Source organism: Tachypleus tridentatus, chromosome 9, assembly GCF_004210375.1.
Source record: "Tachypleus tridentatus isolate NWPU-2018 chromosome 9, ASM421037v1, whole genome shotgun sequence".
Taxonomy (NCBI): domain Eukaryota; kingdom Metazoa; phylum Arthropoda; class Merostomata; order Xiphosura; family Limulidae; genus Tachypleus; species Tachypleus tridentatus.
The window spans coordinates 90,529,037-90,642,032 of NC_134833.1; the positions used below are offsets into that span (position 1 = coordinate 90,529,037).

Genomic DNA, 112,996 nt, shown 5'->3' on the forward strand with positions numbered 1-112,996 from the left:
ATGCTATTAGGGATGATTAAACCAAGGGTGTGTGTGTTTTCTCATAGCAAAGCCACATCGTGCTATCTGCTTAGCCCACCTAGGGGAATCGAACCCCTGATTTTAGCGTTGTAAATCCATAGACTTACCGCTGTACTAACAGGAGTTGAGTAAACCAAGAATGGGAAAATCATGTTCCCTCCTCTTATCAAAAATAGTTAACTGTATACTGTCTTCGGTTAAATTAATATCTATATCTAAATAACGAACATATGTATCACTGTTATTACTGTGTTTTTTAATTGCAAAAGGTTACCTACTAACAACAGTCTGTGAGAAACTTTGTGATAGGCTCCAAGAACATGAGAGGAGTGTTCATCGTAGGAAATGCTATACTGAGCAGCGTGAGCTTTACAGATATTTTGTAGTGAATTCCTGTGTTGTTTTGCAGCTTGAGAAGAATATTTTTTCAAGACCAACCAAATGGTAAGACATCCTAAAGAGTATTGCAGATGTTATCTTTTTATTGTGGAAGTTATGTTTAGCCTTTGTGGATCCTTACAAATAATTGGTGCACTTTATAATGATAGTATTTTAGGAATATTTGAGTTGTATAGTTATTACGATCTATTTTAAGAAATCATATAGAGAAAATCGCAGAATATCAGCGAGAATGTTATCGTCTTTAAGCCCACTACTTATCAGGTGAGTCCCAAAATTAATTCATAGAAATCTGTGCTCTGCATGTACTTCACATCATTTTAGAAGAAAGACTTGCAACAAAATACTTGCTATCATAGTTGATGCAACACCTAATTCATCTCGTCAACAGACAACTTTTATCCTACAGTATGTATCAGTGCCATCAAAATGTTTCTTCCTTGCAATTTAAGAAATATTTATAAGATATATTGACTGTGATAAGAAAATCGGGGCTAATATTTCTAATATAATGCTTGATTGTTTAGCTAATCATGATATACCAATAATGGATTGCAGAGTCCCAAAATATGGTAATGGGACAAATACGATTTGTGAGTATAATGGTGCTCAAGCTCTATTATTAAAAGTTAATCCTCTGACCAAATTCTCGCCATATGCTTGCAATAGTCTCTATTCTTCTGAAACATAAACAGCAGGAAGTTGCACAGAGGCCCAGATGTTCTTTGAAATAGTTCAAAAGCTTTACAATGTATTTAGTAGTAGCACACAGCAAAGCTGCATTCTTCTCAAGTATATCGGATGTTTTCTTGGTGGTCTATCGAGAACATCTTGAACAGACACAATAGATAGTGTCAAGCTTTCTGTAGCTCATTTTCCTAGGATTCTGGACACATTATATGATATTCTTCGACTCAGTCTTATATCTTAAACAAACTGAATATGTGTTGTAATTTTCTTACATTTTCATGACTGGAATTTGATTAAAGGTACTTATGGTCACGGATCAACACAACCAAGTATTGCAGATTCACAAAGCTTAACTGTGCAAAATAAGCCTGTAGAGAAACAAAATTCAGACGAAACAGATTTTGTAGATCATAGATTCTATTACTGTTGGACTCACTAAAAAATATAGTGCAACTATGGGCATTAATAAGATTTTTTTTCTTTTTTCTGGCAAAATTGAAATGTATCAGAGAATGATCTACATTCACAAACTAGAGAGTTTGTTGCCAAGTATAGAAAAATGTGCCTGAAGATTTAGTGGAAGAAATGAAACCTCTAAAAGCAATCCACGGAGCTAACTTTCGTGATAGACATTAGTGCATCAAACCTTTTAGATTTTTTAAATAAACTACCCAAATTCAAAATATATCAACTTTTACCAAATGTTTCTATAGTTTTTCGCATTTTATGCATAATTCCAGTCAGTTTCAAAAGGGAAGAGACGTTTTTGCACGCTGAAACTGATCGAAAATTATCTGTGCTCCTTCATTGCCAAAGATGAACTAACAGATCTAGGAACCCTTGCATTGGAAACTAATTAGTTCGTACATTGGATTTCAGTACAATCATTGCTAATTTTCACACACTTTCATATATGAATTTTGTTAAACAAACACAAAAAACACTGTGTAAACATTTGTTTTTCTCTCTTTATCAACTTTATTCATTTGTTTAATAAAGTTCTTTAATCAGCGATTCTTGTGATTTTATTTCAGGTAACAATGTGTTTGTGTGTTAGCGTATTTTTCAGTTGTATAGTGATAGATATACAAATCGACTTAAAAAAATTGAGACCATTTTCATTTGGATAGTTGATCAAAATGTTATTAATAGTGATTTGTACATAAATTCAAAATTGCTTGTTATGTATGTAACGAATAAAAAGCATATATAATAAAAAACCGATTAAAATTATTTTGTTTTTTGAAAAATGTTTAAAGTTTCATGATTACCTAAAAACTGCTGTATTTAATTAAAGCAAACAATGAACTAACAAATCTACGCTAATACTGTACTTACAAATGCTTAAAACATATCCAGTTTAAAATTTATTACAAAACACAATAGATTAGTACGATACGTATGGCATGGTAAATCTCTCAAGATGGTATGTAATAGTCCATACTTTTAATCCATTATTGTATAAATTATCCTATTAAGGAATTACAAATTTCAGTTTGCACATGCATATATGAGTCCGTGGAAGGGATAGGGAACGTATATAGCAATCGTTTCCTGGGGCCCAGGTCAGTTCTTAGCGGCCTTGGCTGCAATGAGACAATTCCATAGTGGAACTGAATAAGACATGATAATTTCTGTATTTCAAACACCATTAATTACTATTCAGTACTGTTCCTATACAGTATATACGACTATACTATACAAAACGTATAAAAGTCCAATAAGCCTAAGCTGTTATGTTAACTGATTAACTTGAGCTTTGTTCATTCTAATATTAGATCTTTAAACGCAAATATATAGAGTAGCTAGGACTATTGAATATAAAGGCGTATTTAGAACTATAATTTTTACATGTGTTCAAAATTTTATATAGCCTTATTACAGGCCTGGGTTTATGTTGCATAGGCTCAATCTCTGTTATTAGTATTGGACTAGATCTGTGTAAACTTTTGGTTTAATTTTGCATTATTTAACAAAAGCAAGGTCATTCATTACGTCATACTGTTGGCATCTGTAGGAAAGTTGTAAAACGAGAGAGGTTTGTGTATCGTGCATCATTAGTGCACATCAGAACACAAAATATATGATGCCATTATTCTTTGGTTTTGTTAAGAACCCCAATCTCGATTTAGTATGGCGGGTTCGTGGTATCAGTCTGTACTTATTGGTTGATGGGGTATTTGTTGTTAACCTACAATGGCATCCTCAATAATATTCGATAAATTAGGCCTTTAATATCCACTATTAACGTTCACCAGCACCACGCCAGATAATACCTGAATATAAGCATGCTTCACTGCCGTTTGTGCACCCGGAGTGAACGACATAAATTAATCAGAATATCCTACAATCCAAGCACTTTCGAAAAGAGAATCTTTCTTCATTAAAAGAGCACAAAGCTATACAATGGGATATCTGTGCTGTGTCCACCATGAGTATCAAAATCCTGAGCTAGTGGAGGGTAAAATGCAGGCTGTATCTTTATGTATTTGTTTTGAATTTCTGTCTTAAACTAATATTTTTTAACCTATGTGTTTTTCTAACAGCATGACCAAGTTAATTACACATAGTTGATTGCACTGCTTTGCTCACTGCACTTCTCTCTCCTTTTAGTTATTCGCAGCTTCACCTAGCCATAGAGGACGGTAACCAGACTTAAAATACAAATAGAAAATTATGCACGTGTGTTACAGAATTTTACACAAAGATATAGAATGTTAAATAGCCATTCTTAATGCTTATATGATAGACTAAAATGGAAACAACTACACAATATTTCCCACTCCCACTACAACTTACTTCCAAGCTATTCATGTCTGATTAAATAGTGGAACTTTACTATACTTTTTAGTGTGTTAAATATCCCAAAGTGCACGTTTTTTGTAACAACAGTGGTCATGAATAATAATAAATTCACGAATTTCGAAATTAAATTCAACGTTGTATTTTTTACCTTAAAAATATTACTGAAAATAGGCTCTGCATGGCCAGGTGGTTATGGCACTTGACTTGTAATCTGAGGGTTGTGAGTTCGAATCCCCATCACACAAAACATGCTTGCCCTTTCAGGCGTGGGGGCACTATAATGTGTATAGTCAATTCCACTCTTCGTTGGTAATAGAGTAGCCTAAGGAGTGGCAATGGCTAGTTGCATTCCCTATATTCTTACGTTACTAAATTAGGGACGGCTATCGCAGATAGCCCTCATGTAGCTTTGCAGGAAATACAAAAACAAACAAACATTGCTGAAACAGTTGAAAATCATCATTTGAAACACTGAGCTTTTGAAAATTCTTTAATTGAGCTGAGATGTTTTTGGAGACTGTAAGTCATTTTAAAATATTATATATATGATACTGTGCTAGAGGAATACACCATAAGTTTCTTCTTTCTTTAGTGCTATAATATTTATTTTGAATCTATTCTTTGTTCTGAGTTTGTGCCAGCTTCTTTGTTTATAGTTAAACACAAAGCTACACAACGGACTATCTGTGCTCTGTCCAACATGGGTATTGAAACCCAGTTTTTAGCTTTGTAAGGCTGCAGATATATCACTGTGCTACTGGAGTGTTTTCCTTTTTTTTAAAAAAAATTGGTGATATCTGTTACCATCCATGAAAAACGTTGTTTACAGTAACTGTTTCAGAATGTCAAGAGCATTAACCTTCAAATGTTGTACAGGTAATATCTAGAGGTTTCAGCTCCACCTATGTGGAATAAGAATTACTAGTCACCTGGTAGAACAATCACACTAAGTAAAGGCAAGATTTCATTTTAAGTAAAAACTATGTTTTAATTAGTCTGGTTCTAGTTATTCTACTTGACTTTTCTCAAACAATTAAGAAGAAATCCAAGTGAAAAAGTAATGGATTTTATTGCATATCCAAATGCACACTATGTGTTTTGCTTTTGTCACACCTTATATTCACACTGCTTTTTTCTTAGCATTAATTCAACCAGTACAAATTCATCACTATTTTATAATTCCATATCTTAATTGTATCTTCTGTCTAGTGTATCAAGACAGCTCCACAGAAGTTTAAGTTTATCTGAGAATATTACAGAGTAAATAAGCTACAAGAAAACTTGGTGCCATGACAGCAGGATATTTGGATACTGGGACTTAGATGATAATTATTGGAGTATGTATTGCCCTTAATTTGAATTACTTTGTTTTAAATGTTTACGACTTTTGTGTTTAACAAAATATGTGGAAAGGCATATGACCCAGAGGGAGAGTCAGTAATACAGGAGAGATAATCTCTGAGAGAATATCATATCTAGAAGTTCTTTCCTAGATGTTGGATTTTTGTCACTACTTTAAAGGTAAATGACTGAGACTTCACTGCATCTCACAATTCAGGAGAATTCTCAACGTTTTGTGCACCCAGATTGGCAGTCAATAGGGTTCCCTTATTAATAGTTACCTCAGTAGGAGGGCAACATAGTATGAGACTCACTACAGGGTTCTCTTATTAAGGGTGTCCTTAGTGCAAGAGCAACATAGTCTCAGGGTCGTTGTGGATTTGTAGCACCCATTGAGTCCAAAAACACTTGGAAAATGGAGACTATACACATTTCCCAGACTTATGACACTCGGAGTATAATTCCAGCTCTGGTCACAATACCATGTGAAAAAAGTACTAGAGGTACCATTGGTGGACACGATAAACCAGCCAAAGCTCATCATCAGCAGATAAACTGATTGGTGCTGAGTGAAATATGGAACAGTAGTGAGTTTTCCATGTTGAAACACATACTGCCAATGTCAACAAAATCCATGGAGAAGTTTGTAGTTCTATAGAAAGCAGAAAGAAGTTTTCTCATTTATTTTGTTGCTTTGTCCTCCAAATATAGGAACCAACTGCTCATTGGAGCATCATGACAACTTGTAAGACCCTGGTCAATGAGACTAAATAAATCACTCTTCTGGCATTTATAAACACGGTAAAAGAGAATATGAATCACCTCTAGAAATGTTTGTTGCAGGGATCATCTCGACTTTTGAGTAGATGATTCAACACATTGTATTTAGTCTTGATGGTTCAGACCCTAACCACATCAAGTACCTGGTTAAATAGAAACTTTCAGGTTGACAGGCAGTTATCATCAAGCTGTACTCAAGGTTTGACCTTGTAGAAAATATAGAAATCTATATGGTTGGTTTCAAGGCACAAAAGAGGGGACTCACAGAGTGTTTAACTGCTTACTCAGATTACTTATGCCAACTACATGGTAATGCATACACTGCAGTGACCTTAGTAGATCACAAGAAGGGACAGGGGAATTTTGGATTGGTCAGGTAACTTGGAATAGTTTGTGAAGTGTACCAGTACTATGGGATTTGGGGGCATGACACCACACCTCTCTGCATAATTTTGAAAATGGGTGTTCTTAGATTGAATTTTGTGCTAATTTTACTATAATTTATTGAAAGTACTAATCATTTGTAAACACTAATGTATAATTCAAAAATAGTTGCTCACTGGCACTTATCCTAAATATGGCTATAAGCATGTACGCTTGCATATTACACCTGTAATTTGTTATGCATTGTTATAGTGATTTACAGATACTATTATACCACTGTTAGTCTATCTATTTCCTTAGAAAAAAATTTTGAAGTGCAAGTTAAAGTTAAAAAAACACACAATTTCTATGACAATATTTTGGTTCAGCTGTTGCCTGATCTGCCAAACCTGTTCTGGCACATATGACAAGGACATTTTCATTAACAAGTTCATTGAAAGCTTCAGGACACTACAAGATGTGAGAAACCTAACAGAAGCAGTAACACTGTGTGTTGGTAAATGGGCAGGGTTATCTTAGACCTGTCATGGTGCACCTGACATAATGTCCATCAATACTTCCATCTAGGTGTCATCCTCATTAGTAGGAGTGAAGCCCAAGCTTTGCTTGCAGGGATTTGGGATACTTTTGACTAAATTGTCCTACCTTTTCATTTTTTGAGCAACAGGGTAGAACTAATTACCAGCTTTGAGCAATAAAACAGCAGACTTTTCAGAGGAAACAGCAAATTATGAATACTGAACTGTAACTACAGGAAATCAGAGGAGCCCAAGTCAGATCTGGCTACCACTTGGGAGAGCTTGATGAAAACCTACATTTAAAAGTGTAGTGGTCAGACCATCTCTTTCACAGCTGAATTGGGTATTGATACACATTTGTTGGAATAGAAGAACAAGAGTTACAAATGCAAGAATGTGCGATAAAAGTTTTACCAGTTACTAAGTAGCAGTCTCAAGTGGTCTGAGGCATGAAACTCTCCAGAACTGCCAAAACAAACTTGTTACACAAACTTGTGCTAATTTTCTACAGTGGCTCTTCTAGCCACATATCAGTTGAGACATTCAAAGACTATGATAAGATAGTGAAGGAGTAGATGTACCAAAGTTGAGACTGGTTTGTTTCAGCTTGACTAGACATCTCCTTCTGTGGTGGTTTGTTTTGTGTTACTATTTTTAATCTATCTTTGTGATATTTTTGTTCATAAAAGGTTTGTCATATAATTATATGACTTTTTCTTTGCCAAAGGGTTTATTTTCATATTTTATAATATTTTCTTTGTTTTTTCCCTGTGTTAATGGACTATTTGTTTTTGTACGTATATAGATATAATATTATTTTGTATTAAATGCATTTTATTTTAAGTTTTTTTGTTTGGTTGCTGAGCAGTTTTAGTAGGGTTATTTAATATCATTTTGTCATATTTTCATTTTTGAAAGATTTGTCTTGATTATGTATTTTGTTCTGTGTTAAAGGGCTGTGATGCCAAAAAAATCAGTACTGTAATACAAAGATACACTGTATGTTTCCACCCTTTTAGTTAAAATATAAAATATATAAATTAGGTTGTTTTTTATATTTTCCCATTTGCCCATAATGAGGCACTCAAGCAAATTACTAACTTTTACTTTTCTGGTTGGTGTGCTGGAACTATTTAGATGCCATAGCTAATTACCTAAGTTGTTGTTTTTTTAAGAATAAGAAAGCATTAGTTTGTGTGGACAAAAGCCCATTTTTACAGTCTGAAATTTGTTGGACAAAAAGGATGAGACACCCATGCCTCAAACCAGCATTGCAACAGCAAAAAGTGTGCTTCCTTATTTTAATCAATTTTATTTAAATATGTTGAAGAAAATGTGGTAGATTGATGTTTCTAATGGTCAGAAGAAAAAATGATTTTACCTTTCTTGGGTTAACATATGTGAGGCTGGTATTAATTTCATTTAGACAGAGAGTATGGTTGAGAAATGGTTCAAATATTTAGGATCGCTCCAACTCGGTAGTCGAGTTCACCTTGAAATCTCCAGAGGTAAAGCTGCCTTGTATGAAGAAAAGTCATCTATTCTTCAAACTACCATTACAATAGCAGAAAGTGTCTTCAGTGATCACATCAAAAATAAAGCAGTTCCTTTTGTTCCCTTTCTGTTAACATTAGTACCCTATCACAGATTGTCTTATTTTGAGATATCACAATAAAAAAAAGTGTGACTAACTCTGGTGTAAACATTACATCCCCAAACCAAAAACACTTTCCCAGGACTGAGGTATTCTCAAAGGCAACAAAAAACTGAGAAAGGAGGAAAAAAAGAAGAGGTATCCACTATTTGAAGAATAAAACTAGAAAATTGGTGGACATGACTACATCTATGGTGGTCATAAAGTCAGTGTCTTCAACAGAGCCATTGAAATCAGTGCAACTATATCCTAATCTATGAGGGTTGATCAAAAATATCAATGGCAGAAAGATGGGACTTTGGCTGATGCTATGGAAAATAAAGAGGTTGAAGAGAACTACCCAGTAGCAGCAAGTTACAAAACCAGTTCACCAACCAGCATCATCCCCCAGCTGACCCTTAAGCATATCCTGGCACACAAGTACCATTTCCAAGAGATAGTAGTGATATGTACTGAGGCTTGACTTTTTTCTTACAATGAAGGAGATTAGTTGCAGTTGAGACCAACACTGCTATTGCAGTTTAATGAAGAAATACAACAATTTCAAAGCAAACTGGCAACCACAAAAGAGAGTTTGGGCTAAAGTTCAGAAAGAAAACAATATGACTGTTTGTTGAAAGACAGTAATCAATCATTGGGGTGTGTTGGTAAGTTTGTATTAAACCTGGCTTCCCTTGGCAAATGTGTACAAAGACAGTAATCAATCAATGGAGTGTGTTGGTAGGTTTGTACTAAACCTGGCTGCCCTTGGCAAATATGTACACTGTGTATATATATATATGACGTCTGTGTTTCATTTTGTGTTATTCCTTTTAAAAAGTGTATGTGTACTTTGTTTCAATCTAATTCCCATATCGTCTGTTATAGCATTTCTAAGTTGGTCACATCACAATAAATCTGTCACTTTGTGTGGATCAGTCATGCAAGATAACTGAACAAGTATTTCAAAATATTCTACAAGTTCAGCTAAGGTCTCTTCTCTTTACCTTATTCCATACTTTCATTGTAAGTACTTCTTTCTGGTGTGCTACTCCAAACCTGCTGGATAAGGTAGCTACCAATGCTTGATAGTTACAGCTTTCAGAAGGTCATTTCATGTTGTAAAAGCCAGTCCTTTTAAATAAGTAGCAAGATAAATAGCATCTTGATCATTATCCCATCTGTCTACTTTGTATGTTATTTTGGATTGTGCTTGATATGCCTCTCATGGCACTTTTCTATCATAGTCTGTTAGTTTTTCAGTTGTATAATGTTTTTAACTAGCCAGCTTAACTCTGGAACTAGATTTGATGGTGACATATTTGGATTGGTCCACAAAGATCCTGCAGTAACAGATGGCACAGTGGTAATAGTAACAGGTGTAGACCAATAGATTCTCATATTTTCTATTTTGTATTAAGTGTGTTTTAGATTGGAATTTTTAGGCAAATGCAGAAATATATGTAGCTAGTTTAGTCCTGATATTTACCAGTTCATTTTCAAGATATTTTATCAGTGACATTCAATTTGTAATTTGTTTATTTTTCCATTCCAAATTTTCTCTACTTGTTCAATCTTGTTATAGTAATCTCTATGTACATCTTCAGCACAAAAATACAGTTAGAAGGAAACAAAGAAAAAACATGTGTTATCAAATAAAACAGATCTTCATTTATATTTTTAACTCTAATTAACGGATAGAGCAGAGATAATTCCAGAGTATAAAAGGTCAGGAAATGTATAATCCTGATTATATGGAAAGTTAAAGGGAAAGAGAATTTGAGTCTGACTGGTAAGTGGGATATACTTGATATGTTATTGTTATTTGCTGTGAATGAATATTTTGTTTGTTTGTTGAATTGAATTTCTTTGCTCTTTGCATATCCTGGATACTTTGAAACTTTTCTGCCGGATATCACTAAACTTGATTCCATAAATATGATAATTTGACATTTACAGAAGAACTCTTGCAAGTTAACAAGGCAGTTAGCAAGATACCTGTAAAAATCGTAATAAGTGATATGTATAATATTCCAGTTTGCAATATATATTATATATGATTCCTATAAATAGGTCTTATCAATAAATAATCAAACTGATAAACCTGGAACTTTTAAGTTCCTTAAAATTTATTTTTAAACAGACACCATAACTGCTATATTCCAAATATCTAAAATATTTCAACTGTCCTGATACTACAGAAAAAAGTTAAGATACTCAATAGTTTCTCACTCTTTTCCTTTAAAATATTTACCTAAATCCAACAAGAACCTGAAAATTTGTACTTAAGAAAGATACAAATATTTTCTCAAAATGCTGCTCCTAGTAACGTAAAGGTAAGTCTGTAGACTTTTAATGCTAAAAACCTGGTTTCAATATTTTTGGTGGATGTAGCACAGGTAGTCCATTATGTAAGTTTTTGCTTGACTGAAAACAAACAGAAAAATATTCAAAATACCATTTTTTTCCATTATAACAAAACCTACATTTTTCTATTTTTATATAAGAAGCAAATAATGAGAGTAAGGAGAAACCCTGTCTTGTTACATGAACAGTGCATAAGTCACTAACACTTTTGAACACTTCTCTCATCATGACCACATTCCCAGTGGTTCGTATCATTAGGAGTACTACAATTCAATATTTTTTGTAAGTAAAATCACAAATTCTGAATAAGACTTTTGTTGCACATATTGAAACATGTATTCACAAAACTTCAAGTATTATGATCTTGGATTAACTGTTCAGATTTATAGCTAACCATTCATTTGGAGCTTGCAAGAAAGATTAATGCTGATGTTCATTGTAAATATCAGAAGTGAGAAACATTTCCATCAGTAGAAGGGATATATGAACATAGTTTTCTGTTTCTCATTTGTTTAATATTTAGCAACATGGCCATAAACCTGTCATTAGCCCATGAGAAAGTAGCTGTAAGTACTTGTCTACTCTAGGTGCTTCACTAGTCTCCCCTTAAAGAAAGTTTAATATTGTATAAAAATTTTCACCACAGTAACTCCATGTTTCTACTATCACTTGTAGTTCCAATAATATTCCAATCAATAAATATATATGACTCCTATTCCCTTACAATCAACTGTATAATCTTCTAACTAATCATAAGGCTTTCAAATCTATATATATACAACTGACATATACCAATATATATGATGTTCCATAAAAATAAAATAAAGAAAATAACAAACAATAAAACTTCATGCAAGGAACGCATCAAATCCAATGTAAATAAGGTCCAATTACGACTACTCAAATACAAAAGTCGGGATTATACATACCATATTTTAAAAACTCCATAATTCATACAAACTTAATGTCGCTTACAACTAATCAAACGTGGTTGTACATATGTAAAATTTGATTACATTTTAGTTTATCTATCCATGCAAGACTTGCACCATATTAACTCCATGTAAGTTGTAATTACTACTCTACTTTGACTAATAATATTGCCAGGTTGAAATATGATATATAATGCAGAAGGCGTTAAGTTATATAATTAATGTCGTTATGGTTAAAAACATTATAAAACTAATGTAAGTTATTGGAAGTGTAAACTTTTCACGTATTTGATGTTACTGTTTTTCATTCATTATAAGCCTTATATTAACATTATAATGTTAATAAAGTATATATATTTTTGTGTAGAATTGGACTCAGTATAATTTATTTCTTGTTTTACTTGTAACTTTCCTCGGTTTGACTGACTGGAGCACACACTGCGACTGCATACTCGGGTTTTCAAATAAATCTATTGCAATTGTTGCCCAATCAGACGCTCTCTCGTTCCCACGATATAGCACTCTGTTACAGTAATACTAGTTTTTCATTTCCACTTCTTACTAGTCACATATGATCACTTGTCATTATTATATTGTATTGTTATGCATTTTAATTGTGAATTGTAATTATATATTGTTTTATGCTTAGGTCGCTATGTCTTGTCTATTTCCCCTCGCAATCATCATAGTAACAATACCAAAGGAAATACGTCACAAAGCCTGAGATTCAAGAACTTCCTTACTAAACAACCGCAAGTCTGAAGGTTGGTAACGTTAAAAATTGGGTTTCCATACTCGTGATGGGCATAGCACAAATAATCCATTGTGTTATTTGCGTTTAGCTACAAACAAACAAATGGTAAGCCCATTAATTTTAGTAGCTCAAATTAAAAGTTCTAATGATATATATAGGGAGTAGCTTTATTTATGGTGTAGTCTATGCAATTTATTTTGACCACCTATAGTTGGCATTTTTCTCTAATTATATTAAATTGCAACTTATGAAATATGAAATAGCTGTTATCATTAGAAAATCTTGAGTGAATGCCTTAAAATCTGCCCTATATTTTTCTTGTTTTATTTGGTGCTTTCTGTAACCAATAGGAACAGCTTCATATGGATATGACGTCACTATGTTTTGATATCGAAAGACGTAACATGTAACTTGAATTAATCGTCTTGTCAGGTTTGTGCTGAGTGAACAAAGGAGAAAGGTTAGTTTGCATTTGGGTTTTCGTATTTGTTAAAAACAGATTTTGTATTAATTAATATTTTTATCTGTAAGCATTTCATCAATTGTTGTACTTATAAAGAAATTGTCAAACGTTGTTGTCACCACAGCACTCATCGAGCTATATATTATTGTCGCGTATCAGCTGATACTGATAATGGCTTACGAGTGGATTCTTTGTTTATGATCTTCGACACGAATCTCATAATGATAAAGAAGCACCTATCATTGTTAATGCTTTAAAATCAGGAAATTGACGTGGAAAAAATGTAAACAGTATGCTTTATGTTTTATAGTACTTTGTTACAGTTATTGAATATTATGAACAATATTAAAATTCTTAAATTTAGACTAAAATAAAGAAAGGTAGGCCAAAACATGAAGATAATTAGGTGTACAAGTTCAACCTTAAATAAACAGTTATTTTTTTTAGTTTGTCGCATCGTGATAGTATAATTAGATCTTTATTATATAAACCTACCCTTCTTTGGAATGATGGAGGGAGGAAGTTATGTAAATAATTGGATGAGTGCTCATTATATTTTCATTTACAGTTTCAAAAAATGTATCAAAATGTATATTAATATTCACAAACCCCAACAGTAAATGACCTGTAAAATTCTGTTGAAAAATACAGTACATTAAATTAATTTTTCTTCCTTAATTCTTTTCCATAATAAAAATAATTATCTATTTGAATATATCAACTTGTAGTCAAATTTTGATTTTCCAATTTAACATGTAACAGTTTTTTTTTTCAGTCTGTAAATAACAGGGATGTAAGAAGCCCATGTTATTAAAAATAAAATAAAAACTGTTGTTGTATGATATCCCAAGTTAGTCATAACTTACATATGAATATAAACATGTACAGAAGTTTGCAGATACACTTATTATTCTGTAACATTTGGCCCCTATAACTTTCTCAAAAAGGATATGTTTTTGGTACTTGAGTATTCACTACTATACATCATTATTCCACAAACTTTTTATATATTGGGGGCAGGGGGCTGTTGCAATAGAAAATTCTGATTAGAGAGGGAGGAACAAAAGAATGAATTAAAAGAGTTTATAAATGTAGTGTAATGTGACAACTTTAGTGTATCGATAAGGCATGTAGATTAGACTGTAACCAGCAGTTTTTGTGCATTGTTAGATATGACATACCCATCCAGGTTACCTATGCTAACTCCATTTCATGCATTTATTGTCTCATAATGTTTGTTATTTGTTTTGTGACTGTGTGCTAGTAATGGGGTAATTATTTAAATATTATATAACTTATTCAAAGTTTCACCTGTGTAACTGTGATGTTTTTTGTTTTCCTTAATTTATAATACGAAGCTACTTACATCTCTCTGATTATAAAAGTTAATGTTTCAAAATAAAGATAGCCTTTATTGTGAGTACTCTATTAATGCCATCTTTCCAAACTTCTCAGAATTATTTGTGTATTTGATATGCATTAGTATGTGTTTTATATATCAGATATTTTCAAACTGTAAATGTATAGTGAACTAGTTTTTAAAGCCACTTTTAACATTTTGTGTCAGAACTGTACCCATGACCTTTTAAAGATAATTAGTATAGATATAATTGATAAACTATTATTTTTATTCTGAAGTAGAATATTTGATAGAAAGAGATTGTTACATCCTTAATTAAAGCAATAATTTTCTTATTTATTATAATAAATAATTCTATAGTAATTTTAATCTAAAACCCTATTCTTTGTTTTTCTAGGTGTACCTTAATAGTTATAATACTTCACACTGTGCATAATTTCATTAACTTGTCTTAGGTGGTTTCTGAAATACTGTTGAGATAAAAAAAATCACAGTACATATAACCACACAATAAAATCAAGTAGAGAATTGTAGAGGCACACATGTTCTAACAGTGCAGAAATAAATACTTTGATGAAAAATTTGTAAGTAGAATAATGTGCCCTTTGTTTAAAAAACAGAAGTTTATTTATGCTGGTATTTCTTGATGATGAGAAACCCACTTGAAATAAAAATGTATCTCAGAATGGCTTGTGTGGGTATTAACACTTTTGCTGATAAGCAGAGAACAACGTTTCAACCTTCCTAGGTCATCTTCAGGTTAACCTGAAGCATATTTTAAATTTAGCCTTAATGTATTCTCAACTGTTTCCTATAGTCATGTTGTATCTTAAAAAAGCATTCCAAAATTGATAGTTTTTTTTCATGTTCATATTACAGGTATACCACAAATAATAATAATTAACTGAATAAAACAATATTAAAATTTGTACCTCTGTAGTAAAAAAAAACAAAAAGAAAAAGAGAAGAAAGCTGTGATCTTTTTGAAACTTAAACTGTTATTATGCTAGTTTTTTGTGATTTAAATAACACATGCAGACTTGTCTTTATTTTTTGGCCTGAGATAATCTGAAGTGGAGGTTGTAATGAAAGTGTTTCTTTTTACTATATGCAATGTTAAATATAAGATGTTTTTGTATTATTGTAGAAACTTTAAAAATTCAAAAACTGCTTTTGAAACAGTGGGTTCATATTTTTTTTATCAATACTTGATGTAGATGTATGTTATGACTGTACAGCACACACCCTTAGTGACAGAGATGAATGAATAATGTAGTATTTTACCACTGTACCAAGAAATAATTTTTTTTATTACCAATAATGTGTAAGTGGTTACCATGACAACCAATTATGTCCTGGGGGTTGACACTGCTATTGTAGTTATCTTTCCATTGAAGAATAAAAAAAAGCATACTAACTGCATGGCAGTTATATATAGAACATATAAATACAGAGAACTGTATTTCTCAAGTACATAATTTTTTTACAGAAGTGGTAAATTTATTTTTTTAAATGTATAAATGCTATTTATGAACTTCTCTTCTCCTCTCCAAAATGTCTAATTTTAGTGAGAAAAAAATCCATGAATGATGTAGAAGTCTAATCTGTTCATTTATTTGACAGTTCATCTACAGTCAGCTAGGTTTCACCAAATACATGGCTAATCAGTACCACTTGGGAAAATACCTAAAATATTTTAGGTTATTAGTGAAGAGTAAAGAATTTTATAGCAAGAACCCTGAAAAAATGCTGTTTTACTATCATTTGAAATATGAAAGATTCTGGTGTTTGTTTATGATATTTTATATTGCTTGAAAATCAGGAAGGTTCTTTAGCACAGTGGAATCTTTTAACTCTTAACACAGTTATGCTTTTACCATTTAACCTTATATATTATATTTTTTCTTTTAATTCTCCCATAAAATAGCTTCTTAATATTTTATGTACTTATAACAGTGTTTACATAAATGTTAATAATGGTGATGAAGCTAGGTAAACCTATTCATTCATTTTATAAATGTAACATTAACTGTATATGTTGTTACTGAATGAGGATAGAAGCTGAAAGAACAAAAACATTAAGAATTAGTTGAAGCAAGTTTTGGAATGAGTTTTTATCTTTTAATATCAACATACATACATATATATATGTATATGAATAATAATAAATTGTTTGCTTGTGTTTGAGAGATATTCAGAAACAAGTATCCATAAATTTGTGTACATATTTTCTTGACATCATGTATTTCATAAGAACATGATTAACTATTTTTAAGATATTTCAGCTCCAAAGAATATCAATCAAAGTATTCAAAGGATAACTTGTATAAATAAATTTAACTGTTACATTACAGTTCTTATCACAGGATTTCAAAATCCTCGTATATCTACCCACTGTCTAGTGTCGTACCAAAAATGAAAGAGAAATATCTGATCTTCTAACTTTCTTAAAACCCTGGGAAAACATTAGCTAGTTATTTTTAATTTTTTAATCTTTTTATTTATCATTAAGGGATCAATATCTAAGTGATGAAAGTCAATTCTAACACCTATTGTAGAATGTTCAGAGTTGGGAATATTGCTTAATATCTTTATAAAAACAGAAAAAAACATTAAAAGTTGAACTGTCTCATAGTCTCTAACAAAAACCTTGGCATCAGTAACTTTTAAAGGCCCAACTGCCATTCTAGAGTCCCCTGCTGATACAATTGTAAGTCTATAGATTTACAATGCTAAAAACAGGGGTACGATTCTCCTCGCTGGACACAGCAGATAGCACATTCTAGCATTTAACTTACTTAAAAATTTTAGTTTGAAAAACTACCTTACACATAAGTTGTACAACAAATCGAAAATGTGTTATATTAAAATTCTGTATTAAAGACAATTTTGTTCTATTTTTATTTTGATAGATAAAAGTAATTTTCTCTACAGTTGTATTATGACATTTATTTTTTTTACTAGGTTTTACCAATATTTTCATACAGAATAAGGCTGAAAATGGGAAGAATTTTCTTATCTCATATTGGAGGTTCCCGACTGTTCTGTTGTGCCAGCTGTGACACTATCTTGACAAATCGAAGTGAACTTATCAGTACCCGTTTCACAGGGGCAACTGGAAGGGCATTTCTGTTCAACCGTGTTGTCAACCTAAATTACAGGTGAGATTAAAGCTTACAAAACAGATTATACACATATATTTTCAATACTGTAGTAACTGAGCTACACTGAGTTTGTACGTTTTTATTAAAAATTATGGTTGTGACAAGTAGTAGTTTTAGTTGAATATCATATATCTGGCTCCTGGTCTAATCAGTGGATATTCGTAGAGTGAAAATGTACTGCAGGTGTAAGCTACCACTTCATTATAATATAGTATTTAAGTAGTTTATCATCATATTTTTGAAAACTTAGTAAGGATGTACAGTTCTGTATGAGTGAGTGGTCATTGCCTGAAGGTTCTTTAAGGGAATACAGCATATGGCACTGTGAGATGGTGCTTTACACCATAATCTACCTATTGAGATTGTTGTGAGGATTGTGCTTGCCTTGAGTACCTGTGTCTTACATAGATGTTTATTTGAATTGCTTAGTGACTATTTGCACTACAATAAACAGAACTTCCACTTTTAATACCAAGGAAGATGCTACTATGCTTAGAAGCTAATAGAAGGCACCAATGAGCTAGATGATTAATACCAATTATGGTTATGCACATAATTTGTATATGTTCATAAAACTGGCCAATAATCCAGAAACACTTTCAAATTCATTACAGAATTAATATCCTGTCAAATCAAATTTAAATATTGTATCTTACCTCATCTCACATAACAGCTTTCCACCATTTATGCTACTTTCCATATGGACAGTTTTTGCTTGTCACTAGCCTTGATGCTCCCACAAACCCTCATGTGTTTACAAGTGGTAAAGTTTCAACGTATCATGCAAATGAGCATTCAGCAACTCTCCATCAACAGGAGTCCAATATACCCTCCTAGTGCAGATGTCTCCCTCCCTACTGTAGAACACTCATCACTTCTTAATTTGGCATTCATCAGTGCAGTGATGCTCATTTTTTTGCTCAGTACTTTGCACATTTGTGTTCACTTTAACTTTTTGCTTGTTGTCATTTGTATTTTAAATTTTATTGTGGAAAGTTTTATTTTCCATGCAATGAACTCTTAAATTTCATCTGACAGCTATAGTTTCTGGTATGGATTCTGCCACAACTAATCCAGTTACACATACTACTACTGTGGCTTCAGGGTGCACAGTTTTGGTAGAGGAAGTTTTGGCTTTGATGAGTTGTGAATTAGAGTCTTGCATGCTGATTGCAATATGAGGTGTGGTTGGACTTCTCTTTTCCTGGAGAATCTGTTTCTGAGGATGAAAACTTGAACAGCATTTTCCCACCTTCTGCTTTAGGATCTCCTTCCTGGTCTACCCTTTGGATCTCCCTTTCTGGGTATGATCTCTCAGGTTTGTTTGTTTTTTTTGTCTCTTCTTCCTTTTTTGTATGATTTCTCCTTCTCTCTTTTTCGTTGTGTCCTGATATCTTATTCTTTGGCTATTCTCTCCTCACCATTATTTGTATCCATGCTAAACAATTCTTTAGCCAGCTACATTTAGGTAACAGCATCCCTACATTTGTTTGACTTGCATGCTTTTGCATACCATTGGTCAGAGTTTCTGTTTCTTGATTCACAAACTTTGGAATCACTGATTTAGGCAAAGGGCTCTGATCCTTCCTCCTTCTCTTTCCAACATTATTGTCTAGTGGTTGGACAGTTACCATGTAATGACTGCAATAAATCTCTCCCACCATTTAGATGTACATTTTAAAAATCCTTCTCTATTGGAAAGAGATGAGCCTTGGGATGTCCAGGAGTTTTAGGGCTGTTGATTTTTAGTAAAGTTGAACCTTCTAATCAGTCTTCTGGAGTTTGAAGCTGTTTCTCAGAAAAGTAATCATTTCTACTAGCTATGAGCTTTGTTATCTTCCTGCTTAGTTTTCTCAACTTCTTTTACCCTCATGACTGTCCACTCTTACCTGTCACCTCTTCCTCTCCTTTCTGAAGTTATCCACCATTTCCTTGAGAGGTTGTTGGTGAATAGGTGTGCTCTTCTTTTCTCCACACTAGTGTATTTATCTTCTGCTTTGTTTTAAGAGATGTTTCTGATACTTTTGAGTCTTGGGTGGAGGTTGAACACCAACATTCCTCTGTTTATTTCCTTGTTTCTCATTTTTTCCAATCTCCTCCTGTTCCTTTTCCTGTGTCTCCACTATCCTCTCATCTACTGGTGTTTCCTGTATTACAGCTTTGAGTTGTGAGATTGCCCATCATTGCCTTTCTTTAGATGCTAATATCATCAGTGGCTACACCTTAGGTTCCAATATTATGGGCATCACAGTTGACCAGATTCGCTTATCTGTGGTGTCCTTTTGCTTTGGATTCTTGGGTTCTATAGGTGTTAGGAGAAGGGCTATTTCTGTGTTTTTTCTACTTCTCAATTATTTCCAGTTTTAATTTCTTTCCATTCTCTTTAGGTTTCATTTGTTTGCCAGCATCTCTGTGTTTGAGTTTTCATAAGAAAGTATGCTATAGAGCAAGTATTCACTCTATTTGTTACCATCTGTTTGTTTTCTATAATAAAAGAGGGGATTGGCATCCACCCCAACCCCTTAAGCCAACTTTTCCTGGAGGCTGAACAGAAACTACATCTTTGATGGTGTTTCTCTTCCTTTTTCCTCTCCTGATCTTCATCTCTTTACAAATGTTTCTCTTATGGAATGGGGTGTATTTAGCTTCTTAAGAGATAGCCATTCATTGGTCAGAGGTTGATTCTATCCAACACATTAACCTGTTGGAGCTCCTGGCTGTGTACATGGGTGCCTGGCCATAATTCATTCTGGCAATTCAACTGTTGTCTCTTACATCAGTCACCAAGGTGGCACCCAGTCTTGTTTGTTTTTCGACACTATATTTCTTTTTTTGGTCCCAATCTCAGGAAATTCATCTTATTGCTTGTCAAATCCCAAGTGCTTTGAATCTTGTGACAGATCAGCTCTTTTGTCAAAGAAGGTGGTCTCTTGCTCCTCATGTGTTTCAGTGATTATGCTCCCAACTAGGTACCTCCTCCCCCTCCCCTTCTGAATACTTTTCCCACCCAGCTCTGTACCAAACTTCCCCTCTTCTGGTTTCTGGCTCAACATCTTTCAGCTCTGAATGTAGATATGTTTAGTCAGGATTGGTCCAATTTGTGTTTGCTTATCCTACCATGCTTCTTCTTCTTCCCTGTTTTTTTTTTCTCTTTCTCTCTTATTCAAACCACTTCATGTTGAATCTTTCTCATTTCTCTATTCTGGCCTGCATAACTGTGGTTTACTCTCTCAAACCTTCTTCAGTCATCTCCTTCTATATCTCTTCTTCTTTTCCACTTGCTTCTCTTGCAACTACAGTCTTCAATCTTTCATCTCAAAGTAGCCACACTCTATCTTCATGCACAGGGTTTGTCTGTTCCCTAGCAAGGTGTTCCAGAATCTCTAGATGAGTAGTCTTCCCTTTTTTTTTTATTATTTCCACCCTTCTTTCTTGCTGGTTTTCCAGTGTAAATGACACAGTTTTCATTGCTGATCTTTGCATCAATCATCTCAATCAACCATTCTCCATCTTTATTCAATTTTTACTTGGATCTTTGACAAAGGTTTATTTATTCCTACCATTTCTTGGTGTAGGGCAGCATTTTCCAATACTTAAAGTATTTTCCCATTTTTGCACGATATATTCTTCTCCTATCATTTCTCTCCAGATACATTCTTATTGCCTATTTCATCTTCCACATCCAGTTGCCCTATCAGATTTAAGTCTCAGTGATGTCCTTCATGCTCTTATTTGTCTCTATTTTGAGTCTTTAGCCCCTTGCTCTTCTTCAAGACCTGCTTTTTAATCCTTTTTTCTTGTGGACTTCGTGGGTCAATTGTCTTTAATATTGATGTTTCCTGTATTTCTCATTATCATTCATATGTCCTTCTTTATTCTGATTGTAGTTTTCTTACCAAAATGTCATCTATATTCTTGTTCTGATTCGTATTGTTTTCTTTGTCCTGTGTGAGTTTAAACCAGTACCATATTATCTTACAAGTTTATAATGCACACTGAAGAGATGGAGTGTTCCACAAAATTGCTAGAGATTGCCTTGTGGTATCTTGCTTTATAAATAAGGCATGCTCCAGATTATACCAACTTGTGGATTATCATGGGTAAAGCAAGGACAGAATTGTTGCCTCTCCCTCCAGTCCTTGTTAAACAAACTTGTTTTGACCTGTTTTTCAAAACAGGATTTTTATTTTCACCCATTTTACTATCTTATAGTGCTGTTTTAGTCTGGACTCTCCACTGTGTTATTATTCCCTCTCTCAATGGAGTATGGAAGTCCTTGAAGCTCACTAGTTCCTACCCACTGAGGTAGTGGACCATAGAGGCTTCCTCTGGAGTTTGTCCAACTTAATTAAGTTGAGAGTAGGGCCATGGTATTCTGTTGGTGTGCTCTCGATCTACTGCAAACTGGAAGATGAATACCCAGTACTGCCTGATTTTGATCTGGATGAATCCACCATGTGTCAGAATGGACAAAATTTCTCAGTGTCACCTGGTTTTGGACTGGAGTTGGCCCACTATGATTTCATTCCCCCTTTCTGCCATTATTTGGGTGTTCCTAGGTGGCCTGATGTTGATTGTTTATTGGGTGTACACATATTCTGGCTAGACTGTTAGAATGGAAGTTGTTTTTCTCTTATATTTCCTGGTTTTGAGGACCTTAAAACACCCTTTTGCACACCCCTCCTTTTTTTTTTTTTTTAATCTTACAGTGATGACAGTGCTATACAGTATAAAGGGAGTTAGCTGCACTAAGAGGATATATCTCACTTGTAATGGTGGAAATTTGTTGCATGTTCTTTTGTATGCTACAGTACAATTATACCACATGTAAACATGTAAGGGTAGGTGGAAGCATTAAGACTAGTGGCAAGCAAAGTTAAGTCTAATATATAGATGGTAGCACAAATTATGTGAAAATAGGTAAATATATATATATATAATAAATTCATTTTCAATGTAGGAAAATGTTAACTTTCATTGGGTAGCATAATATTCAATTAGAACAGATATTTGTCTCATCCCTAATAAAAACGTACATCTTCACTGCTTAAATTTTCATGTGACAAGATGTGGAGAAATCAATAAATTGCTAAAATAATTTGTATATTTTGAAAATCTTCAACTTTAGTTTTTAACATTGAATAAAGTAAACAAGTTTACACCAGACTTATTTATTTCAACTTTATAGAATTCTCCATTCAAAATTTAGTTGATTTTTAGAAATATGGTGTTTTTTGTTTTACAGTGAAGTGCAGGACAGAGTGATGTTGACAGGTCGCCACATGGTTCGTGATGTAGCCTGTAAAAACTGTGACACCAAGCTGGGATGGATCTATGAGTTTGCCACAGAAGAAAATCAGCGATATAAAGAAGGTAGGGTCATCTTGGAACGTGCTCTTGTAACAGAGACCAGTGGGATTGACGAGCATGCAGGCAATGCCTGATTACATCAACTAGTATGTTGTTGAACTTTCTTGTTACATAAAATTTGGAACTTTCTTCATTTGTGGAACACATTCTATAAGAATAGCCCTTCACTGTAAAGTCCATACTAAGGTGTAAAGGTTTCATACTGTGATGATGGTCCTTTATGGGCTCTCTCGCCATTAATCAGTGTTCAGGTATTTTGCTGTATGACATTCATATTTATGGTGTTTCTATAACTCCCAGAGCTTTGTTTGAAGGTTTTAGCTAAAGAGGAGAGTTGGTAAGATGTTACTTGTGCATTATTGCATATATCTATCTGTGTTCTTGTAGATATGTTATACTTCATGACCAGTTTGTGGATTTATCCAAGCTAAGGTAGTTTTTGTTAGTTACCACTTGATATTTAAGAGTTGGTAAAGTATTAGCCCTTCTTTTGTGAAATAGAGAATCATGTTGAGTATTGACAATCCAACAAAACTGTTAAAAAGAAGTTTGAAAATCCATGCTTTCTTCAACATTTAGTAGTTTATCTTTTTAAGTTGTCTGTTTAAATAAAGTATTTTTCTTTTTTAACATTTTTTACATGAAGCGTTTTCAAGAATACTAAAATTTTAGACACTTTGGAAGAAAGTCGCCATCTTGTAAACCATGTTGAAGAATAGCTGACTGATTGTGTGGAGTATTTAGTGCATGCGTTTAAATCTTCAAATTCAAATAAACTGTGGAGCCCAAATAGTCAATATTACACCTTGTGTGTGTAAATTTATAGATATTGTAAGAATGATGCATTTTAGGAATATTGTCTTTGAATTTAATGTAATTACTTGAATGAAATATCAGTTTAAAATAATTTTTAGTTGAATTTAAAGATAAATTTTATAATTCAAAATATTTTTAATCCTTTTTAATCATGTTTCCCTTTATACTGTAAATACAATAACCTATATGCTTAGTTAAAAAACATTAGTTAATTTTAGAGTTATACTGAAAACATTTGAATGCTTTTTGTAGTATTATCAGTCAAGTAAATAAGCTATTTAATTGTAATTACAACCTCTTCATGAAAGCCAGAAAAAAACAACTAACTATTGTATAAGCATGATGTATCAACATGTTATTGTTGGTGTTGTTTTCATAGTGCAAAGCTATATATTAGGCTACCTTCACCATATACACTGAAGGGAATTGAATTTTAGATTTGAGAATCGTAAGTCTGTAAACTTACTGCTAATGCACTGGTGGGACTTTACAAAATGAAAATATGAGCCAGTGAATGTTGGTTTGCAGTAACTCTTACTTTCAAACAATATTCCTAAATTAACTATTTTGCTATCAAAAAACAAAAGTGATTGGTATTTAGTTTTTAAGGAAAGAACACACTTTCATAAACTGGGTGTTCAGGGATGGTATTATCCCCCCGTCACTATCCAAATAGGGTAGAGTGGATGCAATTTATTTTTCAACAGTAAATTTAATATTAACATGTTGAGTTTTAAATAATCTTGAAATTCATATACATGAGTTTCATTTTTAAGAGGAGCAAAGATTGTGTAATATAATGATTTAAACTGTTTAGGGTACTTGTGTGATAACATTTTCTCACAATAATCTAAAAAAAAGAGAAAAAAAGATTAATTCTGTATAAACTCCACCTTTTTATTCATAATGATAACCTTCAAAAATGAAGTCAGAGTTTTTAGAGTGAAAAATTTAATAAAAGCTTGTTTTTTATAACTGTAATGACATCAGAAGTTTGAAATATTAAGCTACTAAAAGCTCATTTATTTCATTTAAATGCTTATTTGTATATAACAATTCAATGTCCAAACAAGGAATACAGACAGGCTCATGGAGAACTAATTTACAAGCAATTCATGACAACAAATAGTTAACCTGTAGATGACTTAAGAAGGATGAAACATTGTTCTGTACCTTATCTTAATTAAAGTGCTAATACCCATGCTAGCCATCTTGAGAATACATAATTTACAAAAAGTTAGAATCCTTTTTTTTTTTAACAGTCTATGACAAGGAGTTTGGTTTTCATTTTATCAAAGATGTTTGTAGTTTAGCTTATGATGAACCTGCCTGTATTCCTAGTTTAGAAATTGAATTGTTATATATAAATGTAGCTTTAAATGAAGTAATTGCTCTAAGCAGTAATTTTATTTTCCAAACCACAGATGTTATTAGGGTTATAACAAAACTAGTTTTTATAAATTATTAGAATTTGTCCATAAAAAAATTGTTAATGGTTGTCCTTATGCATACATAGATGGAGATAGATTAGTATCAATCTGTTTTGTGTGTGTGTGTGTGTGTGTGTGTTTTAAGTTACAGTGAGAAAATGTCACACAAATGTTCCAAACAATTTTAAATCTTTATGCTACAAAAGATATATAGGTGACACTGTTGTTGCAGTTAAAAATAAAGATGATGTGTATCAATTTCAAAACATTAAATAGTCAACATGTTAATATTAATTTTACTGTTGAAAAACAATATCCATCTTACCATTTTTGGATATCAAAATAATTCATGGAAATTATTTGAAAGTAAGTTTTACCTCAAATTTACATTTACTAGTTTATATTTCTATTTTGATGGTTATTTACTGAGTTTAAAATGAATTAATTCACATTTTCATAACTTAGGCTTAGAGAATATTTGTAAACATAAATGAATTCTTACAAAGGGATGGTATTCCTCTTTATTTGATTGATAAGACTTGTAAAAATGTATTTAAACTTTTGAACAACCTTTAAAATTAAAAAAAGTGTTCTACAACTAAACAGCCAATTTATTGTATTTTGCAGCATACAGGAAAACATGCTTTAGAATAAAAATATATGTTTTGAACTATAATATTTGTTCTCAAATCCAACTTAGAATTGTTTTTAAGCCAATATTTATATTTAAGTAATTACTTTAAATTTAAGGACAGCATTCTTATGTTATCTATAAATTTACATGTTTAAAGTGTAATCATGGCTATTTGGGCTCTACAGTTCTTTGGTTTAAAAAGCAGGTTCAGAATAATCCATATAATCAGTCAGATATTTTTCAACATCCCTTACAAGACTGTCACTTTCATTCTGCTATCCAAGATCTCAGAGTGCTGGAAAGTACTTCAAATGAAAAACTAAAGAAACTTTGTTGGTATACAAGTGACATCCAGAATAAAATGGCATACTGTAAAGGTTAACAATACAAGTAATATGGTTATAAAGTGTTTCAAATTATAAACAAGAACAAAAGAAACATTGTAGATATACAGGAGACACCCAGAATTAAATTAACTGTTGTAAATTGTTAACAGTATATAATATGGTTATTTACAGAATATTTGTTTAATCATTGGTCAATTCAAAATTTCTTCCCAATTCATATATAGGAATAAATGTCTTCTAGCTAGATGGATGTTTGATTCCAAGAGAAATATTTATTAATAACAGTTAATGGTATTTGTTTCACTGAAACCTGATTATGCAATGAAAATGATGATGCTAAGTAGGCTTAGCTAGAGTATGTTTTAAGCTACATATGTATGCAATTAGTCTTGAAACCCACTATAGAAATATAATAGTCAAAACCAGGGACATAGATCCTGGGGGGGATGGAGGGTATACATCCCCCCCCTTCATTTTAGGTGGGGAGTATGGTGCATACAATCATCCCCCCTCCTACAGTTTGGTCTGTTGAATTGTTTTATTGCATCACAGGCCTACAAATTGTGTGTTTGTTCTTGTGATTCTCATGTTCTTACCAATCGAATTACATAATTAGGCCTAGATGTAGGCTTTTTCAGTAGCCTAAATGTACATCTTTAATATAGGTGTGCTTCGAAGCTTTTCGATAAAAGCGATAGTTTGTAAGTATCAGTCAGTTGGCCTAAGTATACATGCAAGTATGGTGGCATCAAGATTACTCTGTGACTGCATGTTTACAGCTTTCAGCTTCACGTAATCAGAGATTACCAATTTGCAAATTGAACAATCCACATAAGCGGTTGCAAAAATCATCCCCCCATTGGGTGTAAAAAATCTATGCCCCCGGTCAAAACATCATCAGACAAAAAGTAAAATAAAAAATTCCCAAAGTATTACATGAACTCAGTAAGGTTTCTACTCTGTAAGAAATTTCTTGAAATGTAATAATGAATACCACTATGAAAGTCTGTCAAACTGTAAATTTAGTTAATGTTCTTTTTTTTCTGTGCTTAAAGTATATTATTCAGGTATTGATTATCATGCCTTTTTTGTGTTTTGTTTATATATTTAGATGGTTGTTTAGGTACTTGTGTGAAAAGCTTGTTATTTATAAAAATAGTGTGTGTGTGTGTTAAGTTCATTGTCTTGTGATTGCTTTATCTGAAGAAGCTAACTATAAATATTCATGAGAAGAACTTCTCAGGCTTCATTTCTAAACTGAGACAGTAATCACTAAAGTTGAGTATCATTATAAAACATTGCACTTTGTTTTGGCCTTAAAAAAAGGTTACATGGTTCATTGAAGGTTTTTTCATACAAGACAATAAATTCTTATTTACACATAGGTACAGTTATACTAACTATTTTATTACATGTTACAACTTTTACTGGAAGGAAAAATATTTTTAGAACAGGTATGAGGTTTCAGTCACTGGTGCAATGACTTTCAAGTATACAAGTTTTAACAGTAAAAAATATTTTAGTATTAAAACTTGTTTACTTGAGAATGATTGCACCAACGGTAGAAACATTGTATCTGTTCTAAAGAAATAACTCTTCCTATGTAAAAGCTGTAACTCACAATAAAATAATACTTATAATCAGTAAGTAAACTCATAATGAAACAGTTATACTTAGATTTTTATGTTAGTTAAGTTTTATAAATCATAGAAAGTTTCCCCATGTCTTCAAAACTGTATTTAAAACCAATAATCAATACAGAAATTTGTAGATTGTGAATATATTTACATTGTGAAACTTATTTGAAGAATTTTCACCTTTTCAGTAAGTATTTTTTTCTACCCTTCATTCTCTGGTATGATCATTATTAAGTAAAGAAAGTTTCAAGCTTTTATCTTAAATAAAGATCTACCAATGAACAGTTAGTTGTTCCATAAATTTTCTAATTGTGTTATGTTTTAGCCTAATCTTTGTGTACTTGATATTGGTTACACCAACACTTAAAGTGTTATACAAATAAATAAAACTTTAAAGAAAAAACTACTAAAAATTGTGATTTATTCAAACTCTATTAGCAGTAAGAAAACTAAAAAAATGAATTATGATCGGGCTTAGTTTCAGCATATTATAAACACATCAGTATAAATGCTGGAATGTAAGACTGCCATCTTGAATAATTTGCTCAAAGTCATTTAGTTCCAAAAGTAACTCTCATTAACAGTCAAGGTCTTTGGAGGAAAATGGAGTTTTGCAATAAAAAGGATAGTGTTTATTTCTAATTAAAGAGGACACAGGTAGATGTTTTGAAATTCTTTAGTATCTAAAGCAAAATAAAAGAATTACATCATTTCTAGGTAAATAGCTAAAATACGATGCTGTAATAATGATAATTTAATTAAAACTAAAACATTGAAATTGAAGGAGTAACAAACAAAAGTACTTTTAAAAATGTGCAGTTTATAAGAAGACAATATTTTTTATTCAATGTTGGTTAAAGTTGTTTGATGTGGATAGTTTTTTTAATCAATAATCCCATGTCATTGTTAGCCTTGCAAAGGATATTGAAATTTGATAGGTTAAGTGCATGTCCTGTTTGTTCACTATGTATTCTGTATGAGAGAAAATTCTGAGTGTAGATTAAGGTATGTGGAACATAGGTTATAAGCTCTGTTTGATAAGCATGTTATATTATTTATTTTGTACATGAATGAGATAAACTTGTCAAATTGGGTAAAAAGTTCAGTAAACATCTTTTTTTTTCTGTATATTGTGTTATGGTTAATGAGGATGTCTAAAAATATATTATTATTTTAAACCTCACAAGTGAATTTAATGGTAGGATGTTGTGAGTTTAAGTATCATAAAAATTATGAGAACTGAACCTTATTGTGGAAAAAATAATAAAGGTGTCATCTACATGCATTCTGTAAAAGGATAGGTCTGAAGTCAACAGGGCAGGTGTTGAGCCATTTGTGTTTGTGACATGAGAGAAATATAGTAGATAACATTGGACTCAGTAGGAAGCATATTTCTGTGGCATCTGTTTGTTCAAAGAAGGTGTTATTGAATAAGAAATGTAAATTCTTGGTTGTAAGATCCAACATGGTCTTAACCCAAGATTCAGCAAAGCCATTCAGTGAAATACTATTCTGTGAAAGTTCAGATATTAAAATATCAATGGTTTCATTTAGAGGTGTATTAAGTAGTATTAAAGCTGGTCATAAGGTGGGTTTTGGAGAAGGGTAATTGTCTTAATTCAAGTGCAGACTGTTTATGTTGTTTATCTTGCGTATTGTTATCCTTTTTATAATGTAATTTTCATTAAGAATTGGAATTCCCAGTCATGGCTGACCAATAAGTTACTCATACCCAGTGTTACACATTTGTATTGTACAACAGATTCAGAAGAAGAGACTGGTTGTTTTTAGCTTAATTGTTAAAAACTAACATGCCTTAGCCTTCATAGACATTCTCAGAAACTCATTAAAATTGAAAGATAAATGAAACTAAAAAAAAATACAATTTTATTTACACTTGTGAGCAGAAAATAAGAATTAGGTATGTTGTTTGCTACACAGAATTCTGCACATAAAAGGAAGTTAAAAAGAAAGTGTAAAAGTTGTTTAGTGGACATTTTATACTTTTAAAAATTGCTAAGGAACTTGTAAAAGCTGGACATATGTATTCCCTTCTTTTCTGTTTTTGCTTAAATCAATTCCATGAAGGTAGAAAGTTAAAACAACAAGAACTAAAAACAGTTATGGTTTGCCCTGGGTACTTCTGAGGATTATTTATAAAAGTATATGAATGTAAACAGTTTTATAAAAGGATTTGTTCAGATCGTATGTCTAGTTTCCATTTAATTGATTGAAAGCTGCAGTGGCATAAATAATATTCTCACAGCTGTTGATTTGTTAATAAGAACAAGAAATTAATTGTTTATTAGGAGTACCTGGGTTCAAGAAAAGCATACTTCTCAGCTGTTTATTAATTTGGAATCATAAATCTGATTAGTAAAATAAAAAAAAAACATGAACTTCAACCATCTGTAACATATATAAAAATGTTTTGATAGTCAGTCCTAGCAATTGACTTTATTCCAAAGAATCTTCACTAATTGCTTGATATTCTGCATCCAGTTGATAAGAATCTGATTACCTGCTTTATTTAAACATATTGATTGATAGTTTCTAAACTACTATGAATGCAAACTTCAAGATACTGAGATTTAATTTTATTATTGTTTTCTGAATTGTTCTCTTTTTTTTAGCTGAATTTGACTCTTTTTATAGATACATTGTTAAATATTTTCAAAAGTGGAGAATATCGTATAACATTCTAATAATGGAAAAAAAAAACAACAACAGTTAATTGGTGAGCAAGATCTGGAAAAATATATATTAAGTCCACACTATCATCAAATGTTTGCTTTACTCATGACATCTTATATTTGTAGCTGTAACACATTCATGTATTAGTTAGTTTTAGCCTTAATGTTGTTTTCTTGACTTTTTGTTTACCTTTTAACCCTCCTGATACCAAGATATTGAATGTTAGTAAGCAGAGAATTAAAATATGCATTAGTTTTGTTTTTACTTGATTGTTTTAACAGATGAAGTATACTGTGTAGGTCCAGCAGTTGTTTTGAATTAAGCACAAAGCTACACAATGGACTATCTGTGCTCTGCCCACCATGGGTATTGAAACCTGGTTTTTAGCATTGTAAGTCTGCAGACATACAGCTGAGCCACTGGGGGGCAGGTGCAGCAGTAACAGCCTTTGTTTTTCAACATTCTTAAAATCACATTTTTTTATTTTCTGTAGCAAAAAGTCACTAGGAATACTTTGACATGGATAAAGCAATAGCATATAGTGGTAATAAACAAGAACAATTTAAGAGTTTGGATACCATTTTGGATCACTGCAGTGTTAATTTACAGTGCCCTTAGTTATGTTTCAGTATTTTGTACCTTGGATACATTTTTTGTATATATATACATGTGCACACAAAGGTATTGTATCTTTGTATAATTATATGGGTATTTGAAAACATTTAATTCTGTACCTTTCAATGTTATTCATATAGATGTATAATAAATGTAATTAGCTAGTAAAAAAGTTGCATGATTAATAAGTAATCTGTGTTTGCATTCCTTATTGTACTTACAATTTCTATAGATGTTGTTCTTTGGTTTAGATCAAAGCCACATTAAACTATCTATGTCCACCACGAGGAATTGAACACCAGATTTTTGCGTTATAAGTCTTTAAACTTACAGGAGTCCCTCAGACAGACATTTCTATAGATTATTGACAAGTTTAATTGTTAGCATATAGATAAAACACCAGTAATTTTACAAGCTTTCTTATTCAGGTAGACATTAAATGGAATATAATTAATAGACTAGATAGTGAAATCCACTTTTCTGTAAACAAGTACAGTTCTAAACAATCATCATAACTATTAAAGCTGTTTTGTCTCTACACTAGAAAATTACTTGTTAGCATTATTTTTAAAAGGTAACTTTTTTAAATTTCAATTTAATCCAATTATTTGGGGGCATTTATGATTACCAATGACTTTAGAGTACTTATGGTTGCCATCTTTCTAATTGTATTTAGCTAATTATCACTATTTAAATGATTCTGTAATTTGATAGCCATGTGGGTAAAAACCTGCATAAATCCTTTATCTGAAAATGTTCTACAGAAGTGGTAAATTAAGAGGTTTACAATTGTGATGACCAGTAACTTTACTAATAGTGTTATTTAGATTAAATAAATCTCTCTTGAGTGACTTTCCTTTCCAAGGTAAAATGTATTAGTACATTTCTCAAAATTTAAAACTGTTGTTGAAATGGATTAATACCAGTGAATCAGTTTTCTTGGATAGGTAATATGTAGTAATATAAAATTTGTCGAAGTATAACAACAGATGACACTAGAATAGAGGTTTTAAATACTTATACATTCATGCAGCAGTTTTACATATTGCTAAAATCATTAAATAATACATAATACTTTTCTGTTCTGCATGACCAGATACTTAGTTATGCAAGATGAAAATTTTGGCCTTAAGGCTGATCACAATGAATAATTTGGGATTAATTTAATAGAGAATAGGAAGGCTATTGAAACAGCACATGCTACAATCTCTAATATGAAAAGTTCAGTTATTATTAGCCCCATTAGTAGATGATAAAGTTCTGTGCTGCCTAAAGAAATAAAACAAACAAAAAATAACACTTTATCCAAACACTCTGCAGTAAAGTGTATGTGATCATTATAATACTGTTTGAATAGTTGGATCGATCACAGACCCCAAAGAGAGTGTTAGCACAGAAATGTTGAGCATTAAGTTTTTTTTTGTGGTGATAGTAATTTTTAAACACTTCATTTTAGCTTTATGCTTTGGTTAAATTTTGGGAAACAGATTTTCAGAGAGAGAAAAGTATATATTTATTAGTTTTTAACATATGTTACAATAAGAAACTGGTTTACTTGTTGTACTTCATTATATATATTATTTTTTATGAATTTTGTTTTAAAATTATACTGCTAAATGTTTATTGGTAAATACTTAAAATTGTCTTTACAAGGAGTGTAATAGCAACATAGCATGATGGGTTAATTTAAGAGCAAACTCAAATACCAATTACAGTCTTGCTAACCTTTCTGATGCATAAAGGGATAATGCTTCAATAAATTTTAAGTTAGGTAGATAGCAAATGATCATATATTACAGAACATTTCAATCTATTTTATATATATGTTAATATGTTTTTCACCAGAGTGAAACTGAAAAAGAATGTGATGTAGACACCTTATGCATTCTTTGATTAACCATACCTTATACTGTGGACTGCAGTTTTACCTGTTCAAGGCTCATCAGCACAAAATTGGGTCAGCAAATCAAAGATATACCAATAGGTCTCTTATAATAGGCCTCTCAATGTATATATTGTTCCCTTTACCAAGACTTTTGAGGCTTTCAAATTCACAAACAAATTGGACACCATTTCTAATGACACAATGAATTTCTTGTTCAAACTGCATTGTTTATTGAAATCTTACATATAAAACTGTGACAGAGACAGTCTGATTTCTTTGTTACAAAACATAACTGGTACAGACATGTAATACAAGCTAGTTACAAAGCTACAGTGACTATTTTAAAACTATTTCACATGAAGATTATATACAATTTTCTATATATATATATGCACCGTTCTAAAGCCTTTTAGTCTGCACATATTCAAGTTATACAGGAAGACATGTTTACTGATCATAGAAAACTCGCCAAACAACTAGCTCTAGGTTCACATGGACAGAGCATCGTCATTAACCTTGTTAAATTGTTTGTTTGAACAAAATGCATATAGCACATGCTCTAAATGTCACATAAGTTGGTTAGGTAACTTGTAGGGAAGTGTATTACTAACAGTACATATACTGGTACATTGATTATAATTTATCTCCTGTTTTGCCCCCATTTATTTGTATAAAATCATTAACTAAAAGTAATAACCTTAAAGATTTTATTGCAACTCTTTATACGTTGCCTATAGGCACTGACAATATTGCTCCATGTTCAAAGTGGAAACTTAAGTGTCTTTTGATTCTTAGTTAATGAAATAACTCGTAACAGAGGAACCCAAGCGAACCCAGCTCGTAATCTATAATAACCATGCTATTAATTACGTACAGTTTCCATTATTAAGACACTATAACTAATGTTGATAAAACTGCAGTTATGTACTATAATGCTGTCATAAGCTATAAAGATAATTTCTTGAAGTTTCTTGGTGAATAACCATCACGAAATACAATTAAAAAATATATAATTTTAGTCATTTAAAATGTATCACATAGAAAGAGAATTAAGGTCACTTCCTGTAATTAGGAACATTTACTTTCTAACAGTGGACTAAGTCCACTGAATGGATGGAAAAATTAAAAACTTTTATAAAAATTGGTCATTGACAACCTTAAGTATTAAAACTGAAAAAAAAGTCATTTGTAAACAACTTTCAACAAACATTTATATGTGAAATCTTAGAGCTATTGCCTGTTTACTGAGGGTTCTTCTTGCAAAAACAAAAAGCACCTAAAAACAAATTCTTATTCTGTATTAGTCAACCAAGTTTTGGTAATAACTTGACAAAAATTAATGACCCACATTTTAACAGGTATCCATATCTAACTTTGTTTTTCTCAATTTTATGTCACTCTGTCCTCTGTTTCTGTGTTCTAACATCTTAACTCAATATCACATACATTTGTGTGTAGTTTTCCTGCTATTAGAATGGCAACCTAATAATGACAAATAAAATACTTTAAGAACTCAGATTTTCCTTGTTTTTAATGAATTTAAAGTTTTTATAATAATATACTTTGCTAAGTTGCTATAAACAAATTAACAAGCATTAAGACAGCAAGGTTTACAAAAAAAATGTTTCTTGAAGATAATGAAAACTAATAATAATAATAAAAAAAAATTCAAGCACAGTAACAAACAAGTAGCTATAACTGACAAAATTACTTCCAAACTACAATTAGTTTGTTGGTTCAGTTTATTTTCCTAAAATTATGCAAATCTTGTTAGTTTTACTCCAAAAAACAAAAGTATTCATGTTACAAAATGTTTATCCAATAGTGGCAGATGCTTTGATTTTATTTGTTTCATATGAAAACTGATAAATATTAACTTGTAACCAATTCTTTTAACTGTTAGTAAAAAAATAAATAGGTAATTCTATAATCAGATTAAAACACAAAGCAATATTAGAATTAGACAGGAAATATCTATGCATAATTCATATGTTAAAACGTAATAAAAAAGTTCAAAGTACAAGTAATATTACTAAAGAAAGTAATATATCACTATTGATTGACATTTTAATAGCACAGAAGTAAAACTAAAAAAGAAAAACCTATCTTTAGGTACAAGATAATCTTAGTAAGAATACAAGAATCTTTTTTCTTTTTATTCGTCATAACAAAAGTATCTTGCACCACAAGCTAACTTCTATTTCTTAATTTAAATTTTCTTTTTTCCACCAATTATGTTGTTAGTACTACCTTATTTTAACCAATTATTTTTTATTGTACTTTGGGTGATATAAATACAGTTTTATTTGAAACAAAATCACTATTCAACTTTGATCCTGACTTTTTTTCTTTTCTCTTTGGTTTTGAATCATATATATTTCAAAATGTGTGTGTGACAAACACTAAACAAAAGGTTTACATCCATTTAGTAACCTTAACCTTTATATTAAACCTACAAGTCAAGTACTATGTCAAATGTTAGTTGTTATGCATTAAACTAATCACACACCAGAGAATTCATAATTGGCAACTAGCAGGTGGAGCCTATTAAAAGTTTCTAAAGAGTACAGCCATTTGTCAATAGTAACTATATTCAGACTTGCTGAGTTTAGCAACTTTGAGAATGAAAGCTTTCAATCTAAGATTTTTCTGTTTATTTACTCAGTACATGCTTGGACTAAAACTTGAAATCTGACATTGCTATTGATCAAACAAAATATTAGGCTTATATTTGTAGACAAAGGAATAATACATCTTTAAGTTAATTCTTTTTTAACATAAAACTGAATGTCATAAAAGTATAGGTAATTCAATATCAGTTTTCTATTCACCAAATCAATGAGCTGATGATCAACTGTGAAAAATTTAAAAACGTCAAAAAACAATCTTAAATAAAATATCTGTGGTCCTTATTGTCTTTCAGTGATGAATTCAACAAGTAGCTTAATTGTATGGTTTATTAGGAAACACCAACAGGCATATCTGTATTCTCTCACTTATCAAGTACCATTTGAAATTAGGTTAGTCACTAACAAAACAAACTAGTATATTTCCATTGAATAAGGTGCAGATCACATTAACCAATATATTGGTTATTTGAGTATGTATGCAACAACAATCTAAAAATAATATTGGAGAGATGAGTAATAAGTAATACTTTACGTTGTTATAATATTAAAACAAGACTGCATAAATAACTACACAAAAAACAACAACAAATGTCTAATATTGTCACATTTTATGATAGGATAAAAATACTTTAATCATTTTTAAACTTTTATTTCAATGTTTTTTAATAAAAAGAATCAAAGCCATGGGAATAAGCCTGTTGAATTGACTGGAAAATTATAAATGTTATCCATTTTCCAGCACCTGACACTTAACTATGCAACAATGAGTTACTCAAAACGATTGCATGAAACTGTGAAGAAGCATCTCTGAGTATTTCCAAGGATGCCTAAAATGAGCAATACCTTTCCCAGCCTTGTACCTGTCACTTTAACTATGGTGGAGGTATTAAAAACTAGTAACCCTGTGCATTAATTAATCACAATAAATATATTTAACATTAAGATATCAAACAACTTAAAAATTAGTAAAGCCATAATAAAGATTTTCTTTGCAACAGTTGAAGCAATGCTTAAATAGTAACATAATAGTTAAAACTAAAAATACATTACACTATGTTTTACACTATCTCCCTCTGGTAATAGGTCTGGTAACTACATTTGCCATTAACTAAATACATAAACTAATAAGTTGCATGGGAACATTCTAGAGTTTTTTATTATCCATTAATGCTATTCCTTCCAAGGACTGATGTACAGTTGTTTTAATTTCTAAAATGATACTGCTTTAACTTGATATCGACCATTTCTACCAATATAGCACAAACAATCAATACAAAAATTATATATATGAATCACACAAGATATTTTCAACAAAATCAATACAAAGGTTGGTCCTTTAGCATTACTCCTTTCTAAGAAATACAGATTTAAATGCACATTGATAATTTATCTTACTTCACTATTTAGCAGTAAAAAAAGAACTGTGACCTTATTCAATCTTCTGTTCTGACATCAATTGAAGACCTTTGTCTAAAACTTCTATACATATTCAGAATATTTGTTTGATACCATTATTCCTCAGTTGCAAACTTTGTTGGAAACACAATGTACTCAAAAAATTATTACTTAGATCACCACTGATTTGTTGTTTAAAAGGTAGTCTTTGTGAAGCAAACCTAACTTCATACCAAAACCTAACCTAACAGATACCATCTTTGGAAAGCAAAAGGATAATGATACTCTAAACAAAAAAGAAAATATACAATTTAAGCTTGATATTTCAAAGTCTAACTTGACTAGAAACACGGTCTGCTCCCACACAGTAGCAGCAGAATCCTAAGCTGAAACAACAGCTGGTCGGATAAATCAAAATCAGTCCTAGGTATTAAGCTGTTTGTGGTCATGGTCATGTAAGCTTTAAAGACTTTGGTTTAGGTAGAAGATTTGAAGGGGATTTTTTTTTTAACTTGCTTAACTAAACTGGTGTACAGAACAGTTGTCACACAGTTGCATGCAAACTGTTGCAATTAAATGAAACTAGTATTTACTTTGGACAAATCTAGTCCTCTCACTAAAAAGTTTATATAAAAATAATTACCAGGCAACTCTTGTCTGATTTGGCACTTCATTAAGTAGAAGGCACACTACAAAAATATTTGCTTTAAAGTTATATATTTCTCAAAGGTGAGTTAATATTAAACATTGCTCTCAGCTTGTAATTTGTCAACAATATGTTTAACCCATCCCTTGACTTGTCTTGGCTGTGGAAAATCTTCAACAGATGATGCATGGCATGTTTCCATTACAGTATTTACAGTCGAGGTTGAGTGTTCTGAACTTGTCTCACTTTCTTCATGCACATCTCTGGAGTTACAGTTCACTGATGGCTCTCTGTGGTTGCTCATGCTTTCGGCTGAATGTCCATTATAACCTTCTGTTCGAAATTTCAAGTTCTCCTCCAAAATTTTTAACCTCTGTACAATAGCACCTTTAACAGGACGTGAAATATGAAAGTCAATATTTTGTGATGAAATGTTCAAATCACTGTTAAAGTAGGTGAGCTTACAATTCAAAGGTTTTCTCTTATTTAAGGTAGTTTGTTTAGTTTCTTTCTTGACTGGTGAGCAAGACTCTAAAGTACTAAGGTCAGCTTCTTCAGGGTCACTATAAATAGCTGAATCTCGAAACATTTCATCTGCTAATGAATTTTCTATAGCTTCAAAAGTTCTCTCATAAAAACTGTCAACAGAATCCTCACTGGAATCAGAAGGAGAATCATCTTCATTGTTCTCCATGACCCTTTTAACAGGTTGCAAATTTTCACTATAACTAACACCTGTGACAACACTACCCCCTACCCCTCCATCACTGGATGAAGTTGTGTTTGATGAATCAGAAAATAAACTATCTGGTCTCAATTCTACTTCTTTTGCTGCTCTCAGCTGGCGACAGATCATAAGAGTATTTGGAACAGAGTACTCTGATTCATGAAGTCTTGCAATGCGAGCCCCAACAGCAGAACTTCCAACTGCTATTGATGGTGGTATTTTCTTCTCTGCAGGCCACTTACCATCTTCAAAACCCTTAGGCACTAGCTCTCTTTTTAATCTATGTTTCTTTAATGCTGAGTAAGCTTTGGAAAGAGAATGAAGAAAATTGGCTGAAATGGCTCGAGAACTTATATCTTTATCACTTTTTATGCTACTTCGACTAGCAGACCGTCTCTGTAAAAACCCATGTTTGAAGCGGTGTTGGGGATCACTGCCTTCTGAGACAACAGAACTTGTATCCGATTGGTCGTGAGAAGGAGAACCCAAGGCTAGTTTGAGTGCTGCTATCTTTGAACTTACATTTGTGAGCACATTTCGAAGAATAGCATATCTTGTTCCTGGTTGTCCATATAATTTATGTGAAGGATGAATGGACACATTTTCGATGCTGACAGCTGGTGTAGTGGCACTAGTTACTGTTGCATCTTTTGTGACCATTTCATCACCCGAAGTAAGATTTGAGAAGTTTTCAATGTGAGAGGAATCTTCCATGTATCCATCTAGATCCTCCCTTAAATCTACTTGACAAGGTTTGTCAGAAGCTATTGTAAATGGGCGATGGTCTGCATACTGAGTTCTGTTACCTTCTGTAACCCTTCTACGAGCTCTCTGTCCTTCAGTAGATTCAGTTTCTTTAGATGTGGGGGAAGCAGAATTGTATTCATGGGCCAGCTGGAAACTACGGGGAAGAGACCCAAACTTACTATAAACATCAGCCAGGTGTTTCTGTTGTTGTGTAAGCCAAACTGCTGGTGCTGTGGGACTTAAATCGTCTCTGAAAGTTGCTGGAGGTACAGTGGACAATTTAAGCTTCTCAGGAAGTTTGCTATGTTCTGCATTATGGGTAAAAGTACTGCGAGTTGTCTTAGATGGCTGCCGGAATGAAAAAGAGTGCTGTAATGACACAACTTTGGCCTTTGCTATTCCCGTGAAAGACTGTACCCTTCGAATTGTAGTGTTGTTTTTCCATGAAGACTCACTTGAAGTACTGCTTGTGTCTATATTACAGCTGGGGTGTTTACCTTGCACTCTGCTTAACTTATCCCAAAAAGTTAGGAGACTGTCACAGTTGGGTGATTTTCTGTTCTCTAAGATATTATTAATTTGACACTGAGGATTGTTGTTTAAATTTTCAGATTCAGAGAGATTGTCTTTCAGATACTTAACATCTACATTTGTCAACGTTTCTCCAACTACATTTGATGCATTGACCATAAACGGAACAGAAGAAACCACACTGTTGTTGTTCTTTACTGGTGGGACTGTGATAGTGGCTCTTGGTTCTTCAGGTTCAGTTAGTGACCCCAAGTCTCTACAAGCATATGCATGGGCAAATACAAAAGTAACATATTCTCCAGCCAAGTCCTCTAGCATCTCTTCCTGTGTCCTAGCAGTACGGGGAGGTGGTCTCACTTGCAGAAGTCGGCTAAAGTCTAGTGTCTCATAATTGTCTTCCACCTCAGTATCAGTAGTCTCTTCAGGTAAGCTGTTCCAAGTTCTCCATGAAGGCCTAGCTCGATGTATACTTCCTCTCGCAGGAACTTGAGACAGTGACTCCTTGCTAGATGTTGAACATCTAGATTCTTGAACTCTGGGGCTTTTGGCACTCTGCTGAAACAAAGTGTACATGTAATAGTAAATCATCTTTATATAACAGCTTTGCAAGTTCTATACACATACATTTATTAGAAGTGGGCAGTAAATCTGCTAGTTAATTTTACCTTGAATTATCTAAAACGTAATCAAAAACTGGTAGCAACTCCATCATATTTAAGTATTTTTTCACTTAATTAACAGATGTGCACTTATTAAGTCTTAATCTGTTACATTTAAAGACATTGTTTTAATAAATGTAGATGTAGTTAACAATGGATAGTACATCTGTTACTTCTAAATATATGGTTTAGTAAACTAAAAGATGTATATATACTAACAATGGGTAGTAAGTCCATTACACTTAAATGTATTGTTCTACTAAATTACAAGATGATGATGTTATTTTATAATTTTCTTGCAAAGCTGCTCAAGGACTAACTGCACTATCTGTTAAAACTTGTGAGTTATTCTAACCAATTATGGTAGATTTTGATTGTCACTCTTCTAAAGAACACATGGCTCTAAAGTGCTCTTTCTTTTTCTTTTTTACTCTAGTGAGTACAGGACAAAGTGGGGATCCACAGTCTGGCACACTAACCACTGTGCCATGCTCAGGCCCTAAGTTAACAGATGTAGTAAGAATGAGTAATAAATCACTTATGCATAAATTTTTTTTCATTAAAATAAAAAGAACTTACTTGTATTGCTAATGTCTAGCATATTATACACACACACACAAAATGAAAGAATGGAAACATATAACCAACTTCCAAAAAGACATATTTTTTCTAAGAAAATACACAATCTCTCAGTTTTTTTGCACAATGAGCAGAGTCATAAGTTTACAATTCAACTTCTTCAATCCTCTTTTCTATATTTGGGGATATTTTCAAACATTCTGATGTGTATGTCAGAACCAGTATAACACAACCATCAAAAATTCTTAACTTCATTCTAATTGGAACTTAAGTATTTGTCAATATATTTTATTGTATTTCGAAAATAATATTTTTCTATCCCTAAATACACTAATGTGCAAGAAATTTCATCAATTTTTATCATGTTTGCAACAAATGTCTTTTAAGTATGAGAAAAGAAGACATGCTATTATTACTAATTAAATGAGTATACGTAACATATTAACACCTTGTAGCACTTTATGGTAGAAACACCAGATGACACTTTCTAAAGTAGCTACACCTCATCTCTCAAGATTTCAAATGTTTAACTTCAAAGGTTAATAAAGTTCAACTGTACTTGCAAGCAAATATTCCCATTTTGGATTCATGCCATTTCCTTATTAACCTAGTGTAAAATGTGGCTTATTCTAATCATTAGCTTAAAGTAAAAAAATACAATTTACAATACATTTATATAATGGATAAACAGTGTAAGCATTAACTAAATAAAGAGTGACAAAATGCATGTTAAATATGACAAAGTATACAGTAGAAGCATTTCTAGCCAAGAAGTTTTATTTCTGTTTCTAGCCACTCAGTTGTGACATGCAAATTCACAAGAGTAATCTTTCTTTAATAATGTTTGAGCACTTTCAAGTACTTTAAATGGTTCATAGAACATTTTGTATTCAAAAACACAGTAAAAAATATAAACTAATCACTTCCAATATGCTTAGCATACTGTTAAACATTTCTCTAGTGAATTTATGCATAAATAATTGAAATACAAATGCTATAAAATCAGTTACAGTTTAACTTCTGCATTCCTTTTACTAAAGAAATTTCAAGCATTTTTAAAGCATGAAATGTTCATAAGTTAAATAATCTTTTTTTTTTATGTTTCCAGTACCTATACAAACTTCAAATAGGTTTTCTTCTTTAATCAAGAGTTTAAATGCCAATTATCTTTAGTTATGTTTTCTCTCCATAATCAGTTATCTACTTACAAAGTGGTGTTTAATGCCACCCTTTTCTTTTCTGCCACTTGAAGTTGTTGGAGAATCTAGATTGCTTTGATTACTGTCATCACAATTTTTAATATCTTTACTTTTGTAGAAAGAAGTGATATCTTGGCTAGCACTTCGTAATCTTCTTCCTCTTCGGGTTTCTGGTGTTGACTGTAAGCATTAAAGTTTTTAATAAGTTCATGTTCAAATAAACAATTATTATAAACTACCGAACAATTACTCATTCAAGTAATTAGATGACTATAACTCTCATGGTATTTTTAAAAAAAAATATTTAAAAATGTTAAGCATTTTTACTTCATGTTGCTTTCTGTTAACATTTCATAGCTAAGTTCAGGATGGTTAATTAAATAACTAGCTTGATTTTATTTTTATGGGATACTCTTGTAAACTGAAGGTTTACTAAAGTGGCTTTTGTCCAAAGATTTTCTTAAGTATAACTTGAATATTCTTAAAACATCTGGTTGCTGTAATTTAGCAAATAAAAACAAATGTAAAATGTTTCAATACATTAAGTATTTTAGAAAAATAAAAATTTAAGAACTTGCCAAAATAAAACTCACAATTTTTGAGCCCATAACGGTATCATTCTGAAAGGGAAAAATTATAATGACAATTTTTTACATGTCTTTCAATATATTCAGAATATTCATGCATAAAACTTGAATATCTTCAAGTTAACGTGTAATAAAATCTTTTTCTAATGATTCCTAGCTTGTAACTAACTTTAGTTATTTAGTGAAGGCTAAGGGTAATCTACATAGCAGTAATATAATACCTCTTGTAATACCTGATCAATTTGTTTACAGCACAGAAGATTGAATGACACTCTAAACCTCTCTTAGTTAATTATGTAAAACAAAACATTTTTTCTTCTAATTAATATCCAAGTTTCTTGGATTTTTCTGCAGTCTCTTGTTACCCTACCTATGTCAAAATGTTTTTCATGGATTTCTCTTATCATATCTTCTAGTTTTTGATATTACCTTTAAGGTACCCACACTGAGTTCTCTTTCATAATTGAACATTGAATAATTAAAAGAAGGACAAATGGACAAAAATCATTTCACTTTATTAGGTAAAAAAACTGAAGTTAATTAGCCTTATGTAACATATTACATAATACAATAGAAGTAATTACATGATATTTCCTGATGGTATAGAAAAATACATAAATAATTAATTAAAGTTTTGAAAATATATAAATCTGCACTTACCTTCTTGATACCTGAAAGGAGAAATAAAGAAAGATTTTAGTAATTTTATCAATTATTTCATACATTGAGTTATCCAGACTGCAAAAAAAATTATATAATTTGTATAATTCTTATTCTGCCTGATAAAAACATTCAAAACTAATTAGACCAAAACTAAGATTGTTTTGAAAATTATTATTCTCATTTCTTTATTACTATAAACTTGCTTGGAATTCAAGAAGTCATTGTAAATCTCACAATTTTTAACATATACAAATCTCAAGTACATTTTATAAACTTGAATTAAGTTATGAACAAAGTGTAATAAGGTAGAAAATTACAAAAATAAAGTCAGTCTATGAACCAGCTAACTTTTTTGAAAAGAATGTTGAGTATACCTTTTTCAAAATACTATTCTATTTCAACTTCTGAACTTTCAAAAATTAGTTTAAAGAATATTTTAAAAGATCTATACATTTAAATTGTTCTTATAAATAAAGATAATTTTTCTAAATTTTTGTTCAATTAAAAAAAAAATTTCATTTAAGTGTTGATATCTCTTATGGTTTCTTTAGGTAAGTTTGTAACATCATAAATCAGTATTCACCTTTCCGAAGTTTGAAAGCTCGATTCAAATTTATTTCCGACTTTCTCCTTTCCTGCTTCCTTTTTTCAAGGTACTCAGGAGCAGAGAGCTGTTTCTTGGTACTGCTTTTATCCATAGGTACAGGGTCTAAATCATTATTGTAATGAAGACTCAAACTTATCTTGATGATATTACACAATTGTACATAAAAGAATATTTCTGGTATGAAACAAGTATGAAACCTAGAGATTTAAGACTCGTTCCTGTCTTGTGTAAAATGTTGTGATCAACTGTACTTTTAAAATCATCATAAACTTTAAATAATATGGGTCTAAATCTTTCTTAGGATGGTTTTATTTTTCTAATCTATAACCATGCTAACTGAAAAGATTTTATAATGAAATAATAATAAATATACCTTCATTAAATCAGTGTTAGTCTAATCTACATACAAACTTGAATTTAATATTCAATATCAGTACAATATCCAAGTTTTTATTTATGTTATTCAAACTTGCTTGTATAGTGCATTATAAAGTTCACATACTGTGAAAAGGTGGATTTTAATGTTAAAAGATTTCAACTTACTTTCCTGTTTGTTCTGACCCAGTTCCATGACTAGTTGTCGAGCATGGGAGGGGATTACAGCATTGTAGTTTTCTAAGATAACTCTTTTCAATTCCAGACACCATTCTCTTTTCTGTTCCAGGTTTCTAGCCTGCGTTATATATTTAACAGTTCGTAACATTTTAACTTATACTGGTGTATACTTATTTCTGAGGAAAAAAACCAAAAGACTAATGTTTACCACTTAAAGTTGGACTCTAGAAATTATTATAAGATATAAAATTGAAAACAGAATGTTACATAAAATACTTTAGCTTTAACTATCTTAAATTTATTTATTTCTCCACCACATTTTTGTTTTGCCAATAATGGCAAAACAAATTTTCCTAAATTAAGTTTCTCTGCAAAAACTCAAAACAAACTGATTTTTTTTATAACCATTAACATAAGTTCAACTTAAATAGCAGACAATATGCATACCTGGAAGGTGTACTGAAGACGAGGATTGTCAAAAGGTATTACGTGAAAACACAGTGGCTCCCCCTGGATGCTTTCTATTAACATTAAGTTTGAGCACTGAAAATATAAAAAATAATAAACATCATGTAGTTATAACATAAAATATTCTTTTTTCATGTCACTTCATTTCTTTTGTGACTTATAAAAAAATCTTTGGTTAACTTTATTTTCATTATCTGGAAAATTATGGCATGGAGCACCAAATAATGAACTACATCACACTATCCTATGATTAAATACCATCTATAAACTCCCTTAAATAAATTTATTTTTATACTTTCTATTTCAAAGTCTTTTCAAAACTGGATTTGTATTTGCCTTTCTTATTCATTAAAATACATTTAAGTCAATCTTGTCTTTGAAAATACAATATCAGTGGGACATCTGTCACATTCTTTGTTCTTCTGTTTGAAATTACAACACCTATCAATTCTAAGATCTCTCTGTAAAAGTTTGTTGTTATTGTGATGGTGTACAGTTAGAGAGGAAGCAGAGATACGTTTCTGCTTCATCTCTAAAAAACACATTTTTTTGTTTACAATTAGCTGTTGAATGCTCTTCAAATCTTTTACTGTATCCAATTTGGGATTTAAACACCATCAAGCTTTTCTAAAACTGGAGTCTATATTGCAGAAATCACCAGGATGCGTTTTTACAGTTAACCCTTTTTCCAGATGGGTCACAGGTCAAAGGCCATGTCATCATATTTGTTGACTTGCAATAAAAATTTTATTGAACAACTATTTTATAAATTTATGTCAATAAATTTGGTATCAGACTGCAGATCATAATTCAAATTTTAGTATTATACAATTTCTCAATTTAAAAGTAAATATGAAAAAAAAATGCAGTTAAACGTCAATTTTTGTGTGTCACTCTGTATGTTGAATGCTGTACTGGTTCATAGTAGATTTTTGTAATGTCAAAATAAGTCTGTAGTTCCATACAAATTAGGAACACAAAATTACCAATACTGACAAACCTAGAATATATAATAAGAACCTAATATCTTTTCATTTTGCTGAGATAATTTGCTGTACTGAATCAAACACAGTGACCCTATTTAGTTTTTCTCTATTTTTGGAAATGGTTCCTTATATACACTTACTTCAATATATGGCATGTGAATAACCAATCAACAATTTAGAATGTTCTCCTTGTATTTTCTCAGCCAATTTAATGTATTAAAAGGCTTCCTCATTCTTTCAAACTAAGATTTTGAGGAAATAGGTTGTGTCTGTAGTTTTTTCAAAATTTCATATTTATTTAGACCTAAATATATCATGGTTACTAAACTTGATAAATTATAGTGGAATTCTATGGTATAGACATATTGATTTATGTTTTGTTTTGGTTGTTTTTTTTGTTTTTTTTTTGGGGGGGTATATTTAACTGCAGATATGAAACCTAAAAAATTATTTCATATCCTCCATGTTCAAAATTTGAAAAGGCTTAGTAACCTATAGCAAGCAACAACCTAGTACAAAGGTCTTAACTAAAAAAGATATGGGTTTGCTTTAATTTCTTTACTTATTGTTCTATACTCTTAAGAAAAATAAGTTTAATAACTTATTTCTAAATAGTAATAATCTACATAGATATATAATGTACAGTAATTGAAATGTGAGTGTATATTATAATATAAAACACTAATCTACTGAAACACAGAAAAGACAATCGCTTTGTAAAGACTAAAGATCAATTTTATATTATTGGTGCACATGTTTCATTTCATTCTAACTTCTGTATTGGTATCCAGGCATGACTGAAAGGTCAGTATAATAAAAAATAATACACGTATGATGTTACGAAATGTAAGCTATTTAGTCTCAACATTTATGTTTTTGTGCTATAATCTGTTGTCAACTAAGAACAAAAGAAGTTAACATCATATTTTTCTACAACTGAAGTCTTTTACAGAACTCACCATGATGTGTGTTTTGTAAAGAAGGATTCCTTCTTCTTTTTTCTTAGCTATGAGCAACATTTTATTAAAAAGAAAGAGGTGACGTAAAGCTTTGGCTCCAAACATGCGGAAAGTACCCTCAGCCATCAACTCTCCATATGTTGTAAGGTCTTGTCCCTACAAATTCATTAATGTAGCTATAGTGCATTTAATTCTTTCACTTGATATGACTTAAATTCTATCACCTTAAGTTTATTGGTTCTAAAACTTACAACAAAGTATAAAATTGATACATGATTTGCAACACTGCATGTATAAACTGAGATAGCTTTTTGCTTTGTAAATGACTTAAAATTGCGTAATGAACTGTAAAAGTAAATTGTAACTGTTTTATAAGTGAAGTAAACTGAGTAAGTGATAAAATCAATTCCTTTATGTTTTTGTCACTTTTAAGTAAGCTCACATTATATTAAATAAGAAATGTGGATTAAGTATTTAATTCAAACCACAAATTTGTACCAGACTTAAGTTTCTTACTGATAAATGTATTTTAGAACTATAATGAAATCAGAATAACCAAAATAAAACCTAAATTTTCCAATTTTCTCTTAAGAAGTATTCTGAAAACAAAACATTTCTCTATAGCTATATTTACCTAGTGTATTACTTGCTCTACTACACAATTATAAACTATATACACTGGAAGAAAATTCTATATTCACTGTTTTATTTTAACATACTTCTTTTAAACCCACATGGTTTATAACTAAAACGTTTAAATTTAACTGCTTTAAATGAACATGTTTTTTTATATCAAGTTACAGTTAGATTATCTTTTTTTCAACCACTTTTGAGTATTAGTGCATTAATATAAATAATGTGATTGAAAACAGCAGGTGAGTTGTTCTTAAAATTAATTTCAAACACAAAGCTTGATTTTTCTCTGAATCCCTACCTCCCAACTGTACAATAGTGACTGAATCTCCTGAACCCTGACAGCATGCTCATGTTTTTTTTTCATATCATTAATGTGATAGGCTATTCCTGTCATCACCGACAGAGCATTTTTGATGTCAGGATAACCATCACTCTCCTTGTCAGAATGTTTCACAATGTTCTGTAGAAACAAAAAGTATATACACACACACACGTTATTATCGTTCATTTTAACATTCTAGAAGCCCTTCACTACAAAATGAGATTCATAAAATATTCAAGCAGGAACAGTATTAATATATTCATGAAAATCATTGAATCAAAAGAATTAGTTCCTTCTTTCTATTGGCACCAGAATGTATAAATTATTTTGGAAGTCTCACTTATAAAGAAAGGTTTTTGTTTGTGGTCCTACAAAGAGAAAATCAGAAAAATATAAGAAAAAACTTCACAAGTAATGCTGAGATTACCTAAAAATAATACTAATGTTATTAACTGTACAATAAACTGTTGAAGAGAAGATTATATTATCCTTACATCTTCAAAGACAGCTCAGGAAAAAATAAACCAGGCAGATATATTAATGAGCTCAGTCACATGAGCTCGTATTAAATTAGAATATACTACAAGCTATAGATCTTGTGCACAGTACTATAATCAACAGAGTACAGCATAACATTGTTTAGGAACAATAATGAATCTGTTGGTCCATCTCAGCTCTTCCATCCTCTAAGCAAAACTAAAAAACTATTTTTAAAATATTTAAAGCCAGTTCTTATCATTCATGTATCTATTCTTTTAAACTCACTTAAATTTACTGCCTTCACAACATCCAAAGGCAACTCATTTCATGAGCCAACCATCCTAGTTATTGCATAAACCTACATGTGTCCCCTAGTTCTAGAATTCTCATTTTTAAGTATGAAAAATGTGGATACATCAATATTATCAATTCCTTTTACAATCTTAAACACTTCAATCAGATCCCCCTCTAACTCTTCTTTTTTCAAGAGAAAACAATTTTAAGGATTTTAAATTTCTTCTCATATGACAACCTCTCCATCCCAAGCACCATTCTAGTAACCCTTCTATGAACCCTTTCCAACAATTTAATGCCTTTCCTCAGGTAAGGAGCTCAAGACTGAACACAATATTATAAATGTGGCCTGTGACCTACACAATGAAATTATAACCTCTTTAGACTTGTATTCAGTAGTTTTGTAGATACAACCTAAAATTGTATTTGACCTACCACTACAGCAGCATACTGCTTGGATGGCTTTAGAGACTGATCAGCTTGCACCAAGATTCTTTTACTTCATGACATTCTTAAGGTTACCCTCATCCAAATTATACTTCTAATTGAAATTATGATAACCCACATGCAATATCTTGGATTTATCATAATTAAAACCTATCTGCTATTTATTTACACAACTCGCTAAATGATCTTTTTTTTTTTTTTTGTACAGCAGCAGCAGCATCCTCTTCACATCTAGCAACATCAAAGACTTGGATATTATCAGCAAATTAAAGTGTTTTTTTTTATTATTATTCATTCATCTATATCATTAATGTAAATAAAAAAAACGATGGTTCTAAGACTGAGCCCTGAGGTACTCCACTTGTGACATTAATCCAGTTTAACTGAACTCAATTTACAATAACCCTCTGTTTTATTCCCTTAAGTCACTCTTCTATTCATGCAGTTAAGTTATCCCCCACTATCACCTATAGAGATAAGTTTCTTTACAAGCCTTCTATGTGGCACTTTGTCAAATGCTTTCTCAAAATCCAGATATACCAAATCTACACTGTTACCCTCATCTACATAGTAGATAATATTTTTAAAGTATGTAAAAAGATTTTAAGACATGATTTTTCCCTGGTAAAACCATATTCACTATCCAATAAAATTCTAAATATATAATAAGCAAGAGATCTTACACACAGTACTACAATTAACAGAGTAAACAATTTAACAAAAATGCCAGGTGTATGTACTAACTTAAGGAAAACATACACTAAAGTGAAACAGTCATATATTATAAAATTTGGTACTAAAGTAAACACATTGCACAATGATATAAAAATTTCACTTTCAACAAAATGTGAAATCAGGTTAAGGGAATATAAAATATGTACTCACATTTAAGAGTAAATGGTACTTCAGTATCCTCTGAACTGGTTTCAGCAAGTATGAGCCCAGAGGTAGACAGTGATGCAAAGCTAATTGTCTTTCCTGAAACACAACAAATTATTGATGCTGGTTTTAGTTCTATTTCAATTCAAAATTGAACAATAATAAAATGAGTTATTTGTCATTATCACTAAAGAAAATGCATATTAGTTATTAACCATCAGTGTAATTTTAACAAATACAGAAGCTAGTTTTATGAAATACTTTCAAAAAGTAATATTCATTCATAGATATAGTATGTGTGAAGCAAACAAAACCTACTTTTAATGTGCTTTCTTTAAAACAATAAGTAAAACTATTAGCCATCTTACCTTAAAGACTTCTGCAGTTTCTAAAGTGTTCATTAGTTCTTTGATAACTGATACACTTCTGCAACATAAAATTATATTATCATTAGAGAAAAAAAAAAAGCCTGAAATATTTACTTTGAGAAACCAAGCAAATAATAATATCATAAGCTAAACACACATATTGTACTGTTTATAATGATATTCCTTGCATAAATGTTCATACAGAATAAAATATTTAAGCATATGTATTGCAATTTAATAATTAAATGGATAAATGCTTAGATTTATGGCTTCAGAGAACAAATGAACATTTTAAAATATTTATATAAGTACAGTAAATAGTCAGACTAATCAACAAGTCTACTATTCTCTTCAACCTTTCTTGAAAATCACATGGAGGGAATATAATTAAAACAGTACTCAAACCTAATAAACTTTTGTACATATTACCAGGTTAACAACCTTCCACAGTGAAACACCCGCCATATTTTTTATAGAAGTATGGGAGATCATCTCTTAAGGAAACAAGTTTTGAGGGAAGAAGGTGTGTCTTTCTTCTTGTGAGTGAGGGTAGTAGTGTATAGTTCTTCTCTGACCCTTAAATTGCAGGAATGTTGCAGCTAGCAGCATCAATTGAGGGTTAATGAAAGTTCTTCTGGTGTTCATTTTACCATTTGTCTGATCTGTTACAGATTACCTTATGTGTAAAAGTCTCAATGTATCTTAACTGTATTTACAAAAAATTAGCCATGCATTATATGAAAAACTTTCTTTTCCCCTTAAGACTAGAAATAACAGATAAAAATATGGAAATTAGACATGTACACATTAATTGTTGATAAAATTGTGGTATTTACTGATGTATCAATTACCCAAGTATATTATACCTCTTTATAATGTCAAGAAACACCAACAACAGCATTACATTTTACTTGTATTTCATTTTCTTTACTTACTACAGGTGTTTGGCATGTGAAGAGTGCATTTTATTAAGGCAATGTGTGTGTACAGTACAGTAACTAAGCACAGTCTATTTGTTGCACAATCTATTGATTGTTTAAGGTTGGAGTATGTAGGAAGTTAAATGAGCAGATGAAAAGATCTTTTCTCAACTATTTAATTCTTGCAAAAGGTACCCTTTCCAATTGAAATTTTATTCCAGTAGTCTTGGAAATGTCTACTGATGCATTCAAACGTATTTTCACACAAAAATACAACTAAATTATTCATAAAGTAAAACAAAGCCTAAATGTGACTACTGGCAAAAAATAAGCTCACAATTGTTGCTTTGTAAAAATAAATGTATTATGGATAGTTTGAAAGACAAACTACTGTGAATACTTTGAAATACTTATTATGAATAGTCTGAAAAACCAAACAGAACAGAAACACAGACTTACTACAGCAAGTTTAAAGGACAAGCTCACCATCAATAGTTTGAAATCCACACTTACCGTGGATAATTTGTGCAATAATGTGTGTAGATAACAAAGCCTGTGCTGTTCTTTACAAAGCAGCGAGCAACAGCAACTGGATCCAGCCCACATTCTTCTAACTCTTCTAGGAATGTACTGAAAAAACATATGCAGTTTTATTAATGAAATACATTAACAATAAGCAGTGTAGTTGTTAACATTAACTATTTTTTTATAATTATAAAATTTACAATATTTAAGAACCAAAAAAGCCATTTCAGCCACCAATCTGTTTAAAAATAATAAATGCTTAATTAAGTGTAGATAATTTTTGACAATTAAATAATATAATTTATTACAGTAGCCTATTTAAATAATAACAGCAAGAAGTGGAAACATGTAGTTAAGACCATAACTTTCAGTAACAGTACTTAAAATAACACATGGAACACTTTTGACACAACCAGGCAAGGACCATTAGAACATACAGCATTTGCTAAAATAAATGATTCCCACTTTAGATCCAAAATATTATTTTTCTACTTTTAAATATCAATAAATACATGAACAAGCTCAGAATTCAGACTTAACCCTAAAACACAATAAAAACACACATTTGTCTTTCCAATAATACAGTACAAATGAACAAGAAAAATGCAGCCTTTGAGTAATCTTTCTGTCTTGAATTAAAAATGTGTGTGTGTCTGTGTGTGTATTCATTCAAATATTCCATTAATAACTGAGAATTAAGTTTCTGCTATATTATTTTATCAGTATCTATGTATATATTGCATAGTCACTACTTAATAAAAACACAGCTGTGTACTTACTAAGAACTTGTAAGTTATTAGTGGCAGTATTACTCACTATCTCCAGTTTAATTAATTACTTGGCTCACAACAGGATATTAAGACAGATACATAAAAGTGTATATTAACTGTCAACTGAAACATCCAGGAATTTAGCTGTGAAATTATACTGCTAATAGTAAAATTAATAAGTATCAGGTTATAATCCACAGAGACACAAACAACACTTTGTGAATGCACACTAAACTACGCATTATATCATGTGCGTAATTTAAAAACTAGTTCTTAGTACTGTTATGTAGAAGTTGTTAGGGTTACAGATATATCTTTGACCACACTAGTACAAGTGAGTGTCTACATTACAGGGGGTTCATCATTTTTTTATGTTTACTTAATGAAAAAGAAGAGATTTTGATAGACTGATATAGCTAATGAGCCTATATTCTATACTCGTTACCAAAGTACACATTACAGGTATTAATATTCATGCTGGTCATGTGTAAAATGTGATTCATTAAAAAGGGTGGTTATATTTTAGATCAAGCAAACTAGCTCAAACAACACTTTATGTTGTAGGTTTTGAGTTTTAATTATAAAGACTGGCTGTGTTACAAGTAAAAATACACAAACATAAATATCAAATACCATAAATTAAATTAATTTGATGAGCTTGTAAAAGCTGGGAAGGTCAGAAAGTAAATGGGATGATAGAGAGAGAGAGATAACTAAGGAACTTGTTAACTTAAACTATAAAGAATCCTTTTTTGACCAATAATAATTTAGTAAATCTTATAAATATATGCACGTCAGGTTTTGTACATAACTTGGAATTAATGCAATGCAGAAACTTTTCCGTGCAGAGGAACAAGTAAAAAAAAGAATGTTACTTCTGAAGTAACTGGAATACATTACAAATGTTGCCTATACTAGGTTTGTAAATACAAATGTTATTTTATTTCAACATAAATTTTTTCTATATTTTAAAACTAACTGTTCTTCAGAAATGTTCACATTTATTATTATCTTCTTTTAAACATCATATCTCTTACTAGTCAAAAGCTAGATATATTTATATTCACAACTGTTGTTAAGGAAAAAGCATTAAGTAGTACCATGCATATACAGCTTTTAAAGAAACTCATCTCTAAAAAAATATATCCATTTCTACATCACCAAGTTGTGGGATTTTTGTATTGATTTTATTACATATTTTCATCTCTAAACTACAATATTACTTTTAAAAACCTTTAACTAATGTTAGTAAGCTAAGGATTGTTTGATGGTATTAGAGACACTTAATTAAGTACTTACCTGTTAAATCTATATATATCTTCAATATTTCCAAAGAGTTCTTTCAGATTTTGTTCACTGACTTTCATGTCTCCTGACTGCTGTATGTGGTGAAGATAACCCTACAATATGAAACATAGATTATTGCTGGGAATGAATCAACAAAGTATGATCTCATTAGAATCTGACTAGTAAGAAAAAACAAAGATAATCAGAACTGCCGAAACTATAATGAATACTAAATTTCACACAACTAATTAGTTTCATCTTCATTAAATCTTTAGTGCATGACTGTTACTCTGCATTATGGTTAATTCTCAGTATCATGATAGTTTTGTCATGAATTTTCTTATCAGTTATTTTAATAGTTTGTGTTGTCATAACTGTGCTAAATTTGGCACTATGGGCTAATGAAAAACAACCAATTCCCATGGTTGTACTGAAAACAGGGAATGATATAAAAACTAATTCCAAATAGATTTAAACCTTATATATGATAGATTTCAACAGTAAGATGGTAGTCCCACCCTTCCCTAACAGCAAATCGATCTTTGTCAAGATGTTGGATGACATCACTTTACTAATGGTTGTAACATCACACTTTTTTAACCTTAAAAACTGGTATCATAAGAACTTATTTTAAATTTTAATGAAGCATTTGTTTTTAACTAGGGAAGATGGGAAGGAACTATGCAAGAAAATGTTAAAATACCGTAACTACAAAAACTATTTACAAAAATTAAAGGGCAATGACTTGATTTTAAATGGCACTTGTCTGATTTTTTCAAGCACTCTCAAACAATTAAGCTTAAGTGCAACTTGATCTGCATGGAGAAAAATAAACAGGGTCAGTAAAAAGTATGGGATTGTTTCTTTTCATGAGCAACAATAAAAAACAGTCACTGAGAAGTACTAGGTTATTCCTTTACATAAGAAAAGTAAGAGAGGTGTTGGTAGTCAAATACATCAAAATTAATTGGAAAGAACCACTGTGAGTGTTATGTTGGTTTAAAACAGTCACTGGAAAGTATTGTTTTTAAACATGGAATGATACAGAAGAGTGACTGAGAAATGCTGTTTTAATACAAATAGAATAGTACAGAATGGTCACTGATAAATGTTGTTTTTAAACATACGAGGGCTGTTCAAAAAATACGCAGACTGTTTGAATTGCGCGGCTCCAGTTGGTTCCAGGGGAATCCGCTTGGTGTCGCTAGGTTTGCACAGATCAGCAGATTAAGACGCCATTTCCTGATTGCAGATATCTTCATTTGTGTATTAGCTACGCGGTTTTAAGTGAAGTGCGATTTTTTCGTTCGGCGGATTTCAGAATGAATGACCTGAAGGAGCAACGACTTGCTGTGAAATTTTGTGTTAAACTTGGAAAATCTGCAACTGAAACTTTTGCTATGCTTAACATGGCTTACGGTGATGTTGCTATGAAGCGTACGGCATGTTTCAAGTGGCATGAACATTTTAAGGATGGTCAACAGTCCATTGAAGATGATGAGCGCCCTGGACATCCTTCCACGTCAACTGACGACCCACACGTCGACAAAATCAACACCCTGGTGCGGGCAAATCGACGTCTGACTGTCAGGGAGCTTGCTGAAAAGTGTGGGATATCAGTTGGCTCTTGTTACGAGATTTTGACCGAAAAATTGAAGATGCACCGCATTGCTGCGAAATTCAGCCCTCAGAACTCGTGAATTTTCAGCCAAACACTCGATCACTGTTCTTCCCCACCCCCCTCCTACTCACCTGATTTTGCTCCTTGCGATTTTTTCTTGTTCCCCAAACTCAAAAGACCCTTGAAAGGAAGAAGATTTGAGACGATTCCCTAGATTAAGGCAAATGCGACGAAGGAGCTGGAGGACATTACAAAAGAAGCGTACCAGGACTGTTTCAACAAGTGGAAACACAGTTGAAATAAGTGTGTGCATTGGGGAAGAGAGTACTTTGAAGGGGTCCCAGACCTGTAACTTCTAAATAAAGTACGTTTTGTTTTATGACGTCAGTCTGCGTATTTTTTTAACAGACCTTGTACACAATAGTAAAGAACCTCACTGGAAAATGTAGAGTTGTTTTTACACAAAGTAGTACAGAAGGTGTTTTTTATTTTAACACAAACAAAATAGAAATGAAGGGTCACCAAAAAGTGTTGTTTCTATACATATAAAACAGTAAGAAAGGATTACTGGGAAGAACTGAAGTTGTTTTATAGTGAATGTTTAACAAACTAGTATTTTAGCTCTTTTTAACAAACATTTATTTTACTGGCTAATCCAACTTTCAAATTACAGATACTTTTGTTTTGTTCTGTAAAATATATATAACATTTACTGTTAAAGGCAATTTTAAAAATTTAAATTACAGCTAATAATTATTGTTATTTGATAAAAAGTATTGAAAATTTAAAATTTTTAAGATTATTACACAAAACAGTTACTCTGATATAAAGATTGGTAAAAGTTGGACAGTTTCCAAATGATTTAATTAAATATTTGTTTATGGTTAAAAAACAAATCAAACAATAATACTTTTGGTCCCAACAACTCAATTTATATTACATTAAATCATAAAGGTGTAGTTTCCTGCCTAGAGTATTTCATGGTGAACCACATATCTACTTTTTATCACTTGTAGCCCAGAATGATTGTTTATTTAATTGAGGTTACCAACCTTAAAAATATTGCTTTATATGAACATGAATATATTTCCTATATTAAACCATTGGATAAAAAACTAGAGTTTTGACATTATAATTTCTAAGCAAAAGATTATATTTATTACTTAAAGTGAAGTAACTGAAAATTAAAAAGCAATGTTTCATACTATTCTTCAGAAAACACACACTTTTAGAAGCAGAAAATATTTCCTGAAGAAAGCTTGAGGTGAAATACTTTTAAAAAATTGGTTAATAAATTTTTCCTTCATAACATGTAACTGATAGTTACAACTAAAAAAAAAAGCCAGCCAGATTTGAAAACTTTATTTTCCATCTTTTGAAATCATTATTTTTATGCTAACCTTAGCTATTTTTGAGAAAAGGAAGTTGTTACCTTAATGGGCTGAATAGAATTTTATTGTTCAATATCTTACTTTCTAATATTAAAAATTCTCTACACAAGTTTTCAATAACCCAATTTCAAGAGCCTTTAAAAGATGTTGTCATAAAGTGGTTTGTTAAGCAGTTTCTGCTCATAGGTTCTCAAAATGGGTGAACTGATTACATCGCAGTCAAGTTTTCTGTAACATGCTATAGATAAAAGACTTAACTGATACCATCTGAGGTAAAAATAGACTGATGCATCTTGGTTAGTAACCAAAAGGGTTGATAATTGTCTTATAAGAGAAACCATGCATACTACATTTATTGAACAAATAATAACCACAACATTACTGAATGGCTAAAGTGTTTTTCTCAAAATGTAATTTGATATTACTAGTTTGTTTGGATTCAGTATATCCATCAAAATCATTTATGGGCTCTGATAGGTCATTTAAAATACTTACCAAGCTTAAAACCTTCAACTTTGACCATTTGAACTGTGAAGCGTTTCATTTCTGAAACAATATTAAGGAAGTCCAAAGATCAAGTTTCATTGTTCTAATTTTAACCATTCTAATGACATTTTCATCTTAAACCAACAAGCATAAAATTATCTACATTGTGAACAAACAAAAACTGTCTTTCTTTTTGAATCTATAGAAGTCCAAAGTGATGTAACAACAGCACCATATGTAGTAAACTGCTAACTAGTCATTGCAATTTCAAATTTGCCTACTTCAGAGCACACTTAGTTTCCAAAAGTCTCAAAACTAAAATTATTGTTATTACAATTCAACTAAAATGTCATAAAAGAGCTGAGCCATTCCTGTGCCCCACAAGGCTAATAGTTCACAATCTTGCTAATAAACTAAATAGATTACATTTTCTAGCTACTTATGTTCTGTTGTTTAAAAATGCAAATGAATAAAATAACATGAACACTCTTTATTCATCAGTTGTATGCTGGTACAATCTTTTAGTTATTCATTCACGTTGTTAAAAACTCAAACAAAAATAAAAAACCCAAAACCCAAGAAACTTTTGAAAGGTAGACGTTTCTTCATCAAGGGTAAACTGGAAAACTTGCCCCACATGAATAAAGAGTTATCTTTGAAAAGTGTTTGGGTTATAACATTTATTTTTTTTGTGGTTACTTATGAAAGGTTAATATAATTTTTTTTTATAGAAATGCCACACACCAACACATGCAACAATAGTTTTCTATCACCTGCAGTTCTCATATATGCACCTCTGTTAAAGTATTTATAGAACAATGCTGAAATTGAAAGTTGAACTTATATGTATTGCTAATAGTAACCCACTAATTTAGTTGAATCAGCAAAAAAAATACACAAGCTTGTTATTTATTTTTGCCCATGGGCATCCATGGAGATAGGGGCTTGGCACTTGCCTCCCCCCTTTGAAAATAAGATACAATTTTTTCTTTATTCACTTGGTATATGGATAAAATTTATTTTTCAAAAACTTGTTCAATTTACAATTTCATACTACTTTGAATAGAAAAAGTTTCCTTATAACGAATAGATGTGTTCCACATTACTTAACTATATCTTAACTACATAAACAGTTGAGAATAATTTTACATATAAATATTTTTGTTTACATCACACAACTTAAAATCTTAAGCTATTTTTAGAATGCCATTATGTAATGTATTCATCTGCTATGTTAACTTCATGTACACGTACCGAAATAAAATTACAAGTGACCGAGTTCTATGTACTTTAAAAGGCCAATTTTCACATGTTATTTTAAATACTGTTTTATTGTATTCACCAAAACTGACATTAATCATATTATCTTTCGACATTATAAGTTCATCTGTTGAATTTCACCTGAAGCTAATCCCTGGTTATTTAACTTCGCCGTCCCTAATTTTAAAGTGATAGGTCAGACTGCAGTTCCCCAAAATGGGAGCCAAATTGGCTCCCAAAACTGCCCAAAAACAAAGCTACAGAATTAATTTGAATGTAAACGAACAATATGTCGATAAAAATTATGTTGAATTAATTAAATAATATATTATGTTGAAAGAAGATATTTTTTTACTATGGCACTGTTTTTCAACCACCATGCTGAAGTTATAGGTTTGAGAAGAGGGGGGGGGGGGTCAAACATTTATATACACATCAAGGAAACCACTAGGTTAGAGAAAAGGCAGCTATTCAATACCGCCCACAGTCAGCCCTAATATTACTCCTTACCAACGAACAGTTGGATTATTCGTATCATTATAACACCCCGCAGATGAAAAGTGGAACCTGAACAATGCGAGTCGAATGCCCTATTAGGCCATGCTAAGCCTATATGGGAGTTTATTAATAGCAACATGAAATTACTATTTACCGCACGATCCTTAACAAGTAATGTATGATAGAACTTGCCTTAAATAACATGAAAGTATTTAATATTAGATTAAATGATCGCAATCTATTAATAATATGTATAACGAAAGGGTAAAAATTACACTTAAACTGAAGTTTCACAAAAAAAAAGGTAAGAAAAGAAACAAAACTGTGCTAATGATGGGGGTTAGCTCAACATAATAATAATAAAAAGCATTTATGGTATAATCTTTTCCATTGTCGACTGTAACTATTTAATAAATGTCTCAGTTATTTAATTGTCTTTCCCTTGACAGCAGCCTCTGTTTGGGGCGAAGGGGTGTGTTGTTTCGTTCCCATTGACAAGTTTATTGATTGACTGGTTTCTGGTAGAGGCTTTTGGTAAGCTTTAAAAAACAGTCTCCAGCGACCACTTCAACACGCTGTCGGCCAGGTCGGAGCCAACTGAGTATAACTAAAATCGCCGAGAAACAGGTGTCAAATTACGATTAAGTTCATATGTTAGCTGGGAGGTGGCGCTCTCTCAATCTATTGACGTGGTCGACCTTATTATACACACACATAACGGATCATCCATCTTCCACGAACAATCGTACCTTAAGCATTTGTTTGAAAATAAAGATGTATCAATCTGCCTCTCTCTCTGTTTATATAATACTAAATTACAAAAATTAAATGTAGTACTTAGTATGCTTTTCAATTACAAAACAACTTTAAAATCACGTGTTAGGAGGGATTGCATGTGCCTGTTCACATGTTTATCCTACACGAAAATTGAATCGTTGGATACAACCTTTCAGATATTCACCCGTGTATGCGTGTGTGTAAATATATTTATCTAACATAGCATTTATTTTCAAAACACGCTGAGTTAAAATCAATAAAACATTCGGGTTCGAATCCATGTCACACTGAAAATGCTCGTTCTTTCAGCCATGGGGCGTTATAATGTGACGGTCAATCCCATTATTCGTTCATAAAACAGTAGCCCAAGAGTTGGCGGCAAATGGTGATGTCTAGCTACCTTTCTTCTAGTTTTGCACTACTAAATTAGAGAGGGCTAGCATAGATAGCCCTCATGTAGCTTTGCGCGAAATTCGAAAGAACAAACAAATGACGAGTCTATATGCATGCGATTTTTATGAATCTTAAAAACTAAGTGAAAATTACAACGTTTATGAACCTTGTATGGATAAAATGAAAGACGACGACTTGTCGGTCATTTAGTCTTGCAAGTCTGCCAAGACTTAAAGACAGATATTGCATAATGGTGTTATTATGTAGTGGCGTATATAAAATACATATATTTCTATTGTTCATGTTATTTAGTTCTATTTCAGATAATCAAGTACAGCAACGTTGGGCAAGATTAATATTTTATGGTTATTTTTTCATTAACAACCGTTTTCTCCATTTCTCAGTTTTTGAAGAGGCTTTAAAGACAGAGTACGAGTTCAATCTGTCAAAATTCGCTCAACTGCAAGTTAGACATTATCAGTGTATAAACGCAAGCAAATACTTAACTCGAATAAAATCGAATTTCTTTTTGCTCTATGTCACACAGTTTGTTTAGACAGACCATACAGAGAAACTTTTGTGTTTGTGTGAACGAGGATCGCTGAGATGTGTTACCAAACTGAAAAGTTAAAAAAATGTCAACCATTCTTCAGCAAGTGTAACAGCTGACAACAGTGGCGCCAGTCTGCACAGCAAGTTCCCGCGAAACTGACGTCACCAGAGTCGAGTCAAGGACAACCAAATGAAACCTTTGACACTGAATCTGTTGATTTAGTTTAACTTAAGCATACAGAAAAGATAAAAAGAAATACACCCGGAACGGATTAAATGGTGAGGTCAGAGGACATTGTGTTTACAAGTAATTATTTAAACTTAATTCCCAGAAAAGTTAAAATTGTATGCGACAATATTCAATTTGAATGGCTCGAGATTTCCAATAATTTAATATTAAATACACAAACGATTTATTTATAAAATTAATGTCAATAAGCATAGCTTCTGTACTGAAATGTCTGTACTTTCAGTTTGAAACTGTTTTCATCAATCCATTTAGATAATTTTTTTAATCATTTATGGACCTGAATGTACTGTTTATAACCGATGTTGCTCTAAACTTAAAACATTTAGAAGTTAGTGATGCACATTTTCCGTATCTAATATAAGATCTAAGCATTATATCTCGCTACCTGTACATTTTGATACAAAGAAAAGGTTATTAAATTTGAAGTAATTCAGTGTAAACAATAACAACCTAGGTCTTAAACCAAAACTATATTAAAATAGAAACGAACCTTACAGTTCTTCTGTCTTGTTGTGTCATGTGTGTCTAAACGCTTAGTACACACGTTTTATCAATCTTATCAGTACTAGCAGTAGAGGTAGTAAGAGTGCACTTGGGTTTGTCAAGATGTCTGTTTGTTTGTTTTTGTAATTTCGCGCAAAGCTACATAAGGGCTATTTGCTCTAGTCGTTCCTAATGTAGAAGTGTAAGACAAGAGGGAGGAAGTTAGTCATCACCACCCACCGCCAACTGTTGGGCTACTCTTTCACCAACGAATAGTGAGTGGGATTGACCGTAACGTTATAACGCCCCCATGGCTAAAAGGCCAACCTTTTTGGTGCGACGGGGATTCGAACACGCGACCCTAAGATTACTTGTCGAACGCCTTACCCCACTTGGCCATGCCGGGTGGTTCAGGTTGTCAGTGTCACTAGCTTAACACTTTAGTAAACACCTGGCTCACGTTGCAACAACTGCGAGTGCATGCGTTCGTCCGTCCGTCCGTCCTAGTGGTGTTGTCAAACCAGCGATTAACCAGGTAACGACACTTTGGAAGTTTCAAGCGCTACCAACTCTTGACGTGTACCAACATTATATACCTACATATAAACTGTATATAGAAACCATACTAACAATAACATTTAAACTATATATATTACATAAAGTAATTTTAATTGCAAACAACTAGGGTATTAACTCGCACAATAAATTTAAATTGACGAATATTAAGTAGAATAAGGAAATATAAAATTATGAAGATGTGTGCATATATTTAATAGCTTCTCTTACTACGATTCAGATAAGATATTCAATGAATATAAACTTATAGTAAGTGCACGAATTAGATATATCAGTGAAAACACATATTGCAAAAAATGTTGTTATTTTACGGAATTAAGTACATATATAGGAGGGAGGAGTAACCAAGTGCACCCTACCTATATCAATATAAAAGTCGACTTAACAACAGTGCACTTTTAAACTGTACTTTCGGCACGTGTTCCTTAAGACTTACTTGATAAAACGTAGGCTGGCTCGTAATTAGGCATCCACTCAATGCTTGACTTGTAATTATACACACAATGGAAGTGTGGGTACAAAAGTTAGATTTAAACACTGCAGTTAGCTTGCCGTACCAACAGAGGGCTTTAGGTGCGTGCATAGTTTTAGTGCTCTATATATGATTATGCGATATTAATCAGAGGGTATATAATTATGGGTTACGTTGGATTGTCGTGAAAAAAAATTTGGTTGTCCTTTTGAAATATTTTGATTTGTAGTTCTAGTTTTCAAGCCATTTAGTTCAATCGAACTCCTTTATTCTAGATACTTCAAACGCGACACGGAATCTTCCAAATAATGAGTTATTTGGACATATAATTTCTTACCCTCTAAGAAATACTGCTTTTATGCCTTCCAGCAAAGACCTACATTAACGTACTGTAAGAATCACCACCAAAACCTAGATTAACGTACTGCTAGAATCACCACCAAAACCTAAAGTACTGTTATAGTTATCACCAAACAGTTTCGTAAAACGAAAGACAGCAATGACGTATCGACAGCTGCTATAAATGAGAAATTCCCTTGTTTACTTGTTTTGAATAACAGGTCTACCTGCACTAGACTTCCCTAATCTTAAACTGTTAGATTATTGGGAAGGCGACTAGTCAACAACATCCACCACTACGTTTTGGGCTACTCTGATCAAACAGTGGAATATGACAATCGCCTCGAAATTGTGAAGCGTCTTTTTCTTTTTTTTAATGATAACGGGACACGAATCGAGATCCCTCAGGTCCATAGTCCAATGACTTTTATAATTATTCTTCTACTTTCCCAGATTAATAATCCACATTTCAGACCAATGCAGGTTTAAAATCCATAAAATATATTCAGGCAATAAAGGAGTGAACAGACATGGTGCCTTTCAGCAAACTTTATGTATAAATATACGACAAATAACAAGTAATTTAATGATACATTTTTTTTTAACGTTAAAGGTAACAGATGACTACGTCTGGATTAAATGTGTCATCTTATTTCACAATGTTTTGAAATATCAATGAAGTAACAATTGACATTAAAATGGTCATAGCTGTACAGATAATTACAAATAACCTAATCAATTTATATAGTTAATATACGGTTCGTATTCGTAAGAAAACTTTCACTGTTAGCAATATTTTCTATCGTAATTCCAATAATATCACAGCAGGTTTGGCCAGTTTGGAAGTTTAATTTTTTGCATCCAAAGTATAGCTGTTATTAGGTATTTAAATATACAATGAATGTAAACTAAACTTTAAAAGTGAGGTACGATTCTAATCCTAATTTTGGTAGAATTAAGAGGGCAGCAGCGTTTGAAGGTCTTATGAAACATGCAAAAGGCCAGTGTTTATAAAGCAGATTACCAAAAACGTATATTCTATAGTGATTTGCATTTCCGCAAGTTCGACATAAAGAGTGTAGTTTTAAGCACGAAAAACCTTCGATATCAGCGATAAAAGCATTATATATCTTAAAATCATACTCAGGTGTTGGTGGATAATTTATCTAATAACAAATACAGAACACATTTTTTAAAAGATAATTTCGTAAAATCTCAAATACACAAATATAAGTATCGTGCATCTTCAGATCTGTGGTTCGCGAACAACCTGATTTTTGTTATTACGTCTGCCGACACATTGGCTCATGCACTGTTTTATGTCTGTAAAAATGACATTAGTTATTCATGCTGCAGAAGAACTCGCTTCAGCTGTTAGTTAAGTTACATAAAATGTTGCTATTTGTTTTTTAAATAAACTCAGCATACACATGTACTGAATATATACTTCTAAAAAGAGAGAAGTGGACGAATTGAACACAACAAATAACGTATGATAAACATACAGAGTTGAAAGTTAACGAACATACAAAAGTTTAAGACATTTACGTATGACTATGTAAACACGATTCATGACATCTAAATTGGAAAAAAAATCGTTTTTTTGGGTTTTCTTCTTTTGCGTTAGCTGCAAGCTTGTTTTTCATTTTACTTCAACTATTTTTATATCATCTACCAGCCCTGAGTATACATGGTCCTTCAGTCACCACGTAACATAAGCGTTTCAGGGCGAGAATGCTGGCAAAAACGAGGCATCGTCACAAAGTCCTCATGATACTTTGAAGGAGACTTTTTTTTTTTTTTTTCCCAAGGCAAAAATTTCCTTATGAATTATTCCTAGTATATTCAGTGGCCTGGAAGACTTCGGTCATCTAACCTCCACGTAAGCCAAACAGTGCGAATTTTCACAGCTCCGTAACTGGGGCTTTGATAACATCATACGTAAATACACACACAAGGTGGATATTGACGTGTAAACTAAATAGGTTCTCTCGATTTACGTAGTTGTTTACGTAATCATATTAAATGGGTTTAATGAAATCAGAAGGTAAGTCGAACGTTTCTACAAAGATAGATATATTCAAGAAAACCATATAACGTGAATAACCAAAAACCTATCACGAATATATCAAGGGGTTTGGCACAGAAGACAATTTAAACTGGTAAGAGCATAAATAATGTTCAGATAAACTGGTAAAAACTTCAGATGAAATAATTAAACATGTTTAAGTTCCACTATAAACTCTCCTTGTTAACGTTTATGGAATTGGACACTTACTCGTTTACTTTCATTACTTAATAATTTCTCTAGCGCTGAAGATTTGGTTTCCTATCTTTAAAGCTTAGTCTGATATTCTTTTATGAACCCAATTATCCAATTTAAAGTTGACAATTTTCGTAATTAATTAAAGAGAAGCAAGTCTCAGTATTGACGTTAAAAAATAAGATTACTGCGCTCTCATGACACAGTTTTGCGTGACTTCCGGCACGCGGCATTCGTATGTGCAATATTACACTTACGGAAAGGAAAAGAAAAAAAACATGTAGTATTGATATACAAATCAAAAATAAAATAAAATGGATAGATAGACTCCTATTTGAATTGGAGAAGAGCAGCTGATTCGTGATAACCTCTAAGCTGGTGATTAAAAGAAGAATTTTAAATAACTCAATCCACTTTTACTGAATCGTGTGTTTGAGGACGGCGTTTCGACTGGAAGTTTAGGTCTTCATCAGACCCAAATGAAAACCTGCACAGGCAGATCGAAATATCGCACTCGTACAAGCTTGGAAATGGGAACTCCGTTCAAACCCTCCAGGTGTACTGTTATTTATTGAACTACAATGTGACCCAGAAACAGTTAACACCAGTCATATTAACCACTGTATCAAGTGAACTGATTTAACAACGATGAAGACGTTTCTAATAAAGCCTAGATTTTAGGGCAAAATTTAAAACCTCTCTTATGCAGATGCTTTGTAAATAGAAAGAAAAGAACGTGTGAACCGTAACTCGACGATTGTAGGTAAACGCGTTATGAATATCTACATATATCATTCAGAAACCTACGTACCCCGCTGGAACAGCGGTAAGTCTTCGGATTTACAACACTAAAATCAGATGTTCGATTCCTCTCGATTGAGACAACAGATAGCCTAATGTGGCTTTGCTATAAGAAAAACACATTGGGCTATCTGCTGTGTCTACCGAGAGGAATCGCACCTCTGATTTTAGTGTTGTAAATCCGAAGACTTACAGCTGTCTAAGTGGGAGACGTAGGTTCCTGAATGATATATGTGGATAATCACAACGCGTTTACGTTTCAACGTGAAACTAGTTCTACCTATGGCTACATGACACGTAAGGAAGTGGATAATCACAACGCGTTTACGTTTCAACGTGAAACTAGTTCTACCTATGGCTACATGACACGTAAGGAAGATTTGAACATCACTGAGCGTATTCCATTCGTCATCTATGAACATAATATTATAAAAACCAACAAAAAAAAAACCTCAGTGTTTCCATAAAGACTAGAAAATGGTCGTCGTACCAAGAGATTCGTTTACAAACATGACGTTTCTAAACTGGTAGCTCTTGACTTTAAAATTTTTATCATATACACTAAGCGCCCTCTAACGACTTTTCATCAGTTTGCCAGGTGTTATACTGTTATATTACAATAACTGAAATTATCCGACAGTGACAAATAATTGCAATGTTTACATGAATCACACTATATCGGTCTATGTTACAATGTAGTTCAGGGAAATTACCTTCCCTTGCTAACTACTGATAATAAAACACTTAATGACATTGACATACTTCAGTCATTTATAAGTCATTATTATTTTTCTATTATCAATTATACACCGTAACACCTTAGCTAAATTAAACTGTAGAAATGCAACTCAAAATACATCCACAAATCCAGTCTGTACAAGTAAACGTGGCATGGGTAATTGTCAACAATATCTTGATAAATACATGATCTACATTTCTTGGGGTGTCAATAGTACCGACTCAATACCATTTGATAGAGATAATATACTCTTCAAAACAAGAAACGCAAAAGGGATATTTTTGTTACTTTAAAGAGAAATATATGTAATAACGTTACAAGCTGAGAGTATGTGATGTTACGCATGTTAAGGCACTGATTGATTGTCAGACCAAAATGACAATAAAAGTTGTGCACTTTGAAAACGGAGGAAACATCGGATTTTTCGCCAAAATGCATGCGTGTCCAATAAATTTGTTTGAGAGATCTGCATGTTCTCTAAGTGCAACATGTGCAAAATCCCTATAAAAGTGACGGGTTCTCGGTTTCCATAGCCCAGTGTTAAGCCACCGACACGCAATACAGTTACGCCAAGACTGACTGAAGCACAACGCAACAACGCCATTGGTCGCTTAGAAGCAGGCGAATCTCGATCAGATGTTGCCAGAGCTGTGAATGTCCACCCAAGCACCATCACAAGGCTATGGAATCGTCACCAACAACATGGATCAACTCGTGACCGTCCACGATCTGGCCAGACCTCGTGTGACCACGCCCGCACAAGATCGCAACATCCGGTTACGTCACCTTCGGGATAGGACCACCACTGCGACGTCTACTGCCTCAACCATACCAGGGCTGCGTAGGATTTCCGATCAGACCATACGCAACCGTCTACGAGATGCAGGAATCCGACCTCGACGTCCAGTCAGAGACGTCATCCTCGCCCAGCAACATCGTCAAGCACGGGTGCAGTGGACTCGGGCACATCGGGTATGGCCTCATCGACAATGGAGGCATGTTTGGTTAAGCGATGAATCACGTTTTATGCTTCGTAGGCAGGATGGAAGGACCCGTGTTTACCGTCGCCGAGGTGAACGTTTTGCAGCAAACTGTGTGCAGGATGTTGACAGATTTGGTGGTGGCAGCGTCATGCATGATGTGGGATGCCAACGCCTACAATGCCAGAACAGACCTTTTGCACATTCGAGGGAATCTTACGGCTCAACGATACGTCGACGAGATTCTTAGGCCTCATGTGCAACCCATCATGGTGAACGTCAACGACGTTTTTCAACATGACAACGTCCGTCCTCACACAGCCCGACTCACCACTGTCTTCTTGGGACACCACAACATCAACGTTCTTCCCTGGCCCTCCAGATCACCAGATTTAAACCCCATCGAACATCTTTGGAACGAGTTGGACCGACGCCTGCGACGGCGACAACCTCAACCGCAGACTCTACCTTAGCTTGCAGCAGCTTTGCAGGCTGAGTGGACAGCCATTCCACAGGATGTGATTCGTCATCTCATCGCTTCCATGGGCAGGAGATGCCAAGCAGTTATTGATGCTCACGGGGGCATACTCGTTATTGACGTTGAGTGACGTTAAACTTCACCTTTGCAGAATTTGGATGTTCAGCAGTGAATGTGCAAAGTTTCACACATGTCATACAGAACTACCCGGAATAAACTTGTTAACAAGGGAATAAACTTGTTAACAATTTGTCTCATATTTTGCCTTTTGCGTTTCTTTTTTTGAAGAGTATATTTCAGTACAAGGTTTTTGTTTTGTACTTATCAGCCTTTGGTATCGACCGATGGTTAGAGGAACTTTCCACGAATCTTTTCTCCTTCTCCTTTATAGAACCTTATTACAGTCTGGTGATTTGAGGAAGTGTTAAGACAAAGTTTCTTACCTTAAATATGCTTCAGAACCCTTTGACGGATGAGAAAAACTTTTAAAAATAAAATGTTCTACTATTCTTTAGTATCGCCTAAGTTACTCAAACATTCCAGTAATGTTTTCTCTTTCTCTCCTCCCCCTTTCTTCTTCTTCCGGAGGCTTTAGAACCAGCTGATGAAGAAAAGTTGAATAGGCCTTTCAAAAGAGTGAAAATTTAAATCTATTTTCAATATCTTCGGATGACTGGAGATCAGTATCAATAAGTCGGATTTAATTTCGATGGTATAATTATCATAATATGGCGACGTGGTCTAGTGTTTAGTGTTTTCGACTTGAAATTGAAACGTAAGAGTTGGAAGACCATCCACATCTAATCGTTGTCCTCGAGAAATACACCACCTAGAATTTGCTACACACCACCCAGCTACAAACTGATTATCAGCTAATGGCTGGTGAAGGGGGGGTTGGGGCTGCGATGGATCAGCATCCTATCCAGCGAGAACGTAAAAATATTCTCAATTGCTTGTACAACATGAAATCGGACTCGATGAGGCTTTAAAATACATAAAAAGGTTTAAATTTAAGTTAGTAGTTATAACGCACTATATTCCACCTTTTTATTTTCTTTTATTCTCCATTTATGTCTTTTAGCGTCGTGGTAGCTGCAAACACCTTTTTAGGGCAAGACAGAGAGCAAGATATCAGCAGTTGTTAATCTCACGTTGTTTAGCTGTCTCTTTGACACCATCAATCCAACGTTTTTTGTCTTCCTCTGTTTGCTGTTAGTTGTAAATTATAGGTTTTCCTTGGTAGCTGCTCCAAATGCAATTGCAACAAGTGGTTTAACCGTTTCAACCTCCGTTTTCTACGTTTCAGTACTAGCGTCACTCCAAGCTGTTGTTTGGTTTTTTTACTTTATGCGCAGTATTTCAGCGGTTCAGAATATTATATAAGTTGTGTATAAGAAGATATTTCACTCAAAACCAAGCGATTTGTGACAAAAACAAATGTTCAGTCTACGTTGAATAAATAAAACTTATCGAAATGATCTTCTCTCAAAAAAAAAAAAAAAGGTTTTCCGAAACTTTTTTTGTGTGTGAATACGTCTTTAATTTTTAATAATGTATTAAAGCTTACTTATTGGTTCTGGTTCTCGTGTTATTTAAAGCCTTTAAGTGAAGATATTTCGAAATAAAATTGAGATAAAACCTTGCTTGAAGACTAAAAAATGTTAAACATTGTCACCCTTAAATTCCACTTATTTTTTATGAATTTGATAATATCAAGAATTGTAGGTGAGAAAGGTTATCCAATCCCAATGGAGCAGTCGTTTCCTGAGTTGGGATTATGTAAAAAACTCACGAAAGTGAAAGTTGAAGTTTGTAGAATACAGATTCCGAATATAAGCACGGAAAAAATTTCCGACTCGTTTTAAATAAAATGGTTAAATACGTTGAAATGTAGATTACACCAGGAAGTGACATTAGTAGTATTTACCAGATCAGACATTATCGATGTCTCTCGTATAAACCAAAACACCACTAACCTTAATAATTTCGTTGAGATCTCTAACGTAGGTTCGCTCCGTTTCCACAATTTCTAAAATGACCCGGTCAATTGGACCCAAGTTCGGATCATACGAAGTATGCCTTGAGGGTGAGGTTACTGTTGAATTTGCTTCACTTCCCCCACATTCGGAAATGCTACCAACGCTTCTCCTGTCTCCGGAATGGGGTAATTGATTTAAATTAGAATGAACATTCGAACGTTCGTTCCTAAATTCACTCACGTCATCGTCGTCGTCATCCAAACTTTCTATGCTGGCCAGGTAAGACTTTTTGACGTCCATGCCATTGCGAGGAAGGGAAGACGATGAGGACGAGGACGAAGATGACACGGAACTCGTGCTGAGAGGTCTCTTCTTTCCTGTAGTGTGGTATGCGTCTGTAACAGAGAAACTCCGTCTGGAAAAAAAATTTCTCGCCCTGCTACTATTTGCTGGCAGTCCTCCGGAAAGTTGCTCATTGCGAAAGCTTTTGTTGGAGTCACCAGGCGACACTTCATAAGAGCTATTATTGGCACTTCCATCAGCCCCAAGGCTATCAAGAGCTTCTTTATCTGTCCAGACCCTCTTTTGCTCTTCTTCATTCTCGGGGCTTCTGGTCTCGTCTTTTCCTATGAGCGAGTCATACATATCCATCAAAGCCGAGCTGATCTCAACGGTCGTGCCTGCAAAAGAAACCATAAATCAGGTAAGGAGGCCATCAAAGTAAATGTAAGCATCTTAAACGTTCTTATCGGCCAGTACCTCAGAACCGAAAATACAAGCGTTTTGAGTATGTATAGCGTATACGAGCTGTTTCATTAACGCAAGCCAGTATGATTTAACATTACTCTAAATTCGCTCAAAAATACATTTTCTGTAGTAAAAACTAGATAAGTATTAATACTACATTCACAGCGTTTCCATTGAAAAGTATACGTATTATTATACTCTTTCTTGGAAAAGAAAAAAAGGTTTCAGGTGTTGTTTTATGAATGTATCTCTTGAAGCTGAGTTTCGTACGACGAGTTGAGATAGATAAGCACTCCAGCAGGACCACTGATGACTAGCAGATTTACTACTAATGCATATGGACGTTGCGTATTCGTGTGTAAAATGCATACACGTGTATGGTGCGTGTATGTACATCAGTGTGTGTGTGTATATGGTGCGTGCGTATGTACATCAGTGTGTGTGTGTATATGGTGCGTGCGTATGTACATCAGTGTGTGTGTATATGGTGCGTGCGTATGCACATCAGTGTGTGTGTATATGGTGCGTGCGTATGCACATCAGTGTGTGTGTATGGTGCGTGCGTATGCACATCAGTGTGTGTGTATGGTGCGTGCGTATGCACATCAGTGTGTGTGTATGGTGCGTGCGTATGCACATCAGTGTGTGTGTATGGTGCGTGTGTATACATCAGTGTGTGTGTATGGTGCGTGCAGTGTGTGTATATGGTGCGTGTGTATACATCAGTGTATGTATATGGTGCGTGTGTATACATCAGTGTGTGTGTATGGTGCGTGCGTATGCACATCAGTGTGTGTGTATGGTGCGTGTGTATACATCAGTGTGTGTATATGGTGCGTGTGTATACATCAGTGTATGTATATGGTGCGTGTGTATACATCAGTGTATGTGTATGGTGCGTGTGTATACTTGACAAGTTCCATCTTCAGATAATCTTATAGCCTCGTTTCAATATAATTTATTTGTTATGTTTTTGTACAGTATCAAGTCTGAATACTACAGTTTTACAAATCTACATGATCAAACAGAGCAAATACAACGTAGTTATTTTCGTTACTGGCAAACCGGTAACGCATTCCCAAACGAAAACGACCTGATGATTACCAGCTGTGACGACAAATTCTGAGACAAAACGAAACAAAACTGAACATTTTTCTAAGGAAAGTCAAAACAGCCTGTCTGTCGAGAAACGCAGCAAATCGACACATGCTTCAACTACAAAATAACTATTGGACACACTGCACGGGAAGTACATTCATCCAGTGACTTACGACCTGAATTATGGTCCCAGACACCGGCAAATGAAGAAAGAATCCTGAAGACGATATATTTTATCTGTGGTTCTTAACGTAGATAATATCACGAAAATGTTTATCAAGCTGATGATACAGCCGAGTTATTTCTTTTCGCAAGGCCGTTTCTTCCTCAACACAAATATACGCCGTGTTTCTGGCCAGTAATGGTTTAGATAAGATTATTAGGCTGACGTAAAACATGTTACGTCGATCTAATTCAGACAAATAAATCAGGCATATTTTCTGAAACCACAGTCCTAACCGAAAATCTAATATGTCAATGAAAGATGGTTTCACCAATACATGTTTTCCATGTCGTAATTTAATCTCACTAGTGTCAAACTATGCAAGTCAAGGTTAATTCACATAGCGAAGAAAATATTGATAACATTCTATAATGTCTTTCACTTATGAAAGCAGAGAGGCCCAATTCTTGCAATGAAATGATACTGATACGATCCGCTTGACAGACACTCTAGGTCAGAAATAGTTTAACATTTTTCTGTACATTTACTCAAATAATATCCAGTGATTCAACTATAATTTCTTGAATGATAAACTGCATTTAAACAATAACTTAAGAGTAGAAAGGAGTTTCGTCCCAAGCAATTAAAAAAGATGGAGTATGTATTTCAACACTGAAATAAAATATTTAGCGACAATCGCTGCAGAATTAGACTTTTCGTTATAAAATAAAAAGAAAAATTCAATGATTAAACATTCCAGTAAATAAACGTTTCAAAACTCAACGTAAAGTGCATAGTTCTTTTGAATTTTTGTATCATATCTCTACTATTCCAATTTATTAATGCAGCGTTGATTTAATATATACTTAATTCTTTATTGGGTGAAACTAAAACCACCGAAAACTTGGCATAAAAGAAGAGTGCCTGTACATGCATCAACATTCGATATCATAAAACGCTGAATGAAATATATCGTTCTTTTATCTGGAGTTATGAGCGGTGTTTGTTTATTCAACTGTAGTGACAAACAACAAACATTATCTTTGTTTGTTTTGAATTTCGCGCAAAGCTACTCGAGGGCTATCTGCACTAGCCGTCCCTAATTTAGCAGTGTAAGACTAGAGAGAAGGCAGCTAGTCGCCATTAGCTACCGCCAACTGTTGGGCTACTCTTTTACCAACGAATAGTGGGATTGACCATCACATTATTACGCCTCCACGGCTGAAAGGGCGATCATGTTTGGTGTTACGGGGATTCGAACCCGCGATTCTCGGATTACGAGTCGAGTGCCTTAACCACTTGGTCATGTCGGGCCACTCTGATATGTTCAGAGCGATGAATAGAACACCAGATTCTAGCGTTGTAAGTCCGCAAACTTACAGCTCTTTCATCGAGGGGCTATTCATTATTACAACAAAAACATACAGTAATATACAACTTTATCAGTTTGGTCAATCAGGATATTTGATCAAGGACATGTTACTAAAACACTTTTGTAAATCCACGTTAAACTGCTAATAATATTATTTTATAATATAACATAAAAAGAGATAGACAAGATGCACGCGCATGCAACAATCTCAGCCTTGAGACTATGGCCGGTAACCGGTCCAACGTATCAATTTCAAGGATGGCTCCACAAATGTTTTGGCAAGACAGACAATCTGTACATGTGGCGAATGTCTCTTCTAAAAGATAAAAACAGACTGTTACATTTAATTTGAAACCCTAATAACACACTTTAAAAGCCAATGTACGACGGCGCACTTTCTTACGTAAAAAGGTTTTAAAATGTTAAAAATAGCTGAGAAGCACTACTGAAAAAATAATAAAATCCAGTTATGAACGATTTCGTTACACCTGAAGTAAAAATACTGATGTAGTTTAACACTAAATACTGTTAGTGGACTGCAAATTTATCATAATGGAAAGTCGTACAAGTCAGTGAAACACAGACTAAAGTAATGGTAACACTGGTTTATTTCTATTTTGACCATTTATTTTTGATATACATAAATAACGTATACAACAGAGATATCTACAGGTGATTGTCATGCAAGGACAGTTGATTTGGAATAACAAAGTTTAGCAAGCAATAATAGTTAACACGACAGTACCTTTGAAGCAAGTTGAGAATATCTGATGCAAGATAAGGACTTGATAAAAAATATCTTAATCTCCTTATGGGACTATACTGAAATTAATGAGACATCCCAGTTCTTGAATCATTAATACATGTATATATATTTTTTCTAAACTATGTTAAAAATTGCTACTGTAAGTATTTGAAAAATAATTAACAGATGTATTCACTTTACGACAACAACTAACATATATCGGTATTCTCAACAACATGTAGAACGTGAAGAGATATTTTTTGTTGTTATTTTAATTTCATGCAAAACTATACGAGGGTTATCTGCGCTAGCAGTCCCTAATTTAGCAGTGTAAAACTAGAGAGAAGGTAGCTAGTCATGGCCACGAACCGCCAACACTTGGGCTACTTTTTACCAACGAATGGTGGTATTGGCCTTCATGTTATAACGTCCCACGGCTGAAAGGGCGAACCTGTTTGGTATGACATGGATTCGAACGTGCGACTCTCAGATTGCAAGTCGAGTGCACTAACCATCTATCTGACCATGCCGGACCCATTAAGGGATATCGAAGAATATCGAAAGTGGGCGGAAGGCGACTGCTACAAACGTTGTAATACGGTAAGCTTTAATGATATAGTTAAACACATTTTTAACTAGACTTAAACTTAGTACCTATTAGCAATGATAAACAGACGTTATACGGGGATCTTAACGGAAAAACAATAATAAAAACAAGACTGTTCAGATATAATCACTCTCCTAAAAAATACACCAAAATCATAAACAAGAAAGAATTCTTCGTTTAGTGTCAATTATTGTTTATTTTAATGGTAAAGATAACCAAGGCTATCTGTCTCCGTTCTTCATTTTGAAATGTCAATTACACGGAAGAGAACCTCCCAACAGCACCCGTCACCAACTCTTGGGATACCTTTAACTAACGAATAGCGGAATTAACCATCTCATTGTAACAACCATACGGTTGAAAGGGCGAGACTGTTCAACGCCAAGTTTCGATCTCGCAAACACGTAACTTGTAAATTAGCACCCTAGGCACCAGGCGATTTCAGATTCATTACCGTTGAACAACTTGATGAAATAATGATTTCCTATATAACTCTTACCCTAAATAATTACATATAATTTCAAAATTTAATAAATAAACTATTGAAATGAGGCTAACATAAGCTTCTGCTTAACATGCTTATGTATTTTCAAAATTTTCGAACAAAGCTACCCAAAAGCTATTTGCACATATTAGTTGTTAATTTTGAATTGACAAATTAGAGGGGAGACAAATAGTCAACAGCACTGATTGCCAACTTTTGCCCGAGAAAATAATAGAACTTAGATATCATTTTCATAAAACATCCATGGCTCCGAGAGTGAGGAGAGAACGTATGTAGCAAAGGGAATACGAAACAAGAATCTTTGGGTTCAAAGTCTAGACACTATTCCATGCTCGACCCCAGTAGCTAACAAAATAAAGCAGCTAGCTCTTGAATATTAATACAAATTAAGATTCGTAGTTAAAAGACAATACAAAATGTTTTATTCATTGATAAAGAAATAAAAAACAGCTTAGTTTGTTTTTCCATCCACGTAAACACTAATATCTACCATTTTCTATTGTTTCTAAATCATATCAGGATTTCTCTGTACAGGCCAACGGCGCAAAATGTATGAAATCCAGATACCGTATAAATACTGACAGAAATAAACGTGTTAAAACGTAATGTAAATACAATTAAACGGTCAGTAGTGAGCCAGTTAGTAGAGTGCCAGTCATTCAGTGAAGTATTTGTATCATTATTAATTATTGCATACACTCAGTTACTCGATTGACTGGTCGTGTAAATAAACAAGTTTATTTATTCATTAGTTATACTACCATTAGAGAGGTATTTTTGTTAAAACGTCATTTGTAAAGTTAGACCTACCAAGGTATAACAGACTGTAGAAACGTAAAGGAAGAAATAAACTGATCAATTATCGGTACTGATTTAAAAAAAAAACCGCTCAATAAAAGTTTAACGCTACAACAATACGTATGTGTTTAATTCTTTTTAACATTCCTAAATATAGGTTGTTTGTTTTGTTTTCTGAACAACGTTTCACACACAGGCTCACTTCAGACGCAAGATATTTTTCAAATAATGTTTAAAGCGTTTCATAGTTAAATTGTGATTGCCATAAGATGGATTACTTTTCCGTTCAAGGTTACGTTTACCGAAACCCTCGTTGTACTAAACTAACAGTTTCTATTAATAAACATTTTATGTTTGAAATAACCCTATCGCCAAAACGTTTCGTGATGAAAATTGTACGAATTAGTTGCAAAGTAGTGTGCTTGGCTAAACAGGCAGAATTTACAATGAGAAACTGAAAGTATAAGGAACTGCTTTAGTAATATAATTTACACTTGCTATACAAGTGAAATATGTAAAAGTTGGGTGCCACACCGACGACGCCTCTGATAAAATTATATTTTAATACCTCCGAATACAATTTCTACATTGATTACTGGAAGAGTATACAGTTAACTTTAAAGAAAATTAATATCAATTGCTCTAAAACACTTGTGTAGGTGAAACTGTACGAACGCAACGTCGATATACAAGCTTTCTATAAAAAGTAGAAATATTCATTTTAAAACTCTCTGTGACACTGAACTAATATTGCAATAAATATGACTATGCAATGACGTAAGTATTTATGCCATTAATTAAAATTTCAATCGACTCATTACGTGAAGTTTCTCAGTCAGGGTATTTAACTTCTTGGGGAGTGGGGTGAGGGGGTTCAGATGCCCTCAAATTAAAGTTTGGAAACTCTGCTTTAGAGAATCGTAGTCATTATTTTCTACTGATAGTTTGTTCTGTAAGCGCTTAACGATTAAAAAAAAAAGTACTGTAACATAATGATTAATGTTTCGTGATGTCATTCGGAAAGATAATAACAAAAATGAAACCGAATATTTAAAAAAAAAGATCTTTGATTTTCTTAGCGTGGAAAATGGAATAGTCACAACTTTCCCACAGTTTTTCAAGTACTTGTTGAACATTTGGAGTTAGGAGTGCTATCTTATCAACTTTTGTTTTGTGCTAACAATTTGATATCATCTTTGGAAGTTTCGACTTCTCAATTTTTGTAAAGGCGCTAGACATAACACTGTGTTCTCCATACAATTACTACGATTCCTACATATGCACATTCCTCGATGTCTAGACAAAACAATCCCAAACGCTCATTTACTCTGAAAACAAACAAGCCTTGTGTGTGTGTGTGTGGACAAGAAGCAAGTACCGACCCATTCATGAACTTTGAAACCGGAGAACATGTTTTGTCTTGTTAACACTAATTAATATTGTACTTAAATATATGAAAGTGCTTTGTTGCTAATAGCAAACGGAACATGCAGACCTAGTTTTGAAAGTATTGTAAACACATATACATATTATGCACACACATCTTTCCCAAACACTTGATAAACTTATTTAAATAACCATTTTTTTTGTACGAATTAGCTATTTTTATTAAGATATACAACTTTGGTTGAGTTCAGTGTTATAAATATTTAAATCAACCATTACTTGTGAAATAAAGTTTGTCACTAACTGTTAATTCACGTTTGAATTAAATCAATTTTATTTTAAAGTTAATTCAGTAACTGTGTTTGTTGTAATTTTCCCGAAAGATGCTAAGATTTAGACAAATGGTCTGTAAGCTTAAGAAAATGTTGGTAAATATATTGTAGGTCTTCATTTTTAGTTGGAAATTTTCCTCATCTGCTAAGGTGACTGACCTAAAACTTATTTTTGGGTTGGTACAACAGGTGAAAACATTATACGTAGAAACTACTGTTTGTGTAACTTCACTTGTATTGTCTATAGTACCGAAGTGGCGGGCTTTTTCGAGGCGGTATTCTCTATTAGTGAGTGACTCACTCCAATCAGTAGTTACCCCAAGGGCAGGACGCACGTGAAGGTCACTAGCTGAGGAGCAAAGAGCGTATAGCTCATAATTAAGCAGGTATGGTCCATAGCTCCTGACAACATAGGGACCACCGATATAAAACATCAGTATAGGCTTATAAATTCTTTTCAAAAATAGATATTTAAAGTTATTTATTCCTTATACGTCATACTTTATGATTAGCCAAAGAGAAGAAAGAACAGGTTTAACAGTACCACTAACAAAATTCAGTAACCTGCTAGTCGATTAATTTTTGGAATAACAAATTTTAAAAATGATAATATCGATTTTTGTTCAGTTATTTTATCATACTTCTATTGTTCAGAAAGTTAACATCATTCTTGTTGTAGAAATTTATTTTTTTATTGTTATTTCGTCCAACACAGATTGCAAAAATATACGTTACTAAAACGGTTAACGACATGATTTTACCGTATTATCTAGTTGTACGTTTGGTAATAAGTATAAATAAACATTTCAAACGACCTTCACACACCAAAAATATCTCTTCTAGAGTTTATCCTTTAAGCTTTAAGTCAGACGGTTCCACATGCAATACTTAAATACGACGACCGCTCTCTATAACAACACATACTCAGGGTACATTGTACTTAAAACAACGGCTTTTTGATGAATGGCCGACGGTTAAAAATCGTACAAAAACTGGTTTAAACGTTTACACACACATTTAATTCTGGAGCTGAGAGAGAAAGTTTTAATGAGGAATGAAATCTTAAGGTAGCATTAGTTCTCCAACAATTCGAGCCCCGATTGGACGTATACCTCCATTTAATCATTAAACTAAATAGGAAAACAATAGGACTCAGGGTTACCGATTTAATCCTAAAATTACTGATAAGTTGCGGGATATACTCGTGATTTTAAAGATATTTTTAAAATTTATTTTTGCAAAACCATAACAGTCACAGAAACAAACGTAAAATAAATATTGCAATTAATACTACTAATTACTGGTAAATGATTCAACCTAACTTGTTTTATTATTTCCTTACACTCAATGTTGTAACACGCAAAGGCGGAAAATGATAAAATATGTGGGTTCTGTTCCACCATTAGTGAACGGTATGAAAAGAAGTCAGTAGTTTAAGGGTTAAATCAGATACAGAAAGCCAAGTGTTCCTTAATATATATATAAACCCTTCCTCAATTATTACTGTACTTACCTTTACTGTTATGTGAATTGCTGTCTTCGCTAACCGACTGCAAGTTTCCTTGTCTCACATTTTCCTAAAACTTTTTCTTTGTTAAACTTACAGCCAGTTAGTTGATTGTCACAACAACTTGTTCACTAACGCCAGGAAAAGGGACGCGCGTCTTCAGTTCAGAATTATAATGGCCAGCTGTCCCTAGCAATCCAAGTCTTTTCTCTCTTCTTGAAGAAGTTGCCATATGGTCATTTGGGAAGAATAACGGACCAATTGGCACGTGCTAAATCTTAGCAGCCCCAACCCCATGGAATCTTTTGTCACGTGCCTACGCTTTTCACCTGCGTTGCTGGAACCCCACGGAAACACTTGATCCCTAATTTCATTCCTGGCTTTACGGCCCTCTAGTACCATTCAGTTATGAGTCTTAACAACCAACAGCATATTTTGTCTCATCGTGTTAACCAGTCGAGGTCTTAAAACCGCGTGTAACAGTTTGTCCCGCTACTGCAACATTACTTAATAACTTAATGAAATACTAGAACGAGCCGGTATAATAAGATTAAGTTTCAAATCTAATTTGTATTTTAAACAGAAAAGCGTGCACAGTTTCGCCTCTTTTGTTTAAACATCTCAATAAAACTGTCTTTATGGGATAAAAATGAATTATTTTAAAGCTTCAGTCAACATTAAACGGATACTGGTGTTGACTGGCGCGTTTAAACATTCTTGTAAGTTACGCTAAAATTTGCAATTTGTGTGTGTTTTCATATAGCAAAGCCACAGCGGGCTGTCTGCTGAGTCTACCGAGGGGAATCGGATCCATGATTTTATCGTTGTTTGTAGTTTGTCCCACTACTGAAAATCCCTTATTTTAAGTCTTCTAAACAAAGTTGCACAACTTTATAGTGACAACGGTACAGCGTTGATGTATATAACTACATACATAAGCTTTTAAGGCATTAAATCTAATGATTCGCGCTTAATTTTAACATACATCGAATTGTTCCATTTCACACTCATGGAGTTGATTAGTTTCACGTACAGAAAAAAAAAAAGAAGTTCGTTTTCCCGCTTTTCACTCAATGGAATAGATTACTTGAAAACGTACTTGTGGAATTTGGTTTGTTTTGCTACCTACACCAGCCGTCCCTAATTCGGCAGTGAGAGACTGACGGAAGGCAGCTAGTTAATACCACCCGCCGTCAATTCTTGGGCTACTCTTTTATCAACGAATAGTGGGATTGATCGTTACATTATAATGCTCCCACTGCTGAAAGTGCGAGAATGTTCTGTGACTGGAATACTAACCCGCGATCCTAAAATTACGAGTTGCGTCTTCAGGAAAGGCGTTCGCTTTCCATACTTACCCAGTTGTAATGTTTTGTTTTTCACTAGGCAAAACATAGCCCCTTTCATTTACAGAGAAAAATATACCAGGAAAAAAAATTAAGCACATAAAGAAATGATTGAAAAATGGAAGAAAACAGTGGGAAACAGCCGCGTTCTAAAACATAAAAACTGAGAATAATTATTATGTTAAAAGGTGAGGGGGGGGCAAGATGTAAAATAACGTTAGAATCAAAAGCCAAAAAAGGAAGAAAAAAAACAAACAAACGACCACGCTGGAAACATCATTGATGTTTAGGATGAAGACGAAAGTAATACTCCAGAAATAATATATATACTCACACATACATATATATATATATATTTATACAAACGGTAATGAAGGTTGGAGGGCATCAGAGAAATAGAAGAAAACCAACAATGTCAAATAAACACCGAAATTGATGTGAGAAGGAAAAATTAATGCAGGTGAAGTATACATCAAAGATAAGGAAGTCAAAGAAGAAAGATAAAGGTGAATGTTTATGGAAGAACATGATGCAAAAGAAAATGAAAGAAAAGGTTTAGTTCTCAACAAAAATACTCTTGTAACAAGATTTGCCAGTGACGTACGTTGTTCAGGAGAGTAGAAAACGTTAACACAAGTTAGGAATTAGTCAAAAGTCTGAAGACGGCAGAAGGACAAAAATAAGAAAGTCTATTCAACCAGGCCCAGCAAGGCCAGGTGGTTAAGGCACTCAACTCGTAATCTGAGGGTGGTGGGTTCGAATCCCGGTCACACCAAACATGCTCGCTCTCTCAGCCGTTGGGCGTTATAATATGACGGTCAATTTCACTATTCGTTGGTAAAAGAGTAGCCCAAGAGTTGGCGGTGGGTGGTGATGACTAGCTGCCTTCCCTCTAGTCTTACACTGCTAAATTAGGAACGGCTAGCACAGTAGCTTTGTGCGAAATTCAAAAGAAACAAACCAAACCATTCATCTAATAAATAAGGTGGAAATGATGTTGGTTAAATAAAAAAGTCCAACTCTTGGACTTCTCTTATTTAACCGAATAGTGGGATTTGACCCTACTCTTATTTTACACCCATGGCTCCAAAAAATAATTTTTTTTTGCAGCCATAGGAGCGCAGACACCGAGACACACTCACCACCAGGCACTTAGGGCACAAAGTATGAAGTTTAAAACAAAAAGAAATGAGTTTACAGAAAAATAATAACAATAACATACAGAGTGGTCAAACTCTTTGAAACTTGTTATAGATAAAAAAAAAAATTCAATACTTAGAAAGAAAATTATTTTCTACAGAATGAATAAAGAACCATCGAAAAAGACACTATGCAAACACAAGCTAACATTAACAAAATAAACTGCTATAAAGAAAATATAATGTTTAAAAAGTTCCCTTGGTTACACTTTCTTTTCTCGTCAAAATTTTCTCACCACTTGGAACATGTATGTTTTTACTGTACACAATGAACAACAGAAGCACATGCGATATTTATTAAAACACACCCTAACAATGTTTACGTGGGAAATATTAAGTAGCACACATGCAAAACATATGCTAATTTCTTAAACGCAGTGTACATGAACGGGTGGGGTATGGGGTGTAAAGTTTACACGAGTCCTAACTTGACAGAAACCAGATTATTAAATGTTTTTCATAGATGCTAATGTTTCACCTACTTTCAGCCAGCAGATTTGTTAACGCCAATTAATAATAAACAGCGTTTTCCCAGAGCATGCCAATTAACCCCAACGGTCAACTGGGTTGTTGTTGTTGTTGTTGTTGTTTTTAAACTGTAAAACTAACTGACTTAGTCCACTCCACATACCAGTTACCTCTGTTCAACAGAAGACTTTGATTTGTCAGTTTCTATAGCTGTAATTTTATACAATAATACTAATAACATAGTCCACTCTACATATCAGTTACCCCCATTCAAGAGATGATGTTGATTTATCAGTTTTTACAACTGTAATTTAATACAATAATACTAATAATAATATAGTTCACTCTACATATCAATTGCCTTTGTTCAACAGAAGACGTTAATGTGCCAATTCGTACAACTGTTAACTCGGTTTAATACAGTTTCACTAATGGACTACAGTCCACTCCGTGTATTAGTTACTTGTGTTCAACAAAGGACACCGAGTTACCAGTTTTACATATTTTAATAAATAACGTTTACCCCATGTGTGTGTGTGTGTGTGTGTGTGTGTCGACCCCTCTCAGCTGAAGAAAATTCGTCATCCACTTTCTATACGCTGAAGAGATCCATTGTTTGTGTCGCTTTTAACTTCGTTCGACAGAGAACAATAAGCAGGGGTGTAGCCAGAAATGGTCATTTTAGGGGGTTTAGTTTGAGTGCTTGATGCAAGCGCCCAGACGCGAAGCCACGCTAGGGGGGCCAGGGGCATGCCCCCCGGGAAATCTTTTAATAAAACATGAAAGAAAAGCATGAATTATGCATTCTGAGACCACCTTTTTGGCATATTTCAGAATAGCACACTGAGGTGTTTGTCTTATTTTTTTTAATCATAAATAAATATATAGGCCTATATATATATATAATATATAACTTAAAGTTATCAGGCCCAACAAAGTAGGCCTACAGTCCTGTCATCAATATATAAAATATAGAGTCACTCAGGAGAGTGCAAAATATATGTATAGTGTCTATAATCTGTATTCAAATATCATGGACAGTGTACGTTCAGATTCCCTGAATTTCAAAAACTTCACAAATAAGCGGTGGGTGGCACCGTGGCAGGCTGGCAGCACTATGGCAATAACCTAGTACCATTGGCGCCATCTATAGTGAATCATTCACTATAGATTGCGCCAATGGTACTGTGAATGTGACGTTAATAAACAGATGTTGCGATAAACAATCATTCACTATGTCAAGCCTGAAAAAGCAAAAGACACTGCATGGGCTCTTTAAACCCATTCATGAGGCTGAACCTGATCAATCTGCTGCAGCCAATCAGGTTGAATCAGAATTGTCAATTGAATTGTCAGAGTCATCACCGTGGCCTTCTACCAGTGCTGCCACTACCACCTCAGGTCCAGTCTGGGACATTGGAAATTACATTTCTGATGATGTCAGCATTGGTAAACAGGTTAGTTGACTCCTCATTATATTAATTTTGTACTAAAAATCATGCAAACACTATGATGAGTTTTAGACTGAATATTCTTTGCTGCTAGTGATTGTAGGCCTGCAGCCACAGGATGTTAGGCCTGTTCTGTGAAGTACAGCTCTAAGCCATTCTCTTCGAGGTCATTGTATTCTCATAACAAGCTTTCCTATGTGCAAAATAACTTAATTAGAACTATGTCTTTCTGTCTCTTTTTAGATAAACGCTGAAACCAATCAAGGCCTCCTTGAGAATGCCTGGAAGCTAGGGAGTGATTATGTTTTCCCCCAGTGTGGTCCAAGAAAGCTGCGTTTTCAGCATCGTTGGCTTTCACAGTGGAGATGGCTACTCTACAGTCAACATGCAAAGGGTGCTTTCTGCAAGTACTGCTGTCTTTTTGCTCCTGATGGTGCTGGTGTTGGAAGCCAGAAATTGGGACAACTAGTGAAATTTCCATACACAAACTGGAAGAAGGCTGTTAAAGACTTCAAGGCACATGAATTGAAACAGTACCACCAAGACAGCAAAGAAAAAGCTCACAATTTTCTACAGGTAATAAACACAAGTTCATCTATGCACTTGCAGCTTGATGCAACTTACAAGCAAGAAATTGAACAGAACCGGCAATATTTAATGCCTATTATTGATACTGTATTGCTGTGTGGAAAAAATGGTTTAGCTTTGAGGGGAAAATATGATTCTGGTCCAATGTTTGTTGGTGAAACTGATGAGGAGCCCATCAATAATGATGGGAATTTTCGGGCAATTTTGCGCTACAGGGCAAAGAGTGATGTCAAGCTTTCAGCAAGCCTTAAGGGTACAAAGAGGAATGCTACGTATCTGAGTACTCAAATTCAAAATGAAATCATCAATGCCTGTAATACTCATGTTCTTGATGCTTTGGTCAACAGGATTAATGCTGCAAAGTGTTTCTCAATATTAGCTGATGAAACAACAAATATTTCAGGCATTGAACAGTTTTCGCTGTGTGTTAGATATTTGCATGCCAATAACAACTCTTTTGCAATGAGATAAGATTTTTTTGTAATTTATACCTGTTTATGATGTGACAGGCAGAAACTTGGCTGATGTTATCATAACCAATCTGACAAAATATGGTGTTGACATGGCTGCAGTGTCCATTCCCTAAACTTGGCAATTTCTGATGCTTGTAAAAAGGTTCCTGTGCGAAATTGCATGGGAGTAATTTCTAGCATTGAAAACTTTCTCAATACACCCAAACGAAAGCACGTTTTGGCTCTTTCGGTGGAGAATAAAGCACATGAATCGAAAAAAAAAAAACGTTTGAAGGGTCTCTGCCCCACCCGGTGGGTTGAGAGGCATGACCCAGTCATTGTCTTTCTAGAATTAATCCATGCAGTTGCAGATGCCCTTGAGACCATATCAGGTTGGCAAGACAGAGATTCTGTCACGCAAGCCAATCAATTGTTGTGTTCTATAACACAGCCAGAATTCATCATCACTCTACTCACCATTGCTAAATTGTTTTCCTTTAGTTTACCTCTGTGCAACTTACTGCAGCAACAGAACATTGATTTAGGTGCTGCGATGCATCACGCAGAAATAGTGGAAGATTTAATCCGTTCACTCAGAAATAATACTTTAGATGAATTTAACAACATTTCTTGTGAAGCTCAAACTCTGTGTAATGAGCTTCAAATTGACATCATAATGCCAAGGCAGACTAAAAGACAGATGTACCGTGCTAACCCACAAACCACTAGCCCTAAGGAGTACTTTCGTATTTGTACCATTTGTTGATCACTTTCTTTCACAAATATGTGACCGTCTGTCCAGTCACAAAATTCTCCTTACAAAGTTCATGTGTCTACTACCATCAGGATCTATCACAGAACGGTTGGAACCTACAACAGAACAATGTGACCAAATTAAAAAGTTGGTCAATATATATATACAAGGCTGACATTGACAGCACTTCACTAGCTGCAGTAAGTGAACTTAGGGTTTGGTACAAATCACTTGCGAACAACAGACCAAAAAATGTCATAGATGCATATGCAATGTGCAATGCAGAAATGTTCCCAGTCATTTCTAGACTGTTGAAAATATTTGCCACGCTGCCTGTGTCAACGAGCTCAGTGGAGCGTTCGTTTTCAACTCTCAGAAGACTCAAAACGTATTTGGGAAATACTACCACTGAAGATCGATTGAATAGCCTAACCTCATTATACATTCACCGTGATATTAAAGTTGAACCAAACTGTGTTGTAGATGTCCTGGCAAGAACGAACAGGCGTTTGAGTCTTTCATAGATATTCGATTGTATTTCTCTCGTTCTGATAAAATTTGCTGTATTAAAAGAGTGTTCAATCAGAAATTTGCATTTGACCATTTGTTGTGTGTGAAATTATCTGCCATGCAATCACGGATCTTTATGAAACTTCACAGGTGGCAACTGAACTTGTCTAAAAAGTTTGGGTCCATGGGGGGATTAATCCCCACCCCCCTTTGGCTACGCCCCTGACAATAAGAGAATTTTTTTAAAAAACAAAAATATGTACAATGGTAGATAAACTTTATTAGAAAACTAATGAGTCATATGGTTTATCTTTATGACAGTGGCTCTAGGACCATCGTTTTACCAGGAAAATTTATCAATATACGCAGAAAGAAACGTAAAACCAAAATATTTTATGTGATGGGTTGAAGGTTTAGGTATTTATTACAAGAGATTTAAATACATCCGGTTCAACCGACCACCTATTTTTCTTTTTTGAATGTTTCCGTGAAGGCTTAACTCTTATAGGATTTCATAAAACGTTTAAGAAACCAGTTACTCTTAATTACCATTTTTTAACTACACAAACGTCCGATTTACAGACGGAATCAGATCAGCTTTTTATTAAAACACATTTTTTGAAACTATTTATACGCTAAACTGCTAATAACTTACTGGTCACGCAAAGAAAGTAAAATTATAATGAAAAACAATGTCAATGTTACGTGTGGTTCATTACAGAACCTATGATAACCAGCCAATCAGTCACACACATAGGAAATAAAATAATAATGAAAAACTGTGTCAATGTCAGAATTAATTTCACTAGTTACTGTTATATGTTACATTAAAAAAAATGACTGATTCATCACTTACACGAAGTTTTGTACCAGACAAAACCATAATAGTACTTGCGTGATGCAATATGAACATCTTCAGTAATGAATGTGACAAAAGAAGTCGGCAATTTGAAAGATATTACATTAGAATTTGCTGTTAATACGAATGTTCACGTATGTTTCAAGGTTTGTTTAACTTAATATATAGGCCCGGCATGGCCAGGTGGTTACGGCACTCGACTCGTAATCCGAAAGTCGCGGGTTTGAATCTCTGTCACACCAAACATGCTCGCCCTTTCAGCCGTGGGGGTATTATAATGTTACAATCAATCCCACTATTCGTTGGTAAAAGAGTAGTCCAACAGTTGGCGGTGGGTGGTGATGATTAGCTGCCTTCCCACTAGTCTTATACTACTAAATTAGGGACGGCTAGTGCAGATAACCCTCGAGTAGCTTTGCGCGAAATTCAAAAACCTAAACCAAGCTTAATATAAAGCATATTAGAACATTCGCAATGAGAATGCTTGAGATCACGTAGCCATAAGCAATCTCTCTCTCTTAAGATACCATCACATCCGTAATTTAATCACAACTTAAAACTAATTTACTTATTACAGAACCATTCGAATATTTATTTTTTATTTGATGAAACTCAAATTAAAATGTTTCCAGAAAGTTCTAACTTACAACAGCACATCCTGTTTGTTTATTTATTTACTTTCAGTCATTAACGAATACTACACGTCTCTAATGTACGTTTAATATTAAATGTACAAACTTTGTCTCCAACATTTCGTAGAATTAAAAAAACATACGTTAAATATCTAAGATTGTACCTCACTCATTAAGTGAAAGATCCCCGCTGCGATACACAGAACATGTTTGCATTAATGTTGCATTGAAATATATGAACAAATACTATCTTCCTGAGATTCGCGGGACGTCCCGTGTTTTCTTTTAAAGGTCAACAACTTCACATGACTAATACGATGCAATTTTCTTGCTCTTAATTCGCGGCAGTACTTTAGGGTTGTGTCATCTGATTAAACAAAATATCTGTTAATTGAGGAATGAGATAAATCGTAAAGGGCAACATTGATAAACCCTCGTGTTAATCCAGTTCCACCATAACAGACTTTGTTCATGAAAGTCAACATAAATTGCGCCTTTATCAGTACCATGGCTGTCGTATCCCAGCTGACATAACGAACCCTGGTATTAAGCGATAGGTCTGGTAGGTATTGGACATGATAGATAATATAATTGACAAAATATAACATATTACTTTACTTTCACTCCTAGATTTTTAGAATTACGCGATTGTCCTTTTAAACATTAAACGGTTGCTTAGTGTTATATATTGTTTGTCAGAATTTTAATACTAACAGTTAAAAACTTATAAAGGTCAAACAAAGATTTGTTTAAATCTTAATAATTCCTTAATGAAAAATCCATTCTGGTTAACAATTCCTAACGCATAAAATTTTAAACGGCAAACATGGTACACTTAGGCTGTACTGATCACCGAAACCCTAAAAATAAAAATCATACATATATATACATATAAAAACATACACCACATGTCATTGACACCCATATTTTCCGGAAATGTCAATTTCATAGTCAAAAGGGCTCCCTGTGGTACCCAAGACGAAGATTTATTCATCATCCCAGTACGTGCTTCAGGCACTTTCTGTGAAAGTAATCACTTTCAGTACAAGACGAAGAACAGAACTGATGGAGAGAGAGAGGGGGGTCTGGACGGGCGGACCCGTACAACTCAGAACAAGAAAACATCTTACATCTGCGCACTCCCACTTAGATAAATACAATGTTAACATATAATGCCTATTTTGTACAGAGCAAACATTCGTTTTGTGATATTTGTTAAACAGTATGATACAAACGTATGTACACATTGTTTCCGTTCTGGCTGTTTCATTATAACGGATACAATAGAAAGATAAGAAATGTATTTCACGTTGACTTATATGTGATGACCATGTATCACGTATGTGCTATATGGATACGTAAACAAATATTCGCTGAATGAAGTGTTGGAAGTTTCACACCACATGGGCTTTGCTCTCTACACCCATAAAACTATTTTAAGGAACTCTTAAACCTACATCGTATCACTCAACATGCACATCAAACGTTTTCTTTTAAGCCAAAGAGCAGAACCATAGTATTCAGTGAATAACGATTTGCTAACGTGTCAATGAACTTTTAATGTTCGTTTTACTTGGTATAATAATATAGACAGACGCACGGATTGAATTAAGAGCGTATATAGTAAAGTTCCAAACACTCATCGAGTGCACGCGAGATGTATTACCAGAGACGAATTAAGTGCACTGTCGAATTATTTCTAGTGTCATGAGAAGGACACTTTTTTAACGAATTTACAGGAACTAAGAAAAAAAAGTCAGTGACCCTTTTAGCCATAATTTAGTTTTATGTGCGATAGCTTTTAATGCAGTTAATATACTATGGGATACTTTTGTCACATAAGCACGACTGCTCAAATACAACATCTTCAATTAATCTTGTCTCATTCCCAGTTAAATGCTTTGTGTGCCCTTATACGTTGAATTAAGTTGAACTATCATCACATACAGCTGTCACATCACGTCCTTTTTCTACCATTTTGTTTGTCACTTTAGTTATCGATCAATTCGAATTAATTTCCAATCAGTCAGTTCGCACTGGAATTTGTTTGATGTGTTTCCTATACAAATACCTAAATAAATATAATTTCTACCACCCTATTTTTTTATTTTTTTTTTACATTTGTTTATTTGTTGAATTTCACGCAAAACTACTCATAGGCTATCTTTTGTAACTGTTCCTAATTGTGACATACTAGATAGTAGGCAGCTAGTCATCGTTCATTCACCGCTAACTCTAGTATTACTGTTTAGTAACGAATAATTTGATTAACCGTCACACTATAATGCCCTCACGACTGAATGGCGAAGATGTATGATGACAAGTTTCGATCTCATGACCCAAAATTTGCAAGATGAACACCATAACCACCAGGTCATGTAGGTCTTTCTTACATTTATTTTCTTTTCAGAACTATTAAAATAATGTAGTATATACGTACGCTTTTTGCAAGAATACTTCTGTTTTTAAATAAGTACTCAACATGTTACATTTCAACCGGAGAAAATGTGAAAAAAAAGACCACTAATCAAAGAGTAACAAGTATACATCTCACAACTACATGTCAGAGATCAGATACTGTAAAAACAAACACAGCAACAATCAAAGAGTAAACTTATTTAATCAAAAAATTACAGTCTGGTTCCCCTATCAACCATGAAATATTATAATCTAACATTGTTCTCAAAAGATCTGCACCCAATCTCTAGTTTTTCAACACTGTGAATTTTACAACTTTAACCCTACATAACGACGCGCTGCAGTAATAGGAAGGACAATATTTATGCATCTAGAAAAGTATATTGCAAAGGCGGGTGGGGGGACATTAATCCGAAATCTGAGACATTTATAAGCAATAAAGAAATATTTTGCTTAAAAGGTTTCTTTTTATCATTTCCTTTTAAATCTCCACAATTATAAAATATTTCTTTCACATTAATTTCTTTTTTTTTTTTTTAATTTGCTGCTTTGTCAAAAATTTCTGAGAGTCCCTCCAATTAACACTAATAACACATACTTCTCTCGTGTTCTTCTTAAGAATCTAATGTTAGCCTTGCAGGTAAATAACATCATTTTGTTTTAATGCTTGGCTAGTTCAAGATACCGATTTCGTGTTTCTCTAACTTCCAGCATTGTGTCTCTGTTATAAATACAAGAATAGATTTTACCTACGGCTTTAGACCGGTGAACATAAATTGCAAACATTACGTGAAATTATCGAGAGAAAAAAAAAGTCCGTGAAGTGTCTGTCCGGTTTTTAGAATTAATGTCACAATGCTCGTAGATTATGTTATGTTACATCACTCAGTCAGTAACTCCGAAAAAAAATGTTTCATTTCTGATGAGGGCGTAAAAATGTTAGCATAAAATGTAAATTTCACTAATTACTGTTTGCTTGAAAATGTATATTAAATCCCAAAAACGAAAAGATAATAAAAAATTACACCGCAACTGTTATCTAAACTACAACCAATTTCATATGATTACAGTTTAAAAATTCTTTTAGTCATAAAGAAGTTCTAAGATAAAAGTCAATATAAAACAATGAACATTTTTATGAATGATAAATATATCATGTGAAATGTCTCTCAAATCACTGCTTTTGTTGTTTTTTAATAGGAGTATTTTTTCGCATGGACATTTGTTGTAGAATCAAATTGTTCTGAAAACTACGGTACCATTACAAATTCTGTCACTCAAATTGACCAGAATACTTGCGAGAAAAGTAATAATTCTGAAGTTAATAATCGATGTTTGATCAAAATATTATACTTTACCAGCAGAAACTCGCAAAATATGTGATGAAATTGATATATTTGCATAACATAACGTTTTCGAGCATGGGACCTACTGGTTCATTTCTGCTTTTCTATCTTCTAAATACTAAATTATTTTTTCAAATCTTAGAGCCAGCCCTTATCATTCATATACTTAAACTTTCTCTTAAACTCACTTATATTTACTGCGTCAACAACATCCAAGGGTAACCCACTCCAAAGGCCAAACACCCTCTTACAAAAATAAAGAACTATTTTAACTGAAGATGACTTGTACCCTGCAAAAATTTATATTTGTGTCCTCTAGTCATATTATCCTCACTGTTAAGTGTATAAAAAGATGATGTATCGATATTGTTAATTCCCTTTACAATCTTAAATACCTCAATAAGATCCTACCTAATTTCTTTCTTCAAGAGAAAACAGTTCGAGAGATTTCAACCTCTCCCCGTATCACAACACCTCCATCACAGGCACCATTCTTGTAACCCTTCTCTGAACCCTTTCCAACAACTATTATTATGTTAGACATCTTTATATTCAGAGCAGACGTCCAATTATCATATGAAAATTTTAGAGAATTTCTTCATATTATTCCTTTTTACTATGTTTACTATCTCATACTGTATTCCTAATTTGCATGTTAAATACTTTATTATACTAATAAAATCCCAACCTACAGGCGAATTGTCTTCGATGTTAATCTTGAAATGGGAAGGAGAAAGAGACACTACTGCGATCCAGGATTCAATGTTATGTTAGCTGCAGCTAAGCCTCATCAAGACTATTTTCTCCCTCGTCTTCCATAGAAATAAAACATTTCGCACGTGTTTGAATATTTACAGCAAGTATCCCATAGACTGCAGTGAATCGCTTTATCAAGGATGTACAGATATGGTAAAATTCTAATGGCCACAACATCACAGATGAGACCACTCTACGACCTTTTATGACGTCAATGGCAACAGCACGTGCCCTGTGGCAAGGATCAATTTGCTGTTCAAGATGTTGCTTTAGTTACGTGTATATGTAAACACACACACACATAATCACAAGCCCCTCGGACATCCCGAAACACGTGGATAACGTGGTGTCGTTCTAGAAGTAACCCAGTAACCCGTTCTTGAAAATATCACTTCTGCTCAAGAGTATATCTTTAGGTTATTGAAACAGATGGGTGGACGAATGCCCCTTCAAGGATCCAGGCGCCAGCCCTCTATATTACTTGAACAAAACTATTTGATGTGAGGAGATCTTCTACAGCACTTGCATCCCCTCCCCTCTCTCTTTTTAACCATCGTTAGTGTTTTGTTTTTGTTATATAACTGACAGTCTCACCATTTGAGCTTTGATCTCTAAAATATGTATCTGAATATTTACTTCACTCTTTATGTAAGATTTTGCGTCGCGAAATAATATATAGAAGATGGTCTAATCACGAAACATATCCATCTTCTGTGTAAGTAACTTCAATCAGTGTATTTAAAAAGTAATAAATAATGCTATAAACTGTAAAAATACAACACGTATTTTGGACTTGATACCTGCATGAGTGTAGCAACAGTAGAGAAGTATCGTTATATGGATAACTTAGTACCACACCAGATAAGGATGTCATGTATAATAGTATTCATATCAAACTTAAGCTCTGTTTGTTCACAAATAGACTTTGTTTCTTTTGTTTATTACATTTTGCCCAAAGTTACTCGAATGATATGTAATCTAGCCATTACTAATTTAGAAGTGATAGACTAGAAGAAAGGCAGCTAGTCAATATCACCTACCGCCAATTCTTGGACGACTATTTACCAACGACAAATAGAATTGACTCTCACGTTATAACGCCCTAATCATTGAAAGGGACGAGTATATTTGGTGACGGAATTCGAACTCGCGACCAGCAGATTACAGTCAATTGCTTTAAGCATCAAGCCATACTAAGTTTGGATAGACAGACAACGTTAATATATACATATTAATAAGTATAGGAATGATAAAACTGTCTATTTACAATTGAGTAAGAAATCATTAGTCTGAAATGTAACCAGAGATCTAGTTCAAAATGATTCCATACGTGGCAGCGACATTAGACAGCGGGTCACACGATGTTAAGAATATAAGAGCTCCAAAGTTTATTGATAATGAAATTTAACTCCAAGCTGGTATGGATCAATTAGAATATAGACATCAGTAAGGTTGTTTTGTTTTTTTTCCCATCTTTCATCAAGAACTTCACTGTATAACAAGATGACGTGATAACAGTTTGAGTTTGACAGAAAAAACAAACAAACAACAACACAGAATATTGTGGAGTTCTTTCGATACACAGATTCCTGTAGTATCCACAGGTCTGGATGTTCATAGTGATCTATTTCATCAAGACATATAGCTGGCATTTGCAGTTTTATTGCTGTATGCTGATCTCTCTAACCCACTTCAAGGTCGATAACCCATCCTATGAAATACGGATAAAAATCATTTCATCAGTCACAAGCATCATTAAAAGTTTGTGTTCAACGTATTTCCTCTCTACCCATGGTGTGATCTGTGGAAACGATGCCGCTCAAGTTAACAAAGAATAAACATTCAATACCGTAAAAGCTCTAACCATTTTTAATATTGTAAACATTGCCCTCGGGATTACCTGTACGTAAAAAACCGGAGAACCCTAGACATGTAATCAGATCAAATAAGTCTTGCATGTCTTAATTATCTTATTTAAGAAGCCAGGAGTTGCCATTTTTCGGAATATTTAAACTGTTTCTATCATTAAATATTATAATTTTTTAAGATTAATAAATAGACATATTTTTATAATATTTTATCTCTCTCTCTCTCTCTCTGTATGTATGTGTGTGTGCGTGTGTGTGTGTGTGCGTGTGTGTAACTCTTTAATTACCTTCGGTAATTTTTTCTCAAGAAATGGTTGTGATTGTAAGCTGGCGTGGTTAGATTGAACCACAACAACTCTCACTATATATGCAAAACTATTAAATAATTTAAATATATTTAATTATTTGATGATTACAGGCGTAACCCTTCTACAGTTCACTTAAAACAAGAAGTTCCCACGTGCTACTGTGTATCATAAGTTATTAGTGAGCATATACAATCAAACACGATGCAGAAAGGTAACGTATGTTACAATTTGCTATCAAAAATTAGGGTACAGAAACATAAAGAAAAAACGCCGAATCAAATGCCTTAGCAACTTAACTACGAGCGTGGAGGTGCACGATACAGATTCACAAACACTATTTTGGTTATTGTAACACCACACGTTCATGTGGATAACTAAACGATAATTACGAACGGTGCACAGCTGAATCATATTTTGCTGAACCTATCAAGTTACAACTTTTAAGGCAGGATCAAATGAAATCACGCATTTTCTTCATGCCTGTGCACTGTTACTTCTAACTTAATACTTTTTGTTAAAATGGTGAAACGATAACGTATTAACAACAGTGTTTTTTAGACCATGACCTTGTTGCAAACGATGGCGCCACACAACATTTGTTAACAAACGATCCAGTGCATATAATAACTAGAAAGGCGCTCAAAAAGGCTGATATCCCAGCTCGGCAATGTTTTCGAGTTTTCCAGTAGTTAACCTAAGAAAATACATCTAACGATTCCTTACCCCTCCAAATGTAGGTCTAGATTAGATCTTTCTATCTAAGTCAGTTTGTTCTAGAGTTTCGACCGTTTTTAAAACTCCCAGTTATAACAAAAGTGCTTGACCACCAGTGTGATCTTGACCTACGAGCTATACTAACTACGAATTAATTAACTGATCTCTGAGGATTGTTTGTTTGTTTTTTGAATTTCACGCAAACCTACTCGAGGGCTAGCCGTCCCTAATTTTGCAATGTAAGACTAGAGGGAAGGCAGGTAGTCATCACCACCCACCGCCAACTGTTGGGCTACTCTTTTACCAACAAATAGTGGGATTGGCTGTAACATTATAACGCCCCCACGGCTGAAAGGGCGAGCATGTTTGGCGCGACGGGGATGCAAACCCGCGACCCTCAGATCACGAGTCGCACGCCTTAACCCGCCTGGCCATGCCGGGCCCATCTCTGAGGAACACTTGACCTTTATACTAAGTTTAATCACAATAAAATGAAAGTTCTTCCCATTATGCAGCTGATCTTCAGCTTAACCTTGACCTTTGAACTACTTTCAAAAAAAGTTAATCGACTAGCCTTTGATGGACACCTGGACTTTTTACCAAATTTGATTATTATCAGATGATTAATTATATTGTCCAGACACACACAAAGGAATGAAAACAACATGACAATATATGCCTAATGGCGGACATGAGTAATAACTATAATCGGGCAAATGTCGACAAGAATTCTGCAAAACAAACAGGACGAAACACATGTATTTATACGAATATGGCTATTGCGAATCTGTTGTTCAAAACACATCGGGATTAGAATTATTACTGAACATCATTTCTACAAACTAGATCTCATGCAACATGGAATTTAGACTTAAGCCAGAACAGTGGAGCCTATCCAACAGATCCCATAAGAAGTTGGGTAAAACCAAAAAATATACCTTATGAAACCTTGCTTTGTATTTTTTAGAATTAAAAGCATGTACATGGTAATATTTCACATGCAAATGCTTAGTACAAGTTTTTTTTCTCTTGTAACAATTCAAAAATACCTCATTTACGTTATCTAAATTACAAAAAGTATCGTTTAAGAAGACATTGAGATCTACTATATGCTTATCTTCCCTGTATATGTTATTTGATATTTTCATTCAACTTGAACAACATATTATGCAACACGTGAGCTAAACGGCAAAGTTAGATGTTTTTAACTATGTGACTATGTTTCAGTCATAGTCACTCCAGAATAGAACTGTTAAACAGATAGGCAACTGCCAATCTATACACCTACACGACTACTCTTTATTTGAACATCAAAACACACCGTCACAGTTATAACGTCCCACAACTGAAAATGTGAAGCGTGTTCAACGGCATATAGTGTTTCGAACCTTGGATTTTTGATCCGAAGCCCAAGACGCTATTTAACCAATATGCCAAAACCTTTAACGATTTTTTTGGTTTAATGTAGTTCCTCTGCAATAATAAACTAAAATTAAGTATACAAAAAACACATAAGCTTAAAAATCACATGACAATATTTCATGAGCCACATTTTTGTTTTAAAATAAACACAAGTCCCTTTTCGCCAAGATACAGAAATTAATTTAATGTTTCTCAAACTAAAATACGTATCGTTTCATCGCTTTATTGTTGATAAGTTATCTGGGTTGGAATACTAATTCACGACCACATACAAGTGAAAAGTTGTTACTGGTGTCTTGCTTTCTTAGAATACCCACCCTCGTTGACTGATCTCTGTATTGAATGTTACGGTGCGTAAACATGCATACAAGGGTTTGCTACTGTGTGAACGTCTACACAAATATATACACTACCTGTAGGTATGATATAAAAATCGTATTTATGTAACCACAACGTAGTGTACATATTACCCGTCAATCTAGTTTACTCCTCCGAATATTTTTAAAAATCCAGTTTGGTAAAATATTTAATCAGCAACAGGGTTATAGTTACAATTCTCCACTTCTCTCACTGATGTACTCCTAAACTGACCCTCGTCCATCCGTGTACCCGCCCCCTCCAACCGTAGAAGATCAAACAATACTTATATTGTAACTCGTCTTTTCACTCACAGTCATCTCTGTGTTCACGTTTCGCTTTCATTGTAAACCGATTATCAATGAACGTGATTTTCACGTAAAAACGGTCAAATTACGTATCCCTAAAACACAATTGCAACTGTGGGGAAAAAAACCCTAAAAAACATGGCTGAAAATCTTACCTAGAGCAAATCAACCAAAGACTAACTGTGTTGTCAACTTTGACTACTTTATTTTACCAAAACATAATTATAAATCAAACAAATAAAATAAAATAATCTTACAGTTTTGTTTTTCTTCTCATTGATTCTGAAGGACGTCGTTGGACAGTCTGAATCAGTAACAATGATAGAAGAAATTTTAACTATATGTTTTACGATGACCATAAAAAGTTTAAAACATGTAACAGTTTAAATATAATAGGTTTGTTGTCAATTACATTACTGAGGCATTTGATACAAGCGTAAATGGATACTTAACTTTAGAACTAGCTTTGAAAAAATGTTATACCAGATAGCATAAAAATTTGTTCAACGCTTCAAAGAAATAGACTTTGTCAAACCTAAAACTGAGAAAGACCAAGTTATTCGAAGTTTCATTTTAATCATGTTCAGATAATTATTATTAACTTCTGAAGCTGACTTCACAGACCAGAACTAAAAATTAGCCCAGTAATTCATTTAATACACAAAGCTGTATAAAAATTGAAATGCATATTGATCCATCAATTGGATAACCTCGTTGTCGGCGATATTTTCGGCCGCAATCCCAACAACATGTCAAGAAGTTCGCCAGTTTAACAAATTTAGATTAGTTTTAAATCCACGTACTAAGTTAATAATGCAAAATAGCTACGCTAGCAAAATATATTAATAACTATAGATTTATTAAACATTTTAATCCCAAAATTTAATAATAAACTACCATTAAATAAAAAGTAGAATTTATAACTATTCTTAATATATATTGGACCCGCTGCTACACAAGAGAAGTTTCAAGATGCAAGACATATGAACTCTGGTATTACGGACGTAAACTTAACTGAATAACATAACGAAGCCACGAAGTTCGCCCTATTATAATATTTAATATAAAATTCCATTTGCCTACTCTTGGCCTGTTAATCTGGTGTAAATTACAGTGCAGATAGTGTTAACAAACTCACTACCTCTAACAATAACACTGTTAGAATTATGCCTGTTCGTATGTTAACAAACTATAAGTGCATGCTGAGACACCGAAAAGGGAAACTGATTGTGATAAAAAAAAAAAAAACGTTTGGATTTGTCACGCAGAATTAAAATCTAAATCGACATTTACGGACTCACAGACGCCACGTGGAGCCATCGTATCATATGACCGTCGCGAGCTGCAGAGCACGAGATGTTAAGGTAATAATGGAAACTACGGCCACAAATATCGCAAAATATAACACTTTTTTTTTTTTTTTGCTGCGTTTAACGCCAAATAAAATATACAGTTATAAACTATTATTAACATTAAACTTTCGGGTAGAAAACTTAAGTTTATCAATCGACTTGTATCATAATTACCAAGTAAATCATATGGTTAAATCTAAATAAGAAAAGAGAGTTTAAAAGACACACAACAGACTTTTTTTCTGCTTATTTATGAAAACATTTATATTGATGATTGGGATAATTTATGCTGCGTAAAAATAGTATTCGCTGTCACATTAGGTTGATTCACCACCTCACGATGCTGTTATACACTATATAAAGTAGAACATAAGGACAGTTCAGACAGTCTGGGAAAAGAAAGTTTACAGCGAAAGAAAGTAAAATATGGTGACTCATTCCGTTAAGAATATAAATCTGTTAAACTATTCAAGTTTCATTTCTAGTACACGTGTTAGTTTTTAGTCACGGTTGCTATGTTTCCGAGTTTGCTTGGCACTTTGTTCACACAGATGACGGTAAAAACAAGTAAAATATAATGACCAAAGCAAACTCGGGCCTTATGAGGGAATTTATAGCTTATTGTTATTTTCCATCAAAAAGATTATACGGTTTGGATAACAGTTCCAACAAAACAAAACCAAAACTGCATACTTCTTTCGCGCTTAAAACTGATTATACTGAGTATATAAAAATCCAACAATCTGCATATCTTAGAAATTCAAACGTAATCTGTAGAATGTACGAAATATTTAAAAACGTTTTTTTTTGTCTTATGACATAAGATTCTACTGAAAATGTTATAAAAACGTACGATATCCATCCAGGAAACCAAATTACATTTAATATCAATTAATAACGAGACATATTTCCGTATTACCGCTAAATGTGCGTGTATTATCGGTTTATTATTATTATTATATGGAGTAGCTAACTGTGATACTGATACAGTTATAAATACGAACAGAATGAAATTAATGGCATGTTTGGTTCCCGTTTCGGTTTAGTACATAAAACAGTTATGACATCTGATGTTCGTCTTTAAGAGTTTCTAAAACCCTTCCGGATTCCTCCTTGCAAAGTTGGCTGTATCAATATGCCGACCTTACGTACTAGTCATTCTTTGAAACAAAATATATAACAATAATGTTCAAAGTTAAGAAATTATTTATAAATGTCTTAAATAGATGCATTTTAAGAATGTTTGACAGACATTCAGTATAAGATTTCAAAATAAACTTTACAAATTACAGTTCATTCAACTTGTTCTTTATTTTATATATAAGAGACCTCAAGGAAAACATGAATATTTCACTCACATGGAAAATCACTTGGTGAATGAATAAAGGCTACAAAATCCCAGAATGTTGTTACAATTTAACTATCTGTATGTTAAAGTGTTCTTAGAAGAAGGCGAACCGTTTTTAAACTCGTGTATAGTTATTTGGAGGCCTGGTCAAGATACAAGCAGACGACCACTTTTCTCGGTTATGGTCCGTAGCAGTAGTAGAGTATCTTATCTGTTCCGAGATTAAATAAAACTTTCGCATCCGCTAATGGACCACTTTTTCATGCCTAGGTTGTTTAGAAACCTAACTTTACAAGGTCTACTCGTATGACAAACTTCCAATAACATGTGTTCTGTTTTTATAGCAAAGACACAAAATTGCTAGTCGTATGCAATGGAACAAAGACAACGACCGATAGACAGAGACATTTGATTTTTTTTTTCTGTCGGTACGTCGCGCCTCACTATGAACCTAAGCATTAGACGTACATATTCATCTGGAGAAAATACGAAAAAACAACAACAAACAAACAGGTATAAGACAACGCTTATACGTGAACACGACAACAGTATAGTGGAAATACGGTGTGGGTAGAAATACGTACTAGTGAATATACCGACTTCTAACTCCGGAGAGATGGTGCATCCGTTTGCCACACACGTGAATTACATTCAACAAACTATTCTACTGCCATATGCTTGTACAATTTGGTCTTGACCTCAGCCTGACGGATGATATCGTACACCCTCACAATGATAAACTAGTCCACGTGTTCCTTGAAGAAAAGAGAGTTGCCCGTACGTCAATTCTTCATCCTCATCGAATATATAAATGGGATACTTTTAGGAGAAGCACTGCATCACGTCAAGTAATTTCAGATATTAAGGATAACAGGGAACATCTCTTTCAGAATAATGGTCGGAATTATCTTAGTATCTTATTGATACTTCATTTTCAGTATATAAGCAACGTTAGTGTCGCATTCTAATTATTGTTATAATGACAATATTCCATACTGAAATAAAGCACAATAAACACTTCAATTCACAAAACAGGTCCGATATAGATAGCAATGAACTAGGGAAGGTTTATATTATTTTATAACAGTGGTTTAGTCTTTTTAAAGCTTGAAACTTCTAACTAATATTTAAATACATAATACAATAGTACAAATACATAGATTTTTTGTACTATTTTTGAACTACTGTTTTTAATATAACAAACAACAAATCGAATATTTCAAACTTAAAAATAATTATACATTAAGAACGCGAAAAAATGAACGCTTTTGGTCCGACATATTGTAAAAGTATAAATAACGACTGTTTGTGTTTATGAAAAAAACAAAACAAAAGTGTGATAAGAGTGTTTTCGGTTCAGAGAATGAATAATATGGATTTTCACATTAATACATTATAGTTCAGAATATATATCACCTTAGGGCACCAAATTGTTAACCACATTTTTGTAGGCCATACACAACAAATACTGTTTCAAACCATAAACATATAGACTGCAATGGAACCTAAAGGGACGAATGAAAACATTACAACTTTTTATAATGACATTAGAAAGCAAGGTACAAGTCTAACATTCAAGCAAGGTACAAGTCTAACATTCATTAGATGGTGGCCCAGTAACGGGCAAAAAATACATTCCACTTCTAATTACTTTGCCCCATACAAATTGCACTATGCCCCAAAACAGAAAATAAGACACGTTGCTGTGTTTAATTGCTAAAAACCTTAACAGTATTGCCAGCTATAGTTTGTTTTTTAAGTAAGGGGACGAGATAACATTAACTGAAAACTTTTTTCGTACCTAAGTATTCGATGAAAAGTACTTTTCAGAGGAAGATATTAAAGGACGCACACATTAGAAAGTCTAAACTAATACGCATACAGACTAGCTTAGTCTCGATATATCATGGCTTTCTTCCCCTAATTTTTAAAGAAAATAATTTTGTTGAAGCGACAGTAGCAACACGTACGTGTGTGTTTTTCTTATAGTGAAGCCACATCAGGATATCTGCTGAATCCACCGACGGTAAGCGAACCCCTGATTTTAGCGTTATAAATGCGTACACTTACCGCTGTACCAGCGAGGGGCGTAGCAATACGTACATGTAATCTTAGTTTAGCTCGTAGTTACTTTGCATATTCAGATTTAATGTGTATATAATACTAACATAATTTGAGGGCATTTGAAATATTCAAATTATATATATATGTTACTTTGATTTACTATATATTACTAGCTTGACTCGTGGTCACTTTCAATGTCTAGTTTTACTGAGCATGTACAGGGATTTCTAGAATTCAAACAGTTTTGAACGAATCGGTTTTTCAGTAACGTTGAAGTTCCAGCTTCAGGTCTTTGCGCAAGTCAGAACGTGAAAGACATTTGGGAGAACATTTCAAGGCAAGTAGACAACACACTGGGTAAGATGTGGTTCAAGGAAAGTAGTCCCGCAAAAGGCAAATAGCTTACTTGGTGGAAGGGGAACTGTTGCTAAGAAAGGGAACAAGGACGGGATTAGGTTCATGTTGCAGCCTGTCAGATATATTAATAGCATTTACCACTAATCCCGAACAGAAATAATTACTAATAATATTAACATGGGTGTAATAAATGGTGAATGAATGTTGAAGTACGGAAAGATATTTTTTGTCTTCTGGTTTTTAATACCATTAAAAACAAATTTACCCCTTTCGCACACGGTCTATCAACCATAAACAAAAATATAGGTTTGATTATAACAACAACAATGGAAAACTCAACCTAATATTCTGAAACGATGGAAATTTAACTTTTATCTCATAAGTTGTTCCAGTGGATCTTTTAAAGTGTCCACTTCGAGGCAATAACGGTTCGTTTGTGTATATGTCTTCCTTATAAAACTTATTCGTATGTTACGAGCACGGTTGTCCATTCACTCTCGCATAATACTGTTGTTATTTAACACGAATCGTGTCCAATTATAAAAATCAAGCACTATCAAATTTAAGGATTTCTACATGACAACTGTATAGTTATTTGTTTTAAATTAGATTTAATAATATTATAGCACAGTGTATTAATGGTGGTGTTATTTCACTTCTAGAGCTACAAAACATAAACATACATACACAACAAAAGATTTTTAGTTTGAACTTTGTATGTCCTGTTGTTGGGTTTCCACCACGAAATGTTTTACTAACATTTCAATTAGCATTTCTTCGGCATCTTGAATCTAAGCTTTACTTAATAAAGAAAATAATGATGTAAGATATCAAATACTGTGTGCGTACGCACGCGCTTATGTTTTGTAATAGTTTTCGGCTCTAAAAGTAAAATATTCTATGCATCGTCACACCTGACGTTACTCTACGATTTAAACATCACATAGAAAAATAGCAGTGCTGAGTTTAATTAATCTCTACTTGTGGATGCTAAACATATACATGTATAGATTAATTCATTCACACCAGCCTCCTGCTTTGTAACACTTATTTAGAATATTCATTAACTGGCAACTCTGCAATAGGGTCATGTGGAGCAACTTTTTTTTTTTTTCACTTTCTAGCCATCTGACCCCTCTAAACTTTGTCTAACAAGCAATAAAACGACTACAGATATTTGATTTAAAATCTATCGTACTATATTTGACAGTTACCTTAGTTTCCATGTCGTGAAGGTCTATTATGTTCGCGCATGCTCGTTAACAAGGCATAAAGTAATTCGGAAGTTTAGGTATCGTTAGCCTGGCATGGCCTAGCGCGTAAGGCGTGCGACTCGTAATCCGAGGGTCGCGGGTTCGCGCGATGCGTGGGGGCGTTATAATGTTACGGTCAATCCCACTATTCGTTAGTAAAAGAGTAGCCCAAGAGTTGGCGGTGGGTGGTGATGACTAGCTGCCTTCCCTCTAGTCTTACACTGCTAAATTAGGGACGGCTAGCACAGATAGCCCTCGAGTAGCTTTGTGCGAAATTCAAAACAAACAAACAAACAAACAAGGTATCGTTAAAAGGAAAAACAGAATATAAAAAAAATTATAGTTTCGGAAATAATGCGATCAGTAACTTGTGGTCACACTGGCAATTAAAGTTTATTTTTAAAATAAAAACACAAAAATGAAGCCAGCCTTGAAATGACAGCGAATACTCATTACCACATCGTCTTCTCTATTAACTTAAAGCAAGTTTGTATGTTTGGTTTTGTAAAGCGTGAGTAACGGAATCAATTTATTGGTTTCCTATGGAAGAAAAGTAAGCACATGTGGCCATCACATGAAAGATGTGTTTTTATTCTCAAGAAAACATTTCAAGGTAAAGTTTTCGAAAGGAAAGCTTGATACAATCATGTACACGTATATAAACTTTGCTTAACGTGGGCAGCATCGACCTTGAAAACACCTGCGAAACTAGTTTGGAATAAACTTAAGAAATTAGTAACTAGAACATGAACGATAACTAACACCACAGTAGTTAAACATTTCGTCCATTGACATAAACGAAACTTGACATATACTAGTGTATGAAACAAAAATTCGCACGCCTCTCGGGCATGTACAGGTATGGTGTGTACGACAGAAACATAGTATTTACTTACAGATAAAAATATTTAGTAAAATGCGCGTTTTAATTTTTTTATTTATTTTTTACACAAGGCTCTAATTCTTTAACTTCAAATCATGAATGTGTATTTTCATTCTGTACTCACCGAAGAAATCTTCCCAATTTAGCGAGTCGTCAGACTCACGGTCTTGACCCAGGTTAAGTTTGGAATGGGCGCAGAAAGACGGGTCAAGTATGCTGTGGTCATCTTTGACCTGAGTGCCACGCTTGACCATGGACAGGCCGACATCAAATGGTCGACAGCTCCTAGTAGAGAACTGGCTTCTTTCTTGTTTCACCATCCGTGGTTGTAATATACATTAAGAGTCGCAGGATGTGTCATGTTAGTAACAGTATAGCACACGTTCCACGTGCATAGGGCAGCGATTAGCGTCCGGGGGTTACCATTCAATCCCCCTCTTATAAAACACTCACGTTACATTGGTTACGAGATATAATGCAAAACAGTAAAACTAAAATGCTACGAGCGGTCTACACCGTTTTGAGTGCTTTTATCCATACAGCGTGACAAAACTTAAGTTTACCTTTCGAAACTGTTCGCTCGACAATTTTCCACTACTGCTTGGGTAACCTTAAGAAACGATATTCTTAGTTGCAATTTTCTACTCAGTTCCTTCGCACCATTATCTTGTAACAGCTTCCTTTGACTTTCAGTCTTTGGTTAGGTTAAAAACAACGTAATTACCCTTTGATGCAAGTTTTTTATATGACAACAGTTCTCAACAAAAATGTTTTTGTTGTTGGTACAATTACACTATTTCACAAAATATTAAGCTACTCGAATCTTCAGAAAATCTTAAATACAACATCACGTAAGTTCTTGCAAGTACTGAACTACACTCATCATTGATTAATTTTCACTAAATTGAACACGATAATTCTTTTCTCCAAACACCGAAAATGGTGAATCAAATCACGGCTCATGGCGATGTGCAGAGACTCCAACATCAAATAAAAATGACGCATATCAAGCTCACCTCAAGGATTCACTAATTAAAAATGCGTATTCCGACCATGGTTACACCGTTCAAATTTCTTTCTTGTTTACTAACATTACAATATCATGAAACACCTAGTTGTCTCTGTAGGTAAACTTTTGCGACTGCAGTGACACCCTGGACAGTTGTCACGTCAATATCCGTATGTGATTATCACCAGGTCAAAATCTGCCAAGAGCCTAGAGGTGGCGGACTTACCAGCAAAAGCACGTGTTTCTGAATGGCGGGTGCGCGGGTCGGATAATCTACCCAGCTAGAAGCCCAATGGAACGGTCTACGTTGGGCAGAAGGGGAGGAGAGGTAACAGCTGACTAAGTATTGCCTCCAGTCTTGTGACTCAGCTGTCGGGATCGTAGAACTGCTCGTCGTTTATTTTCCTCGTGGCGCCAGAAGAACAGCAACAGGAGGACGTTCAGAGGCTCTGGAAAGAAGGGTTAATCACCCTTTTGTTCCTCGTGAAGGCGTTACACATTCTTTCCGTTCATAGCCCTGTTCCACCTGTGGTTACTAATGTAAGATTGTTGACACACAAAGAACCCATTGTGGTAACGAAAGCGAAGTTTTGTCATTTTCTCGCAATAAACTGATTAATGAAAATACAACAAAGAAAATTTCATAACTTTTTGTTTTGATAGGAATATGTTTTCTGTAAACTGGTTCACTCAGCGTTGATATACTGCGCCTGAGACGCAACATTTACAAAACTACTGATGTCAAGTAACATTACGAAATATCGCATGAAGCAAGAATTTTTTCACTCCCCAAGCTCTTGGAACAGAACTAATACAGCAAACTGCAAGGTATCTCAGATTTGATAATTAATTGTTATCTTATCGTCATACAAATTCGCATGCCTTGTAAAAACCAAAAGAGATGGGGCACGATCAAATCGTTCGTAGTACGCTCAGTTGTTGCAGTTTTAAATTGCATTCACGGTTTGTCCGCGATATATACAGCGCCCTCTCACATATTTCCCACTGCTTCACAAATCGATCATTAGCACATAACAAATGTGAACGCGTTGACTGACTACATCAGAACATGTGGCATCCTTCAGTATATAAAATACGATTCTTCATTGCGCACATAAAGACGCTGTGTTTAAATTTATCACATTTTACTAATTGGCGTTTTAATTTGTCTCTTTATTTTTATGGATAGAGAAAGAAAACAGCGCACTCGTTTCATACATCGAACGCTAAACATCACCTACGCCATTTTGTTTGAGATTATTTTTCACAATAAAATATTCTTATTATATCTCTGCTTTAAGCTTAAAGTAAACGTTAATTCATTTCAAGTGAAAATCTACATTTATTAGAAGAAGAAAAATTGACAATTTTGTTAGACTAGTTTAACTTGTCACAAATTAAGTGATTGGAGAAAGTATTATTCACTATAGAGACTACCTTGTGTTAACAAAACACAAGCAGTGTACCGAGCTCCGTTTCTGTACTGTCTGTAGTCATTCTTCACAACGTCATGGTTAAGGCTTTGAAACTTTCAACATACCATTATCAAAAGTAAGTCAGTATATTTTTCTGTGTATATATATGTGTTGATGTTTTGAAACTCTAGTAAGGATGTAGCACTGGCTCGGGTTGCCAGTTTCTCATCATTGAACATACCACAAACACCTCATCTATGCTTAAAATGTAAATGTAGGTGTATAAAAGGAAGTGTACGCCAGCGACTTTGCAAACCATGAAAATGGCTTATTGCATTTCAGTAATTTAATACATTATTGTTACGTGTTGTTCCTGTTTTTTCTTTAATATTTGTGCTGTACATTCACTAATGGTGAGCTTGATTAACATCTATGGAGGTGAAAACCGAAGTCTACCCTATAATAGTCTTTAGCCGGTTTTAAACCTTTCTGCCAGATTTGTTCTATTTTCGCTTTTGCACATGCATACACATATATATACTTATTCATATGTAAATAGACCCACAGACACATATTCAAAATTAAACTATATATAGCCGAACCAATGTTTTCTCCGGCCTTAATACTTGTATTTATGAACTTTTTAACTACTGATCAAAGGAAATACATCTAGCCAACAGCACCCTACTATCTACTAGCCACCTTATGGGACTGTGTATTGGATTTTTTGCTTAACATTTGAAAAATATTCCATAGTATTATATGGATTCGAACTCGGCTTGCGGCCTTAATTCTAATTATCTTCTCTAATTTCATTAAACACTACCATGTGAAATCATATAAATAAATAGAATAGACTTTTAATGTCATTCTACGACTCTACACTAGTCCTTTTTTTTAAGAACTTTTATAAAGCTTTTAATATGCTCTTGTACAAAATGTCTACTAGAGTGTAGTTACAGTTGCTTTTAGTTGACAAACACTGAAATAAAGTGAGCCCGCTTGCATATTTAGACAGTAAGGTGGGCACACATATCTTCAGGACAGCTAAAGAGTGCGTATTGATATTATCATAGCTAATTAATATGCTGCCCAATAGCAGCAACCTTACACTCGGTACACTTTCAAAACATTCTTGGTCCATAACCATAGAAAATTTAATGAAATTGGTTATGTTTGTATTAACGATAATTCATTACTTATTATGGGGTATTTAAAACTGTTGTCATGGTTTCTGCCTTTTCATGATAAGTAGCATTGAAATAATTGTGAAAGGACTTGCCGTTTATGTTTTGTTGTTTCGCTATGTGACTCATAAATGACAGGTTAATATATCTCAAATAACAATGCTTTCTTAAAATGGTATTCAACTCATTTTTAGTACGTTTACGATAACTCTTGAATGTTTAGTTGTTTGAGCTGTTTTTAAAATCTACACTGATACTGCATAATTCACAAGGTACACCAACAACTGATATTTAAACACACAGGTATACGATACTTCATTGCAATTGTTACGCACAATACTTGATGGCATGAATCATATATGGTCAGATGGTTAGGGCGCTCGACTCATAATCTGAGAGTCACGGATTCGAATTTCTGTCTCACCAAACATGCTCGCCCTTTTTAGCCGTTGATGTGTTATAAGTGACAGTCAATTCCACTATTCGTTGCTAAGAGAGTAGCCCAAGAGTTGGCTGTGGTTAGTGATAACTAGCTGTCTTCTTTCTGGTCTTACACTGTTAAATTAGGGACGGCTAGTGCAGAGAGCCATCGCGTAGATTTGCGCGAAATTCTAAACAAACAAACAAATCATAACTTTCTATATTTCAGTTCAGTAAGGCTAAACATTACTATTCATTCGACAGCGGCACAGTAGTATGTCTGCGAACTAATACTTCTAAAAACCAGGTTTCGATACCAGTGATGGGCAGAGTAGAGATAACCCTTTGTGCATAATACCAAAACAAACAATCCTTTGAATATGTTAACCAGATAAATTCAGCAACGAATTGCACGGTTAATAACACTAAAAAGCATGTTATTTAATTAGCATGATTTAAAACTAGGTCAATTCAGTTCGAGAAATTACGATGTTGGTTCTTTCCACCATTGAGAATTTCTGAAATTTGATTAATTTAAAATAAAACGTTCACAAAAGTTATCTTACAGAATTCGTCCAACAAATTCACACAAGTGTGTAAAATTTGGTTTATATGAGACCCAAATTGATATTAGCCTCTTGTGCAGAATACGTTAAGCATACAGAGAGAAGAACCTGGCTGTTAGGGCGTTCAACCCGTAATATTCGGATCGCGAGTTCGAATCTCTCTCATAGAACATGCTCCCCCTTTCTCCCCGTGGGGAGCGTTGTAATATGACGGTCAATCCAATTATTCATGTTGACGAGAAATCCACTTCAAGTAAAAATGTATTCCAAAGAGGGCTGGTATGGGTATCAAAACTTTTATTAAAATAAAGTACAGAACAACGTTCACACTGTCTTTGGTAACCAGAAGATAACCTAAGAAGGTGGAAACGTTGTTTTGTACTTTATCTTAATTGAAGTTTTAATACCCATACCAGCCGTCTTCAGAACACAAATTCAATTATTCGTTTGTAAAAGAGTAGCCCAAGAGTTGACAGTGGATAGTGATGATTAGCTGCTAATTTAGGGACGACTAGCGCAGACAACTATCGAGAAACTTACGCGAAATTCAAACCAAAACAGGTTGCCTGCAAATAAAGTAGAAACTTAACATCCATGTATCTTCTTAGACAATATAATTATTAAATTGACGAACTGGATGATGAATAAGATTACATTGCCAACAGCTCACTTTCATATGTTATACACATTGACGACTCCCTACGTTCTGTTGATTCAGGTACGAGTCTACTGACGTCACCTTTCACAATAAACTAACACCTATTACACAATATACAGCAGGCCTTAGATAAATTCAACAACGAACTGGTTCAACACACACGTAAGTTATGTACTTTCTGATTTATTTATTTAATGTTTAGCGGCACAGTTTATCACTTCGCAAAATTTTGTATCGTTTGGTATCGCTTTTATTATCTGCATACATTATAAAATAAAACAAAACTGGTCGTGCTTAGTCATTTATATCATAAGCTAAGGATATATAAACAGGCACTACAAAGTTAGAATCTGTGTGCATTAGAAATGGAATGCGCTTTCTAATCCATGAAAAACGTTTTGCTGTAAAATGTGTGTTTATGTATCATACAGCTGGCTTGATTAGACCTGGTATTGACCGAAAAGCCTCGTCGGCAATGGATATGGCAGCTGTAATGTTCTTGATATGTTTTAAAATATTCTCCTAAGCCTTCACTCATGAATTGTTAGAGCTATTAAAATAGTGTCGAGTTCAGTAAGTTCTTATAAAACCCATTCCGGGAACAAAAGGTCTAGTCTGCTGTTCACCAGTTCTCAAAACTGATTGTAAAGTAAGCTCAAATAATTCTACCAATAAATAAAAAAAACAGTGTTAAAAGAAAATAATGTTTTTTTTAGTTAGCACATGAAAGTCTCATCTGTAACTGATTTAAATAAAATTGATAATTATATATTTAAAAACGGCTGGTATGGGTAGAGAAAGCACTAGTAGAGGAGCGAACAACGTTTCGACCTTCTTCGGTCATCGTCAGGTTCAGAGCCGTTTTTAAAAAAATAATTTTCTCTACAAGTGGGTTTTCTCGTCTTCTCGGATTAAAATTGATAATAATTACAATTCACTTGCCTAATCTAATTAACATTCTAAGAATTTTACTTGAAAACTGATGATTTATAAATACCGACTGGACCGCTACTGTAGTTTTCGTATTTCCAGGCCCAAGTGGCACAGCAGTAGAGCTAGAGAACGCTTAAAAACCGGGTTTTAATATCCGTAATGGGCAGAGCACAGATAGCCCACTGTGTAAGTTTGTGCTTAATTACAAACAAAACAAAACTTTCGTATTCCAACCGGCCTGAAAAAGCCTTGTTAGTGAGCATTGGTTTGGATATATAATATGGTTGACATGTTTTAATATATTATCCTTTTCCTTCACTGATGCTTTCTTAGAATTTAAAGATGAATAAAGGAAAATATAATGAGGAGGGAGAAAAAAGTATACAAGCAGGGAAATAGAGCAACGACATTTAAAGAAAAATAAACAGCAGAATATTACGAACGCAGGGAGAAACAAAACAACAAAAAATACTATATTCATAAACACGGGATAATACGAAGTCTTGAAAGCAGAAAGAACAGACACTGGACCTTCTACCACAAGTTAATAAATAAAAAGAACATATACATACACAAAGAGATTATGAGAACCATAGAGGGCTAAGAAAGTAATGTGAGTTGATTGAAGCAGTTGTTTTCAGACACAGAATGTCAAAGGGAAAATACCATACCTAGAGAACAATATATGTGCGTTTAGTACAAGTAAAACTCAGACAAGCTGAGAACAGAAGTAGCACTAATGTAAGTGATATATTAGAAGCCCATATAAGAACTCGTCAAGTATTTCATAACATTTTTTTTTAAATTACAGTATAAACTTTCTTTACCAATGTTTATTGAATTTGACACTTTATAGTTTATTTTCATTAGTTAATGGTTTCTCAGGCACAGAGTATTTGGTTGTCCATCCTTAGATTAGCTTTGATTATTTTATTATATATAATTAAAGCTTTATAGTGACGATATGAAACGCAGAATGGTAATTTAAAACTTATAATGGACATAAAAAATTGTAACGTTCGACTGCAGTAAACTAACGTTTAACCAGGTATTGATAATGCTGCAACTTTTTCAGTAAACTAAATAAACACTTTCTATAAACTACTGATATCTCTTATGTATAGGCCCGGCATGGCCAGGTGGGTTAAGGCGTTCGACTCGTCATTCGAAAATCGCGGGTTCGAATCCGAGTCGCACCAAACATGCTCGCCCTTTCAGCCGTGGGGGCGTTATAATGTGACGGTCAATCCAACTATTCGTTGGTAAAAGAGTAGCCCAAGAGTTGGTGTTGGGTGGTGATGACTAGCTGCCTCCCTCTAGTCTTACACTGCTAAATCAGGGACGGCTAGCGCAGATAGCCCTCGAGTAGCTTTACGCGAAATTCCAAACAAACAAAATCTTACGTGTAGTATTACTCAACTGTTTATATTTCAGTTCCAATATTGTAATGACAAAACAAGGGCACTATCAACCAACTGTCGGCTTATATTTTGTAAGTAGACACATCATATTTTCATACACATAAAACATTAAAGAAATTGCATCTTGGTGCTTGTTGTGTTTTTATGGCAAGGCGAGAATTACGAACTGCTTCACAACGGTCTCCAAAAGTTTGAAATGCCTGTAGCAACACCTAGGTTCAAGCATATTAAAAATTATTATATGTTATTGGACTGATGTCTTAGAGTTATTTCGCTAATCTCTGACCAGGGAGTTTTCCAGCTGAGCGTACGTGTTTTTCTTACAGCTGAGCCCACCAAGGGGAATCGAACCCCTGATTTTAGCGTTATAAATCCGTAGACTTATCGCTGTAATAGCGGGGGACCTCAGCTCACCGAGAGCAGATGGTGAGTGAAACAGATATGTAATCCGTCTCTGACGTTGTTCCGGATGTTCTATGAGATTGTGTACAAATAAAATGCTATCACAGTAGTTTCCAGTTCGAAACAGACAGTTACGTCCAGTAATATTATATCAAGTCCAATGATATTAAAGATAACCAATATAGTGATTTGTTTTCACTCTTTAATGTAATCCTCGATGGATGTTATATAGAAAGATTAGCTCCAGGACCTCGTTCCTATTAGAACATTTAGACCACCGTTCCTAACGATGGACAGTAAGTCCATCGAAGCACTTGCCTCCACACACTATCAGCGAACTGACCCTAAACTTGTCGTGTCCAGCTGCTATGCATAACAGACTGTGTGGACATAGCGATAGTCATCGTGAAAGTGAAAAGGAAACGGAGTAGGATCAATTATTTTTTCCATGTGGTCATCACAAAAACAA

The 112,996-nt window shown here is 33.5% G+C and overlaps 2 protein-coding genes across 6 annotated transcripts; one reads left to right on the plus strand and one right to left on the minus strand.

Moving 5' to 3' along the window:
• The first annotated feature begins 2,398 nt into the window (after positions 1–2,398).
• Positions 2,399–31,339, plus strand: LOC143225727 (protein yippee-like 5). Of its 5 annotated transcripts, XM_076455644.1 has the most exons (6): positions 2,404–2,536; positions 5,125–5,252; positions 12,520–12,729; positions 12,975–13,084; positions 17,412–17,608; positions 22,857–31,339. In XM_076455644.1, exons 5-6 carry the CDS (start codon positions 17,448–17,450, stop codon positions 23,053–23,055), a joined length of 360 nt encoding a protein of 119 aa, XP_076311759.1. In that variant the 5' UTR covers positions 2,404–2,536; positions 5,125–5,252; positions 12,520–12,729; positions 12,975–13,084; positions 17,412–17,447; the 3' UTR covers positions 23,056–31,339. The 5 variants fall into 5 exon arrangements, with proteins under 5 accessions (XP_076311760.1, XP_076311759.1, XP_076311755.1 ...); XM_076455645.1 differs by lacking the exon at positions 5,125–5,252 and having other exon boundaries at positions 2,399–2,536; XM_076455640.1 differs by lacking the exon at positions 12,975–13,084.
• A 1,906-nt stretch (positions 31,340–33,245) lies between these two features.
• Positions 33,246–106,198, minus strand: LOC143227427 (uncharacterized). The gene is made up of 16 exons (XM_076458877.1): positions 104,641–106,198; positions 70,241–70,923; positions 53,918–54,018; positions 51,837–51,953; positions 50,404–50,461; positions 50,042–50,134; positions 47,912–48,073; positions 46,978–47,133; positions 45,012–45,107; positions 44,553–44,682; positions 43,986–44,111; positions 43,302–43,410; positions 43,169–43,193; positions 42,746–42,772; positions 42,162–42,332; positions 33,246–40,270 (listed from the first exon to the last, which is right to left on the minus strand). The coding sequence occupies exons 1-16, from the start codon at positions 104,834–104,836 to the stop codon at positions 37,805–37,807; spliced, it is 4,716 nt and encodes a 1,571-aa protein (XP_076314992.1). The 5' UTR covers positions 104,837–106,198; the 3' UTR covers positions 33,246–37,804.
• Between the last annotated feature and the right edge of the window lie 6,798 nt (positions 106,199–112,996).

Coding starts and splice junctions, on each gene's coding strand:
- LOC143227427 (XM_076458877.1), bottom strand. CDS start 104,836: ATGGTGAAACAAGAAAGAAGCCAGTTCTCTACTAGGAGCTGTCGACCA. Junction 48,074..50,041: donor AGTACCATTTACTCTTAAAT/GTGAGTACATAT, acceptor TTGTTTCTACAG/AACATTGTGAAACATTCTGA. Junction 43,194..43,301: donor AATTACTTCTATTGTATTAT/GTAATATGTTAC, acceptor CAATTATGAAAG/AGAACTCAGTGTGGGTACCT.
- LOC143225727 (XM_076455640.1), top strand. Junction 17,609..22,856: donor GTTGTCAACCTAAATTACAG/GTGAGATTAAAG, acceptor TTTGTTTTACAG/TGAAGTGCAGGACAGAGTGA.